Source organism: Gymnogyps californianus, chromosome 2 (assembly GCF_018139145.2).
Source record: "Gymnogyps californianus isolate 813 chromosome 2, ASM1813914v2, whole genome shotgun sequence".
Taxonomy (NCBI): domain Eukaryota; kingdom Metazoa; phylum Chordata; class Aves; order Accipitriformes; family Cathartidae; genus Gymnogyps; species Gymnogyps californianus.
Genome location: NC_059472.1, coordinates 89,866,840 through 90,011,018, shown reverse-complemented (window position 1 = coordinate 90,011,018; position 144,179 = coordinate 89,866,840). Strand labels below are relative to the sequence as shown.

The following is a 144,179-nucleotide window of genomic DNA, read 5'->3' as shown; positions in this document are numbered from 1 at the left end:
GACATAAAAGGAAGCATATGCTGTTCTCATGACACCGTTTTAAAGTGGGATGAAGCCTCTCTTTCACTCACTTCCAACCTTTCTTCAGGGCTTAGGAGATCCTGCTATCTTTACAAGTGCAATAATGCATCAGTAGCATACCTGCACGTGTGAAAGATAAATGCAAAATAACATCAAGAAGCTTTCTTCCCTCTGAATTCATTTGCAGAGAAGCAGCTTGGAGAGTTAAGAGAAAAGCATTTAGCTCAAAACACGCATCAGATTAGACATCATTCTTGAGGCACAAACTAGCATCCCATTTAACATGTTGGAGGGAGGCTGGGAGAAGGACAGAAAAAAGTTTTTAAAGTGGCAGCTTACTTTCAATTTCCTCAACAAAAGAGAAGACAAGGACCACAATAAAGCCTGTCACAACAATTTTGGAAGCTGTAAAAGCTACATTTGCCTTGTAAACAGCTCTTTTGAGCACTCCCTGTTCTCAACAAGGGTAATTGAAAGGCAAAGCTTTTACAGCTTCCGAAATGCTTGTCCCTGTTCCCTCTTTACATAGATCAAAGACAGTAAGAGGGTAATTACTGACTCCCTGGAAATATACAGCCCACCAAAAACTTGAATATTAGTAGATATGTCCTTTTTCTGTCCTTACTCCCTTCCCTAATTTGCTAAAACAAATGGACTGAAGAGGACTTTTGAAGACATTGGCTCTTCACCTTTGTCAAACACAGTTATTTTACAAAAGTTATTTTTTCCCTTGATCTTCCTTTTTAGATTAGCTACCTGCAATGCCCTATAAGAACCTAAAATTGACCTACTTGACCACAGGAGGATCATCCTTGCTTAGATATGTTCTCTGGTTCTGCAAAAGTTATTGCAATTGCATCTACATCATCTTTTCACTAGGCACCAAGGAGTGGACTCCATGCCTGCAGTGGTTCAGGCTTCTGCCTTGCCAGATCTTCAATTCTCCCTCGGACAAGGTGAAACAGTACCCATACTGCAAACCGGCTGCTTTGCCTCCTAACCCAATGCCCGTCCACAAGCTTCTCCAGCTGGGAAGCGCAGTCTCACCTGCCCTGCAACACCCACAGCATCCATCTGCTTCTCTTTACACCACTGCCCCAGCACTCTCTACAGAAGGCCACGCCAGATGCTTGATCTAAGTTGCTGCCCAAATCCTGCCCACTCCTCTCTCTGTTCCTATTGCTGACAGGGAGGTTATAACACCATGAACGGGTTTGTTTTTGGGACAGAGACAGGACGTAAGCAAGGCTGCTTCCTCAGCTCCAGCAGCAATTTGTGTGACTTTAAAATGACCATGCAACTATGGCCTAAGATTAAGATTTGTGTATGAAATCAATGCCCCTGTCCTGGTTTCGGCTGGGACAGAGTTAACTTTCTTTTTAGTAGCTGGTACAGTGCTGTGTTTTGGATTTAGTGTGAGAATAGTGTTGATAACAGTCTGATGTTTTAGTTGTTGCTAAGTAGCGCTTATCTTCAGCCAAGGACTTTTCAGTTTCCCATGCTCTGCCAGCAAGCAGGTGTGCAAGGAGCTGGGAGGGAGCAGAGCCGGGGCAGCTGACTTGAACTAGCCAAAGGGGTATTCCATACCATGGAACGTCATGCCCAGTATATAAACAGGGGGGAGCTGCCCGGAAGGGGCGGATCGCGGTTCGGGAACTAACTGAGCATCGGTCAGCGGGTGGTGAGCAATTGCATTGTGCATCACTGGTTTTTTTTCCTTCCCCCCCCCTTCTTTTGTTGCATTCCTTTTCATTACTATTATTATTATATTTCATTATTACTATTGTTAGTATTATATTTTACTTTAGTTATTAAACTGTTCTTATCTCAACCCACGAGTTTTACTTTTTTTTTCCTTTGCTTTCCTCCTCCTCACCCCACTGGGAGGGGGAGGGGGAAGCGGCTGCGTGGTGCTGAGTTGCTGACTGGGGTTAAACCACGACAGCCTTTTTGGCGCCCAACGTGGGGCACGAAGGGTTGAGATAACGACAGATCTGATCAGAGTGTGTTAAAACAAACTTGTTATAAGTATTCATTGTATTGGTTTGATAGTTACTGGTTACAATGTGGGTTCGTTTGCTCTCAAAGTTGGTGTTGTGGTTCTTGAAATTGCGTTATGTAATGCCCTACTTGCAGTATATGCTCCCTGTTGTGCTGTTTATCATCTGCGGGAACCGGGCTAGAGTTATCACGTTGTTGTTGCTTGTAACACTGGTTTATGATATGATAGAAGTGCAAGCCGTGAAACTAATCGGGTGTTTGTACTCGGCATTGTTGTCACCTCTGTACTTCGGGAGCTGCCTATGGGAGACTATTAATAATTGTACCTTTTACCTTTTCTCATCTGGGAACCAATCTGTGGAGGAGAGATCTCTGTACTTCGGGTGCTATCTCCTAGAGAATATTAATAACTGCACTTTCTACCTTTTCTCCTCGGGGAGCCAACCTATTGGGGAGACATCTTCCCACATCTTCCTTTTCTTTACCAGGTTAATTGCAATAGCATTGAAGGAGTTTGTAAATTTTGAATATCCTTGGGATGTTGAACTTAGTATGGTCGTACTGCTAGGAATCAGCCTGTTCCTGAATGTGATTCAGATCTTGCCTAGGGTTAAACAACTATTTAAAAATACCACCCAGAGATCAGCTCCCATGACTGCAGCTACTCCAACTCTGGTGACAGGCACTACGGCTACTCAAACTCTGGCGACAGCTACTGCAGCTACTCTAATCCCTATGACAAGCGCTGTGGCTACTCAAACCCCAGCAACAGGCACTGTGGCTACTCAAACTCTGGCGACAGCTACTGCAGCTACTCTAATCCCTATGACAAGCGCTGTGGCTACTCAAACCCCAGCAACAGGCACTGTGGCTACTCAAACTCTGGCGACAGCTACTGCAGCTACTCTAATCCCTATGACAAGCACTGTGGCTATTCAAACCCCAGCAACAGGCACTGTGGCAACTCAAACCTTGGCGATGGATGATGCAGCTGAACTAGAGGATCAACCGGTGCCAATATCAATCGCCCCTATACAGAAGAGGAAATATACAAAAAAATCAGCTCGCTTAGCGAAGGATGAAGGTGAAGCAGGGCCATCACGAGAACGGGAGGAAGAGGCAGAACCGGAGATAATCACCCGGTCACTATCCCCGAGTGAGCTGCGAGATATGCGAAAAGACTTCAGCCGTCATCCGGGCGAGCACATTATCACCTGGCTGCTTCGATGCTGGGATAATGGGGCAAGTAGCTTGGAATTAGAGGGTAAGGAAGCCAAGCAATTGGGATCCCTTTCTAGGGAAGGGGGCATTGACAAGGCGATTGGGAAAAAGCCACAAGCCCTCAGCCTCTGGAGGCGACTTCTATCGGGCGTGAGGGAAAGGTATCCCTTCAAGGAAGATGTTGTATGTCAGCCAGGCAAGTGGACCACCATGGAGAAAGGTATCCAGTACCTGAGGGAATTAGCCGTGCGGGAGATGGTTTATTATGACCCAGACGATGGGCAGTTACCCACAGATCCAGATGAAGTCCAATGTTCACGACCCATGTGGCGGAAGTTTGTACGAAGTACACCATCATCGTATGCCAGTGCATTGGCAGTAGTGGACTGGAAAGATGAGGAGGGACCAACAGTAGATGAATTGGCTCGCCGACTTCGGCAATACGAAGAAAGTCTCTCTTCCTCCCTCGTCGCGGCTGTGGAGAAACTGCCAGACACGCTAGCCGAGAAATGGTCCCAAGAGTTCCAGCGATTTGAGGATAAGTTTGGCCGCCCACCTGTACGGACCAATACCTCAGCTATTAGGAGAAGGTATTCTTCTGGGCAAGAGAGAAGAGAGAGAAGGTATATACCACGGGGTACCCTGTGGTTTTACCTGCTTGACCACGGAGAGGATATGAGAAAGTGGGATGGAAAACCTACCTCAGTCCTAGATGCACGGGTACGGGAATTGCGAGGAAAAACAACTACAAATGAGGGTTTTTCCAGGAAAATGGTTGCTTCAGCCTCCAGTGAGCACTGCGAGCGGTGTGGCCGACAAAGTGGAAGGGCTGATCTTACTCCTGATTCTATGAAAAGGAATTCTAATCCATTTTTACAAGTGAGTGGAGAATCCTATGACCAGGACTAGAGGGGCCCTGCCTCCAGCCAGGCGGAGGAGAGGGACAACCGGGTTTACTGGACTGTGTGGATTCGATGGCCTGGCACATCAGATCCACAGGAGTATAAAGCTCTAGTAGACACCGGTGCACAGTGTACTTTAATGCCATCAAGCTATAAAGGGGTAGAAGCTATTTGTATTTCTGGGGTGACAGGGGATCTCAACAGTTAACTGTATTGGAGGCTGAAATAAGCCTAACTGGGAATGAGTGGCAAAAACACCCCATTGTGACTGGTCCGGAGGCTCCATGCATTCTTGGCATAGACTATCTCAGGAGGGGGTATTTCAAGGACCCGAAAGGGTACCGGTGGGCCTTTGGTATAGCTGCCTTGGAGACAGAGGGAATTGAACAGTTGTCCACCTTGCCCGGACTCTCTGAGGACCCTTCGGTTGTGGGGTTGCTGAGGGTCGAAGAACAACAGGTGCCGATTGCTACCACAAGGGTCCACCGGCGGCAATATCGCACCAACCGAGACTCCCTGATTCCCATCCATACGCTGATTCGTCAACTGGAGAGCCAAGGAGTGATCAGCAGGACTCGCTCACCCTTTAACAGCCCCATTTGGCCAGTGCGAAAGTCTAATGGAGAATGGAGACTAACAGTGGACTATCGTGGCCTGAATGAAGTCACACCACCGCTGAGTGCTGCTGTGCCAGACATGCTAGAACTTCAATATGAACTGGAGTCAAAAGCAGCCAAGTGGTACGCCACAATTGATATTGCCAATGCATTTTTCTCAATCCCTTTGGCAGCAGAGTGCCGGCCACAGTTTGCTTTCACTTGGAGGGGCGTCCAGTACACCTGGAATCGACTGCCCCAGGGGTGGAAACACAGCCCCACCATTTGCCATGGACTAATCCAGAATGCACTGGAAAAAGGTGAAGCTCCAGAACACCTGCAGTACATTGATGACATCATCGTATGGGGCAACACAGCAGAAGAAGTTTTTGAGAAAGGGGAGAAAATAATTCAAATTCTTCTGAAAGCCGGTTTTGCCATAAAACAGAGTAAGGTGAAGGGACCTGCACAGGAGATTCAATTTTTAGGAATAAAATGGCAAGATGGACGTCGTCACATCCCAATGGATGTGATCAACAAAATAGCAGCTATGTCTCCACCAACTAGTAAACAGGAAACGCAAGCTTTCTTAGGTGTTGTAGGTTTTTGGAGAATGCATATTCCAAATTATAGTATGATTGTAAGCCCTCTCTATCAAGTGACCCGGAAGAAGAACGATTTTAAATGGGGCCCTGAACAACAACAAGCCTTTGAACAGATTAAACGGGAGATAGTTCATGCAGTAGCCCTTGGGCCGGTCCGGGCAGGACCAGATGTTAAAAATGTGCTCTACACCGCAGCCGGGGAGAATGGCCCTACCTGGAGTCTCTGGCAGAGAGCACCTGGGGAGACCCGAGGTCGACCTCTAGGGTTTTGGAGTCGGGGATATCGAGGATCTGAGGCCCGCTATACTCCAACTGAAAAGGAGATATTAGCAGCATATGAAGGAGTTCGAGCTGCTTCAGAAGTGGTTGGTACTGAAACACAGCTCCTGTTGGCACCCCGACTGCCAGTGCTAGGCTGGATGTTCAAAGGGAAGGTCCCTTGTACACATCATGCAACTGATGCTACGTGGAGTAAGTGGATTGCACTGATCACACAACGAAGTCGAGTAGGAAACCCCAGTCGCCCAGGAATTCTGGAAGTGATCACAGACTGGCCAGAAGGCAAAGATTTTGGAATATCACCAGAGGAGGAGGTAACGCGTGCTGAAGAGGCCCCACTGTATAATAAACTGCCAGAAAATGAGAGGCAATATGCCCTGTTCACTGACGGGTCCTGTCGCATTGTAGGAAAGCATCAGAGGTGGAAGGCGGCTGTATGGAGTCCTATACGACAAGTTGCAGAAACTGCAGAAGGAAAAGGTGAATCAAGTCAGTTTGCAGAGGTGAAAGCCATCCAGCTGGCTTTAGACATTGCTGAACGAGAAAAATGGCCAATACTTTATCTCTATACTGACTCATGGATGGTGGCAAATGCTCTGTGGGGGTGGTTGCAGCAATGGAAGCGGAGTAATTGGCAACGCAGAGGTAAACCCATCTGGGCTGCTGCATTGTGGCAAGATATTGCTGCCCGGCTAGAGAATCTGGTTGTGAAAGTACGTCACGTAGATGCTCATGTACCTAAGAGCCGGGCCACTGAGGAACATCAAAACAATCAACAGGTAGACAAGGCTGCTAGGATTGAAGTAGCTCAGGTAGATCTGGATTGGCAGCATAAGGGTGAATTATTCATGGCTCGGTGGGCCCACGACACCTCAGGCCATCAGGGAAGAGATGCAACATATAGATGGGCTCGCGATCGAGGGGTGGACCTGACCATGGACACTATTGCACAGGTCATCCATGAATGTGAAACATGCGCTGCAATTAAGCAAGCCAAGCGGTTAAAGCCTCTTTGGTATGGAGGACGATGGCTGAAATACAAATATGGAGAGGCCTGGCAGATTGACTATATCACACTCCCACAAACCCGTCAAGGCAAGCGTTATGTGCTTACGATGGTGGAAGCAACCACCGGCTGGCTGGAAACATATCCCGTGCCCCATGCCACCGCCCGGAACACTATCCTGGGCCTCGAGAAGCAAATCTTATGGCGACACGGTACCCCAGAAAGAATTGAGTCAGACAACGGGACTCATTTCCGGAACAATCTCATAGACACCTGGGCCAAAGAGCACGGCATTGAGTGGGTGTATCACATCCCCTATCATGCACCAGCCTCTGGGAAAATTGAGCGATACAATGGACTGTTAAAGACTACATTGAGAGCAATGGGTGGTGGAACTTTCAAACACTGGGATACACATCTGGCAAAGGCCACCTGGTTAGTCAACACTAGAGGATCTGCCAATCGAGCTGGCCCTGCCCAATCAGAACTTTTACGTACTGTAGAAGGGGATAAAGTCCCTGTAGTGCACATAAAAAATATGCTAGGAAAAACAGTTTGGGTTACTCCTGCCTCAGGCAAAGGCAAACCCATTCGTGGGATTGCTTTTGCTCAAGGGCCTGGGTGCACTTGGTGGGTGATGCGGAAGGATGGGGAAGTCCGATGTGTGCCTCAAGGGGATTTGATTTTAGGTGAGAACAGCCAATAGATTAAATTGTATGCTATTGATTGCTATATAATCCTGTCACTGTATGTCATCATTATTATAATTATTATGTGCTATATTAATGGTATTATAGTAAGAATTACTTAGATTAATGAAGAATGAACTTTGACAAAACTGAGTGAAGTGCAGTAGTGATGGAACCAGGACTGACTGCAGCATGCAACAATCCGACACCACACACCATCCTCCTGCTGCGCCCAACATCACCTGCCTGCCGCATCACACCGAAGCCCAATCCTGTTCTACCGACTGAGCGGACTTTGCATCATCCCTCCTGCCCAGACAGACTGTTACGATAGATGGAGCTCAAAGTCATGGACTGAATGAACTCAACACACATTTGATAGAGATGGCCCATAGATTGCGGGAATGATATCTATACGTATATATTAAAAGACAGGAAAGGTGATGGTGATTAATTGGAAATGTATTGGAAAGTGTGGGATCTGGGCATAACGTAAATGGTATAGAATAAGGGGTGGATATTGTCCTGGTTTCGGCTGGGACAGAGTTAACTTTCTTTTTAGTAGCTGGTACAGTGCTGTGTTTTGGATTTAGTGTGAGAATAGTGTTGATAACAGTCTGATGTTTTAGTTGTTGCTAAGTAGCGCTTATCTTAAGCCAAGGACTTTTCAGTTTCCCATGCTCTGCCAGCAAGCAGGTGTGCAAGGAGCTGGGAGGGAGCAGAGCCGGGGCAGCTGACTTGAACTAGCCAAAGGGGTATTCCATACCATGGAACGTCATGCCCAGTATATAAACAGGGGGAGCTGCCCGGAAGGGGCGGATCGCGGTTCGGGAACTAACTGAGCATCGGTCAGCGGGTGGTGAGCAATTGCATTGTGCATCACTGGTTTTTTTTCCTTCCCCCCCCCCCTTCTTTTGTTGCATTCCTTTTCATTACTATTATTATTATATTTCATTATTACTATTGTTAGTATTATATTTTACTTTAGTTATTAAACTGTTCTTATCTCAACCCACGAGTTTTACTTTTTTTTTCCTTTGCTTTCCTCCTCCTCACCCCACTGGGAGGGGGAGGGGGAAGCGGCTGCGTGGTGCTGAGTTGCTGACTGGGGTTAAACCACGACAGCCCCATACATGCACATACACAGAAATGTCTAGAGAGCACATGGTTATAAGCGACATGATCTACAGCAGGTTTCCCTGTGTGGTGATGCCCCCACAATTTGGGATGGCCTGATGCACAGATTATTAGGGACAATGGGAAAACTCAGCCCGGTTCTGGATAAAGGGCTAAAAACACCCTCGCAAGCATTCTGTCTTCAGCGTGGGCTGAGGCTCACATGCTTCTCCCTCACCAGAGCACCATGGAGGCAGTTTAACAGCCAGCCTTGGCAAACTCTTCCACTTTCTCTCCATGTTGCACTATTCAGTTCTTATCCTCAAACCTAGAATTAGCTGCAGGTCAGGACTCCCTTTTCCAGCTGGTTAGTTGGCTTCATCTATTAAACTGCCTCATTTAGAAGGTGTCATGACAATTGCAAAACCATCACTTGTTGCATTTGCCATTTTGTGTAAGCAACACCCACACAAATAAATAAATGCAATCAGACATAACGTACCATACTACTTTCTTTGTCTTAACTGACAGCCCCTTAGAAACCTTACTGGTTTTTTGTATCTAATCTGGGGCTAGGACTGCTACTAGATAAGAATAATTAAATATTCAAATATTTGCAGAAAACAGCCTCTGACTTGAAATTTGCAATCTGCAGTGCAGAAAAAGTTGAAATCTTTAGAAAGTCATCTGAGTGACACATATACAGGTTCAGTTATGATTCACGCCTACAGATCAAGCCTATATGACATATCTTGCCGTATTGCCTTTTATGCTAGTATCCAGAAAACTGTGCCATTAACAGCAGATTGCAAAAAACCAGATGATAGAAAGTTTCCTTTCATTACTTAAATATGGCCCTCAAGCTTTAATGAGATAATCAAACCTCTTCACACAATTATGTCCTTGATAAAAACACGAGTCATTTTTGATCTGATACTGGAAATGTTATTTCAATAAATCACAAAAGGGGAGCTCTTATTTCTGCATTACAATAAGCTACTTCAGAACCAACCCAAACCAAACGACAATAAGCATCAAGTGAAAGGCTGAAATATGGAAAACAAAAGGAAGGAAGCTATAATTATTGGTGCCCATAGCATACAACCCACAGCCAATGCCCCAAAGCCACCCAAAAAAAAGCCTCCGGAGAATGCTGAACAGTTCTTAAACTCTTTCTGCTGAGGTCAAGCTTTTGTCCCATCTGTGTGACAGTTCAGTGCTGTGTAAGCTAATAACTATTTGCCTCACCCAGAAATTAAGTAGGGTGTTTTTTGTTGTTTTTTTGTTTTGGTTTTTTTTTTGTTGGGTTTTTTTTTTTTTTTAATAATCACTGGGAAATGTTCCAGAAACAAAATAAAGGTTTTCAAATGGGGTGTGGGTGTGTGTGTGTGTGTATAGGAGGAAGGGAAGAGGAGAAAAATCTGGGAGAAATTCACACAAAGCTCCACATCCAAATAATCAAAGAGTAAAGTAGAAATTTGGTTGGCTAAGCGAACAATAAAAGGCAAGACACAAAACAGGGTGCAGAGTCAAGCAATGGAAGAGCAGTGTATTCAGAAGAAATAAAGAAAATCTCAACCTTTATAAATGCAGGAGGATCATGTCTAGGGCTAAATGTGTGTCAGACATTTCAAAGCACCAGTGGGTTACTAATAACAAGACTGGAGTACAAAAGTATTAAGTCAAATAATTATGGTTTGTAGACTAGGAACCAAAAGCAGTCCTGGCTTCAACAGACAAGTCTCACACCCCAGGGACTTTTCTGCCCCCTATTCATTCTGTGTCCACGTCTCCAAAGGGAAAGCAGCTGTCCTGACTCCTTGCTGGTGGTGGCAGAGGATGGGGCACTGGGAACACTTCTCTTCTTTATTCCCAGAGTGTTCCTGGGGCACAGCCTGACTCCCTCCAAAATCAGTTCCCTAGCTGATGCTATGGATCATGCAGAGAAGTGAAAATTCTGCAGAGCTGCTGTCTCATTTATGCACTGAACTATTGAGTCACACATTTCTGGAGTTTTAAATGATGCAAATCAATAATTGGCCTATAATTGAGTTAGGTGTGACAGAGGCAGCGCACCTTCAGAAAGTCCATTGGAGAGTGACACTGCTAACACAATAATTTGGAAAACTAGTACTGCTTACAAACAGTATGCACATTGGACATCAGTATACAGCATTTTTCTCCTTGGTGTGTGAATGAAGCCAATTCAATCAGCACATACCTACAAGCAGCTGGAAACAACAAATCAAAGCCACTAATCACACAGTACAGAAGCTAAATAAAAAGTGTGCTTTATAATAATACAGACTGAGCAGCGACACCAGCCAGAGTGACATGAAACAACTAGTAAATAAAGCATTTCTGCAAGGAAAAACTGCACATTTTCCTGTGGTGCTCATAGCACTCAGACATTTAGGAAAACTTATACAACATTTTAAATCAGTCACTTATGCCCCCAAGTTCTTATAACTACAATAATTTAACACTTTTTTCCTAATCATTGTGATGATATAGCTATACTTCTAATCATAGTTCTTTTAAAAAGTAACACCCAAGTAACACTGTGAAAATTTTTTCCTGCTTAAAGTAAAAATGCAAAGTGTGTTGCATCCAGAAATATTCCCCACTCAATCCTGCTGAGTCATGCAGTTAGACAGCTTTCTGTAATACAGCAATAGCCATAACACTTTTGCTTAAAACATGCTTTGAAATACACTTGAAACTAAACAAGAATCAGGCAATCTACATGCATCACAGAATAATGAGTTTCTCAAGTTGTGCAAGGCAGCAATTAGTTTGAATAATGAAAAGATGTGGTTGTAAAATAAAAACAACAGTATTCTGATATTTAGATAAACGTGTTTAAGTTAAAAATTTAGTAAAAGTGTTTTAAAACTGATTTTTTAATAAAGTGCTTTATTGTTTTGTTTGCTTTTAATTTTTCATAGAAAATTCAGAAAATACAATGAATGAATTTTCCTCAGCTTAATTTTTTTTTTTTAATAAAACTGAAATAATTTCTTATTTAAAAGATTGTGATTGAAATTTAGAAGATCGCACTTTGAGTGAAAGTATTTTTTCCTATTCCGGGAATGATATTAGAACAAATATAGTAGAAAAAGTATAACAGAAGTCAGAATGAAAAAGTAATATCACTTTTCATAAACCCTGTTATGGTTTAACTCCAGCCAGCAACTAAGCACCATGCAGCCACTCTCCCCTCCTCCCTCCTGATGGGATGGGGAGGAGGATTGGGGAAAAAAAACTAAAACTCATGGGTTGAGATAAGAACAGTTTAATAAATAAAGTAAAATAAAATATAATACTAACTAATAATAATAGTGATATTATAATAATAGTAATGAAAAGTAATATAACAAAAAAAGAAATAAAACCCAAGAAAAGACAAGTGATGCACAATGCAATTGCTCACCACCTGCTAACCGATGCCAGAGCACCGATCTGCCCCGCCCAGCCCATTCCCCCCAGTTTATATATTGGGCATGACATTCCATGGTATGGAATATCCCTTTGGCTAGTTCAGGTCAGCTGCCCCGGCTCTGCTCCCTCCCAGCTTCTTGCACACCTGCTTGCTGGCAGAGCATGGGAAACTGAAAAGTCCTTGGCTGAAGATAAGCGCTACTTAGCAACAACTAAAACATCAGTGTGTTATCAACAGTATTCTCATACTGAATCCAAAACGCAGCACTGTACCAGCTACTAAGAAGAGAGTTAACTGTCCCAGCCAAAACCAGGACAAATCCTTATTTAGAATAATTAAAGTTGTTTACATATTTTGACTAATTTCAGTCATTTTCTGGTTAAAATATATTTTGTTACTATCATGCTCAATTTCTAAAGACAAAATCATTTAAAAAGAAATTTATCTTTTAGTATTTCTTTATAAAAAGCTTAAGTTAATTTTTGTTCCCCCACATAAAAAAATGACTGTAATAATTTCTCATGTGTTTTATCTTTGGTCAACAGCTCTAGTGTTTTCATTGATTCTTCTTACTGAAGTGTGCTCAAAGACAAAGTACATGGAGGTACCTCCGCAAGGTTGTTTAAAGACAACATATGCAATCGATATTACAACATGTTCACGCACTGTTTAAAAAGTGGTTTATATAATGTTTTAGGCTGGCACTACTCCTCTAATATTGACTCCAAAAAGGCACTCCAGATTTCATTTTGCAAGTGCAACCTGTAGTTTGCTCGGAGAGTACTCATTGTTAAAAGGATATTGCCTCTGAACTTTTATTGAGCCCAGAACATTCCTTCAGGGCCTTTTATCTTTATTGAGTGGCAAAATTAAATCAACAGTTATTTATTGTAGCCCAAAGCAAAGATTACTTCTTTACTTTTCTTAATTAGTCTGTTTAATAACTCAAGACAAACTGAAGTATTTGGCTAGTGGTCCAAATAGGGATCGGCACAGAACTGCAATGCCTCCAGAAGAGACTGCAAGCTGATTTACCATGATCTTGCCTCTGCTTTATTCCCCTCCCTGTTTTCCTTGCTGAGCTGTACCTCTAGGGTAGACTGAAAGAGCTGAAGGAACAAGCGTCTCAGGCAATCCCTCAGAGAGCCTTATGTAAGAAATAATATAGCAGGTAAAAAAAATGCGATGGAGAGAAAAAACTGGAAATCAAGACCATAATGAGTTGCTATTTTGTAGCTCCTCTTTGATCTCTGTCAAAGCCTTTGAGATGAATTTAAAACCATGATTAGAATCAATTAGGACTTAAAAAAATATCTTTTAAAGCCTAAAGTTTTTTTTCCCCTCCATTTTTGGAGGATGCCAATTCTTGGAAAAAGGGTTCTTGGAACTGAAACTTTCTGGGAAGGTTTCTCAGAGCTAGGCTTGCATTTCTCTTAAAGACAAGAGACAGAAGCACAGCAGCAAACAGGTGAAGGCATTCCTCATGACTGTAACCATGCTGGGGAACCTGTTAGAAATACAGGTGTTCTGCAGGCACATTTGTGCCCAGTGCTGCTGCATAGGTTGTTTCTCCTAAGAGCAGGTATGTGGATGTTATAAGCAGCACAAGACACTGAGCACAAGTTTCTGAATGATTGGGCATGAAGTGGGATAATCCTCTCTCCCATGCATATACCTCAATCTCCATGAGCCAGAGTGTTTAGGAATGTAAAAGATGCCACCCAAGCCTAGGTACTACACAGTTGTAAAGATAATCCGTCAGAAAGCAACATAGCCCTGATCATGAAAAAAAATCTATATCCATGGGAGCACTTACTTATATGATCAACCTGAAACACATTCACAACTTGTTCTAACCAATCCATCCCAAATAAGGGTCCAATCTGGTCTGATACTTTGTTGGTATCAACACAGAAATGCATACATTGCTGGAAGAGGTTTTGTTGTTCTTATGAAAAATACAGATAAAATCAGGAGTTCTTCTTCCCTTAGGTATTCTTGGGGAAAAAAATACAAAAAAATTTTCTACACAGAAGACATTCCAAAAGAAGATGCAATTTAAACCAAAGCATTTTGTTTATTCTGTTGGAAAGCAGAGCTATCAATGCACAAGTTCTGTCTGCACCTCTCAAGGAGCATGCCACACAGCATCTCCAAGCTGGAAGGACATTTGTCAGTCACTGCTGCTTTAGTAAACACAGAGCACTCAACACCTTTGTCTGCTTCCTCTTATTTGTATATTTAGAAACTTCTTCCTTTTCTGAAGAGTTTAAAAAAGTGCAGTTTCCCTATCATGCTGTTTGGTTACTGTAACTATAACCTCATAAAATGAAAGTGTAAAATATGACATAAGATATAATATAACTATGTTTATATTAATACAATACTAATTATAAATGTATTTTAATGTCCTCTGTATCTGAAAGCATGTATGGCCTCTTCCCTTTCTTAATGAGCAAGATGTGTGCCTGACTCTCATAATACTAGAATTACCTTCTTTCAAAGCAGTTATTAGCACACAGCAAATCAGATGGTCTGGAGGACATGGGGGCAGTGGTGAGAAAATGATAAAAGAAGTTAAAGTGGACTGAAATTAACTGGAAAGAAACCCATGGAATGAAACAATTAAAAATTAACTAAAGGAAGAGGAAGGGGAAAGATTTCTCAAAATATGAATGTGTTGCAGGGAATTAAATCTTTTGCTCTTGTTTTCCCTGTGACTCAGGTGGTCAGAGCTTCCAAATTCTTTGCTTCCTCACTTAAATGTGTTGGGCTTATAGGGCTTTAACCTAAAATCTGTCCACTTTTTTTCCCCTACAAAATTTCAACCCTAAAGCCATCCAAGTGTGCAGGGCATTTTTGTTTGGCTGGATTGTAACTTTCTATTGTGCAGTTATTCAATATAATGCTTCCCTTCTTCAAAGAAACACTGATAAAGCAATTACTAAGTATGTATTTGGGAGCATATCTAGAGAGGAGAACTCAATGCAGTTTTCTGGGTGTATCCCAAACACAGCCTGATTTAGTTTTTCTTATACACCGCTTCAGAGGTTATCAAAGAGTTGATCCCTTTCCTCATAGATCTGTACCAACAAACAATTTCCAGAGGCTTCTGCTCCAAGAAAAAGCAAAATCAAACCAAACCCCAATAACATCAGGAAAACCTAGGTAGGTAGAAAAAAGCCTCAGATGTGGAAGCTGGTCTACTGGAATTTAAAGTGTCATGGAGTAGTTATCCCAGCTCTGACATGGAAAACCATACAGCACCACCTTGTGAGCTTCCCCTAAAAATACTCTTGGGGACTAAAGATACAGTTGGAAGCACGCTGATCAGACTTCGAGCATGAACAGCAAAATGAGAAAAGTCTCTGAAGCTTGGATTCAAAACACACAGTGTGTATAAAATCAGCTTAAAAAATAGTAAAAAAAAAATCAGATGGCAATCAGAAATAATACAGGAATTAGTGAAGACCAGAAAAATCACCTCTATGTATATTGAATAGGCGAACAAATACTGTGAGTGTTACCAAAGTCCTTCACCATAGGGTCTGCCAACAGTTCTTCTAAACAATAGCCATATCTTCAGAACTGCTGCATTTCTGACCTCACTGGGAATGGAGCAACCCTGCAGCAGTGGTGTCATTGACAGCATCGACATTCAGCTCTGAATGAAGTGACAAAACCTTTCTGATGGCTTCTGCTACTTCAATCCAAGAACAAATGCATCCCTTTCGGAGACTGGCAAAAAAATAAAACATACAGCCACTGCATCCCTCATACACACACACAGAGCACTATGACCAAGATGCAGTTCAAAGAGAAATTTTGTACATTGAAATAATTAAGCTGTGATAAGCCCTGATGAGACTGCAAATACACAAGCGTAAAAGTTCCTTAGAATGCTGCAGCTTACAACCTTCCCTTTCAATAAAGTTATGCCAACACAAGTGCATATACCAGTGAAATAATATCAAGGCTGGAACAGTAGAACTTTAAGCCTAGTACCTTATTTAGCTGTGTCCGCAAAGATGAAAATACAGGCAACTAATTTTTGTAGAGCTGGATCACTTCAGAATACCACTAGTCACAGAATATCGCTTTACAGAAGAGAAAGCTTTGCTATTTACCCATCAATAAAAAAAACCCCACTTATGGTAAAAGTGTCACCAGAGAAGAAAACACTGGCAACAGCTACAGCTGCTCTGTTTGAAGGGTTCTTCTACTACCTGTAAGAAAAATCAGTGGGTCAAAAAAATTAGCTGAAGACTTCCATGCCTTCTCTGCCCTTTTTATGGCCATGAGGTTTTGCTCTTTACTCTCCCCACCAAAAAAGCCCACAGAGTAAGTGAAACACTAACTTCACTAAGAAGGAATAACATTGAAGTTGATTTCCCCACATTCACTTAATGGTAAATTTTGAAGATTGTTATTCAGAGCAGTTCAGAGTAAAGTCAAAAGAAAGTGTTCTCTGGTTTAAAAAAAAAATCCCCAAGAGCTTGTGGTAAGATAATTTATTTAAATATGAAGATTTAAATTTTATAATCTAATCAAAAACTGAGACAAGAAGGATGCCTTTGTTCCCCTCCTAGAAAACAAGTTTGCTATTTTTCCTCTTTTCCCAATATACATTTTCTTCCGTTGTTCCAGTCTGATTTTGCACTGTTATTTTAAAAAAAGATAAGTGACCATAATTACACAGAAGATTTTAGCAATGTTTTGTACAAGAGCAGAGTACTTTAATACTCCTTATTTCTGCAGAAATAGTATGTCTCTTATAGCCTAGGACTACATTTTCCTTTCCCCCTCCCTGTTCCTCCTGTGTCCCTATCTTGCAAGTGACTACTATACACAGTTAATTCCTCAAGTAACTGTCCTCCAGCATCCTATTTTCATATCAGCAAAACCCACTGTTGTGTCTCCTTTGACCTTTTTTCCAAGTGCCCGTCCTACTTCCCATCTTCTGTAAATTAGTAACTTTTCACAAAACATCATAACAAATCCTTTACTGAAACCAGCATGAATTACATTGTCTCAATTCCTTTGCCCGGATAATTGTTTTTCTAAAACAAAGAAAGATAACAGGCTCCCGGTGGTGAACTCATGCTCCTTTTTACTCTGTTCTCCGTGCCTTTAATTACTCTTATGTTTATAATCTGCTTTTAATCTTTGTGTGCCATTGAGGTTAGCTAAAAGGCCAATAGATGCGCAGAAAGTGTACCAATAACGTTGTCGCCTGACACAGCTCACCTTAGCGTGAGGGATGTACTTAGATGCGCTTAAAGTCATAGGACGTAGAGGGTGCTGTTGCACCGAGCATCTAGCAGCGGTCTTCGTACAGCTCTGAAATCAGGCATTGTCCATGTGTTTTTATTGGATCTTATTGAAACTCAGGATATTTAGTGTCATTTGCCAAAAAACAAATACTATTAACAAAATCATAACTCACTTTCAGTCTTGTAAAAGTGAAGATGAGCCGATGGCAGCTTCACGGTCTTAATAGCAATCCAGTTTCTATTTTATAAGCCCACAAGTAAAACATTCATTTCACTGCCTGATACCAGCTGTAAGTTTTAAGCATCATGGGAACTATAAGATCAACTCTTGTTGTAACAGTCTAGCATGGAGACTTTTTGTTGGTCTCATTTTTTTTACCCATGAAGCATAAAGAACAAAGTTTGGCATTTTCCATTTCTCTTGCAGGAGTCAATATTATTAATACCGCCCTCAAAGCAGGGAAAGGTGGCAGGGAAAAGTAGTCAGGTTCATAGACGGATGACTGAAAGGGAATAAACACTTCAAAAATATTCTCCAATACATATTTTGCCCTAATTTTCAAGAGAATCTGATTTGAGGTTGAGCCTTTCAATAAGCAAGTTACTACTTTCATGCTGTCTTGCTCAGGTTTCCAATACATTTCTTCTATATCAGTATTCCAGTGAAGAGGTACAGAGGGAGCCAATCAGCTTCTGCTAGCAAAAGGCTTTGCTCTGTTTCTGCCTGTCCTGGGTAGAAGATGGCTTAAAAAGCAGAAGAAATAAATACTCTGTAAGTCCAAGCACCTGCGCAATTGCTAGAAGCCCCAGCTCTTGGAGGCTTTTTTTTTCTGGAGGGGGAGGACAAAAGGGAGGAGTAAGTTCCCCTTTCTTCTCCACCTCCCTGCCCAAATAACATGGTCGTGAAGCAGCATTTGAAATATATAGCTGGTATATCTTAAAGGCTAAAAACTAGGTAGCAAGTCAAAAAATCATTTGAAAATATACCCTTCCCTCTTCCCCCTCCTAATTATTCTTGGGTTGGCTTTATGACAGTCAGGTAGGAACAGCTCCTATCTGAACTGACAAGACTGAAAATCCAACCCTCACGCTATTAATGGATTTTTTTTTTTTGTTTAAGAACAAAAGATTGTCTCATATATAAGCATTCTCTTTTTAAAAAAAAAAAAAAACATTCACATCCCCTGAGTAATGAAAGCTTATGCTGCCTTTACATGATGTTTTACAAATTTTATCTTATTTTGATATTGAAGATTTACAGCACATACATGAGTTCAAAAGAGAAGGGTAAAGACTCTGCACTATAGTGCTCATAGCTCTTCTCCTAGGAGCCCGTAGTGGAGCAGTGAGAGATCTGAGAACATTCTGGCTGGATAAGTTATCACACAAGTGTGCTATGTTGAGTTGCTCCCTCAGTAGAGATTTTTGCCATGAAGACATGCTAGTATTTGTGGGATGTTTTTTGTTTGTTTTGTTTTTTAAGAAATGGTAGATGAATGTTAGATGAAAAACAGAACAAAAACATTTTTTAAGTGGCAGTTTCATATTCTTTTCTGTACTGGTGTACAAAGGAACAACAAAGAGCCTTGACTGACTGATGGTAAGAAAGATAAAGTACGTGAATCGGCTACAGTAGTCACTAAGGGACTTCAGCAACCATTGTCTTCACACTTTTCTGAAAGAAAACAGGAAGAGAACTTGCCTACCAGCCGCCTAACTTGACCTGAGAAGAACAGAGAAGGTTACTCTCTTTTGCACAGTTTTCAGTAGGACCATACTTCAGGCACATAGCATTTTACACTCATTTATTTGTATCCCCTGTTGAATGTGGTAATTTAGATCACAAGCTCTGTGGGACATGAACTTCACCTGTTTGATTGTCCAGCCCCTTGCATCACACATGCCTCAATGATGACAGAAATCCTTTGCAAACCATGCTGCAAAATGAGTCGGTACAAGAGATTCAGTTCAGTGGATTCAGGACTGGCACAGTCATAATACAAATACAGTGCCTAAATTAGTACAAATGCAATGTCTAAACCTAAAAGCAAATATTTTAAAGTGTTAAAAAACTGATTATTTGATTGGCTCCAACAGCTTGCTCAGCCTGGTGAAAGGAAAAGCAAGGGAAATGTCTGGCAGCTCAAAGTTCATCACTGAAGGCAGAAAGACAGCAATTTCCATTATGACTTTTTGAAGTACACATTTTGATGTCTGGTTGCTGGGCATAAGGGAAGGTGAAAGATGACTCAGCTCCAGAGAACTAGTTGATTATTAGCTTATATGAGGACAGCTGAAATGATGAGCTGTAAGATCAGAAAATTGAGGTTTGTCCATCATGGCAAAGGACCAATTTTCAGCGTAATGGAAGAACACAAATGGCTGTACAGATGACAACTCAGTAATAGTTTGTTACTGAGGAACAGCAGTTCAACACACTGAGAATAACATTTACGAGTTTACAGATACTTTAATTGCAATAACCTGACTCACTAGCACCTATGCATTCTCATCTAAAACAAATCAGAAAACAAAGGTCTGCTAATATAAGGTGCTCTGAAGTTCAGTCAAAGGCTTTGAATCATGGCAGAGCTATGTTATCCTGCAGTTCTTCCTTTGACAGAACTGTAGGCTCCTAAACAACCCCATTTATAACCACCTCTTTTCACTGATGTGTAACTTTACCACAGACAATTCTCTGAAAGCAAGTTGATCCAACTGGTATACTCTTCTGGAGCTCAGCCTGACCTGTGCTGGAGAGCCAGCGAGCTGAACCAGGTCACCAGCTTGTCTTGGCCTCTACGGTGAGATAGGTCTGCTTGATCCTTCTGAGCTGGAACACCTGACAGCCTTGCTTGACATTCTCTTTGCTTTTCAAGAGGTCCTCCCAGACTGTCAATCTCTCCCTAACCTTTTAGCTGATCATTGTCTTTTGACCTTGGCTTTGGTGAATAACCAGGTTTGCACTGATGTGTCCGATGTCTTACTTTGTTTGAAGTGGTGGACCTTGCCAGCACTTTAACTTTCCATTGAATTTCTTCAGCACCTTCTGATTGTTCTAACTGTATTTCACACAGTCTACAATTGTATCTCAGTTCCCCAGAAGTTGTATCTGTGATATAAGCAGTTTCCTCTCATGGTTTTATCCCCGTCTACTTCATTTCAGTAGTTTTTTATATATTTATGCCAGCTATACTTGTAGAATAAAATCAAAGCATGCATATAGCTATGACCTGTGATAAAATGTTTTAAGCTACTAATAGAGACACCTACAAAGAAGAAACACCAAAAGATACCACACAAGTGGAATTTCCCTTCTCCCTGACTCCCACACTGAGATTTGACAAGGAAAAATATTGTGGATGGGTCTTTCAATGTCCATGAGGAACCACGAAGGTAGGATACCTGGAACAATGTCTGTAGAGAGATTTGCTGTGGTATTACATCACTATGGTAACAAAAACAGTCATAGACCTAATTTGAAGCGCATTTCTTTGTTCTGAGAAAACTTTCCCATCTTCTACTTGTCTTCCCAGCTCCCTGAAATTTATTATATAGTGCTTCTGACCAAACACAATTCCAATAACTCAAAGAAACCTTTCAGTAGTAGTGTATGAAATTGAAATGGGAGGTCATATTTAATCACTAGACTTCAAGAATGAGGTACAAAATGAATTAATGACTTAAGCACAGAAGGAGACACACTGCGCTTCAGAGGGTGCCCATATAGAACACAAAACAATCGCCACAATGCTGAAACTAAAACATTTGTAACTGTAAAAGGCAAGTATTTCCAACAATGAGGGTGGATAAACATGAGAACAGATTATGACAAGAGCTTTGCCATTAATTGAAATCTTTTTATTCAAATGGAGTGCCTGTGTAAGACATAGGCTGTAGCACAGTGACAAGGTAGTCAGCCCAAAACTGAGTGAAATTTTATACTGGCTCTATTGAGGTAGGAGATTTTTAAGATTTATCATTAGCTGTCTGATTTTTCTGAAACATTTCATATTTTACCAACTATAACAGAAAAGGACTCATATGCCTGCTTAGAAATAGTAGACTGTTTCCTCAGCCCTTACCCACCCCAGCAACAGAAGGAAGAGTTTAAGATCAGCGTCCTGCCTAAATGGGAGTACATTTTATTCTTAAAAAAAATAAAAATAAAAAAAGAAACTACCTCCTTGCTTGCAGAAGGGAAAAAGCACAGAAGGGGCTATTTTTCTCTGAGAGAGCACCACTGTGAGCTTGTGCTGGAAGAGCATATCAAACCCCACCTGAATAGATTGCTTCCCAATACAGATGGCTATATCTGCTGCTGCTTCTCCCAACACCTGCAGTTCACTTGCCAGAGCATACAGATTTCATACATCAGTAACCCCAGGAGTGTTCCTAGCCTAAGGATGGCATGTGAATTTTTACAGCTGTAAAATGAGACACTTTTGTTTCTCCTCACTTAAGGGCAGCTCAGCAAGGGCACCTGGAAATAATCCTCTGTGTTAAGCACCTTCCAGTAGCTCTAAGAATTCTTTAACTGTATATGCCTTATCTGAACAGGCAAGCAAAGTAAACATAATTCCTCAGATTAAACCCTCCAGTGATTTTTATTCTGGGTGCAGAAGCTGGTTTGGATAAAAGAAAGAGAGGAGAGATATCAAAGGAAAAAAACAGAACAGGAAGGCAAGGATAAGAGGAGAGAAGAGCAGATAACCCATGCATAGAAAAAAGACAGTCCATACTTCAAAACCGATATCAAAAACTTGATATCACCAGCTACAGACACCAGTTCATGTGAGGATGGCTCTGTCACTCAAAACTCCTCATCTTTCTTCCTAGCAATTCTGTGTGGGGAGAGGTTTTTTGCTAGGGAGGGGGAATAGGTGGGGGGGTAGTGTGCTGGTGGTGTCCTGGTACAACGTTCTTGAACAGTACACTCCTCGTGAGTCTGGGTTACCATAAAACTGATGGCAATAACCCAGGCAGGTCCCTACCTGGGGGAAGAAGCAAGTTGGTGGGAGCTGCTGCAGCCATGGTCACGGTGTCACCCTGGGACTACCTGCTTGTCTCAGCCCAGGTTCCTCTGGCAGCAGGAACAGGGGGATCCCTGGCTAGCTGCAGCCACCCTCTCCCTGAACGCTTCCCCCAAAGCCTCTCTCCCCAGGTTTCTCTGGGGCTTGTGGTTTACAATCCCATCGGTCAGGATGGCAGCTCGGGGGAGCTGATTCAAGCACGGGCAGCACTAGGAGGTAATTTGATGTGCATAGGAAGAGAGCAGGACAGGCAAAGCAGATGCCAACTCCCACTCCCAGCATGTACATCCCTGCTTGCCTGCTTTATACAAGATCCTTTTACTGCTTAGAGCAGCCACCACAACCTTCACATCTTTTCTGAATAGCAGCAACAACAACTGGCTGTGAAGATCTGGACAAGGGGTCCATACCACATATGGAGTTCCTCAAGACAACCAGAAAATAGTTTTCTGATAAAAAGCAGAGGTTTCTGATATTTCCTAAAATTCCGCATCAGTTTCCTTACCTCCTGCTGATTCTCCTCAAAGCTGTGAGACATCATCTCCTTCTTTCTTCTACAGAGAATCAAAGCTGTGTTGACACATCGAAGCTCTCTCTTTATAACATTGTCAGCCAGTCTTAGCAGCACTAGATCACCTGTTTTTGATGGCCCATCAGATGCAGCCTTCTTCAGTTTGCGAGATAAGATCTGTTGAGAAGGAAGAGGAAGGCCCAAGAAGTATAATGAGCCTCATGGTGCATTCAAATAGTCTCTCTCCCCACATTTGTATGAGGGCAGCAGCTACTGCTGTTTTTCAATCTGGTACTGAAATAGGGATGCATAGAATGGTCTCAGCTACCAACCAGCAATAAGTACCCCTTCTTGCCATTGTGTGGCAATTTATAAACAGGCTAAGTCTGTTAAATGTGTAAATAGGCTGTCATTGCCACACACTTGCAGAGCAAGCTGTAATCACTTGAGCTGCTGGGAGCTCTGCAGGCTGCCTGCCTCCCTCCATCCTGTTCTCGGGTTGCACTTGCTTCTCCCAGTAAGATTCAGAGCAAACAAACAGCTAAACCCTGCAAAGATTGTTGATGAGAGAACAGACAACATTTGCTAAATCACACATTCTTTGGGGCTATCTGGCTTTTTATTGCAAACAGCTCATTTTGAGAAAATTCAGCCCTCTGCCCCCCTCCCAGGAGTAGTGCCTAAGGAAACCCAGAGATATCAAATGGCAGCCTGTAGTTTTTCTGCTGCAAACAGAGTTTGCTTTCCCATTTACATGACTGTAGTGTGTGCTAGAATGAGCAACTAGAATTCTTCTTAGAAAGGTGCCCCTCACATCATCCTGTCTCTAGGTCTGCCCCTTTCTTATAAATAAAGCTGATATTGATAAATCCCATCTAATTCAATCCAGTTACATTTTTAAGTGTGTTTCTGCACGCAAAAGCACTTCCATTTTTTTCTGCTGTATCAGCTGGTACACTAGAGAAATTGTCTTCTCACCCTACGAATTTTACTTCCTGGCTGCAAGAAAACCCCTAGTATACTAATGTGCACAAACAAGCAGAAAGTGAGCTTGCCATATACGAGGCTGTTTAGTTCACCAGTAGTGATCACAGAAGACAGTGAAGGCACCTCGGCTGGCCACTCTCATTAGAGTCATCAAACAAGCAGGTACTGTGTGTGCTCAGTAGGAAACACAGCAGCATGCAGGTAGTTATGGAAATGAAACACTCTGCCAAAGGCTTCAACCTACTGTCAGCTCTGGCATGATAAAGCATAAGCATGATTAGATTTTCAGTGGCACAGGCTAGTTAGGTCTCAAACTACCATACTCCTCCTCAAGCAGAAAGGGCATCTGATTGTAACCATGTCAGCACCCAGCAGAGTGTGAAGTACAGCATCCCATTTTAAGGATCAAGTAGAGCAGGGGATGGATACACCTTTCACATGCGGTATTGAATGCTCACAACATCTTTCTGATGTGATGGAGAATTATTTACAACAGAATTAACTCCCATAGTTTATGAAATGAAATCTACCACTAAACATTGGCAAGTATTCTCTGCAACTTCAAAGACTCTGGTAAGGTCAGAGAGGCTGGGGGCACGCGCTTTCCTTAGACACAGATCACCAGGTTTGCTTCATTCCTCCCTGCAGACCTTATTTCACTACTGGGTTGCCCCTCCAGGTCACTGCTAGGGTGCAGGCTGCTTTGCTTAGGTGCACTGCAGCTCGGGATGCGGCTTGCTCATTCTTCAGGTTGTTGCAGGAGATGCAGACCAGGGGGAAGCCAGCTGTACCACCAGCATCTCTCTGAAAGGGTGTTTGTTCATCAGCAGACGGGCTTTACCGCCACCCCAGGTCTCCCTTCCTGCAAGTTGGGCTTCTTTCAACTGGAACCGAGGGGAGAAAGAGAGTGTTCAATGCTGTCAACCGCTTTTTCTGGCTGTCGGTCTCTGACTCTATAAAGCTGTGCTATCCAGCATATTTCATTAAAGCATTCGTCTGACAAATGCTACATTTTATTTTTGCACCTGACATGAAGCAGACACTACAGTCTTCATATGAATGGAACAGGATGCCAATTTCTTTTCTTTAGAAATGTTACAAAAGCCTCTATTACTTTCATATCATGGATAGATTAGTACAGACTTTTAAACCATTTTCATTGGATTCTGCATCATTAAAACCAAGGCATTGGCAAACCATTTTTCCAAAGTATTTGAACAGCTAGTTTTGATTGAGATAAGGAAATGGAACACAATACTGCATTCTTGCCATTTACATCTGAGCACACATAATAAGAAGTAAGACTAATTGTATTTCCTAAAAATGTAGAAACACATCGATAAAAAAACTTCATGAAGCCTGAGATTTACTTCCCTTTTATTAGACCATTTACATCATAATATATTGTAAAACAAGCATGTTTTTAGTGTTTTAACTATATTTCTCTTCAAAAACCTTTTAAAATCTGGTGTAAATGCAATTTCCTTATTATGTGTTTTCTTACTGCCATTTTTAACTAACTAGGCAACTGAGAAAGATGCAGAAATTACAGATAAAGTGCTCTGAGTGGTGGTAAAGAGTTCTTACAGAGAAAGCTTAATAGATTGTACTCCTAAAGTTTAGCAAAGAGAAATCAAAGAGTAATTTTAAGTATTCAGTATCTAATTCTACAGTAAGAAAATGCAAAAGAATTTAGAATACTAAAAATTTTAAAGAGTTCTTCAGTCTAGTGTAGAAGAAATACAAGGAATAAATGGAATTCAATAGCACCCATTAAAGTGAAGTTGCAGTGAAGCTGACTGACTGATTTGCTTAAATGACTAATCAAACAGTGTAATAAGGATAGCAGCAAATCTGGCATCTCTTGGTGTTTTCACATCAGACGCGATGCCTTTTTTGGAAGCCATTTAGTTAAGCAAGTTGCTGTGCTGAGCCCAAGAGTAATCAAATCACAGTTTAGAACCCAAGGTGCTCAGGAGGTCAGGACCTATTGTTTCTTTTTGTGTGAAAAAAAAAAAAAACCCCACACAGCTCAGACTTCATTGATTTTATTTCTGCTTATATGGCCCAGTTATGGTGGTACATACTGAACTAAGAACAGGTTCCTGTGCCCTGGCTCTGACAAGCAGCTCAGAGGGAACCACACTTCCTCTCTTACACAGACACCATTTGCATCTGTCAGAAACAAGCTGAGATTTTTCCAACTACAGATAGCTCCAGCCTGCTCTTTGATGGTAACTGTCTAGCTATAGAATCAAAGGGACAGACCAGGTAATCAAATAAGTATTAAAATACAAACATATGAAACTATATGGTGATATGAAGTTATGGCTCATATGATAACATCTGTCATTTTTTACATTCATGGCTACATTAATTTCAGCAAAATGATGAAAACCCAAGAAACAAATTGTCTTTAGACTAATATCTACATAGCTTTTTTATTTGTTACTAACCACTGATTCGCGTAGATACCAGAATCCTTCTGAATGATGAAAATGAGATCATCCTAGCCGTTAGAAACTACCTTCTTTAGGCAGACATACGAATTTTTCTCCTGAAGAAATTTGATACATCACACAAAGACTTTTACAGGCGCTTAATTACGTTTTCCAACAAGGAGAGGAAAGCAGTGAGGGGATGGCCACACACCCCACCGCAGCTAAAGCTGAGCCGGGGTGAACATCCCCACCACCCTGTCCCAGCCTCAGGCCCTTCAACATTGGTTCCCCCCAGATCTGCTGTGTGAATCTTTTTCCTTAATGATGTGGGCCAGCTCAGATATATTTGCGATTTTCTCTGAGTCAGGAAGCCAAGCGGGGAAGGCTCACTGCCCAGCAGGATGTGCTTGTTATTGCTGGTGCTGCCTGCGGTGAAGCAAAGGCAGAGCTATTTACGACTTGACATTCTTTCCTGGCAATATCTGTATCTTTTAGATTAGACATTACTGTGTTATTAAAGCTCACCGAGAATTTTTAGTCAGTGCAAGTAATGTAGTCTGGCTGGTAGACACAATTCAGAAATGGGAAAGTGGCCTACAGCACTTGAATTATGGCTTTTACTAACGTGGACATGTCGGACAGGTTTTGGACAGTTAGGGCACATTCTGCCAAACCCAGGCACAAAGAAGAATCTCCTTTTACTTCAGTAAATCCAGATGAGACATTTCAGGGCCAGCTTTTCACACTCTGAACCATATGTTTTCCAGAAGTTTCCATTCCACCCATGCATTCAGTATCTTAATTTATTCCATCTCAATTTGGGGAAAAATAATAGTCTTTGAAAACACTGAAAATACTTTTGGGGTGGAAATTCTAGATATTCAAATAGCTCTCACAACTGGAATTATTTTACCCTGTGCTGCGTGGTCCAACTTCATGTTTGAAAGGGTATTTATTCTGAGTGTCACTTGCACCTGAATAAAAGAGAAAGCAGAAAATAGAATCAAATGTGATCAAAGGTTGATAAAACTGGGAACATTCAGTCTACAGAAAAGACAGACATGATATTAGTGCACAAGTATATAAAAAGGCGGTTAGCCACAGATTATAACCATTGCAATTAGTCACTGCAGGCAGAACAAAGCCATGAAGCGAAGTTCCTGCAGGGAATAATGAAGTTAAACATTAGGGAGGGAACTTTACTCACTGTAAAGAAATGGAGCTGCCAAGTAAAATTGCAGACTCGTGATAATTGAAGATACTTTAGGCTGGGCCAGACATCCAAAGGTGGGTGAGGAATAATGAAACCAAACCAACATCCCCCACCACCACCCACATACAAAATAGGAGGAAAGAATGTCATCTCTTTGCAACTTCAGAACAGCAGAGTCAAGGTGAGTCACAAAAAAAGAAATCTTCCCCAAAAGGAAAACAAACCAAAACAAATCCACCCCAAACCACTTATATAAGTAAATTGCTTTCCTAGAGCAACAAGGTTAAGAGAGAAAACACAAATGAGGCATGACTCGCATTGTTTACTGAACACATTGGTAGTGAAAGATACTCAGATAATTCCCTGATAAAATATCAACCTGGCTTCAGGCTTGTGAAGGAAGTTTTCACAGTTATGGTTTACTTTAAGCTAAAGCATCACAAAATAAGTGATTTATGACGCTTTCAAAGAGGAGAGAGATGTCTGCACTTTTAATATTGCAAAATGTGATATACACATTCAGGTAAATATTTAAGTCCCATTTTAAGAAAGAAAGCCGCAAGATACATTTTTTTACAAAACAGTATTTCTAGCTTTCAAAATATTCTGATAGTTTCTCACAGAAGTTAACAAATCAGTAGTTCCTATGGAATACTATGATTTATTCAAATTAGCATTTTGTGACTGAAACCTTCCACTGAAAATTTTAGCTTCATTCTAACAGTACCAGAGTCCTGAGAAATAAATTTGCAAGATCAAAAGAAGAACTCTTTTTTGCAGGGGGGGGTGGGGGGTGGGGGGGTGGGGTGGCGGGCGGGGAGCAGTCACGGAGGAAAAAAGAAAGAGTTTTGAAGTTGTGAAAGAATTAAACTCAGCATTTTGGGAAAAATCCATATGACAAGAAGAAAAAGGGTTAAAGAACAACTCAGAACTGTTAGCATTAACAACTGGAGGTGTGTAAAGTAGACAGAGGCAGAAAAGAGAGGCTACTCTAATGCAACATTTGAGACATTGCTTGGAATGAGAGGTTCTAGAGAGTGAGGAGTATGCTAAATTAAAAATACTGCTGTAAGAAATTTCTCCCGTGGAGATTTCGGCTAGCATAAAGAAAGCCTGACATTTTAAAAATGCTACGTGTTGAAATAAAATCCCAGTTATAAAAAAAAAAGAAAAAAGGAGGTAAGCAGTGAATGGTTTCATGTACATTCTCACTGCTTCATAATCTATTGCCATTACCGTCCCACCAACTTTGCAGCAGGAACTTGATCTTCATAGTTTATCTTAGAATTAAGTGGAAACTAATGTAATCATTCTAAATTTAACCTTATATGCTCAGGGTACATTGCTCTGAGTGTCCCTTTCAGTTGCTATACCAAATGGTTAAAAATATCAATTAGTAAGACCCAACAATGCCTTCATAAGTCTGAACCACTATTTGCCCAAAATACTTGATAATTTATCTCAAGTGCATTCTTGTGTTGATAGGAACCTGAGATTTTGGCATTTATCTTCTACAACCTTTGATGAGGCTTTTATTTCTTTACAAATCTTGTTGTTCACTTTAATGCATATGGTTGACTGCATCCATCAACAGTATATTTCCATTAACAGATCTGATCAGAGGTAAAAAGTAAAATTAAGCACACATTAACACTCTATAATTAAAGACAGCATAAGAAAGAGAAGTGACATTCAGTCTCCAGACAAATTTTATCGGTTATTTTACAAAAGCATGATGGTTTTGCAATAACTTATGAGAAATGCTCTGTGGTATTTCTTGGCTCTTCTCAACTTTTCAGTCAGTCTCATGTGTTTTATCTACTTTTGCTTATGACCATGGGCAGGATTTCTTAGAAAATATCAGTTATCTCAAGGGAAAGAGAGCTAGGATTGCGTAGGTTGGTCTCTACGATTAAGGTAAATGTTTCCTTCCCACAGGAATTATTAATATGTACTTTTACCCACAGCAGCAGACCATGACTTTAGTCCTCAGAACATCGGTTCTGCACAGAAAGTCATTCCTGAAAAGCAGCATAATGCAATGAAGGATGAGCATGCATCTGTAGCAAAGACGGGCAATACCTGGAACTTAGGAGGCAATAGCTAACTGACAGAAGACCGAGCAAACAAAAGAGTGAGACAATACAGTATGCTTAGGAGCTCCTTATTTGACAACACAGCTAGAAGAAGAGAGAATCGTGGGAGCCCCAGGCGCTGGCTGAAGAGAACCTCCCCAGCATGGCACAGCTCTCCCAGCTGGGCAAGATGGCTGGAGGGGAGCAGGATGGGAGGTGAGGGCGAGGGCTGCACACAGTGCTGAAAGCACAGGGACACGCAGTGCAGCAGCTGTGCCTCTGCCTCGACCTCTGAGGATGTGGCAGAGTCCCATCTGCTAGGAATTGCTGTCAGTCACAGAGATTCCATTAGCTGTAAGAGCTTCCTAGAACTGTGGGGTAAATCATGACCTCGACCTGCGCAGTCAGCTTTTAGCCACTCTATGTTTTGTTCAGGCTGCTGGGAGCAACATCTCATATCCTCATAATTTGATAGCTGTCAGCAATATGAGTTAGGTCTAGTGTCCATTATCATCAGGTAAAAATGTCTTTCATTATGTTTAGGAGCACGGGAACTGAAGCAGTCCTGAGTCACTGAAAGATATCCTGTAACATCTTTGCACTGCTTTATGTGCATCTTTTCATCAGCTAAGCAAGTTATGTTGTGAAGTTAACTGTGGCTTTTTGTGTGGTTTTTTTTCTGCCTCAAACAGACTGTTTAAACCATGATGCTTCTTTTTTCCAGTCTTAATCTATAGATGGCCTGTTTATAGCCATTTGTTCCTGTGGTTACATTGTGCTTCAGTTCAGTTAAAACCTGATGTTTAATCTCATTTATAGACCACAATCATATCCCCTCTCAGCCCTCATTATACTAGCTAAGCCAAAGCATGCTAGCTTCCCCTAAAAAAATGGGCTCATCGCTCCCCTGACATTTCTAGCAGCCCTTCTCATAGTTGAACAAAAGAGTTATATAAGAATGAGGCATCAGCAGAGCTGTTTATGACGATATCAGTAACCCCTCTTCTATTAGAAATACTTCTTTCCGCACATTTCAGGACTATACTGGCATTTTTCACGTCTGTGCTAGTTGGCCAATGTGTCATGAAGGCCACATACCCAGAACTTTTCTACCTCAGGTGCTTCTAGCTGAGCTCCTCACAGCTTATAAAGAGGTTTAGTTCACAAAGATACAACCTTCTGATCTGAGTTCTGCCTTCATTAGCCAATCCTCAGCCCAGTCTACTGCTTCCTATTCAGTACCTCAGTATTCTCACATATTGACCATACTTCTTTGGCATCAGCACATGTCACATTCACCACTTTTGACCTGAACAACACATACCATTTATGTCCTGTGCTTGAAAGACAACTGATTTATATTATCTCTATAAAACAGAATTGAACACTTCATCCCAGTAGTCCAGATTCCTCCATTTTTTTGTCCATTCCCTTGGCTTCTGTATAAAAATGTTTTAGAGTTCATTCTTCCTGACCACATCTATATCCTAGCCAGACGAGGAACTATCACTAGTACCGTGGGTTCAAAAAAAAAACAAACATTCTGGTAAAACTACGCTTGCATCTTCATTTGCACAATTTTAATTTTAAGCCCTCTGTATACTAACACCAAATGCAGAAGTTGCTTTGCTCTGTTCTAGCCCTCTACTACTTTACTCTAGCCCTCTCCTACTGTGGTGGGTTGACCCTGGCTGGATGCCAGGTGCCCACCAAAGCTGCTCTGTCACTCCCCTCCTCAGCTGGACAGGGGAGAGAAAATATAATGAAAGGCTCATGGGTCAAGATAAGGACAGGGAGAGATCACTCACTAGTTACCGTCACGGGTAAAACAGACAGGAGTTGGGGAAATTAGTTTGATTTATTACCAATCAAATCAGAGTATGACAATGAGAAATAAAACCAAATTTTAAAAACACCTTCCCCTCCCACCCCTCCTTTCTTCCCGGGCTCAGCTTTACTCCCGAGTTCTCTACCTCCTCCCCCCGAGTGGCGCAGGGGGACGGGGAATGGGGGTTGTGGTCAGTTCATCACACGTTGTTTCTGCCGCTCCTTCCTCCTCAGGGGGAGGACTCCTCACACCCTTCCCCTGCTCCAGCGTGGGGTCCCTCCCACAGGAGACAGCCCTCCACGAACTTCTCCAACGTGAGTCCTTCCCACAGGCTGCAGTTCTTCGTGAACTGCTCCAGTGTGGGTTCCTTCCACGGGGTGCAGTCCTTGAGGAACAGACTGCTCCAGCGTGGGTCCCCCACGGGGTCACAAGTCCTGCCAGCAAACCTGCTCCAGCGTGGGCTCCTCTCTCCATGGGGCCACAGGTCCTGCCAGGAGCCTGCTCCAGCACAGGCTCTCCATGGGCTGCAGCTACCTTCAGGACATATCCACCTCTGGTGTGGGGTCCTCCATGGGCTGCAGGTGGATATCTGCTCCACTGTGGTCCTCTATGGGCTGCAGGAGGACAGCCTGCCTCACCATGGTCTTCCCCACGGGCTGCAGGGGAATCTCTGCTCTGGCACCTGGAGCACCTCCTCCCCCTCCTTCTTCCCTGACCTTGGTGTCTGCAGAGTTGTTTCTCTGACATATTCTCACTCCTCTCTCCACCTGCAATTGCTGCTGCGGAGTAACTTTTCCCCTTCTTTGTAAATATGTTACCACAGAGGTGCTACCGCTGTCACTGATGGGCTCGGCCTTGGCCAGCAGCGGGTCCATCTTGGAGCTGGCTGGCATTGGCTCTATCAGACATAGGGGAAGCTTCTAGCAGCTTCTCACAGAGGCCACCCCTGTAGCTCCCTGCTACCAAAATCTTGCCACACAAACCCAATACATCTACTTCAAAATGGACCTCTGGGCCTCTCGTGGTCTAGCTGTCAAAATAAATTCAGGATAATTAGAAAGAGTTTCTATTCACCTACTGAAAGCTGAATGATAATTTACCCTTAACAATAAAGGGCAGTTCTAGACACGCAGACACCTTCACCAGAGTCCAGGGCTGGTCAGTGCTTGATATAACAACTCTACTGACAGGAGCTTTGCCAGAGATAGTTAGAAATTTTGTGAGAAGTCTAGCAAGGACAGGGAAGGAGGAACTCACCTCTGCAGAGACAGCATGAAATGGGGCAAATATACCAACAACCCCAGTGGCAGGAGGGCGGGAGTGAATTTCAGGAAGTACAAGGTAGAAATGCCAGGAACACATGATCTCTCTGGACTTCAAATGTCAGTGCATGCTCAGCAACACATTCCATTTTACTTTCAGCCATTGATCAGAAATAACAGCAATTTTTCTTTGTTTAAGAAAAACCCAGCACACTTGACTGTACTTCAGGGTTGTAACTTCAGAAACTGAGCCAACCAGAGACAGTTTTCATGCTGTGGCATTCTTTCTAGAATGACGGAGACAAGTAAGTAGCCCTCCAAAAGCATGCCTGGAAGGAAGAGGAACTGCCAAAGACAAACAAAAAACCCCAAAGCAAATCCCAGTAATGGAGGATTTTGGAAAGGACATCCAATAGACAGGGACATTCTCATCAGATTTGGAAGAGAGTTGAAGGACTTCTCCCAAATTCATGTCTAAGAAATTTAACTTATTTCTAGGGCAGAACCTAAACAAAGAAGCAGATAGATATGCTCGGAGCTCATAGCAATAGCAAGGGAACACAAAGATGGTAACTGCCCTGCCACATAGTCTTATTAACAGTTTCTGTTAATCTGGGGATCAGCCACATCAAATGTATTCTAAATGCATAAAACAGACCCAACACAGCAACATACACCCGTCAGCCACAGTTTTGTGGGCATGAGTCGTAGATATGTCATCTCTGGTACCCTAATAAAAAAGAGGTGGTGGAAATGTCAAAGTCCAGACTGTATTAAACCGTCTCATGTCACCATACATACAAGGAAGGCAAACTCTGTGGTTAGTAGCACTAAGTTGCAAAACAGAACGAATGAAACATGGCTGTCACTTTCTGGCATTTATTCAATCAAAAACCAAAAATTAAAATGCTTCTAGGGCTAACAAATGAAGAGGGGGTTACTGGGAACTCGTGGATTTATTAAAAGACAGCACAGTCAAAAAATAAGCAAAAAACCCAAAACTTGCTTTGGGATCTCGGGATCTATAAGGAACCTGCCCTACTTTTCTACTGTAGGGGGAAAAGGAGGAGAGAGGAAAAAGTAGACACTTGAGGTTTCTCACCCTGAAGACAAACCAAAAGATGAATCTTGGCAAGGCAAGCCATGTTTCCCTCCCCTCCCTGATATTGAAAACACCTGAAACATAATTTTTTTTTCTTATCTGCTTAGCCTTAACTGGAACTTTTGTAGTAAAAAAAGGGGGTGTGTTTTTTTGTTTGTTTGTTTGTTTGTTTTATGCTCTGTATTTTAAAAGCTACTTTACAGAGTGGAAGGAAGTGAGAGAAGGTGTGCTAATTTATAAATAACTCCCGGCTTGTCCATCCCTAGTACAGAAGATATTTGGAGGTAAGGCATTGTCTAGATTACTGATGAGCGCATGTTCAATTCACTTACTTTCTCAGTCACTCTGGCACAGGATTGAAATTAAATTCAAGTAGGTGGGTAATGACTCAAGATTACCCTTTCTGAATTTCATCACAGATTTCTAAGTGCCAGCTCACTACAATGTAATCACACTTGATTTGATTCTGGATATGTTCAATTGCCCTGTGCAATAACCTTTGGGTTTATTTATAAAATGATATTTCTATTGCAGTTTATTACAGTACTGAGACAAACTGTTGGGTTGAAAACAATTAAAGTCTGCAAAGAAATTCCTCAAATCTGACAGGGATAAAAACCTCCTTTTTCTTCTGTAGAGGTGATTCAATCAGACCAGGGTATCATGATGAACAGACCTTTCCAGCGAGACACTCCTCCAGCATGAGCTGAAGCTTTGTACAGACATAGTAGTGGAAACAATCACAGCTTCAATCAAAACATGCTCATAATCTTGGGGAACTCTTATGCAAGTAAACTAATACAAGCTGGAGTCTGTGAATGCTCTAGTTGTGATATGTCACATGGCAAAGCAACAGTGCTGGTGTGGAGATAGTCTGTCGCTCTGTAAGCTGACTGTAAGGCTCCTGCAAAGGTTAAAAACGAAGCACAATGTTGAAAACTCATGGGAAAGTACTGCTGCATCAGCCCGTGTTTCACAAAGGATCCAAGTAGCAGAGAACGAGGAAGACTAATTTTGGTGGAAATACATTCTGCAACAAAATTAATATCCGAGATCAGGAAAACAAATTCAGAGCAAATAGAAACAAGAATATACTGTTTGGAGAAGAAATAGAAGATAATAGCGGTTCCAAAAGCAGAACAATTTCTAGAGTGAATAAGGCTGGATTTGTATATCCTCTCACAGGGACTGATGGCAAAGGGAAATGTGCTTTATTTTTATATGTTGTAGCTGGCCCTTAAAGGCTCACTACAGAAACATACAATATCTGAAACTTCAATGCCTGTTGAAGCTGAGAAGCTATTGGCGGCTATTTATTGGTAGCTATTAGACTTGTTTTTAAAAAGCCTGGAGTTAGACTCTTCTGAAAAAATACCCTCTAATTTATGACACGCTGTAGCAATTCCCAGAATATAGACAAGTCTGCTAAGACTCGGCTATCTCACACCAAGATCTTATCTGAGAGATGCAGAGTGAGGTGCCTCTGACAGGAGATCAATTGTACAGATATTAGCTAAATGACATCAAAGTTTTCTCAGTACAAATAGCTGAACACAGTTGACTTTATGACATTTGTGTAGAAAGTACAATCCCTTCTTTTGCTTAGTTCTTATGAGGGTCAGCTAAAAGATCAGGAAAAAAATCTGCTAGGAATTGATGCTTGAATAGGCATCTAGTATGAAGGTGGAAACACTGTTAGAAGAGTGCAAACTCTATGTGGAGTTTCAATTAACATGAACCAAAGTAGAATTGGTTCAGTCAGAAGTAAAAACTAATCAAGCTACAATGATTATAAGACATGTGCAGTGTCACAAGTTCACAAGATGAATCACAAATTCTTGTTAGATGTTAAGCCTGCAGAGCAAGATATGTGCCTGGCTGAAGGAAATGAGGGGACTGAAAATGATGGGACCACTCTTGATTTTACGTGAACCTCATCTCTGAAAGAAACATGTGCTGAAGTACTGAGAGTGACATAAAATTGTTATGCCGAGCTTTATGAAGGGACAGAAACTCTCCTGGCAGTTCCAGCAGCACAGATGAGGGCTGAAAGAATATCAGAACTCAGACTCACTGTTTCATTACAAAGCTCCAGTATGACAAAAAGAGTGTTAGGAACTGTGATTTAGTTCAGTTGAACAAGTTGTTCATCATAAAACTGTGCATGGCAACACAAACATTTTGGGAACATTCAAATAACATAAGAAAAGTGAAACTTAAAGAGTTGAAATCTGAAAATCGGAAGCAATCAAAACAGAATGTGATCTGAGTATTTTCTAACCGATAATGCTATCATGTCTGTGTGGGGTGGGAAGTTGCAGGGGGGATCCTGAACTGAGCAATCTAAGTAAATAAATAATAACACCCCCCCAACCTCAAATGAGCCAAAACATGTATCAAATCAATTTGTTGTGTACCACAGGAAGTATTTTTTAAGCCAAGTAGACACATATTACAGAAGAATAAGACATCATCTCAAAGTTCAAAAAGAGGTGAAGGCAATAAGAAGTGAATCAACCATTTTGCCCATCAAACCTTGAGACTAACAACGCAACCAGAATGTACTGGGAAAGGAAAGCCCCAGGGCATGAGATGACCAGCTGATTATTATTCTGTTTTTATACACCTTAAGAAACTCTATTTTGTACTGACTATTAGTTGTTTCTGGAAGAAATTTGGAGGTCACCACACCTTGAAAACCCATTGCTGTATTGAGCAGAGGCTCAGAGTTCACTATTGCGGTCATGTACAGCTGAAGCAGGGAGCAGCCCAGACTGACTGACTCGTTAGTTCAGCACAACTCCCACTAGAGCTGGTCTCTGCCTCAGCAATAACAGCAGACATGAAGAACATTTTCATAGGTGCTATTTGATTTGTAACATTAATTTACTGCTAACTTGACCTTTCAATTTCTTATTTTAAAACACAAATTCAGGTAGTAGCTGGCAAGCTTCTTAAATTATTCTTTCTTTTTTTCTCCTTCAATTCCATGATCCCGCAACTGCCTCTCCCACTTAAGCCAATGACAGCTTGACTTTGCAATGATAAATTTCTCCAAAAAACTTTCAAAGCTTCCACAAGCTTGCCTGACATACAGATTAATTCCTTCTTTCCTGTCCCAAATTAAATACGTCACAGTGGCTTAACCAAAAAGAAGAAAAGACTTGCACTTTCTTTCTCCCAGTTCGCTCCGTTTGTCACATATGCCCTCCCCAACAGCACCTCTCCCTGCTCTTAGTAAGATGCCCCATATGGGCTAAGGATCGCTGGAGCAACAAAAAGGTTAGGAGAAGTATGCACAGCAGCGAGCTGAATGGACATCTTACTATCTAGGTCCTGCCCTGGGTTCTTCTCCCCTTGTCTGTGTGTGGAATCCCACTTCACAAAGTCCCCTAGGAGGAAATTAAAAAAAGACTACCCACAACAGAAAGCATTTGTTTGCCTTTTGCGTGTGCTGCACAGAGGAAAGAACTGTTCCGTTACTTTGGATATTAAGCAGCTGGGTTCATTCTGTTTACTGATGACACGAGAAGTCATAGGCCTATAAAATGGGCATGACAGAGAATAAAAGATGTTGTTAAAAGGTTTTATACATGTATATATTTAATATCTAGGTAGGCTTGCTAATGCAGAGGGAGAAAACAACTATTTACCTCTGTTTATTTCAAAGTAAATTATAGGAGACTATGATAAAATAGCAACAAAGACACACTGTGAGTAATTTTTCCTCAACATCAAATCCAATCAATAAGAAATTGGGTTTATATCATAGGAAACAAAAGCCTATGGAAGCAACATAAGTACATAGAAGGACCACAGATGAGATGGCATTAGGCTCTTTTTCATTGGAGTAAACAGAGCGAAACACAAACAGCGCTCTTAGAGTCACAGACAAAAACATTTCCCAGAAATCCCTATTAGATCCTGACCTTCCACTAGGACAAGCCAGCATGTGATTCTGTGCTCAGGGGACCATATAACAATCAGATGAAGCAACACAGAAAGTTCAGCCTTGTCAAAAAAGAGATGTTAGTACCCAGTAATCCACCCACATTCAAAAGCCCGGCTAGGCTGCATGCAGAAAGTACCTGGTGGTGCACGCGGGCAGCCAGCCTGACCTGCTGGCTCCTGCAAGGCTGCAAGCAGCGCACCGCATGAGAGGAAACTCAAAACTCTAGTTACTTGCCTCCACTGGTCTGCAAGAAGCAGGTGATTTTTGGGACTATTGATTTCTAAGCTGTTTCAAAATTTACTTTATTTTCTCTTTAAATTAAAAAAGAAAACCTCTAAAAATAAATACTTTGTAAATATCCTTCGTTTTGAGTTCTCATTACAATGAAAAAGAGAAGTTCTTTTTTGTGTAAAACCTAAAGAAAAAGATTTCTGTACTGGTTTTCAGTTTGGCAGGCCAAGCTGAACTGATAAATATAGAGCTTACTCTGAGAGAATGCAGTAGCAGATTGAACAAAATAGAGTAAAGAGACATAAATTCAAAGCACTGAAGCCTATGCTGAACTCACAGGTAGTCCTATGCTTTTACGAATAATGCAAACTTTAGTTTAAGTATGCATTTAACTGATTAATTTCTCATGAAACACATATGTCTCATTTTCACATTTTAACAATTTTTTTTTGAAATAACATGTTAACATTATTGTTATTTTGTACGATTTATTTATCAAAACCTATCATTCTTTTACACTAGAATACTTACAGAATTTATTGTAGGTCAAAGTGTTTTGTTGTCGCTGGCTGGAGTCCATACATCTGATCAACCTTAATGATCCTTCCTACATGCACTTCCCAACAGCAGACTTCACAAATCTAAGCACGTATTTTTATGGAAAAACTGGTATTAAAATGTGTAAATGACGAACTGCTATGTTTTTAACTGACAAGCAGAAAAAGTGATGCCAGGAAACTTTTTGGTTTTAATTCACCTTTCCTTTTTTGTACACAGTCTTGTGAAACCTAATAATATAACAGAATTTGGCCACATTAATTGAAATAACAGCAAGATAAGTTAGTATGAAATTATGCCTGTAGGGTTACAGCAAACTTAATCACAAAAGCATGTCTCATTTTCTGATGGCTTTTGCAATCTCTCAGATTGCACTGACTTTAATAGAAAAGAAAGTCTGATTGATATCTCCAGTGTACTTATATGAAGACACTAGTTTCTTATTTTTATTTAAGAAGCTATGTAATGTCTCCATATCCATCATTTTCATTCTTTCGATTGTCCATCATGATTCTGGCAGGGATTCTTTCCCTCCTATTTAAAAGAATAAATAAAACAGATGTCTAAAAAGATATTAACAATAGGGCAAGGCTAGCTTTAAGATATCTGCAAAAGTCTGACTGTGGTTTTAGCTACTAGCCAAAGATGAAGACAATAGAAAGGCTGGAGTTTACCTGCCTGCTGAAGATGATAAGCCATGCATATCAACAAAATGTGCCACTTCAAATACCCCTATCGCACCGACTTGATTAGCTGCTGGAAAGGGAGACAGGCTATATGTGATTAAAAAGCTCAGCCAGCTAGGATGTCCTTTATGAACACCTATACCTGATATCACACTTCACACTTGCCATAGGGCCTGAAAAAAGGAAACTAAACGGTAAGTCTCATGGTGACAAGAGCTCTGTAGGTAGGCAAGGCTGAGACAAGCAGGGCCCTGGAGTTACAGGCAGAGTCCGGAGCAGTGATTTGCAGTCAGCAGGCACACAGCTGCCCTTGGGGTCAGGATGCAGGGTCAGAGCCGCAGTGCCCTGGGACAGCACATAGCAACAAGTGAGAGAGAGAGATCGGCTGGAAAGGGAGATTTTGAAAGTAGCAGCTCTGCAATTTCCTCTACAAGAAAAAATTAGTCGGAAGGACACAATGTACTCAGAACTATAATACAGGAGAAGTGGAAGCTTTAGAGGGAGGAAGGGTTTTTTTCTTCTTTTTTATTGAGTCCAGGACCAGCCAAACAACCAGCCTCATTCAGAGAAAGGCAGCAGAAAACAGCTTAATCATAATCTCTCTGCTTTTCCATTACGAACTATCTCAGGGTGTCATTCACTTTGAAATACTTCAGCATCTCATTATACCAAGCAATCCAGGCTGATTGCCATACTGTGTCACATCTACTTTTGCCCAGGACCGATAGTTCTTCCACAACAAGTGGATTATAGCAAGATATTTCTTCAACACCTTGTATTTTAGTAATTCCTGCTATCACCTCAGAAGCATTAGAAGGTTAGGGAGAGACAGTGACAGGAAGTATTAATGCTATAGTAAGGATTCACTCCTAGAGGTTTAATCCGTCGTGCATGATTTTCAGTTTTACCTTGGCTGTGAAGTGTCATCACCTCACCTTGATTATTTCTGGGTTTAGTTTTCACAGTTTCCATTCTAGACCTATTCCTGGTTCTGGACTGGGCTGAAAAAGGGAGGGACAAAAATGACCATTTTGGCCTAGAATGCCTGGATACAAAAGATACTTTAGAGATCCAGCAGGAAGGGAGATGCTCCAAGGAAAATCTATGGTTCCCTGATATTTTTGTTTAGTCAGGCTTCCTGGTGGCTCTAATTTGCAGAAGCTCTACCTAGCAGTAATCTCAATGATCCAAACAAGCCTTGAGCATCCTGATCACATCTCTCTGCTCCTGTGCAGTGCTGGTAGGTGTGTGGGAAATCTGGCTATAAAGCCCCTTTATCAGCCCCTTGAGGACACTATTGTCTTTTGGAAATACTCAGGGAAGCAGTCTGGGTCAATTATTATCCACTTTTTTACCAGCAGAAAGAAAAAAGAGCATGGGAGAGAATCACAGCCTTGATCTACTGATATATTACAGACCAAAATTACCCCCAAACTGATTTCTGAATCTGCAGCTACAAAATTGTTTTACTGTAATGCACAGGATATTAGTCATTAATCATAATGACTTTACATATCAGACTCAGATTCATGCCTGCTCCCATTCTAGGTGAGAGAGGAGCTCTAGACCTCTGCCAAGATGTTTCGTTCTCCCACAGCAATTTTCCGTCTCAGCCCGCAGGTGAGAGCTGGCACATTCAGTTACAGAGTATACAAAATACTCCTGGGAACCACCAACTCTTTTTGGCTTTTTTATTCTTGAACCCTTACACATTCTTACCCACATTCATGCAAGTGGGCAAGTTTTATAGGAAAAAAATACTGAAAGAAACAATAAGTGTTATATTAGCATAAAGTCCATTTACACAGCCATAGCTTCTCCAGAAATGGAGACCCACCTAATGACAGAAAGAGGGGAACACCAAACTGATTGCTCTGATACAGGAAGGGCATGCCAGTGGATGAGCAAAAGCCTGGAGCACTACTGACAGAAAATCCCTAGCAAGGGGCACAGGAATGGCCCTGGAAGACCTGGGATAAGAAGAACCCTCTCACCCCACATACCAGAATATCCTACTTCCCAGAAAGTAAGCGTATGTCAGAGAGAGGTGATGCAGAAGAGACAATGATTGCGTTAGCAAGCAGACGTAAGACTGGAGCCATCAAAGGTTTTAACATAATAGTCACTTCTCACCTGAGTTGAAGAGAGACGTGCACCATGGTGCCAGAAGTACCATCAATGAGCCTAAAATAAAAAAACACAGCACTCCAGAAAAGCAGGAAGCACAAACATACACAAAGTATCAATATGGAAACTGAAGGCAAAGCTCCAATTAACCTCTTTTCTGTCCCCACTCTCAAAGAAATTTGCTATTTCGGAAGTCCAGGGACTACATGAATAGTTCAATATAATGATTTCAAGTAAAAGAGAGCTAAAGAACCCCCACCAAAAATCCAAACAAAAAATTTTATTTGTTAAGGGTGCTCATGATTCCCATTTGTCTCCGTAAAGGACTTTCAACCTTTGTCTTCAGAGCCTCTCCACAGACATTTGCCCGTCCTCTTGTTTCTCTCCTATGGTCTGTATCATTAACATTTCAGACCTCCTCATGTTCATAAAAAAACCTGTACTTGCAATAGCTTCTGGGTGTTTTTCTTGCTTTCTAGTCAGCAGGAAATGTAGCTTGATTAATTTATAGATCTCTTTTCATGAACGTAGAAGCAAACAGCAAAATGAAATTATCTTCATTTTACATTTAGGTCTGTAAGTACTTAGTTCAATGATTACTCTTAATCTTTCACTGAAAGATGTTCTGGAGTCCAGATAAACTTCCTCTGAAATTGCCGTCTCCTACGCTGAGTGTATCCTTACTTCAGGTTATTGCAGTAAGACTTGATACCCCCAAAAGGCCTGGTAACAGCTGGAGGACAGCCTTCTGAGGTAGTTCATATCGGTCTCAGGGGGTCTCACAGCAAATACCTTGTGATACCTCTGTGTCCGGAGAGGTGCCAGTGCAAAACTTTCCCATGGGATCTGATTATAGCTACCAACCAGTTGCTGTATTTTGTGCCAAATGGAGCTTTGTCAAGGTATACTGTTTCAACCCCAAATGAAGTAACCTTAAATGCATCTCTGTGCCTGTGTATTATGGTTGAAATTTTCAAACAGCGCTGTCCCATTCCCAGAACACAGAGATACTCTACTATTTGAATATCATGCTTTGCTGCTGCTCTCTTGATTATGTTTTTCCCTCTGGTCTAAAGCATGAGTACGAACTACATAATACCTGTCTAGAAAATAGTGCTTTTACTTTTCTACCAATGAATAACTAATCCCACATCCCTCTTTGGTGTTTAGCCAAATTCTATATGAAGCTAAGTCAATGGTGAGAAATGGTACACATATTCTGGTTTGTCTTTTTGCCCACATTCTTTTGGGGACATTAGCACATTCAGTGCAACAGAGACTACAGTTTTCAGTGACACAGACTTTTGCTTATCAAGTGGCAATGATGTTCAGAAAGACATCACAGAATCATAGAATCATAGAATCATTTAGGTTGGAAAAGACCTTTAAGACCATTAAGTCTAACCTTTAACCTAGCGCTGCCAACTCCACCACTAAACCAGGTGCCTAAGCGCCACATCTACATGTCTTTTAAATACCTCCAGGGATGGTGACTCGACCATTTCCCTGGGCAGCCTGTTCCAGTGTTTGACAACCCTTTCAGTGAAGAAATTTTTCCTAATATCCAATCTAAGCCTCTCCTGGTGCAACTTGAGGCCATTTCCTCTCATCCTATCGCTCGCTACTTGGGAGAAGAGACCAACACCCACCTCGTTACAACCTCCTTTCAGGTAGCTGTAGAGAGCGATAAGGTGTCCCCTCAGCCTCCTTTTCTCCAGGCTAAACAACCCCAGTTCCCTCAGCTGCTCCTCACAGGACTTGTTCTCTAGACCCTTCACCAGCTTCATTGCTCTTCTTTGGATGCACTCCAGCACCTCAGTGTCTTTCTTGCAGTGAGGAGCCCAAAGCTGAACACAGTATTCAAGGTGCAGCCTCACCAGTGCTGAGTACAGGGGGACAATCACTTCTCTAGTCCTGCTGGCCACACTATTTGTGATGATACAATCAGAAAAGACTCGCTTTCTGGTTCACCTGCCATAATGTGTGTCTGAACTCAAAAGCTGATGACAAAAAAATTAAAAAAATAAAATAATTCCAGAGTCATTGCACTCCCACTCATCACATCTGGCAAGTTTTGCTGTGTACAGAGTTTCTAGTCTGATTCTTCTGCTCCTTCACTGCATATGGAATATTCTCAATTAAATTTTGCTCATTTGAAAGCTGATGAATCTCAGGCTGTGCTCAGCAGATAATTAAATTCCTTGGCTTTCAGACTCCAGCAGGCCCTTAGGGGATCAACATAGTAGAGGACTGTATTACCCTACTTTAAGGTACCTGGCCTCTAATGCAAAATCCCAGACCCAGAAGTCACATTCTTTAGCTCCATACACAGCTCGCTGGGAGACACAGGCCATGTAAAAAAGCATCCCAAATATCCTGCAGGTTGAGCAGAGCAGCATGCAGACTTCCATCTAGACAAAGCAGTAAGTATATCTGAATTCTTGCTCCTTCACTTAACCCTCTGTCAGAGTTCATCATTTTTGTTTCATCATACAGCCAGAGGCACCAGCTCTGGGTAACTTTTTTTTTAGAGCATGCCTGCATTTCATATGACCAGTTTCTGAATTCAGATAAACAGTGGGCATTGCGACACATGGCTTGTGCCTGCTTGCCAGTGATACCTGTTCTGTTTACTGGAACTAAGAGTCATGAACTTCTCAGCTTTCAGGCAGATTGACTATAGAGGGAGCCTGAGACTAGGTAATGAAGTCAGACTGGGATTTCTAGATAACATCTGCAGAGGTCTATCTGAAAGTGGGATCAGTTGCCCTTCAGAGGCGCTTTTCTCTCTTTCTTCTGCCTGAAGAGGGAACCGCAGATGAGTAATTTAGTCTACAGACCTAACTTTTAAAAGTTTGAAATTAGGAGAGCTGAATCTCCACTGTTAGTCATTAGCTTTACACACTGTGCAACTGCCCTCTGATTTACTTTTTCTTGTTAAAAGAACGTTATAAATAGTCAAGCAGACACCCAAAAAGCCAACAGACTGATACGTTTCTTTTAATGCAAAGTATTATTTGAAACCTTTAAGATAGATAATTATTAAGATAGTGAAAGACAAACATTTATTAAAAGATTTGCCCTTATCTCAGTCCTTCCCCTAGGAATTTGTGTTAGGTCTGGCTGAGATGGAGTTCATTTTCCCCTTAGCAGCCCTCATAGTGCTGTGCTCTGTATTGGTAGCTAGAAAGGTGTCGATAACACACCAGTGTTTTGGCTGCTGCTGAGCAGTGCTCGCACAGCATCAAGGCTGTCTCCCCAACATTCTCCCCTCACCAGTAGGCTGGGGGTGGGCAAGATCTTGGGAGGAGACATAGCCAGGACAGCTGACCCAAAGTGACCAAAGGGATATTCCATACCATGTGACGTCTGCTCAGCAATAAAAGCTAGGAGGAAGAGGGGGGACATTCATTATTACGAAGTTTGTCTTCCGGAGCAACCGCTACACATACTGAAGCCCTGCTTCCCGGGAAGTGTAGGGATTAATTCATGGATTCTGGTGCAGGTGAAACCAAAGACTTTTATTGTTTATAAGTTTGTGCTTATATAGATTCATTACCTGTCCACGCGCTCTGGCTTGTTCCTTGATTGGTTAATACTTTCTGTTCGCGTGCCGCGGCTAAGCTTCTGATTGGTGCTGTTGAGCAAGACACACGTCTTCTGGCTTCGGTCCCACATCCGTGTTCCAAATTATTTCAGTCTTCAGCTTCCTTTCTGCGTGCTTGCTGCATCACTTACTTCCTCATTCTATGTCTTTCAAGGCTATGTCGAATTGTTCAAGGTCGCTCGCAACACTCCCTGTGAATCCCACAATTCCCCCTTTTTGTTTTTCTACCAAAAATGCAGTGTTTACCATCCTCTGCAGGGCCCTTTGCAGACAGGACAGCAAACATGGAGTGATAAGAAGGAGGCCACAAATAGCACACAATAACATTAGCCCAATCTTTATCAAACCTTTAAGCCAGCCACTAATTCCCCAGCCATTAAAAAGACTTTCTATCCAACCCCATCCATCATCAACTTGCAGCTTTTTAACTCCCTCTTTCAATTGTTGAATGCTACGGTGAATAGATTCCGAGTGATCGGAGAGATTCATACAACACATGCCGTCAAGCTCCTCACACCCGTGCCCTTGTGCTAAAAGCAAAAACTTAATTGCTGCGTGATTTTGCAAGGTTGCATGTCTTACTGAATCAACATCTAAAAGCAAACTACTCAAGGCCTGAGAAGTAGCATTAGTCTGCTTGGCCAGCCGACACCCCAACTTATTTAGTGTGGCTAAGGCCTGCGAGGCTGCCACCCCTGGCGCAGCTATAGAAGCCATAATTATCTTTTCACTGTTCCAAAATTCCACATCATCCCTGCACTCTGCCTTAAAGGCGTGGGTCGATCACTTGGAGCGCCAGTGATTAAAAATTATTGATGTATTCGGGGTTAGCAAAGTGAGTCTCCCCAAACTGCAAGGCCCTCCTCTTATATGAGATGGTATTCCTCCCCATGCACGATCGCCACAGATAAAAAAGATCCCTGAGGGGAGCACCAGAGGCACGTTGCTAGATTTGGAAATATTGGGGCTAGTATAGTTGCACCAGGTTGTATCACTTCTATATATGGACAGAGACGAGTTGATATTTTGCGCCGTTATTTGATTGCGCCCTGAATAATTGAAATGCAAACAGCTATCCATTTTAACTGAACCCAGGAGTTCAAGTTCCTGTGGCTCCTGTGGTAATTGGGGTAGATGAGCACTCCACCCGTCCCAGTTGTCGACACAGGCGTTGAAACTGGAGCACAAATGCTGGGACTGGGTAGTGTTGGGCCAGGTATCCGCCGGGACTCCGACAAGAGATGTTGAAAAGGGGTTCCCTGAAGATGCAATAGACAGGCAAATCAAATCTTGTCCTGTTAGATTTGCTAACGTGATCCACACATTCGTCTTTGCTTGCGGTGGTGCCCATATTGCTTGTATACACCCAATCAAGCTTAAAAAGGTCGTTACCCTCTTCATTTTATATACCGGTCTGTATGACAACAAAAATAGCGGATTGAATAGATCTCACTTATACTATTGATTCTCTTACAGCGAATACACAATGGTGCTAAAGTACGATTCAGATAAATGCGCTGATTACCATTAAAATAAATCAAATACTTTCTACAAACTAGCGAGGCCTGATACACAACTCCTTACTGTCCCAAGCAAGTCATTTCCCATCAAAATAGTTTGCGCTGTCACTCAAAATATCTTCTGATGTCTTGGCAGGCCCTTCGGGGTCTTTTGTGGTCGTCTGTTGTTTGCCTGGCACCGGCGGCTTTGTGAGCGCTGGCCGTACACACCGAGCTGGAACCCAGCGGGGCCCGTAATCTGTCAAAACACAAGCATATCCTCTTCCCCATGTTATTAATGTAAATGGACCTTCCCATTTACCATTTATTAAGGATTTCACCATGACAGGTACATTTTTATCTCTTAATGTTTGCTGTGATGCTTCCCGTAAAGATTGAAAATGGCGGAGCACTGCCAGTGTCTCAGTATGAGGGGTAAAGGACAGATGATTCAACACATATATTGCTTTTGCTAAGCGTGTCTGCGGGGAGTCTCCGACAGTTCCCCCTTTTTCTTTTAACAACATGGTTTTGAGCACACGGTGTGTGTGCTCAATGATGGCTTGCCCAGTAGGAGAGTGTGGGATGCCAGTGAGGTGTTGCACTCCCCAGCGCTGAAAAAACCTTTGAGTGGGCTGGCTGATATAGCCAGGACCATTATCTGTTTTTATCTGTCGTGGGATGCCTAGAACCGCGAAGGCACCCTGAAAGTGGGTTTGGATGTGGCGGCTGGTTTCTCCAGTGGCAGCAGAAGCCCATATTGCATGGGAAAAGGTGTCCATGGAAACATGGACATACTTCAAACGACCAAATTCAGGAACATGTGTGACATCTGTCTGCCATAGTTGTAGCGCCTGTAAACCTTGCGGGTTGATAGCAGGCGGGGGGCCGCCGGCAAATTGTTGACAATCTGGACATGCCTGTACAATCGTACGGGCATCGGAGAGGGTCAAATGGAACTGCTTGTGCAGGACCTGTGCACTTTGGTGAAAAAAGGAATGCGACATGCGTGCTTGCTGAAACATATCGGGTATGGGAGCAGCCCATACCGGCGTTGTCAGTCGGTCTGCTTTTTCATTACCTTCAGCCAAGAACCCTGGGAGATGTGTGTGGCTGCGCATATGGACAATATGATACGGTTCTGTTCTATGATTAATATAATACAATAATAGTTTAAACATTTCGAATAATTTTTGATTCGAGATACGTTTAATATAGGCGCGCTCAATGCGTTGAACCACTCCTACCACATACTGTGAATCTGATACACCATTAAGAGGCTCAGGCCACCTTTTAAAGGCTTGTATGACTGCATGCAATTCCACGATTTGTGGCGAGCCCTACACATGATATACTTCTTGCTGCCACTGGCCATTTTGTCTCCATACTAACACAGCCTTTCCTGTCTTCCCTGATCCATCTGTAAAAACTGTAACACCATTCACCAGTTGATGTTGGATAAGCGGCCTATCCACTATACCAACTTCCTGTAGGAGGGAAAATAGCTTGTGAGGCGGCAAATGCACTACGAGTTCGCCTGGATATCCTTCCAGAGCTATCTGTACCAACACATTATGTTGTAAACACCAGGCCAAATATTCCTGTGCTAAGGGTATACTGACGATTGCGGGCTCACTTCCTGCTAATTCACAGATTCGCGTCCTACCCTGTTGTATCAACAGAGTGATCAATTCAGTTCTGCTGGTGATGGTTTTCTTAAGCGGGTAAGGTAAGAAAACCCACTCCAGAATGACTAAAGGGTCTGTAAGGGTGGCAACCCATTGTACAACGAGGGCAACAGGTTGTTGAGGTTGGTTACAGAGATACAAGCAGATGTCATGCTGTTCACCCAGACGGTGACTTTGTCTCCTTGTGAGCAAGGCGTTAATGTTGTCAATCGCCTTTCTGGCTTCAGGCGTTAACTGCAGAGGAGAAGTAATCAGTGAGTCGCCTCGCAATAAACCAAACAATGGCGAGCACTTGATTATCGATCCCTATGACTGTTCATATCCAGTTAATATTTCCTAACAATTTCTGCAAGTCGTTAAGTGTCAAAATATTTGTTTGAAGTTGCACTGCCTGTGGCTGGATGGTGCGCTCCATAATTTTCCACCCTAAATACTTCCACGGTGCTGCTTGTTGCACCTTTTCTTCTGCTATCTGTAAACCGTATTTGTTCAAGCTGTTGATTACTTCCTGTATTGTCGAGGTTAAGTCTTTGGTTGGCTTTCCTGCTAACAAAATATCATCCATATAATGATAGCACACTAAGTGTGGGTACTGCTGTCGAATTGGCATCAGTGCAGTGGCAACATATTGCTGGCAAATGGTGGGTGAATTTTTCATTCCCTGTGGCAGTACCGTCCAATGAAATCTTTGCATAGGTTCCTTACAGTTCTCCGTGGGTACTGAAAAGGCAAATCTAGATGCATCTTCTGCTGCTAAGGGTATGGTAAAAAAACAATCCTTTAAATCGATGATAATATTCCAATTTGCGGGGATCATTGCGGGAGATGGCATACCAGGTTGCAGTGAACCCATGTCTTCAATTACTGCATTGATTCATCACAGATCATGTAGCGGACGCCACTTCCCACTTTTCTTTTTAATGACAAACACTGGGGTGTTCCATGGGCTAGTTGTCGGAACAATATGTCCTTGTGCTAATTGTTCTGCTACTAACTGTCGTAGTGCTGCGGCCTTCTCTTTGACGAGAGGCCGTTGATCCACCCACACAGGCTCATCAGTCAGCCATGTGAGGCAGAGTGTTGGCCGCTCCCCAATGGCCTCTGTGGAAAAGGTGATGTAGCTGTGGCAAGTGTCACCGACAGAGCCGACAAAACGTCTCGCCCTAATAGATTGATCGGCGTGAAGGCTACATATGGTCGGATATTGACACACTGTCCGTCGGTTGTCTGTACCTGTATCAGGTTGACGCTTTGTTGTGATGTAGAAAGACCGCCGATACCAACAAGGCCACCATGTATTGCCGTAGTGGGCCAACTGGGAGGCCAAAAATGATGTGATATAACCGTAACATCAGCTCCAGTATCCACAAGGGCAGAGAGTGTAACTTGGGACAGTTTGGCTTGCGTTTGTATGAGGGTAACCTTGATGGTTGGGCGTTCGTTAGTAATCTGTAAAGTCCAATAGAGTTCAGGCGGTCCAGTTGATCCAAATCCAGAGGTTCCTCACGCAGCTTTGGACGCCCTAGGCACACAGGCTTTGAATGGGACCAGCTGGGCTATCCGGCTTCCAGCTGGTATGGTCACCGGTGGGGAGGGTGTCCAAGCTAGTGCATGTATTTGCCCATCATAATCGGCATCAATAACACCAGGCAATATAAACAGGCCTTGTAGGGTGGTGCTGGATTGCCCTACTAGAAGAGCACTCAGATTGCCACCTAGCGGGCCTGTGACATTCAATGAAATTTTAGCAACCTTCTGGTCTAACAGCACAGTCTCAGTTACTGTGGTGACATCCACTCCGGCACTCCCTGAGGTACTGGCGCAGAGGTCATCCATGCGGACGAGGGATTGTGGCTTGGTTGAGGCGCATTTCCCGGTGTTGCGGGCGGCAGTATTTGTGTCGAAGCATGCCCCTGCGGCACGCTGCGCCGCCCGTTTCCCGGCTTGGATGACAGCGGTAACGGGTTCCCATCCTTATCAAATTTGGATCGGCACTGATTCGCAAAGTGCCGGCCTTTATGGCAATGCGGACAGGGGTGCGGCGCTAGCGCATTGATGCTTCGCTCAGGTTTCATTGGACACTGTTGTCTAAAATGGCCGCTTGCTCCGCAACGGAAGCACGTGCTGTTTGTGACATTCACTGCTGCCGCAAAGGCCCCAGCAAGGGCTTCAGTTTGGTGCGAGATAGAGCCAACTCTATTGCAGACCTCGATCATCTGTATTAGACCGGCCCCTTATGGTAGGGTTTGTAATACTCGTTTACAGTCTACATTAGCATTTTCAACCGCTAGCTTAAATAATAGGGCTTCCTTTGCCTCGGCATTATCAATCTGCTTATCGAGAGCATCTCTCAAGCGATCAATAAATTGCATGTAAGGCTCGTTCATTTGTTGCATAATACGGGTAAACGATTTTTCGGCTTTCCCTGTCTCTGGTACTTTAATCATGGCTTGATAAGCTAATCGGGCAGTCAAACACAAAATCGCGGGGTCAAGTCATGCCTGTAATCGCAGATCGTCTAACGGCGGCCACCCTAGCAGCTGGGGTAAACCTGCTCCATGTAGTGGATCATTCGGCTGCTTTTCTAAATTCACAAGTGCTTCCTGGGCACACAGATCCTGCCACCGTTGTGCAAATAACAGTTTCTGAGTTGGCATTAAAATCATGGCGGCTAATTAGCATATATCATAAGGAGTAAGCAGTTGTCCTGTAAAAACATTTTCTAACAGACTCTGCGAAAAGGGGGCAGAAAGTCCATAGCTCACCACGGTTTTCCGCAACTCCTTGATTACGTCCCAATGGAACAGTTGCCACTCATTTGGTCCTCGATCCCATACCAGGACAGGAAAGGACCAACTCACTGCCTCAAGGTTGCCTTAATCGCCTCCTCCCTTGGCCTTGCCCACCGATCTTTAGGACCAAAGTCTATGCCGTCCGATGTCGTCTCTTTCGGCAGGGCGGAAGGGATGGCTACAGGTGCTGGCGTAAAACCAGGCAATTGTCCAGATGCATCCACAAGCTTACACTGCTCACCCTCCAGAGGTATTGAGGCAGCCTGTAAATCTTGGGATTTAGGTCTGACAATGGGAGCAGTTTTTTCTCCCCCTACGCCCACTGTCGTTTTTTCGGGGGAGGTCTGGGGAGCTATAGCACTCGTGGCGGCAGCGGCAGCTTTTTTATCTATCATCTGCCTTAATCTGGCATAAATTATCTGTCACTACATGCCAAGTGGTCATAATTTGAACTGCCATAAGGTCACCTCGTGAGGCTGCTTCCCAGATTAGCGTGCTGGCTTTCTCCCAATTATCTACATCAAATACTTCATGCAACTGTGTGGGGGCCCCGTGCACCTTGAGCCACACTAACAACATTTTCATAGTCTGTTCCTCATATTTGATTCCCCGCTTAGCTAACAATTGCAATAACAGCCGCAAAATGGACGCTTCTTCTACAGACATGTGCGCCCCCATTTTAAAAAATGCTCCAGCTGCTCACCTTAATTTGGTGATTGAGACCCGGGTCGTTCAGCTCCTCCGCTGATGTATTCGTCCAACTGGAGTCCCTACCGACGTACGTTCCACGCTTTAGTTGTGCCCCACATTGGGCGCCATTTGTAGGGATTAATTCACGGACTCTGGTGCGGGTGAAACCAAAGACTTTTATTGTTTATAAGTTTGTGCTTATATAGATTCATTACCTGTCCACGCGCTCTGGCTTGATCGGTTAATACTTTCTGTTCACGTGCTGCGGCTAAGCTTCTGATTGGTGCTGTTGAGCAAGACACTCGTCTTCTGGCTTCAGTCCCACATCCGTGTTCCAAATTATTTCAGTCTTCAGTTTCCTTTCTGTGCGCTTGCTGCATCACTTTTACTTCCTCATTCTATGTCTTTCAAGGCTATGTCGAATTGTTCAAGGTCGCTCGCAACACTCCCTGTGAATCCCACAGGGAAGTGGCTGGACATCGCCTGCTAATGGGAAGTAGAGAATAAATCTTTTGTTTTCCTTTGCTTCCACACGCGGCCTTTGCTTTTGCTTTATTAAACTGCCTTCGTCTTGACCCACAAGTTTTTTTCCATCTTATTTTCTCCACTCCCTGTCCTGTTGAGGAGGGGAGCGATAGAGTGGCTTGGTGGGCACCTGGTGTCCAGCCAAGGTCAACCCCCCACAGTCCTTTTTGGTGCCCAATGTGGGGCACGAGGAATTTGAGATAAGTATAGTAATTGGGAGAGGTAATGCGCAAAACATGGACTGAACATTGCTAGAGAGCAAAAAGTGGAATGATTGTAGGGAATTTATGTTGTTGTAATTGTGGTGAAGGGACGAGGGGTGGATTGTGTGTAAATTGTCTGCTTTCATTTGGTGCTGTGATGATGTTACTCTGATTTTGGTGTGGGGAATTCTTTTTTGTTGATGTGAGTGAAGTTTGTGATGATTGTCAAGATTGTGTGATGAATGTTGATTTTAATGATAATTCTTAAATATGTGATTCACGGAGGCAAGAGGTGGAATGTATTGTGCTTGCGTGGCAAGGTTTTGGTAGCAGAGAGGGCTACAGGGGTGGCTTCTGTAAGAAGCTTCCCCTATGTCTGACAAAACCAATGCCAGCCGGCTCCAAGATGGACCCACCACTGGCCAAGGCTGACCCCATCAGTGACGGTGGTAGCGCCTCTGTGATAAAATACATAAGAAAGGGAAAAAAGCTGCTGCAGAACAGCAGCTGGAGAGAGCGAGAATATGTGAGAGAAACAACTCTGCAGACACCAAGGTCAGTGAAGAAGGAGGGGGAGGAGGTGCCCCAGGCACCAGCACAGAGATTCCCCTGCAGCCCGTGGGGAAGACCATGGTGAGGCAGGCTGTCCCCCTGCAGCCCACGGAGGTCCACAGTGGAGCAGATATCCACCCACAGCCCATGGAGGACCCCACGCCGGAGCAGGTGGATGCCCAAAGGAGGCTGTGACCCCATGGGAAGCCCGTGCTGGAGCAGGCTCCTGGCAGGACCTGTGGACCTGTGGAGAGAGGAGCCCACGCTGGAGCAGGTTTGCTGGCAGGACTTGTGACCCCATGGGAGACCCACGCTGGAGCAGTTCTTGAAGAACTGCAGCACATGGGAAGGACTCACATTTGAGAAGTTCATGGAGAATTGTCTCCCATGGGAGGGACCCATGCTGGAGCAGGGGAAGAGTGCGAGGAGTCCTCCCCTTGAGGAGGAAGGAGTGGAAGTGACAACATGTGATGAACTGACCATAACCCCCATTCCCCATCCCCCTGTGCTGCTCAGTGGGGGAGAGGAGGGAGAGAAAATCGGGAGAAAAGTTGAGCCTAGGAAGAAGGGAGGGGTGGGGGGAAGGTGTTTTAAGATTCAGTTTTTATTTCTCATTACCCTACTCTGATATGATTGATAATAAATTAAATTTATTTCCCCAAGTTGAGTCTGTTTTACCCCTGATGGTAATTGGTGAGTGATCTCCCTGTCCTTATGTCAACTCACAACCCTGTTGTGGTTTAACCCCAGCCAGCAACTAAACACCACACAGCCGCTTGCTCACTCCCCCCTGGTGTGATGGGCGAGAGAATCGGAAGGGTAAAAGTGAGAAAACTCGTGGGTTGAGATAAAGACAGTTTAATCGGTAAAGCAAAAGCTGCATTCACAAGCAAAGCAAAAGAAGGAATTCATTCGCTATTTCCCATGGGCAGGCAGGTGTTCAGCCATCTCCAGGAAAGCAGGGCTCCATCACACATAACGGTTACTTGGGAAGACAAATGCCATCACTCTGAACGTCCCCCGTTTCCTTCTTCTTCCCCCAGCTTTATATGCTGAGCATGATGTCATATGGTATGGAATATCCCTTTGGTCAGTTGGGATCAGCTGTCCCAGCTGTGTCCCCTCCCAACTTCTTGTGCACTCCCAGCCTCCTCGCTGGTGGGGCGGTGTGAGAAGCAGAAAAGGCCTTGATGCTGTGTAAGCACTGCTCAGCAGTAACTAAAACATCCCTGTATTATCGACACTGTTTTTAGCACAAATCCAAAACATAGCCCCATACTAGCTATTATGAAGAAAATTGACTTTCCCAGCCAAAACCAGCCTTTCATTATATTTTCTCTCCCCCGTTCAGCTGAGGAGGGGGGTGACAGAGTGGTTTTGGTGGGCACCTGGCATCCAGCCAGGGTCAACCCACCACAATATTAATTAACTGCCCATAGTCTTTTGATCTTTAAAATGCTTTCCAATATATTCAGCATATGATTCAGAGTTTCTTCTTCAAATGTCTCTTACTCTCCCAGCCCCTCCAGCCAGACCTCTGCTTAACACCTCAGTCATCAAATTGCCAGTCACTTTTTGCTGCATGGTGTTCTCTTTTCAGAAATAAATGAAATAATAAGTCTTGTTAGAGTACAAAGCAGCACATTTTCATATGCAGGGAAGCTTCAGAGAGCATGCATGAAACTTCGAGCAGCTGTCTTGTCAGATAGTCTGTAGCTTTGAGAACCAGTAGCAAGAATCACTTGAAAGATAACATACAAAGACATTTGGAAGTCATAGACAGGAAAACTTTGATCAAAGCGGAGGATCAGGAAAATAGTAGGTAGGATCAGCTCTGGGTAGAAGGATCTGATGAGATTGCAAGGCAGAAAGAAAAACCCCAAACTAAAAAGGCTTCAATTAAATTCTGAGTTTGGATTAGGAAGACTAAAACAAACTTCTGCAACATGCTTAAGATCACCCAAAAGCACTTTAAATGTCATTACTCCATCTTGATTCCTCCTTTGTGCAAGTAATATGAACAATACCCAGTTCCTATGTTTGTGAATTTTGTTCTAAATATAACACAATTGCCAAATCCCGACAGTAAGTTAGTGGACCTGTAGCAAGCTAGAAAATTAATTAGCACCCAAAACAAACAGGTCTCAAACATCCCAGTTACATAGAGACAGACGTTGGTATCTGGTCCTAAGCTCTAGTAACACACCTGAGCTTTCCTACTTGAGACTGACACAAAAGAATTATTGCTGTCATAAGAACAAAATAATATTTGGGACTGTATTTCACTTACCTAGAGCTATATCCATTTTCAGGGTATAACTTGAAGCTTTTGAATCCTTATTTTCATTTTAATTTAAACATCTCAGATAATTCAGTTTGTAGTAAATAAAAATTTACATATAAGAGACACTTGTCTAGAACAGAAGTTGCTTATCGTTCGCTAGTATTGTCGCCAAAGGGTCATTCTGGTTCACATTTATCTTAAGTTTAGTGGTACTGCAGACCTCTCTTTTAAAAGCAGTAGATTTTACAGCCCATTTTACTACACTTAAGCCAGGCCATGCTTCTCTGCGTAGGTAGTTGTTTCCACCTCCCTCACAGCCAGGTCTAAGAAGCTACACTTGCAATTATCATTAATTAGCTAGCAAAGCCAAGAGAGTTCAGTCAATGGGAAGATAAGAAAAAGAAGAGAAGCTTTTCTCTTGCAGTACACTTCAGTGACACCTTACACATCATTCTTGTACACACTCACAAATTACCTGTTTCCACCAAACTTTTTTCTTTTGTACTTACGCATTAAAAGCACAATGACCAATGCCTTAAATGACTGTTACATTTTCACTGCAAAGTTTTTGCCCAGTCTAGAAAACTTTTAAATTTTTCCTTTATTTACATATTGTCATAGTAATAAACAAACCTAATACAGGGAACCTAATGGATTGCATTTATTTTCCTTCAGTATCAATTTTCTGTTATCTCAGAATTATTATAACTAAAAAAAGAAAGCAACTTTTTTTTTCAATACGGAGATACTGAGATAAATTAACCCTAGTAAAGTCAGCATATTCAAATCAAGCAGGAATTTAGCCCATTCATGAGAAATCCATACATTTTTAGAAGTGGTTCTAAATTATATAGCAAGGTCACTTAACACAGGAATCCCTTAACAGAAAATGTGTTCAAAATTTAACAATTCATCTGTTTGAAATAAGAATATTATTGAAACTATTTGAAAGAACCTCCCAACTGGCCAAAGAGGATCTGCATTTGTGATACTGCATATTTGTTGGTGCTGTCTGAAGATTCAGCTTTGAATTCTGAAACGTTGTTTAATGTTTTTTTTTCTAATCTCATAGGAAACTCTGCTTTGAAAAATACACCTTCTTTTTCTGGCAAGCACTAGAAATCCTTTTTCCAGAAACTTCAGATAAACCTCAGATCATAAGAGGCAGTGAAAGCAGAACGACATTAATGTACTTACAGAATTTGACAGAAAAACATTTATTATTTTACTAAAAAACAAGAATTCATAAAAAAGTTAGCTAGCTATAACCGTGAAAATTTCTCCCCACACTTGGGCTTATGCGGTTGCAAGTAGACTGTGGTGGGCAGCCTTCTGTGAACAGCTAGCCAGAGCTTTGAAGTGACACTATCTGCACCTTTCTCTATGGGAAGCTCATGGAAACACTAAAGAAGCTTTCAGTCTCTGAAGACAGTGTTCCCTTTATCACACTTTCAAACAATGAACTTTTGGCATAGAGAACGTAGAGCTCTGCTACACAAGATGCATTAAAGTAAAAGAATTTGCAACAAAGTACCTCCTGCTTTTTCCCATACTTGCTCTCATTTCCAGCAACTTCCCGTACCTTCCTGAGCTGCAACACAGTTTGCACTATTCCCTCTGCATCTTTAAGGAAAGAGATTCAGACAAACAAAAACCAACCCACCCCTCTTTCCATCACACCTGAGCTGTATCAAATCCCTTCTCTTCCTATGACACTTCCAAGCCTTACGTTCCCCTAGCTGCAATGTTTCCCTTCTGCCCACCCCACCATGCCTTCCAGCTAAGCATGCTCACCTTCTTCCAGGTAACAAAACCTCTAAGGGGATGCACAGGAAAATGGGAGAAAATTTCAGAGGAAGAATTATTGCGGAAAGAATAATATACAGCCTAAATTATTGGGGAAGAATAAATCATGTGAAGAAAAAGAGATAAAGGAAGGTTAAAGCAGAGCTTTCTGATGAGTGTTTAGAATCTGATTTTTATGATCATGTAGAAACTTGTGCAAATAGCACCTCGACCTTTGAGGTCTTTCAAGTGGTCACTCTGACATTAACAAGAAAAGAAAAAATGATGGGATGTTATCAGATAATATTGCAATTGGGATAAAAACCTTGGTGCAAAGGTTATTTTCATTGCATAATGCACTTTCTGTATTCCTAGTAACTATATGTGAACAACAATGGCATTAAAATGTCAGAGGTGAAATCCAGACTTCACTGAAGTCAGCTCAGGTTTCGTATCCACTTCAAAGGGACCAGAACTGGACCAGAGAGTTTCGTAAGAAGGTTTATAATCTCTAAATACATATTGATATTCCTACTACTGCTCCTCTACTAGTATTGCATAAACGACCCTCAAAAACTAAAAAGATAAGCAGAGAGCAATATTCCTTCTCATCAGTTTCCACAATGCATTGGAATGAAAAGATGAAGCATTCTGATATCTATCATTAAAAAAAGAAGTCTTCTTCAAGTTTCCCTGCCAATGCTTTAACGAACCACTCCCACCCTCAAAGCCCCAGAGATTCCTCAAACAGGGAGAGGGAGAGGTGAGAGGGAGATACCTTTCAGAGAAATTACTTTCAGACTTGTTCTAGTTAACAATGCAATTCTATAGGGATGTTGTAGCAAAAGTTCTAAATTGCACTGATTTTCTGGCCAAAAATCTAAGAAATAAAGGACATGCTTGAAAGCTGAAATATATTTCCTACTTTTGCACTTCGGGCTCTATTGAATTCTTGTGGTTAGCACCTGGGAGTGTGTTGGGAAGGTTTTACGCTAAAATGCATGTAAGGTCCTGTGCTGGTTTTGGCTGGGATGAAGTTAATTTTCTTCATAATAGCTAGTATGGGGCTATGTTTTGGATTTGTGCTAAAAACAGTGTTGATAATACAGGGATGTTTTTGTTATTGCTGAGCAGTGCTTACACAGAGTCAAGGCCTTTGCTGCTTCTCACACCGCCCCACCAGCGAGGAGGCTGGGGGTGCACAAGAAGTTGGGAGGGGACACAGCTGGGACAGCTGATCCCAACTGACCAAAGGGATATTCCATACCATATGACATCATGCTCAGCATATAAAGCTGGGGGAAGAAGAAGGAAACGGGGGACGTTCAGAGTGATGGCATTTGTCTTCCCAAGTAACCGTTATGTGTGATGGAGCCCTGCTTTCCTGGAGATGGCTGAACACCTGCCTGCCCATGGGAAATAGTGAATGAATTCCTTCTTTTGCTTTGCTTGTGAATGCAGCTTTTGCTTTACCTATCAAACTGTCTTTATCTCAACCCACGAGTTTTCTCACTTTTACCCTTCCGATTCTCTCGCCCGTCACACCAGAGGGGAGTGAGCAAGCGGCTGTGTGGTGCTTAGTTGCTGGCTGGGGTTAAACCATGAGAGGTTTCTACCCTGAAATGCTGCAGATATAGTAACAAAGAAAACATGGATGCTAATGACAGCCAAGTGAATTAGCCAGTTAAAGCAGTGCAGATGACATCCTAAGAACAAAAGGGTACTGCTTCCTAAATCAAGTGGCATTATAATCTTTCTCTTAAAATTCATCTTGAGGGCAGATTTCAGTGAAGTACATTTTTAGTGTAATTAGAAGCCAGGTTCTCATTAGAAGCAATCATTAAACTATCCATAGCTCGAAAAGTTGCTGCTTTTCTACTTATTTCTAATGTTCCATTGTTCTCTACCTATCAAAGTTAGCATCTGTTAAATATCAGTACTTTTTTAACAGGAAACTCTAAGTAAATTCCTTTAAATTGAATCTCTGTTAGTAGCACAAGAGATTAAAGTCTCCCTGCTCATACTGCTTTAATTGTTCAATGTATTTATGTATCAACACTTTCAGAAGTTGAAATTCTTACTAACTTCAGGCCATTTAATCTTAGAATTCACTTTGGAACTAAATTTTCTCTGCGTTTCCTATTATAAAGCAACAATAAATGGAAGCTCAGAAGCTCATCTTAAACTATTTGGACTGGTAATGTCAAAGCATTATGTGACCTCTGAAGCATAGTAATAGCTTGGAAGAACTACTGAAACGTCCCTCAGGAGCTGATAAACCTACCCAATTTCAGAGACAAATGCTCTATGTATTATACTTCATGAGATAGGAAGCTGTGAAAATCATTCATCGACTAGATCACCAAACTGCAGTTCCTTTCAGTCACTTAGAGATGCCAGCTAAGATTGTCAAAAGGAGCATGTTTTCAGAAGGAACTGCACAGTCTCTTCTGGAACGATTGCTTTAAAACCAGCCTTTTCCTTTAGCTATTGGGCTGTGCAAAAAAAAAAGGATCCTCACACATTTTCTTTCTCAAACTGATTTTAAAAACCAGTTTCTTTGCTAAAAAATGTTGCTGGTTCTCATTATTTCATTTGAATTACAGAGGTGTAATTGAAAGACGAATTAACCCCTGACCTAAACTGCAAACTCAGGAAAATACTACTGTGTCAGTGGCATATAAACCAGTATCTACAGCTGCGTCAAACATCAAGGGTCATGCTTGAGACCTTTTCTGTTGTAAGTCAGGAAACGCAGCAAGAGCACACAGTCTTTCCAGTGTTACCTACTGAGGAGGTGGCCACCTTTCCTTTTCTGACAGAAGCAGAGCTTGGAGAGGGCAACACAAGTTGAATGATGGAAGAGTCTGGAGATGTCACCCAAGAAACTAAGCATGTGAGCCAAAAGATACACTGTCTTTGTAATAAGTTCTTTTAGAAGTGCAGCTGTTCAGTATTACCAGAATGAAATTCTTCACCTAGCACAAAATATAGGAATGCCTTCCTTCCTCTGCCATAACTGCCTCTTAGTAATTAAAATGCTGAAACTGCATGGCAAAAAATTGCTGTATAAATGCACGTGTGACAAACAGGATTGGTTTTGGTTTTTTTCTCTTAGTAGGTGTTATGCGTTAGTCTGTTAGATGGCGGGATTTGTAAGTTACAGAGCTTTATAGTTCTAAGGTCAAAGAGCTGCTTCTGCTCCTGTTTGTCAGGGACTGAACTTATGTCCCTGGACACTCTTCAGTAACCACAGCTCTTCACACTCAGCTATGCTGAGGGTGCATCATATGTTGCAGTTAACATAGAACATAAAAGCACTTGGCATTTCTAAATCACTTCTTTCCCCTGAGACTGCCGTTACTCACATTAATGCTCCAGAACACCCATTTTGAACAAGTGAGAGTAAAACATCTAGAGAAATTCATTATTAGGTAAGATTTTTCAGATATAAAGATTTTCTACTCAACACTTCAAGAGTTCCAAGGTAGAGCTACCTGGCCTACAAAAATGCTTCCCTCTCAGATCTGTCTTTGCTTTTCCAATTAGGAGATTCCAGGATATTTAAAGCCTTTTAAGAATCTCAGCTAATAAAAGGAAAAAGAGAGAAAAAACAAATACAAAAATGCAGAACCTGCGTTCTGCAGTCCCAGCATCTAATATGGAAAAAAGAGTTTCTCTGTTTTGAAAGATTTTGAAGTATTACCTCCTTGTGTCACCTTCAAGTTTTCCTTCATGAAATTATATCAGAGAATGTCCTCTTTGCAAAACAGTGTTATAAGCTGAAGTTGGAGACATCTGGTCACTACTTACTGTACAGCTAGCAGTTCACTTTGAGCCTAAGTAGCTGTCAGATTTAAATAAGCAATATTATTGTACTGAATTAAGGTTTAGTTGATTTTTTCCCTAAATTGCATCCAGTCTTTTTGAGGCTGGTCCTTTGTTAAAGAAGAGACTATAAAATCTGTATTACAAGAAGATGTATTATGCCTATAAACCAGAAAATGAGCAAAAAAGCTTATACAAATGAGTGTTTTCTTGTCCCTGTTTTCATCATTAGGAAATTAATGTTTACAGCTGAGATTTCCCTGTCATCAGTAAAGGCACTGCAACAGAACAGAGGGACGCCAAAGGCACATCATACTTTCTGTCTGCATTTTTAATTGCTGCATTAGACCGTAGGTACAGCAAATCAGGAAGTTTAATTGATATTCTTTAGGGAAATAAGGGTAAGAAAATATGATGAGTGCAACATTCAGGTTAAGAAACTAAATCTCAGAAGGCAAGAAATACAGCCCAAGAGGAGCTCAGAGCTCCTCTGCCTTAAATATGGTCTTAATGATTTTGTAGTAAATTATATTTTTCCACAAGAAAATTAGTTCCTTATTTCTTACATAGAAAGGTAAGAAAGGCTGTGAATGTGTTTTACCTCTTCTTTCTACGGCCTGCAGGAAAACTGAGGCCCTATGAAGACACATTTTCACAGTGTCTTGCAATGCACTCACTGGCTACACTGCTGTATCCACAATACGTGTGGGAGGGGGAAGGCTGTACCTCAGGAGACAAATTCAAAACTTTGCTTTTCTTTGTATACCCAGCCACACAGAGAAGCGCTCATCTCCCTGAGCATCTCTCCTTGGGATTTCCTGAGCTCAGACCATCCTTCTAAATGACAGTTAAAAATGAAACTCAGTTTGGAATAAACTAAACTTTTCCATTGAGCATCTAAAGCTGTATCCCTTGAGCATCCCAACATTTGAATAGCAATCTCAAAGTTGAAGCAAAAGATGGATGAAGATGGCAAGTGAGCTGAGCCTTCTGTGTTTAAGATCAAGCTCCATGATTGATGAAACATCAAAACCATTCACAAATAATTCAGTGACAGGTGGCTATGCTGGCAGTGTTTGAATATATAAATTTGGAGTGGTAGCTCTTCCCAACGTATCGTTGTGGCTGCAAACTCAAATGCTCAGTGATAATACAGATAAAAGAAAGTGTCACTAATTGCTTTAACATTTCTAGCATGTAAAAAAATACTGCCACAGTTGTGAACTATTTATTGGGAAATGACACTAATTTGGATCAGAATTCGACTTGAGAGAGGAGATATGGGTATACCCCAGTTAGAAAGTACATAAACTTAGAGTTTGGGAGGCCTAGCAAGAGGAGAAAAGGTGGTCAGGCAGCCCAGGACACAAGTGAGCTCTCCCCAGGAGCAGCGACGTCCAGTGAGAAGACCAGAAGTGGTAATGAATCTGGATCTCACTGGGGTGAAGGCAGCCACAGGGGAAACCCACAGCAATATTTTGGGCATCTGGTTACTTCCAGGCAGCAGCACTTCCTCCAGGAGAAGCTGGGAAGGGGGTTACTAACCAGAGACACACACACACACATACATACACACACACTGTTTTATGCATTTTATGCCGCCTGCATAAAATAAGTCTGCATATCTTAAGACATACGTAAGCAAACTGGCCACTGGCCTCATCTCCCAGGCAGCTCCATATCAGGACATCAGGTAGATACCTATAGGAAAGCAGCTTCTGAGAACAGCCATTGTTGTTCTATATCAGGGCATAGCATTGTCCATATGGGGTTAATGTGAAGCTATCCGACTTCAAGCAGTGGCCATCCAAGTCCCCATAAGCCACATTCTTGCCAATCTTCTCACCATGCTGGTTATCCTCATCACTAGAGGAAGAAACCTGATGGAGGTGACCTGATGATGGCGTAACCTGTTTCTTTTCTCTCCCCCAGTCACACCTCCAGCCAAAACATCATTTAGCACCATCCTTAACTGCACTAGGCAACCTAAGGGCGCACAGTCAGGATACTGTGCTCTGTGTCTCTCGCCAGTCCCATATGATTTACATTTTTGATCCATTGGTCCTCACCCTTTCATCATTCTTTATTTGTTATCTCCAACAATCATTTGGCTTTCCCCAGGTCTGTGTCTTTACACCTCCACCTCCACTTTTCTTTTTTTTTCTTTCTTTTTTTTTTTTTAGGTGATGGGAAGTGACATTTTCTTTAGTTAAGAATGCTCCTCTAACTGGGAAACCAACAGGAAAAGTACGCCCTTAAACTGGCTAGGGAAGGCAGTACGTGTGTATGATGCTGCTCCCTAATACTCCCGTCTCTAGTTATTTACAGCTCATATAGACTTTCTGAGCTGTATGTGGATGTGTGCTGTTAGTAACACTCATTGGATTTCTCTTCCAACAGGTTGGGCAGTCCTTCCTTGAAGCCATGTACACTTTTAGCATCCACAGCTCTCTTTGGCAGTAAGTTCCCCAAGTCTACAGCCAGCTTCCATCATATCTTCTGAGTCCTGCTTGAATCAGCTAAATGAGGTGTCCCCTATTGCTTCCACTGGGAGAAAGAGTTTGCTCCTTATCTATCTTTTCCCTGTCATGCATCTTTTTATGGACATCCCCCTTAAATTGTTGGGGACAGGGTTAATTCACTAGTCACAGTATTTGAAAAGAACGAAAAAGCAGAAGTCCAGGTCTGAAGTACAATATTCAGCAGGTACTTGTATCTATTAATTTTATTGTAAGACAGTACAAACATATCACTGCTCTATGACCTGTTTGCAACTTTTTCTGTCTGAGAATTTCTTTTTTCTTCAGAAAACAACGTTTGGCTCATTAAAACTAAAACGACAATCCTACACCCTGCCTCAAAAAGCCTCTTACTATCTAAATTTCATTTAATAAGACAGTATCTTATTCACCTCATTGATTTTACTCCCATAGACAAATCAAAAAATTACAATTATTTGAAGGAAAACATGAACTCTTAGTCCTATTAGTGTCCATGGACTTGTTTATCAACATCTACATGCAGTCAATTTATATGGTCTAAAGCATCGTGACCATTTCAGTTCTATGCAGTCAATCACAACCTTTCTTTCAGAACTAAAATAGCTGAGATCAAGGGAATCTTCAAAGCTGGGAATGTATCAGATGGTGCGCCATTTATAATTCTGTATTTGACAACTAAGGCGCCGCATGTGGCAGAGCTGACTGAGATTTCATAGTGACCACAATATTTGGATACCCAAAGGATATTTGAGTATTCAGAATATTTGGATACACAAAGGATCTTAACTTTGTGGCATCCAAAATCAGAGATATTAAGTTCTCTCTGGCTGGTATTCAGAAGTAGGTAAAGCCTACCAAATAAAATTTGGCTAAAAATATACATGTTGTGTGGTGTGCATATGGTGTATAAAATCCCATACTCCTTTCATTTTAGTTCAGATATCTTACTACTGACCAGGCTTTTACTGGGACAGTATTTCTGACGTTATTGTTATAAAGATATATTTGAAACATGACCCATAACAAGGCCTGAAAGAGCATGAAACCACCTCTAGCAAATAACGTCAACTAACATCAAACTAGGTTACTCAGATTTTACCTCTGAGTTTTTACCAGTGTCCCATTCTCCTAAGCCAGCCAAGTGCTATCTTCTGCTTTCAGGGAAGGGAACAGCCTGGGTCACCTCTTTCTACTAAGGTAGTGAGAAATACGGGATCTCCTGGAGGAATGGCGGAAGCTTCACAGATATGGATCCTCCATGAGGCCAGACCAAATTTACAGCCCACATCCATAGTTAAACCTCCCTTGAATGGCCTGGCTGTTGGGTATTGCATTCCTGATATGCCAGCAGATCTTCAAGTCTGAGAGGAATTGTTTGAAAAGCAATGAAGATGGGTTATCTCTTGCTTCAGCTGACTGCTCATGGATTCGCTATCATCTCAATCCTTTCCCTTGGGCAGTTGGTGGGTGATGAATAGTCCCAAACTGAGTGATGCTGGTGTGCACTGGTACACAGTTCACAAATAAGGAGAGTTTACACCAGTGATACCTTTAATATTGCATGAAATACCATCCTATTTGGCCCGGAGGCAATTCTTACTGAGAACCAGCATCTTTGTCTTAGAGGGGAAAATTAGGCTGTCTGTATTACTTGTGAGCATTACATTTCCATGGGTGAAGCTGAAGATAATAATCATAAGAAAGCAATGACATCCACCTCATCTCCCCAGTAAAAACTTCAAGATAATAAGTAAAGATTTATTTCTACCAAACATGCATTATTTGTGTTTGTCCTTATGCGCAGCCAGGCTTTTTTCCAGTTTTACTGTGGCTGTATGTGTATTCAGATAATTAAAAGCATCAGAGATAAAGTATGGTATACACTGTAAGATGATTTTCAATGCTTTAATGAAAAAACCCACTAGTCGTCAGAACTTGGCAGGTTTATGCACAGGCAGTTAAATCTATGGACAGATATCTGCACAATTCTTGCTTTCCAGAAGGCTTTCAGACTCCCTTGGCCCAGCCAAAATTGGGAAAGTGCGGAAAGTGATTACCTCAATAGTTGCAATTTAATTTTGCCTTTTTTTTTTTTTAATTCAGATCCCTTCTTTTGTCTCCCCTTTCAAGGGGAAAAGCAAGTTTGATTGTTTTTTTAATAAATCAGCCTTCAGGCTGTACTGAATACAACTTTAGAAAGCTTGCTGGGTTTTTTTTATGGTGTACTTGAGGGGTGTATGTTGAACTCTGCATGACCTGTGTTAGCATGAGAAGAAATCTCAGAACTGCACAGAGATGTTATCTCAAGAGAAGATATTTTTATAGCAAATATTATCTTCATAATATGTTTTAATTCCTCTGCACTTCAAAATGGTTGCTGCAGATTATTGCATGAATAAAGTGTTTTGTTTATGCTCTGCTGATACTGGCTCCAAATGTATTTGGACTTTTGTTTGTTTACTCACCCACTGCCTTTTACAAAGAACAAAGCTCTAAAAAGCTGTAATGTGTTTGTCTCAAAAATAGTTAAGTATGGCGAATTGCACACCTATATGATTTTCAGTTTTCTTTTTGCCCCCTGGAAACCTATATAAATTACTTTTTATTGATGGCATGGCACAACATATGCAAGATTTACAATGGATCCCTGCTTACACGGCCAGCAGAGGCTGCAGCCTGATCTGTGGGTCCCACAGGGCTGTGTCAAGAGGTATGTGCCAGGGTCAGATCTCAGTAGTAAAAGGCTGGCTGCAATTTCCACAGAAAGAACTATCTGAAAATCAGTTAGGGAAAGTGGATCATTCTGAGGATTGAAATAATAGAAATAGGATGGGATTCAACAGTATGATGTTCAAAGTCATTAATTCAGAAGCTAATAACAGGTTTTGAAGCTCTGAGGTGAGAGCTCTTCAGCAGGAAAGAGGCCAAGAGGGGAACATTTTCGGTTGATTAGTCCATCAGAGGGGCAAAAAACCAGAAGAGACACTCTGAAGCTGTGGACATGAAAGAGGCAAATAATTTAGGTGAGGAGTTTTCTGTGGAACTGAACTAAAATGTACAGAGCAATGGGACTTCACCTGAAATGCTGCTTACAGTATTGTTGCCTACCATGTTGTACCCAGCGCAGGTGCCCAGGTGCTGGCAGCAGCAGCAGCGGGGGGCAAGGCTGCAGGGGCGGCCTCTGTGAGGAGCAGCCGGGGCTGCCCCGTGCTGGACGCAGCCGGTTCCAGCCGGCTCCAGCGGCCCCACCGCAGGGCACAGCTGAGCCCCTCAGCCACGGGCGGGAGCCTCGGGGAAAGCCTGGGTAAGAAAGGGCAAAATGCTGCCCGGCAGCCAGGGCTGTCTGAGGGAAACAGGGTGAGAAACAGCCCTGCGAGCCCCGAGGGGAGAGCAGGAGGAGGGGAGGAGGTGCTCCAGGCGCCCCAGCAGAGATGTCCCTGCGGCCCCGGGAGGGACCCCGGTGGGGCAGGTGGACGTGCCCTGAAGGAAGCTGCAGCCCATGGAGAGCCGACGCTGGAGCAAGCTTATCCTGAAGGACTGCAGCCCGTGCGAAGGCCCCACGCTGGAGCAGAGGAAGAGTGTGAGGAGGAAGGAGCAGCAGAGAGGAGCTGTTACGGACTGACCGCTGCCCCCCATTCCCCATCCCCCTGCGCCACTCGAGGGGGAGGAGGTAGAGGAGTCGGGGATGAAGGAGTGAAGTTGAAGCTGGGAAGAAGTGGCGGGGGAGAAAGGTGTTATTTTAATGTTTGTCTTTTTGTTTCCCAGTAGCTGAATCAGTAAGTAAATATTTATTTTAATTTGCCATAAATTAAGTTCATTAACCCCGAATCAAGTCTGTTTCGCCTGTGATGGTAGTTGGTAAGTGATATCCCCGTCTTCATCCAGACCCATGAGCTTTCTTGTTCCCGTTCTTCCTGTTTCTTTCCCCTCGTCCCACTGAGGTGGGGAGTGAGCAAGCAGCTGGGTGGGGGTTTTGCTGTTGGCCAAAGGCAAACCCGCCGCACAGGCAGGGGATGACTTGGAGAACTCAGATTGATGGCAGTCCAGAAATATACAAATACAGAAATATACCAAGCCTGCAGGAGAACAAATGCATAAAATGAACAATGTTTGCAAAGGAACAAATGGGTAAAAGTGGAACTGATGAATACATTTACATTACAAACTCGAAGGGGGTGATTTTTAATCCACAAATCTGAAAATCTCTTCTTCTATGAACAGAATGGGCAAAAATATGAAAAACCAGCTAGGACAACAGAACCATCTGAAACAAAAAAAGCCAAGCAGGGTCAATTCATAACCTGGCTTATATGACAGTGAGTATCTGTAGTAACAGTAGACAGTTCCTTTTTTTAATAAGTGAAGGAAGTATTTCATCCGAAGAGAAAACCCTAGGGTACTTGAGATATGATTGAAGGGATTGGAATATTAATTTAAAATCTGAAGTAATTATTTCTGGACAAACAATGAAAATTTCATCCCTAAAGGTACATTTTCTGAGAGCTCCTTCCAGTGGGATTGAGACTGCAATTTTTATTCAAGCCTATAAGCAATACAGTATATTATAAATAACATCAGGACCAAAGTTCTTCTTCACCAGAATTCAGCTTGAGAATGAAGGAGCCCCCAATGAACACATTGTATAATAGGATCAGTTTAACAACAACAAAGTCATTTTAGAATTACATCAATAACATGTACTCTGCACATCTATTAAAGGCATAACTGAAAGCATTGTTGTTGCTGCACATTCAGTAATATGTGAGTCCATCAGTGCATTTCTCCTTGCTTCCAGATGACAGCATGTTTCAGTTGTAAAGGGAATCTTGGATCATCATTCAAAATCCGCTCTACTGAGACCAACTACAGCCTCCTAAGCGCTTTTTGGAGTCCTTTGCTTTGTTCAAAAATTACTCCAAAGCTAAAGAATTGTCCCTCTTGAAGAAAGACATTTTCTTCAAAAGCTTTGTGTGTTATATTACAGCCAGTTATTGGGAAAGGGCGGAGAACCCTACCATCAATTCCCAGCTCAAGCAAAGGCTGCCTTCTAGGAGGATGGGCAAATCCATTAGCCCGTTTTCTGCAGCAGAAGTGAAAATGTAAATCCTTACACCTGTAAAGTGGAGACAAAACCATTTCCTTGCCACAGAGGAATGTGCCATGGTTCCATAACATGACTAAAATGTTAAGTGCTAAAGTGATTAGGGTCCCAGATATTTAAAGAAAGAAATCTCATTTTCTTAGAAGATTTTCAAATAGAAGAACAAAGCTCCAGCAAATCGAGTGTGGAAAATAATCCTCCACTGTCCCCACTCTCCAGCAAGCTAGATGAATTTATTTATCTTTCACAACACTAATTTCTATGGATCTCTGCTGGAAAGCTGCTAGAGCGGTAGGCAAACAGAAACTGATTCAGCTACTCAGAAGGAACAGAGTATCTGGGAATAGGAAAATTATCTGTGTAGGAGGTTTGCCAGCAATTTCAATAAATTACACTCTAAAAGATAATAGCATGAAATGAAAAAGTCCTCTTTAATTAAAAACTCCATTAAAAAATGTATATACTTTTAGCTTTATAAAATAAACACAGAAGAGCTGCTAAGTAGGCTTAGACTTGCTAAAACTCTGGAGTAAGCTAGTTTTAAAAATTAGATTTCTAAATGAAATTTAGAGCTTAATGGGGTCACAACTGTCTTGACTAGTTGTAGTCCAAATACGTGCAGAAGAGATACACACCATTTGTGAAAACTACAAGAAAACCATTGATACAAATTAATTGTTATTTCTCTTCCCCTTGGGTTGCAAAAAGAAGTGAGACTGTTAGTTTTAAGAATCACCTGGGAGTTCAGGAAGTAATTTACCGAAGTACAGCCTCTTCAGAATTCAGATGTGTTTAAATTAGGTGTCTGGTCCTTGTATAGCCTAAGGGGAGAAAGAGAGACTTTCAAGGTAATGTTCAGAGCACCTAAGGTAGTATCTTGCTCTTGTGCCACTTTCCACCAGACCCTCTCTGCATCCATGGACTACAAAGGGAATATCTGGAGCCCAATATCATAATTTACAATCCTAAAATAGCTAAAGAAAGTGAGGCAAAACAAAGATCAAGGGAGATTTGTGTCTTGTTCAAACTGGCATCAGCAATTTCTTGCATTATTGCAAGAGCGTTTTTGCATAGCTAGCATCGTGTCTTGTGGGAGAGGGAAAGGCCTTTAATAAAGTCCATTGTATTTTTGGATAGACTATTAATTTAAATACATTCACTTTTTTCTCCCCTTGAGCTTTAATCCTCTTTCTTTGGCATTTTTTATTCTCTACTCAACGGAACCAGGTAGGGATGTATTATTGAAATGTTTATAGTTTCCTCCAGAAGAAAGTAAGTAGAGTTAATGTAGTAGATATATTTTAACATCTCCCACACTGCAACCATTATGATGTGGCAATATCATTTACTAAAGCTGAGAGAAGGTTACGGAGGTGTGTTGCAAGAAGTGTGGTGGATGGAGTGGCCCAAGTGCAGGAGTAGGGTATAGGAGACCTGATTTCTCTGCTGCTGGTCCACCAAGGGACTTTGATGCACAAAGTCAAATGACTTTCTTACTCTCCCTGTAAGTAAACTGCAGTTAAAGATACTGAGGCCCACCTTAAGTCCTTCATGCTCTTTGACAGAGGACCAAATGTTGTCACAGTTTTACGATATCCTGAAAAGTTAACCACAACTGAAAGATCAGCGTCTGTCTGGAGAAGAATCCCAGGTAGCAAACATTGAGCTCTCCTGAATAGCTTTTCATTGTATGTCTTTCTTTAACAAGGGAACAAGCAGCTTGAGGTAACAAACCGTTTCCAAGAAAACAAATAGGACTGTTCATCCAACTAATTCACTACTTATCTTGGTAAAAACAGGCATCCAGGATTAAAACCTAAATTATTGTTTACATTTAATTTTGACTTTTAAAATTAGAACTTTCCTGGTCATCTACCAGTTTCCACTATGTTTTTATACTTTCCGGGAATAAATAAATTAATTTTTCTATGCCCTTACATAGAAGCTGATATTGTCAAGGTGTTAAGGGACATCTTCATGGAATCCTGTGTACTCACATTTATACTTTAAACACCTCCAAAGGTGCTAAAATCAGGGACCTGAGGTCCCTATTATAATCTGCGGAGAGAGAGCGGCGTTTTGGCATGAAACTGAGAACACATCAATTAGATGCCTGAAAAGGTGAACTGACTTCAAGCAGCAGTAACACACAGGGCTGCCAGATACAGAGCATGGGTTTACAGACTCGTCGGCCAGCATCCCTTCCATGTGATAGCATTGCCCTTGCAAAGCTCATATGCTCCACGGTATGGTCTGAGGTGCTCAGGCCAAATTAACACATGCCTGGACTCTTCTGTAAGGATCCTGCCAGTGGATCCCATCTGCTAACACCACACTTCAGAATAGAGGGCAGCTTGTTTCTAACAAGGATGTATTTTCTTCTGAAGCACAGAGTCCTTGTTCCCTACAGCACCTCAGAACAAGGAAGGACTGCATGTTCAAACTGAAGTTCCCTCTTCATCTTCATCAGGTAAATCTCTCAGTGAATCTTTAAATTCGTGATGGCACTGTCAATGTTAATACTGTACCTGCTTCATGGCTGAATGGAGGGTGCTAGTCTACCTGAATGCCGGTCTAGCAAATACATCCAGGGCTAACAAATGCTCCAGGGAGCAATTTCAACTTTGCAAAAAGGTACTCTCAGACATATAGCAATCATCATCTTGAAAAAAAAAAAAACCCAGACCCCAAGTATTCAATTGTCTGTGTAGCTGGCATTTGAAAAGTCTTATTGTTGTAGGCAATAACTGTAACAAAGAACAGAATTGCTGCTTGTGGAGTAGGAGGAAAAGAGTTCAAAATTAATAAATACAACTCGTTGGTTGCAGTAACTTTTATCAAAAATCTGCTTTCTAATTCCAGAGAACCTCTAATCCACTAATAGAGAAGTATATGCTCTAGTTTAAGCCGTATATAATGTAATGGATAGCTATGATTACTTCAACAAAATAAGGAACAGTATCAGCCAATACGTACTGTAAGTCAGACAAGTTATTTATTTTGTCAGCAGTTGGAACATACAGCTGCTCATGTTTGTTAGTATTTCACATTTATCATTACATTTATTTGCTTACTTACAAACTTGTATGAAGTGCTCTTCTCTTGCCAGCCAAATAAATTACAAACTGTAGATATCACAAACATTATACAGAAATATGAATTACATGTGAATGGGATACAAGAATGAGAGGGAGGAGAGACAGAAAGAGGTGCTCACTCTTAAAGATTTAAACCAAATTCTGCTGAGAAAGAGGATCTGAAGGCTTGGAAGTCTGTGCTGCATGTTGTGTACACAGTAACGTATCCACTCAGTTTAATATTTGCCAGGCAAATCACAAAGCCCTCTCAGGCTACAGCAGCATATAATCTCCTTGAATGTTTTCCTGAGCTCCTGACTCCGGAATGCATAGATAAGTGGATCGATGATGGAATTGCACATGATGAGGATGAGGTAGAAGTTAAAGTGGGACATGAAGCACACGCAGTAAGGGTTGTAGGGGCAGGAGATGTAGAAAATCAGGTGCAGGAAAAATGGAGCCCAGCACACAACAAAAACTCCAATCAGGATGGTGAGAGTGATGGCCCCTTTCATATTGGCCCCTTGGCGAATAGGGCCAGTCCCTGGAAGAACAGCAATCTTTTTGATATGCATCCGAGCCATCATAAACATGTGGACATAGAGGGATGCCATGAGAATGAGCATAGTGAAGAACATGCTAATAAGGCAGATGATGACAACACTGCTGTCAGAGTAAATGATGAACAAAATGCCTGAGACTGTGCAAGCAGCCCAGATGCATGTGATGATGACCCCTACACGTTTCACCGTCATGATATTATGGTACTGGAGGGCATAAAAGATAGTAAAGTACCTGTCCACTGCTATTGAGAGGAGACTGCAAATTGATGCAAGCAAGGAACTGCAAATCACTGAGTCAATGACATTGTCAATGTTTATGGTAAAGCTCTGTGCATCTGTGTCTGTATTGTTTAGCAGCGTGATGACAATAGTTTCTGATCCATTAGATACACTCACTAGCATGTCAGCCACTGCCAAGCTACAGATGAAGAAGTACATGGGCGAATGGAGGTTCTTGTTCTTGGCTATTGCCACAATGACCAAGACGTTCTCCAGCAAGCTGATGATGCCCAGAGTCACAAACACTTCGGGGGATACAAAGAGTTGCTCGTAGCAGCCTCCCGAGGAGTGGCCCTTTGCATTGGGCTCGCTGGCACCTCCGTGCAGTCCGTAGCTGTGGTTCCAGAAATGGAGAGGCTGGAGTGTCCCACGGTGCTGGGTGAAATTCATCTTATGGAGATCCCCTTTCAGCTTCCTGCTTTTAAAACTCCTGTTCCTTTTGCATTCCTTTGAAAACCTTCTTTGGCTTTTCAGCTTGGGAAGAAAAGAAAAATATGCCAGCACTGAGGCAGGCAGCAGTTCAGAATACTTTGACTGTTGTTACAAAATAAGGTTTCAAACTCAGAAATACTAGTTTACTCTCACAGATGCAGTTTCTGATCATCATCTCATTTACCTTGGTGATCTATGTCACAGAGTCCCAACAGTCTGTAAGTTTGCATCAGATTCTCCCCTATGGTCAGTTTCTGTTTAGTTCACTGGTATGCTGCAAGGCTTTTTTGTTCCCTTCCATTAAGAGAGGCAAATGTAAAATGCCCAAGTGACTGCTGCGGAGCAGAAACTAATTTCAAACTGCAAGCACCGGTCTCATTGTCAGACGGTGCATGCCGGCTGCCTGTTTTATGGTGTGTGGAGGAGAAAAATATTCAGGGCACTCTCCGCCTCTGCTTTGCCTTCCAGCCAATGAGGCTCGGGAGCTGCAGAAAGTCAAGGGGGTGCTGATTCTGAGCGTCTCTGAAACATCACACGGCACAGTCGATTCAGATGCAGCACAAGCTACCAGTAGCTACAGGAAAGCAGATGGGCTGCCAGAGATTTTTTTCCCTTCTTTAACTCTCAGAACACTATTTTAATACTGATTTTTAATTAGCAATCTTACAGAACTGTACTAGCAATCTTACAGAATTCCTGCAGTTGAACTGAGGGCTTTTTATTTTTCAGACTGTGATTTACTGTGATTTACTCTTGCCCCTTCTGTGGCACAAAGTTGCTCTGCCTTGTATATGTGGCAAAATAGGAAAAGGACAAGGAAGCAAGAGAATACTTGTTTCCGCTTGGTTCTCTCTCCCAGATCTCCCTTACATTACTAACTTTTCTATGCCTTAGTTGTCCATTTGCAAGATGTGTTGTTGCAAGGATGCATTATACTCTCTAAGCTTCTTACAATTTTTAAGAAATGGAGACCATCTAAGTACCAAAAACAGAACAAGGAGCCAAAGTTGCAAATGGCTTAATAAATTGTCCTAAAGAAAATAGTTTTTCCCGGGTAATAGCCTTCTTTATCATCTTATTTCCAGGAAGGAAAAGATGATACAGTTGATTGCAGAAGACCTGTTGCCATCAGGAATTAGGACGTTGGGCAGAAAAAGAAAAATCAGTATTTAGAATAGATGAAGGAAAGCAACAGGAGACAAAGTTGCAACCTGTAAGAAATGGGGCTCATACAATGGTAATGACACAAAGGCATCAATAAATCTCCTAAAAGTCCATCCAGAGGGATGTCCCTGTGCCTACCTGGCATGAGCTGAAAGTCAGCTTGTGTGCAGTCTGCCAGGGAAAGCCCTTGAGAAGGAGGAAAAGAATGCCAAATGAATATGAAGAGACAGGGACAAAAGTTGTTTTGCTGTTTCCTGTTCAGACATTGCAATAGAGGATTGAAAAACAAATATACTGAACAAAGCCTAAAGTACAGGTGGATTTTAAAGCTATGGAAGCTATAAGAAAGTCAGTCACTACACCTGAGAGTAATGTTTGCAAGGAAGTTGTTTTAATGTTTGCAAGGAAGTTGTTTGAACATTTCCAGTCAACTACCAGGAAGGCTGTGGAGGGGTCTGTATCTGATGCAAGAGTCTATTTTCTTCAACCTCTCAAACTTTTTTCATCTTCTATGCATTAGCTGGTTTTAAAATGAACAGCTATAAAGAGTTACAGGAATACAGCATACGTGTGGAAGCACAACGATCTGTATTCAACATCCCAGCACCAGGGTGAAGCATGATTTTACTTTCACATTTGGATTTGCTATAGATCTATGGTTATAAAGACCTGTATCAGAAGAAAATCCTCAGCCAATTATTTCTAGGCCTTTCCCCAGACAGATTGCTTCATAAAGCTGAAACATAAACATCCAAGACAAACAAAATAACTTGCGGCACAGGAAATCCCACATTTATCAGTTTGGAAAACATCATTTACCAGCAGCATCCTTGCAATGAAAGAATAGCTTGCTGCTGAGAGGGTGAGATTTACTTTCCCATCAAGACATAATGCAAGCCAGGATTCAAGAAGATTTATTATCTAGTTACTGATCCCTGGGCCAGTATACACTAACTGCTGCCACAGACAGGACTTGCATACTTACTGTATGTCCCTTAAGGACAAAGCAAAAGCAGTAAGAAAATTTATACAAAGACTGACATGGGAGAACAGCATCTCCCCAGACAAGGTATTTTTCTACACCTGCAGCCAGAAATCTTCAAGTTATCCCAGGGAAGCAGCCACTCAGCATCTCTTCCTTCATCACCCCGCTCCATGCTGGAAGTGCCTATGGCACAGGGATCTCTCCACTTCACCTGCTTAGGTGGAGCTAGAGCAGGAGAGGCTGGCAAGAATAGAGAGAAGCTATCTCCAGAGGATACTGCCCCGTTTGCTCCAGCTGTCTGTCTGTCTATCCCTCTTCTGGCTCCTCCCTTTCTCTGCACATTATCTCTGTTCTCATCCCCATTTATCTTTCCATTTACTATCTCTCTCCACCCAGAAGCTATCAAATGCTCCATGCTTGATTGTTCTCTGGACGTGGTCATAAAAATGCAACATTGGTTATAACAACGGAAAGAAAAGGACACTTCTCTCCCACCCACAGCCATCACTCACCTCAGAATTTCTACTTATGCTCTGCATTCTTGGGGCAAGGTTGTTTTGGTGTGTTAGCCATTCATATTTGTGGGATGAGGGTACATGACTGGAAGCAGTAGACTTATGGTAGCTTAGCAACTCAGTTGAAGCACTGAAGAGGTGATGTACCATTAGCCTGCTCTGACTAGAAGGTAAAACAAGTTATATGAGCACTTTTTTAAATGAGAGAAGATATATGTATGTCTAAATATTTCTACGTTAGGAGATGGATACATGCCTCTGGCTCCCACTTAACAAAAACCAAACCATATAATGTTAAAATTGTTCAAAGGATCCTAGCTCTCTCATGCCTGAAAATATGTCAATATTTCAATTTTTTAGTCATAAATAACAAGAGTATTGCCTAATATACGTTGCCTAAACTGTTTCTTAAATTTTAAAAACCAAAGCTGAGCTAGTGTTTCTTTCAGAAGTGGTGGCTGGCAAGCTTTTCAGCACCATGGAAAAACAGCCATGGCTGCAGAAAACTATAAACTGATAACAGTGATATACTAATATGAGCTCCAGCTCTTAAGAGAAATAAAACGTCAACAAAGATTTGATACCAGCCTCCCCTTTTAACACAGTGAAGAATCATATGATAAAAAGTATTATTTTGACCTATCTTTAAATATGTCCATTTTAAGACTTCCTCCTACACAATTCCCTCATGTCCTACGCTCTGTTTCCAGCTACTCCCTGATGCCCACCCTCCAGATAGGGTTACAGCCATCTCCACCTCACAACATTTTGAAGAGCTAAATTATCCTCTGACAGTTGCTTTTGAAAGTCAGAAGAAAGCGTTCACTGGAATCAATAATAAGCAGATAAAATCCCAATAGTGATACAGGAAGACAGGCAGAATCAGGAGCAGGCTGTATAGGTCCACTATGGGAGAAAAAGAAAGGTAGAGGGAGTTAGCACAGGCACTTCCCTGCTCAAATACACAGTCTGATATCTCTTTGAATCCCATGTCCATGTTGCTCAAGCACAGAGATAATATTTACCACTTCAACAGCTGTCAGTGGAAACAGAGGAGGGGTTGTGAGACACTGGGTAGAAGGAGGGGCCAAAGAAGCAGATTATTAACATTTAATCAATCCCTCAGAGTTGTGCGAGTGTGTCAGTACTATGCAAAGGGTGCCGCTGCATTTACATGCACAAGTATAATTGAAAGAAGTTTTTGATACATGTGGTCAGATCCAGTTTTTCAGTGCATTCAAAACCTCAAGTCCCTAACACAGTAAAAAGACTGGACTATATTTCAGCCTGATGATTTTGAAATATAAAAGGAGCCAGGCAATTAAACTTTGGAAGCTTCTATGAGATTTTAGCCTGCACCATGTCTCTATGTTAAAGCAAAGGCAAATTCCACCTAACACTCAAAATACTCACCAAAAATGGCTCAAATAATGCAATGTACTTTTCCATCCTACCTACAGATGTCATTGAAAGAAGCATTTTTTTGATTCTTTCTAGCTCTAGTAAATTAGCATATGAGCAATATGGAGACACTTGTTTGTTCCTGTGGTAGTTTTACTGGTAGTTTTTTAAGTTGGTACTTGAATGTATTGTTTTATTTTCCAGCGAGTCTGATAGAAGCATGAAGCGACATATCAGTACAGACCCGACTATCATAAACTTCAGATGCTACCCTAGGATACTGTTGTGGTTTAACCCCAACCAGCAACTAAGCACCACGCAGCCGCTCACTCCCTCCTCCCCTCTCCCAATGGGACGGGGAGGAGGATCAGGGAAAAAAAGTAAAACTCATAGGTTGAGATAAGAACAGTTTAATAACTAAAATTTTAAAAAAACCAACCCAATAATAACACTACAAATATAATAATAACAATAATAATATTTGTAATGAAAAGGAATGTAGCAAAAAAAGAGAAATAAAACCAAAGAAAAGACAAGTGATGCACAATGCAATTGCTCACCACCCGCTGACCGATGCCCCAGCAGCGATCCACCCTTCCCAGCCAACTCCCTCCAGTTTGTATACTGAGCATGATGTTCCATGGTATGGAATATCCCTTTGGCTAGTTCAGGTCAGCTGCCCCGGCTCTGCTCCCTCCCAGCTTCTTGCACACCTGCTTGCTGGCAGAGCATGGGAAACTGAAAAACCCTTAATTTAGGATAAGCGCTACTTAGCAACAACTAAAACATCAGCGTGTTATGAACATTATTCTCACACTAAATCCAAACACACCGTACCAGTTACTAGGAAGAAAATTAACTCTATCCCAGCTGAAACTGGGACAGATACATAGAAATACAGAGAACTGGCACTGGTTTTGGATGAAGTAAAGGTGATGTCTGTTGCAGATAGCAAAGAAAATCCACATGGTAGAAGGTCACTGGTTCTGCAGTATAGAACTTGAGATGTCTATATGTAATGTTACTTCACAGAAAAAAATATGATTGTAGACCAAATAAATCATTATTCTTTGTGCTTGTACAAACAAGTTCAAAGAAGAAGTAATGGATCAGCAGGGGGTCTTAGTCAATCAAGAATGTATTGTGTCGTCAAGCTTCTATTCAGAGTCACAGAAATGTTGGTTGGATTGGACTTCTGAAAGTCATCTCATCCAGCTTCTGCTTTGAATGAGATTGCCACCAATATTGGATCAGATCAGCTGTGGCTTTGTCTAGCCAAGTCTTGAAAACTTCCAAGAATGGAGATCCCACAGCCTCCCTGGATAACCTGTTCTTGTTCTGCATTGCTTTTCTAGTTAAAAAGTTTTTCCTAATCTGAATCCCCCAAGACTAGGTTACATGCCCTACAGGAAAGGCAGAGGGAGCTGGACTGGTAAAGGTTGTTGAAGAGGAGGCTGAGGTGATCTAATAGCAGATGAACTGAATCTAATCTAATAGCTAATGAAAGAGAAGGTACAAAGGTTATAGGGCCAAGCTCCTCTTGGCAGTGTCAGGGAATATAACAAGAAGCAGCAGTCACAGATTGTGGCTTGGGTGTGTAACCTAAGTTCCTGCCCATCGTGACAGCCCTTCGATGAACCATCTTCAGTTTCTCCACATCCCTCTTGAACTGTGGGGTCCCAAAGCTGAACACTGTTCTGGGTACAGCCTCACCCGTGCCAAGTAGAGGGGGATAATAACCTACTTCAGTCTGTCAGCTGTGCTTCTCCTAATGCAGCTGAGTGCCTGCTTTGCCCCATTTGCAATGATAGTGCACTTTTGGCTTATATTCAGGTTGACATTCAACATATTCCCTTTGCTGTCCTTTTCAACAAAGCTGCTACTCAGGCAGTCAGTGCCTGTTGTGTACTGATGCATGGGGGTATTCCACCCCATGCAAAGGCCTTTGTACTTCTTGTTCACCTTCATAAATTTTCTGTTTGCCCAATACTCATGTCTCCCAATGTCCCCCTGGATCTAATGTCTGCTGTTTGGTGTGTCCACCATTCACTCCCTCACCTTACTACAATCTGCAAATTTGTGGATGGTGCATTCTGTATTAACATCCCTGTTAGTGATGGAGATATGAAACAATCATTCCCAGTAAAGACCCCAGGGTACTCCATTTGTTCCCAGCTATCAGCTGGAGTGTTGCCCAGTGTTCAGTACATTGATCACTACCTTTTGAGACCATCAGTCCAAGCAGTTTTCAACCCACCTGTGACACGCAAATGAAAACACCGGTCAATGGAAAACTGGTCTAATACATTTACATCTAGCCTTTTATTTTGGAGTGCTGATTGCCTTGTAATCTTCGTAATTTATTTTTAACCTTTCTCACTTGAGGTGAAAGCAGTTTTTAAGTCAAGGAGCTTCAGTGTTGAGAGCAGGAGTCTCTGTAGTTTGCCTCTTTTCCTCCTGTCTGTTAGTTAGAAGAGCAGGAGAATTCTTTAGCCAATCTGGCCACTGAAAAGCACAGAAATGTATATTCTGCTGGCAAATGATACATTTGCACTTACTTGAAGATGCTGTAAATGTGCAGAAGTGGAATGTTTTCCACTAAAATGGCACGAAGAGCACAGAGGCTTTAAGCACTTAACTGTTTAAATCTGATCTCATTTCTATTTTAGGCGATGGCTGTTGTGATCATGGAGATCATTAATTTGCAGTCAGTGCAGCAATCACCATCCTTGTCCTAGTCTTTTCTCCACCATTCCATCCCTCCCAAATAATCAATTTTCTTTTACTTGCTTGTAGATTTAGGTGCTTGTCTGTTCAGACTTATCTGAAGCACTTCATTCAAATGACTCCACAATCTCCTTAATGTTGATAACCCTCTTCAAATACCTCTCCAAAAGACATACAATGGCATGCAGGATTAAGTACAAATTAAACATTACCATTCATCCAGATCAGCAAACCAAAAAACAATAATCCTGAATTTCTGACTTCCTCAGTTTGTTCTATGCTAAAAAAATAAGCTGTTAACCTGGCTTTTACCTTTGTTCATGACCTTTGTATACAAATAGAGTGGAGGAAATACTTCTAACAACTACACACTCTTCTTCACTCCCTATACGCTCCCGAACAGAGCAGTTTTCAGCACTACCCTTGCTTCTCTCACTTTAGATCATGAGATCATTTTATATTATGAAGTTTAGAATGATCTTAACTTTTCCAGTTTATCATATTCAGTTTTCTGCCATAAAGATATTCGGTGTTTTTCTGTGTGAGAGTTGCAATAGCATTTTATTCTAGCAGAAAAATGATCTAGTCAGTCCAGCTGTCTAACCATGAAAGCTTGAAAAATGGTATGTCTTGTTATAGTTGAATGAGAAGTAGAGAACCAAGGCAGAAAAATTGACAGATCATCATTTAGTGACAGCCCAAGGTTGTATGGTGGCAAAAAAGTAGCTGTTTTGGATGACGTCAGGTCACTTCAATCCAGTTTTTCGGAAAAGTCCTCAGAGTGGGGTTATAACCTGTAGTTAATTTGTGATGGACAGTTACTAACTAGCTTGAGTTTTCTGTTCCAGTCCGTTCACTTCTGAGGGTGATTGTTGTTATTCCAATGGAAAAGTCATATGGCCACTTCTTCAGCTCATACTGTAAAGTGACTGGTGCTACACGTGCCAAAAGATTAGCAGGTTTAAAATCGATTGATTAGGAGCCTCTGTAAATCAGGATTATTTATTGTCTGAATTAAGGAAGATACCAGTAGCTGTGGCCAGGGCTCTGTCTCCAGTGTGTGCGCCACCCTATAGTGCTGGATGGCACATGCCCTAAAAGGCTTATGCTTGCAGAGTTTTGGGGGCTAAAACACTTTGGTGATGCAGGTGTGGGGGGCAATGACATGCAGTTAGATCTGAACATGTCTGATAAAATAAGAGGGAACATGAATCCTACAGAAACCATAGTAGTTATGGGACCTATGTTTGCATCCAACTGGTTTGTGTTTAATGTCTATGGTTATAAGAATGCCAGTCTGTACTTCTATACCAAATTCCTTGTACTGTTTCACTTATACCTTGATTCTCTGATTGATTATGCATTTTGTGCATATGACAAGTTCACAAATTACTAGGCTACTGCTGTTACCATGACATCATTTCTTTAGTACCTTTACAGAGAGAGTTGTGTACTTAGTAGCCACTGTTCAAGATACATAATTTATGTCTGGAGGGGCTTACATATATACAGTTACTGAAAATCAGATTATTTTAACCCTTCCTGAATGTTCTGCACACACACACACACACACACACATATACATGTATATATAAATATATATATATAAAAACACTTACTTCCATCTCAGTTTTGTATGGTGCAGTCATATTCTGTATTGCCCTGTGCTCTCCCATGTAATTCCATGTACAGGAGGTAGGAGCTACTCCTCAAGAAAGCCCAAAGCAGCTTGAGCTCTGTTAACAGAGGCAGTCTCCAATTGTGTAGCTGCATAGTGGACTTCTATGGCTTCCATCCATTTTGATAGCTCCTCAAAGCACTCTGTTTTTTAGCAGAGACATTGGACAAATCCTGGACAGAGTCTCCCAGTTCAGCAGGGAGTGCTTAACCTCCTTGTGAATTGTTTTCCTCCATAGGAATGAAATTATTTGAAAAAAACTAGAAATACTGGAGTCATAACCTGGTATAAGACATAAAGTAGATGCACTGATTCATATGACGAATCAGTGACTTCTAGCCAGCAGCGGTGTCAGGATAAAACTGTAGATTAAAGGACAAACCTGAGAGTGCTGTCTTGAGGTAAGCACGTCTTCACTGACATGCAATCCAAAATTGTCAGTTTTCTCTAAGAACTGGGCACAGAAAGGGAAAATACAAAATGTATAGACTTTTGAAGAGCTATAGTGTGTCTGCAGTGATTTGGTTTCTTGACAATCTCTTTACATCAGTGATCAACATATGGTGACAAGAATACCCCATTTCATCTTGTGACAACTGCTGCAACTGCTGGTACTCCTTCGAAGATCTATGGTACTTTAAAAAGTCTGAATTAGCAGACTGTATTGATAGTGAAGCTGACCCACTGGAAAGCAGAAATATTTTGTTTGCAAAGCTCTTATAGAAAAAGACTTAGAAAATTCAGGGGCATGAATCAATTCCTTTTTTGAATAGCAGAGATGGTCTGTGCTAGGTCATCACTCAGAACTTCTAGTCCTCACTGAAGGGTCATTTTTATTAAACTCAGGAAGAGTCTCTTTTCTTTTCTTTTCAGGATGAGGAAGTATGCACTATAAATCCTTTTCCTCTCTACTGCTGGGGTACGGATTTTATGGCTGCCTGTGACAGAGGCTGATAATTTTCTGTCATAGCAGACTTTCATGAAAAGGAAAGGGTGAATGGGTATATGAGAGTAGTGCAATAAATTAAATGGAGTAGCTCTTGCCTTTGTGGTGTTCAAAACTCCATATTCTAAGGTTATTAGAAAGAGAACAGGAGGGAGAAGAGGTAGCCATGGTAGAAGAGTAACACGTGAATCACCTTGTCACGATATGGTGCAGAGCAGCATGACTGAGAAATCAGCGTGGGCTAGAAGATGGTTTTTCTTCAACAGAATAGATAGCACTGGTGGGGGTCTAAATCCTGAAAGAGAATTAAAGATTGATAAGGGCTCAGAGGCAGTCTTTTGTCTAGAGAACTGTGGGTGAAAGTACATCGTCTTTGAGAAGTGACCAAGAAAATCCCCAGAGGCCTCAAGTTAGACATGCAATCCTTTAACATATTAGTACTATTTAATCTGTCTTTGTACTGAAAAGAAAGAGGTTTTGTTGAAGCTAAATGTTTAATTGAGAGATTAGAGGGTTAATCGAAACCTTTGAGAGTTAAACAGGAATGGCCAGCGTAGTGGATGCTGTGTCCAAACAAACACTGCACTGTTGGTTTTTTTCTTTGATTTTGTTCTTGGAGTTTATAGGTGTAAGGGAGACAAATGAATTTAGGCCATCCAATAGCTTATACTTGAAACAGGTGAAGAAGGCTTTCTAGTTACATAGGAAAAAAAAATCTGTAAAATGAAAAGGAAAACCCAGGGATATCTTCACTTGTCTATGAGATCCAGTTTGCTTAGACTTTTCATAGGCAGCTGTTGTAAGTGGAGAAGAAGAGGTTAGAACAGTAGGAAGATTTCCACACCCCTTGCTGGAGCCAATACTTTCTGGGAGAACAGGGAAAAAGAAAGTACCAAAGGATCCTGACATGCCGTATTGCAGACTCCTCAGTGAGAAAGGGAGTCTCTGCAGCCGTGTAAACTGGGATGTCAAATGGCTTGTAGCCAGGCTCATTCAGTTAGCCCCTTACTCCAGAGTGAATTTTACTGTGACACTGTGTGAGCAACAGAGATGAGATTTCTTCCTCACATACTGATGTGCAAGAACGAGGTAGAGAATTGTAAACATGGGATGCAAGGGAAACAAAGACAATTTAAATGCATGTTACATTTCCTTTCCAGTAAAGGAAAACAGAAAACAAGCTAAAATCCCTCCAGGGACTGTTAGCCTGAACAAACATATTCTGATAAGCCAGCGTGCTACACCTTAAGATGCTGTGCATTGCTGCAGATAACTAAAAAAGTATCAAAAGAAAAAAATTGAAAAGACTTCAGAAATTAGTTAGGTAAAGAGCATCAGAGAAAAATGAAAAAAACTTGTAAAAAAAAAGCCTAAAAACCCAAAGTGATTTTTCATCACCCTGGGAAGCTTTTAAAAGCTTACTCAAAATTAACATGGTAGATAACTACATCCTGGGGAGAATTGTCTGATCTAGATTTCTTTTTGAGAAAGGCAACAATTTCCAATAATTATCGCTACTGCTGTTAAATAGAACTTCCTTGACATCTTATTTTAAGAACTCTTAGTGTTTTTTCTGGTTGTCTTCAAACTCAGTCAGATACACTATCTGAGTAAACTCAGAACACTTATTACATGTTTTCCTAAAAAGTGCTGTTTCATCCTTCTTTCTTTAATAAATTAAATTCAGAACTCCTTTGAAAGAAATCAAACAAGCAACTTTTTTCTCTGCCTATGAGGAGGTTTTCTTTGTAATTTTAGAAAATGCTTATTAAAACAGGAAGAGAATAATAAAATACAATTCCAGGAGTGAATTAGCTTATTTGTGTTACTAAATCTATATGCATTACCACATGCTTAGTGACAGAGTAATTCAGTTATAAGCATAACTCCACATCATGGCCGGAACTACTGAGAAAGAGAAAGTTGCAACACCCACCTAAAACAAGGTCATAGTTTCCTTAAGACAACTCTTCAGCAAAACGGAGTACCTCTGCTTACTTCACATTATAAAGAGACATTCTTGTAGCTGGTAGAGCAGCTAAGATCCCCTGTCAAACCCACAGAGGCTCTGAGAAGCAAAGAAAATCAGACAGGGAAGGAAAGCAGCCCTAGCTTCAGCTGAGAAGCTGCTGATGGGAAGGGCACAACCTGCCCCCTCAAGTTTTCTGGGTGTAGTTATGTGCGTGGCTCTCATCTATTGGGAAGAGCAAGCACTGCTAAGTCCTGGAAGACTTTTATGTAAAAATAGCTCTTATAAGCATCTCTCTATATGAGTAACTAGTAGTATTCTGCAATGAAGTATAGCAAGCTCCTTGTGAGGGCCATCAGCTTCTTTTCTACCTCACCTAGTACAAAGTCCGCACAAATGACAGTTAGCAAGGTCATTAAAATTCAAGCAAGTGATTTTCTGCATTAAAGTGATTCAAATCGCTCTGAGCCAGAAAAGAGTAGTTTTCTGTGCTAGGGTCATGGAAGACATGTAATTGCATTCCAATTAATTTAAAGGACAGAAAAGAGAAACAAGGATGAAGTATCATAGGTCTGTTTTAACTATCAGATATAAGGATGTGCTCCCACTGCTTGTTATATGAGAATATCTAAGTATTTTGTATTAAGCAAGCAATTTAAAGGCCGGTGATGTTCTAGTTCAGTTGAATAGCAGAAATCCTTCTCTCATTTGAAAAAAGATATTTTCTTTACATTTGCCCTACCTCCCCAGAGACAATTTTCCATACATAGCGGCACAGAATTAATGACAGTAGCAAGTTGAAACCTTTCTAATACTTTTAGAAAATCAGTGGCATGAAGGGCAATTTTGTTTAAAGGTATGTGATTTCCAAACAGTCTCTTGCTCTCTGCAGAGCAAGTATCTGCAGAATTAGTGGTCTGTCACTTTTAATCACTGAATTTGGTATCAAGTGTTTGATATATTTATGTGAAGGAACCAAATGAGCATGGGACCCCATTGTCCTAGACACTGTGCAAAATACAATCTATCTCTTCCTCAGAGAACAATTGGCATCTCAAGAGTGGATTGATTTTTACACAGGAAAGTAATCCTTGCCTGGCCTCTACAAACTCAACCTAAACTACAAATTTATACTGCACCCAGTCTCACAAAATACTCAATATGGTGCAGTTCTTACTATTCGTATTAATTCAGAGCACTTCCCAGGACTAGAGAACAACTTGAATCAAAATTCAAAAAGACAAACCATTTAAAGAAAAGGTCAAACTTCATAGGAGGCTTAACTCTGTATTGTCTTTTATTAGCTCCATCACGTGGCATTTTCTATCCAAAACAGGGTTTCCAAGCTGACACTGCAGAGGTTAATGGCAGATACAATTAATATGTTACACTTTGGAACAACAACTTTCTCGAAAAAAACTACATGTGCTTTTAGAAAACTACCAAACTCTCATCAATATTCTAGTCTAACTCAGGGCTTTTTATCGATTTCTTTTCATGCTTTCTAGCCTAAGGTGTTATCCCCTTTTCTGCATTTGTATGGTAAGTTTCTTATCTTCAGTGGGGGTTATTCTGCAGACTGCTTCTTTGAATTCAGACAGTAAATACACTTTACCTTTTTCATGTCTGAATTTCATTCATTTGCTATTTTGAAATGAAATTAAAGTGGTGATCAGACTTATTACCTTATGGCTGGATAGAGACATCAGCATTTCTCACTCTCCCATTGCTACATTCATGCAAGAGTTGTACATTCTCCTCTTAAGTTATTTCATACACAGTAGGGATCATAATTTTGTCTGACACTACCTAGGTTTCCTGCTCAGGCAGAGATGCTTTCTGGAACCTGTTAGAAGTTTTACTTTTAAACCTTCATTTGAATCAGCTCATTTTCTGAAATACCAATTCAGTTCCCTAAGTTCTTCTCAAGCTCTTGGCAAGCTTATTCTAAGAGATGTAAAGAAATAAAGAGTATAAAAGTTTATTTGTATTTAAATCCAATAGTAATGCTCTGAAACTCTTTAACGATATCATTTTTAGAAATGCAGTGTCTTCTGTTGAATATATTGCTAAAGCTCATCTGGTATATGGCAAATATACATTGTAAATGTATGAACATTCAGTCATTCCTCAGCTATGGAAGCTCTCTTGAAATCAATGGCAAAATTTTTACTAATTCATTAAAATCCTGCCTTTAGAAGTCTATCTTAGTTACCAGTCAATTATCCAAAGTCTGCCTTTGACTGCCATCTTTCATTTAAGCTAGGACATACAAAACAAAAAAGAGAGAGAAAGTAAACTCTGAAGTGTATGTTCCTATTCAATTTTCCAAATAACTGAGAAATCTCAGCTATTCAGTTCATCCTTAGTGAAAAAGACTATCATTATTCTCGTTTTTATAAAAGCATTAATTTACAGCGAACATGACAAACTTTTGCCAGATGTAGCATTGCACTCTTCAAAGCAACACAGAATAAATGGACTGAAATTATGAGTCCCAAGAAACTGTTCAAGACTGAGAAAGCCTAACTTTATAAATACTGTGTGACTGATAGTTTGGGACGAACACACAAAATTCAACTAATGTGCAAATTATTCCCTTCAAACCAGAATTTCAGAGCAATACACTCTATGATATTTAATGTCTTGACATAAAGCTGGAATTCTGCACATAAAATAGAAGCTTTGTGTTGAGTTTAGCTTCTGTCTCTCAAGGTAAGACTTTTCTTAACTTGTTCTTGAATTGATTTAATATCATTGTTTATAAGATCTTCTACTGCAGATTCAGATAATATGGAAAAGTATATGAAATTATTCAGGAAGGATGACTATTATTTCATAAAATATTTTATTCACTGAAGAATGCTATCTCAAATTGCCCAAATTATCCACAAAAGTAATGAAGTATCATTAATAATTTCAGTGAAAAATATTTTGTAGCAAAAAAATGCATTTAAATATATTTTCATTTCCCACTTCAAAATTTTCACATTCATAATTTAGCAAATTTTATTCTAGAAAAGGAAATGAAATTAAAAACCAAAAAGGTTTCTTATTCTTCACTTGCAGTTTTTTGGGCAATTCCCAAATCTTTTTTTCTGCCCTGAAGTTCTGGTTCAGCCAAAACAAGCACGAAAACCCCATAATTATTCACTATATTACTTTGAGCTGATCAGGAAAGAGGGTGAAAAGTAGTATAGTGTACCTGCATGTTGGTATTTCTTTAACTTGCACGTTTTGAGTGTGCAAAATTAGTGTGCAAAATATACATCCGGGGCATTCAGCAGAAATTTCTGAAGTGGGCCGTATCAGCTAACCCAAACAGCATCTCTGAAAGGAGGGAAACTAATCATCTGCTGTGGTTGTGCTTCACTAGACAGTGGCAGGAGACCCATCAACCAGGGCATGGCATCTGTAGCACCAACTAAAGCAACACTCTACGCATGCAGCAACAGAAAGATCCCAGTTTTTTTGCTGGGTGTACACTCACATGCTAAATGCACTGAATGCTCTCTTTTTCTCTTTTAAAGTACATAAATTCCAAAGACAGAGAGAATAGCTCGTTATGGCTCAGGAAAGAGGGTTAGATAAGGAGCTGTTCAGTCTCAAAATTAATTCCTGAACAAAATCATCAGTGTTTTTTTCAGGATTAAGGTGTTTCTCTGCTAAATGCCACCACAGACAAATACATATGCCCATCCCAGGAATGGATGGAGAGTATGGGGGGTGGGTGGGGGGTGGGGTGGTGTTTGGGTGTGTAAGAAAAAATTCAAATGCATTAGCCCCAAAACAAAAAGATTTTCAAATAATCAAGCATGGCCATTATTGTCAGACTGTGTCTTGTACTGGAAAGAAGGTGCCAAAATAAGGAGAACAAAATGGACCTTCCCTCCCAGTATGAGGGTGCAGTCTAGCACAGCTGGCTTTCTCAATAAGATGGCTATCACCTCTCTGCCCCAGATCTGCAGGGTGTTGCCTCTGGAGCACAGGACCCATTACCCTAGCAATAGCAATTAAAGAGCTGTAGAAGGATTTGGCTATCACCTTACCCTCACAGTCAATTTCCTTCTCCATCTGGATCCTATGGTTTCCCTCTCTGTGTGCACCTACCATGACCTCTTAGGATGTGGAAAAAATATCTCAGCTGCCTTTTTGCAAGTGGCAGCACATGTGAATAAGGTGTAGACTTCAAGTATTCTTTTTGTTTACTATAGGTTGAGTTACTTTAAAAAGTGGACTGCGTGATTATATCCCACTGCAAGATTCTCTTTAAAATGGCTAACACAGAATCTCTGATAAAAGTATTTTGTGTAACACCCTGACCTAGGCTGCATGTCACAAAAGCTTCCAGCAGAAGCTGACTCTTTAGTGATAATTAACAATAGACTTATGAAAGCTCAGCTATCAAGTTCAAATGCAGTTCTCACACAGAAAACGTTGCCTGGCTGTATTCAGTCATCGTTGTGACAGTGCAGTCATGCAAATTGTCCCAGCTGTTCATGGGCTGGGGCAAGTGGTTGGGATCAAAACCAAAACAGTCATTAGATTTTTAACTGCTTGAGGGGAAATTAATCCATTACCAGAAAATTCAAAATTTCTTTGGACCTTTCTCTGAATATCAAATACTGATCACCATCGATGGAGTGCTATTGCACTAAACAGCCTTAGATCACAGAATCATAGAATATCTCAGGTTGGAAGGGACCCATAAGGATCACTGAGTCCAACTCCCTGCTCCTCACAGGACTACCTAAAACTAAACCATATGACTAAGATCGTCGTCCAGATGCTCCCTGAACTCTGACAGGCTTGGTGCTGTGACCACTTCCCTGGAGAGCCTGTTCCAGTGATCAACCACCCTCTCGGTAAAGAACCTTTTCCTAATGTCCAATCTGAACTTCCCCTGATGCAGCTTCATTCCACTTCCTCGTGTCCTATCGCTGGTCACCAGAGAGAGATCGGCACCTCCCCCTCCGCTGCCCCCCTTGAGGAAGTTGTAGACTATGATGAGGTCACCCCTCAGCTTTCTCTTCTCCAAGCTGAACAAACCGAGAGACCTCAGCCACTCCTCATAAGTCTTGCTCTCGAGGCCTTTCACCATCTTGGTCGCCCTCCTCTGGACACACGCTAATAGTCTGATGTCCTTCTTATATTGAAGTGCCTGAAATTGCACACAGTACTCGAGGTGGGGCCGTACCAGTGCAGTGTAGAGTGGGACAATGGCCTCCCTTGACCAGCTAGCTATGCTGTGCTTGATGCACCCCAGGACACGGTTGGCCCTTTTGGCTGCCAGGGCACACTGTTGACTCATATTCAACTTGCCATCAACCCAAACCCCCAGATCTCTTTCCGCGGGGCGGTTCTCCAGCCTTTTGTCCCCCAATTTGTATGTATAACCAGGATTACCCCGTCCCAGGTGGAGAATCCAGCACTTGCTCTTGTTAGATTTCATACGGTTGGTGATTGTCCAGCTCTCTAGTCTATCCAGATCTCCCTGTAAGGCCTCTCTACCCGTAAGGGAGTCCACAGCTCCTCCTAGTTTAGTATCATCAGCAAACTTACTTAAAGTACATTTGATTCCTGCGTCCAGATCATTTATAAAAACATTAAAGAGCACTGGCCCTAAAATTGAGCCCTAGGGAACCCCACTGGTAACTGGCCGCCAGCCTGATGTAACCCCATTTACTATAACTCTGTATGCTGGACATTTTGTCCAGAAGGATACTGTGAGAGACAGTATCAAAAGCTTTGCTCAAATCCAAAACCCCACATCTACTGGCTTCTCGTGGTCAACTAGATGGGTGACCTTGTCATAAAAGGAAATTAAGTTAGTTAAGCAGGACTTTTCCCTCGTGAACCCGTGCTGGCTATCACCAATAACTCCATTGACTCTCAAGTGTTTTTCAGTAACTCCCAGAATAACCTTCTCCATAATTTTACCAGGCACTGAGACTGACAGGCCTGTAATTACCAGGGTCTTCCTTCTTACTCTTCTTGAAAACCTGGACATTTGCCAGCTTCCAGTTGACTGGGACCGCTCCAGATTCCCACGACCGTTGAAAAATAATGGAGATAGGTCCCGCGATGACATCAGCCAGCTCTTTCAATACCCTGGGATGAAGCCCATCAGGCCCCATAGACTTGTGTGCATCCAGCTGGAGCAGCCAGTCTCAGACAAGTTCAGAGTCAGTTGGGAGTTTATCATCCCCTCAGTCACGGTCTTCCAACACAGGGCTCTGGAGGTCCCAGGGCCCATCACTGGTGTTAAAGACAGAGGCAAAGACGGCATTAAATGTCTCTGCTTTGTCTGTGATGTCCCTATTTGTGAGGTGACCAACCTCATCAAGTCATGGACCAATGTTACCTCTGATCCTCCTTTTGCTGTTAACATATTTAAAAAAGCCCTTTTTGTCGTCCTTCACAGTCCTGGCCAGCTTGAACTCTAACAGCTGAGCTTTGGCTGCATGAGTTTTCTCCCTACAGTGACAAACAGCATCTCTGTAGTCCTCCTGTGTCACCTGTCCTTGCTTCCAGTGTCCATACACTTTCCTTTTCCGCCTAAGTTCTAGAAGAAGATCTCTGCTTATCCAAGCCGGCCTTCTGCACCACTTGCTTGACTTCCGACACTTTGGAATTGCCTGCACCTGCGCTCTTAAGAGATGGCTCTCGAAAAGTGACCAGCATTCATGGATCCCAATACTTTCAAAAGCAGATTCCCAGGGGACCTTACTAACTAGCTCCTTCAGCAGCCCAAAGTCTACTCTCCCCATATCCCGGGTCAAAGTTTTGCTGGCAGTTTTCCTCCTATCGCCAACGATTTGAAACTCAACTGCTTTGTGGTCACTGTGAGCAAGACAGCCACCAACCACCACTTCGCCCACAAGACCCTCTCTGTTTACAAACAACAAATCTAGGAGGGCACCTTTCCTAGTCAGCTCCCTTAGTACCTGCACCAAGAAGTTATCTTCAATGTGCTTCAGGAATTTCCTGGACCTGTTTGTGTCCACTGTATGATATTCCCAGTCAATGTCTGGGAAGTTAAAATCACCCATAAACACAAGGGCAGCTAATCTAGAGATATCCCTTAATTCCTTATAGAATAATTCATCCATGTTGTCGTCCTGGCTGGGTGGTCTATAGTAGACTCCCACAACAACCTCCACTTTATTTGTTTTCCCCTTCATCCTTACCCAGAGGCTCTCAACCATGTCATCACCAACTGCAAGCTCCATACAATCCAACACCTCCCTTACGCATAGTGCCAAGCCCCTGCCATGCCTGCCCTGCCTGTGCCTCCTGAAGAGCCTATAACTCTCCATCATGGCACACCAGTCACAAGGATCATCCCACCAGCTTTTGCTTATGCCAATGATGTTGTAACTCTGGGACTGGGCCAAAGCTTCTGGCTTCTCTTGTTTATTCCTCATGCTGTGTGCATTAGTGTAGAGACATTTCGAATGCGCTCCAGTGTACTCAGCACATCATGGAGCAGACTGAAGGACCTCACTAGCACGCTGTCCCTCAAACATTGGCGTGCCATCCCATGGCTTATCACTAGTGAGCCTGGTTTTATCCCTTTCCCCCTTCAAATCTAGTTTAAAGCTCTTTCGATGAGCCCTGCTAACTCTCGTGCAAAGATCCTTTTCCCCCTTTGAGGCAGGTGTACCTTGTCTGTCACCAGCAGGCCTGGTGTCATGTAGACCGATCTGTGATCAAAAAACCCAAAATTCTGCTGGTGACACCAGTCATGAGGCCAGGTATGGATCAGCTGGGTCTGCCTGTTTCTTCCAACATCATTCCCTGCAACTGGAAGGATAGAGGAAAACACAACTCGTGCTCCTGATCCCTTAACCAGTTGTCCCAAGGCCCTGAAGTCTCTTTTGATCTCCCTTGGACTTCTTATTGCAACTTCAACACTGCCTACATGAAAAAGTAGTAAAGGATAATAATCTGAGGGCTGTACCAGGCTATTCACATCAGATTTGGCAGGAACTTGTTAAAAGGGCATATAACGAAGGGAGTGCATTCAGACCTAGGTAAGAATTTAGCCACACAATTGCCATTAAATCATTGAGTGTTGTCTGATGAAAAACCCTTTAACTGTTTTGGAAGTTTGCAACCAATGAGTTCCATGTTTCTTTTGTTTGTGTGGTTTTTTTAAGTAAATTGGACTGGAGCACTGTGTTGAAAAAAATTACTGGAAAATACCAGTTTGTATTGCTACGGCAGAAGATGATGGGGAAAGTGAAATATGTAGGGGGGGGGGAAACCTTCTAATGTCAAACCTTTAATCTGCCTTGTATCAAATATTCAATGTAGAGCAGTTGTACCATGAAATTAAATTATCAGACTGGTTAACTATGAGACCATATATTAGACATGTAAAACTAGCTATGTTAATGGGCACAACTTTTCCAGTGTCTATGTTTAACAGTAAAATTACTTAGTTTAGCAAAATTGCCTTTGCAAATAAACTCAGATAAACTTAGCTGTACATATAATTAATTGCAAATGTACCAAATGATTAGAAATTACAGCCCTCAACATCAATTCATCTTGGTGGCACACGTTATTGATGATGAAATACTGATGATATATACCTAGCTTTGACCTGTATTTCAATGAATATATGGAACAATCTGTTTCCTTCATGACATCTTACTGCTGGAGTTGAAATAAAATTTAAGTTTTAAGCTGGAATCAGGACATCTAATGAGAGTTCATGGGCAAAGCTCTATCAAAATGAGAAATGTGGGCATAAAGTTTTCTTGTAACATCTTTAACTGGGGCCCCAGAGATGGAGCAGACTTCCCTGGGTCTGATTGGCATATTGGACCTTTTGTTTCCCTTAAAAGAGAGTGTCCTATGACAATGACCCATCTTTTTTTCTTTATGGAAGCAGTTTTGATATGGGGCGTAGGCTGACTTAACCTTGGTGACACCGCCAACCTAGATGAACCATCTTCCTCATCATTGTTTGCTTCCACTTCCAGAGCCTTGTACTTATTCTACAAGGGCACCTGGGAAGGTGAGGGAATCGCAGAGATTTGCCTGCTGTGCTGGGCAGGAACTTGTTCTCATTGCCCGCTATTATTTAGGTCACTGTGTTCTGCTGGGTGGAAAGAGGATAATAAATCCTCCATCTCATGTGTCCTGTCTGCCTGTTGGGTCTGTCCCAGGGATGGTAGGGTGCAGTTCCAGTAGTCTATCTCTCTCTCAGACTCCCTGATCCTCCTCAACCTAGTCACCTCCTCCTGGAGCTCTGCCACTAAGCTGAGGAGTTCCCCTACCTGGGTGCACCTCCCACAGGTGTGCTCACTACTGGCGTAAAAGTAGGGCACACCCTGCAGCCTGGCACCTGGGTACCAGCAAGTTCCCACTGGAGCTCTGGCTGGGAAGCTGCGTCAGTTGCAGTGGGTGCAGGTTTTAGAGAGGCCACGGCTTTCTGCCAGGTAGATACCATTGCTTCCTGGTTGAGCTGGCAGAGTTACAGCACCCTTCCTGTGTGCCCTTCTGCCCAAAATGCTGCACCATGCCCTGGTCGCTAGCACTCCCCAGGGATTTCTTTTATAGGTGCCAGAGCTGCTTGCCTTGGCAACTGAGTGTGCCAAGATCTAGATCTAGAGCTATTCTACTGTTCTTCTGCAATCCCCCTCCTTCCCCACCAAGATGCTCTCTTGATCTCTCTCATCAGTATATAATCCTTTCTTCCTGCATGACTTCCTGCTAGAGATTTAGGAGGCAAGGTTTTTTTCTCGTGTCTTCCTCCTCTGTGTGAAAAAGCTTAAACTACATACTTAATAGCAATGTTTAGACCCTAACTAGCCATTGCATAACCGTGCCCTTTTGTCTGGGGCAAAGTCGGTGCTGCAGAAGATTTTGAATGTCAGGTTACAAGACTTTTATATCAGTACCACAGAACAATGAAATGGGGGCTAACAGACTTTTCCAGGCTGAAACAAAGATAATTTAATTCAAATCCCCCTGAAAAAAAAATGAATGTGAACATCTCCTTCTCCTCAACTGCCAGAAGAGGATTAAAAAGCAAGTAGCAACAAACAACTATTCTTGACCCATCTTCAGTAAAAAAGTGTAAATGCCCAACTCCCTTTGAGGACTTGCTAATCAGCAAATTTCTCCAGTCATCCCATTTTTTCTTCTGCTGCACTCACCTGAAAAACGCTGTGTCTTAATACCAATGGTGGATATGCAAATAGCAATTCTAGATAATTTCCTGGAAGTCAAGCCAAGTACTGGAGAATTTAATGAGAAAATTTTCAAGTTAAAGTTCAGTGAAGCTTCTAAAATTAAACTCTAAACATTGCAAGGTTTGCTGATCACTAAAATCTTGATTTTAGTAAGCTGAAGATAGATTGCTGATTTTGTAAATGCTCTAGATAATCCTACTGTTCAGGGTAATGGAGTCTGTATATGGCAGAGAGAAATAGACTGGAGCTGAGATAAACTACAGACCACTGAATTACTAAAATGATATCTAGATTCATAATTTATTGAAACAAAAAAAACCCAAATCTGTTTTCTTTTTTTCACAGAGATGGCCAGAGGTGATACAGATGCCAGTGACCAAGCATAAGCAGTGCTATAGATCTGAGTAAAGAACATGCTTTGATATTCTTCAACTAAGTAACTCCAAAATTATTCCAGTGTGAATAATTTCTTACTCTGGCAGTGTGCAGCGCACGAGAAAAACAGGATGATTCTGATCTTCACCTCAACACAACAAATACATAACTTTTCATTACTTTAGTTAGTTAGCCTGTTTATAGGTGACTACTACATAGAAATATGCAAAGTTTTCTTTGATTAATGGAAGTGGTGCTCATTGCAGCTCTTGCCACTTTTGTACTGCCCATGGATGATCTCTCTGCACATTGTCCCACCTGGGAAAGACTCTGTAGGAATGTGAGAGTGGTGCAGGAAGTCTGAAGCTGAAGACAAATACTCCAAACTGTTGTGGTTGACAAAAAAGCAACGTAGCAAAAGAGCAGACTCTACCTTCCTTCCAAGACCCAAGATAGTGTTAACAACAGCAGGGTTCTTGAGAGAGAGGGGGAAAGAGAAGTATTAACAAGTTATGTTTTCTGATCTTCAGACTCCTTGGGGTTTTTTATCTTTTCCCCCCCCCCCCCCCCAAACAGGCATTAACAATGAGCATATCAGTCACTTCCTCAAGGTTCTGTGTATGTGTTGATACCCTTTGCTAGGTTAGACATGTAAACCCAGAGTTTACTCCCCTGAGGAGCCATGAGGTAGGAAGGGGCCCTCAGGCATCTTCAACTCTCTCTATGCATCTATATCATCCCTGACAGACAACTCTCCAACCTGTGTTTAGATGCTGGCAGTGATTGATTCTCTATTCTTATGCATGAATGTTATTCTCACAATGGTTTTCCTAAATCTTTGCTGCTGTAATTTATGGCCACTATTTTTTTCTCACTTCAGACCTGAAAAACAACTGGTTTTATCCCTGTGCAACTGCCTAATATGTATTATGTTTACTTACTGGATTTATATCCCTCATTAGCTTTTCTTCTTTAGTTAATTCATTCAATCTTTTCTCATGGGTCATGTTTTCCGGACCTCTGGTCATTCTCATTCCTGTCCTCTGGACTTTCTCCAACTGACCTGCATCTCTTTTGAACTATGAGTCAGTAAGGTTAATGGAATTTGGATTTATGCTATTGCATGACTGATGCTTAGTTCTCTAAGCTTATTTTGCTAATGCTATTACACTATATTACACTATTCAAAACAATATGAAAGGTTTGCTTAAGAAGCTTATGTTTCTTTTTTGTTTGTATGGTGAATCCTCTGCATAATGTTTAGAAATTATCTACAATGATCATAAGCAATGGCCATTCATTAAAAATTCATCAGGAAACATTTGGATAGCTCTTTTTGCAGCTGCAAAATTCAGTAGTTTGCAAAAATGGTTAATTACTCACTTCCTATGCACTTTCATTTCAGACAGCCAGGAAAACAGAAATGTGGTCCTGACTTTTGTACTTTTCATCCATGTATAATATATTCCTGCATGCCAACAGAAACAGAATAATTCTCAAAATATTTTCCCAAATGTCTCCTTCCAAGTCCCACAGAGACAGCAATTGAAAATATTTTTCTGCAAAACTGTAGCTGTTGGCCCAGTCCCTGGTAGCAGTAATTTGCATGCTATTGAGTTCTGCACCTTTAGTAGGTCAGGAGCTCTCGTATCAGAAAAAAAGACACTTTTTTACTATGGCAACTTTACCCTACACTATAGGACTCACTTATGCTACAGATTTGGATGAGTGTCACTGAAAATGTATAGCTATTCGTTTTCTTTGCAAACACCACTACGTTCCAAAGACTTCCTGCAGCAGAGAGTTTTCCCCTAACTATGAGAAAAAAATGCAGATTTTTTTCTGATCTGAAGCTGGAGTTATGAGATAAGTTCTTGTATAACTTATCAATTTGTTACAGCAGGCAGACTGTTTTTTCATGTGTGACAACAGCAGGAGAGAACCCTTTTCTGGGAGTTACTGCTTGCCATTATAAGAAATCAGATGAATTTTTAGCACATTAAACTCTCCTCCAGATTGAAATAATGTCAAAAGACATTTTTTGTCCAGGCTTTCTCAAAGCTCCTCTGTCCCAGATTTAAACTAGCGTGTTCTTGTTTTCACCTATATTCTTTATATTTTGCAGTTACCTAAAGTCTATCGCTTGACATAGGAAACCCAACTAAAAAGAGGATTAAGCCCAACCAAGAACAATTGCAGACAGTTGCTTTCTTGTAAGCATTACTAGTTATAGAAGAGGGATGGCCATGCACAAAAACAAGTTGTATGTCAGTTGGTATGGATAAAATAAGGATCATCTTTTCTCTGGAGAGCTTCTTTTGAAACAGACGTGTTAATTGCTCATGGGTACTGCTGATGAAAGTGAACTGTTTGAGGAGTAATGCTGGACGGAACTGCACAAATAATGTTGCAGAGTGAGAAGAGGGTACAGTTGTGTGTCCACTGGATGACAGACCCTCTGCTACAGCTTTTCTTTCTTCTCCTCTATGGATAAGCATTGCTTCAAAGTCAAATGCCATCTGCTTGCTCCCCAGCATCATTCTGTCTTTAAAGCTGTATTTCCCCAGAGGATGATGCAGTAAAAGCAAAAGGGAAGAAATGATAAAATGTGTTGGGGACAGCACAGTGCTACCTTAGAAAGAGGAAGAAAAGTTATGCTTCCTGGTAGTCTGTTCCTCCAAATCATAGCAACTTCTTCTCTCACTGCTCTGCTATATCTCCAAAAGAATGGATGTTTCCTATCACCTTGGATATCGTGTTCAACCTTCCTAACATACCCTGGCTGACAAGAAACTGTTCTAGATACTATCATGCTGCAGATGCCTACATTTCCCAAATACAGGCTCTGATAAAAAAGGCTTTTAAGTAAGCAGGAGGAATGTTAAGTTCTGGCTGCCTTATTTGATTTGTTGAAAAGATTTTTCTGCAGTTAGCCCCTCCACAATAGATTTCCCATGCTGATTAGCACAGATGAGTTGTTTCTTTCCTCTCTCCACCCACCCTCACGAGGCTGAGTAAGAAATTGTCAGCTGGCCTAGTTTCTCAGTTTAATAGCTTTGAACATCTAAGTAAACCAGAGAAAGGTGCTATCTTTGTGTTCCTATTCGTTGACATACTACGGGGAGAGATGGACATTGCCATCCTCTTTCCAATCCATATTTACAGCAGAGTCAGTTATATAGGGCAGCACAACTAGAATATTCATCAGCAAAATAATATGGGTCCTGATTCTCTTCCTCACAAAATAGACAGTAATTTTTCCACTGAACTCAGGAAGAGGAAAACCTCCATCCAAATATACACTCTCAGTTTTAACACAAAAACACTTTGACTATTTTTTTTTTGTTATTTAACTTTTGTGTGCCTGCAGTTCTTGTAACACATCATGTGGGCTTAATGTTGGCCTAAGGAAAAAGCAGAAAGTAAGTCATATTTCCTTCATAAAGGAAATATGCTCGTTAATGAGAACATTTTACCATCTTAAACACCTGTTAAGAATTTGAGACTGAGAGGCGTCTTTACTCCCTTCAAGAGAAAAAACATTAATTTTTTTTTAAGTTCCAAATTGCTTTTTAGTATATGAATAAAGTGATGCCAGGATAGTTTTTTCCTTTAGTTCACACTGAGCATTTTCAGAGTGGTTAGCAGATGTGAACTAGGTGCTTTTGGACACAAACAATTTCAGAAATACTGTGCTCACTCCCTTAACAGAAGCAATTTAGGTCCTCTCTGCTCTGTCAAGTATAATATTACAGAATCAGTTCCTTCTTACTTTTGCTGTAGTTAATGAAAGATTTGTCAGAGTTTTATGATCTCTAAAGCAAGGTAAGCTGTGTGTGTCGTCCCCGTCCCCCCTCCCCGGCAAACGGATTCAGTATTTCATATGGAATACTACACTGTAGTGCAAGCAACTCCATTGCAATTTTGATACACAGTCAGATAAAGCTACTGATACTTGCAACCTGGAGAGGTTATACAAACTTGAAGTAACTTTCAGGCAATAGACATATGTGCACTGAAGGAGAACCTGTCAGCCCCTTGGAAAACTCAGTTTACTCAATTTCATACTGCCCCTGGCAAAAGCAAAAATATACTAAAACACAGACTGAATAAGATAGCTCATTCAAACATTTGTTAGGAATGAACAAAAGAGAAAATTGGCAGGAGGGAGTCATTAATATTTTACATTCACCAGATTCAGCACCCAATAACTACTGAAATGAACCACTCATATTCCAGTTTCCATCAAAAGCATATTGGTTTGGTGTCACAAGAGTCACTGAATCACTAACTTCTATTAGTTATGCCCCTACATACTGTCAGTAATTGAAACCATACCTGCGAATATGCACAAGTAGTCTCTGGACAGAACTGGAGCACTAATGAAAGGTTATTTTCATTCTAGCTGCATCTTGGCAGCTAGAGATATAAGCCATAGCCCACAGCACTAGCTGCAGCACAGAAATATCTGATTCCTGGTCAGGTTTTCTTTCCTCATGCACACGTGTGCAAGCAAAGAAACACACAATGCATTTTTTCAGGAATCTAAAACAGAGGCAAAATGTATTCTAGAAATGTTTCAAAGTTATCTCACGGTTTTGTATTATTAACGCATACAATAAACCTGACTAATCAACATCTGTCCTGGATTTACGATTATTATTCCCATAAAGATCTTCTAGCTACACTTACGCAAACCTCTAGCACGAAAATGTACAATGCAGCTATGAGCACCACTATCTTAACAGCTTCATGATCTGCAAGAAGCACAAATCTTATTCCCAATATCTTCTTCAGTAATACATAACATCACCAGAACAAAAGCAAGCAACAACAGAGACAGGTTATTTTCTATATGGAGGCAAAAAGTCAGGGAAATTAACTTAGTGCTACAGAGTTGTTCAGTCCAAGTAAGAAAATTACAACAGGGAGTATTTCCAGGGAGATCTAAGAGCTGGCTTCTTGCTACTACGTACTTGCAAGACCTGAAGCCTCTGTAATGCGCCAAACGAAATTGTGTGATCTTGCTGAGGTTTTGCTTTACTTGAAATGGGTGGGTGCAAGTATAAAACAGAGCGTGCATTCACTTTTTTTACCATAATGGATTAGAACCACTGCAGATCTATTCAAACTCTATATGCATTTGTCAAAACTTGTAGAATAGCATACTCCAAAACTCTAGGTACAGAAAAGCTCTCAGGAAGAGAGCCTAAATTCTACTTGTGTTCCTGTGTCTGATATTACCCATTAGCTAGGTGCAAAAAAAAAAAAAAAAAAAAGAAAAAGAAAAAGCCTTCAAGCCAACAGAGGACACTAGACCCGGGGATGCATGTGGAATTTGGGCCACCTGAATATAACCATAATTATGCAGGTCCATGAAAGAGGGCATACATGTTAGATAAGAGATGAGCAAATACAAGTGATTTAAATAGGAAAGCTGGATCTTGCTGCTGCATGTTCCATTTCAGAATTTGAGGCTTGTAATACAATGCGGTGAATCACCAGAAGTAATGTACGGAAAAAGCCTTTAAGAAATGTAGCTTCTACGGAGTTCAACAACTATCTCCATTCTCTCTAACAACTCTGTCAAGTCATTTAGACTGTTTCTGCATTTAATTAAAGTACAGAGAAACAGTCAAAGGGGAGGATTTTCCTTCAGTGTAAATGATGTTAACTTATAAGAACCTTCCAGAGGGAAGACTAATATTATGTATCACCATTGTACAGACAGAGAAGATCATACAGAAAATTACTGGCAGGTATTAACACATACATATTCGAGAACATGCACCCTTGCTACAAAACTCATGCATCTCCTCCCAGTGGGCCCAATTCTTCCTTCTACAATCAGAATTCAGGGAGCTAAACAAAACCATAATCTTAAAACCCTACGATATTCAAAATCCTAAAGAGTAAGTTTATTTTTATTTCGGGAAGCAGTAGCAGGTGGAGTTATTAAGATGCGAGTTCAAGAAAGAAATTTACTCCTTTATATTAATTCCATTCCCTTGCTTGTTAAAAAAAAACAACCCCACTATAATGAAGCCTGAATACTGGGACTAATGTTTTAACCACCGTTTATCTGAGTACCTTAGTTGGGTATTAAGATCATTAGGCAGATGCAAGAAGTCTTCTCTCCATGCTGCAGAGTCTGAGGCCCTGTACTTGCGTATTTTCCAGTCTCACGGTATAACAACCCACTGATGCTCCCCCAAGAAACTCTCTAGTGCCAGCTTTGGTCACTCCAACATGGTTGCCCATTTGACATACTGCAACATACCCTCAGCTTCTATAAATCAGCCAAGTTCCACCAACGTCACTGGAATTACTCTGGTACCAAGGTTACATGCTTGGCTTTAAGGTTCTGACAAAAAGAAAAAGAGAATTGAGGAATAGTGTTGAGCTTTGCAATATCAACCTTTTAAACCTTCACAATGAAATGTGTAGTTCCCAGGGAAGGCATTCACAGTCCTGAGCTGCATGTGGTGTTTTTAGGCTAAGAACTGAGGCACCTTCAGAGCTGGGTGGCAGCTACGCCAGGATTTTGAGGACAGTAATTTTGGAGGTCACACTCGTACCTTACTGTGAGTGGGGCTAGCCTGTAATTCTCATCTGTTTGCCTAATAGTAGTAAGTTAATGAATTATTCATAAAATGCCTTTGTGCTTCTTTTTATCAAGCTCTGGTGCTGCTTTTAAGCAGCCTTTTTGTTGTTTTCTAATCTTTGCCTAATTTAAGTATACTGAGAAGAAATCCTGTATGTGTATCCTCATAGCATTTGTCAGCACTGCAGCTCTAGGGAAAAAAAGAAATTGAAGCTATGTATCGCCAGTACTTTTTAACATGTCATAACTTTCATCAGCCTAAATTTGAGCTTGCTCTTCAGGGACATTACATTAGCCTTCCAGAAACACTGATTAAAGGGCTTAGAAAGCTTCTCTGTACTTGCCAGAGACATCCCACTGGCATTGCTGTGGGTTCTCTTCGCTCATTCCTCGCTCATGGCAGCAGAGGTCACAGCCTCCCCGTCAGCCGCTCGGGCCAGGGTGCTGCCTCCGCACTTTACGGGAAAGAGCCAGCTACCTGCACACTGCATCCAGTCACACTGGCTGGGGTCTGGGAGCCCTGAAAAATAGAGAGGGATCAGTAAACTGCTGCAAGAATTACTCCCGCTCTGGAAAAAAAGAAACCAGCTTTTCTTTCACTGAGACACTGAAGGAGCTCACAACATTGTGTTTATAAGTAAGGAAGGTTAAGAGGTTACAGAATCACAGAATATAACTACTGTCATGTAAGAGGACATTTATATAACTGTGCAGAAAGGATGTAAGTCACAGAGCCAATCTGGGAGGTTAGCTGACAAGGTGTAACAAGCATCTGGAACCTGCCATCCAAATGCTGAAGCTGAGAAAGCTCAAACTTTTAGCTGTAAAATGTTATTGATAATAACATGTCCTGGCAGAATGATATGGGAAATTATCTACCACTGAGTCATAGCATCACTCTGAGTGTCTTTTGAAAAGAGATAATTTTTTTCAGGAATTAAAATATTTGCCTCACAAAAGGAATTTTTGGGTGGAGTATCTGTCACAAAGATATCAAAGAGGTCAGACTAGAGCATCAATATCAAGGTTTTCCCAGCCTCAAGAACAGTAAATGAGAGTTTAACAATTAACTTTAGGGTACACATACTATTAAATTTTGTCAGCAACAAACTGACAGGGGAATTGTCAACAACACACACTGAATGGCTTTGAAAACACTAACCTGTTTATGCATGCAGAATTTGGACAGCATGTTGGAATTCCTATTGCAGATAACAAGTATTCAGCAACTCAGAAACATATGAATACTACATGTCAGCATACCATCCATATCAACTGAAGAAGCTGTTTCCATTTTTTTTTTTAATGCTGCAACTTTCTCCATATGAGTATATGTGGACAGCACTCCGCCAAACAATTGCATGGCACTATAATATCCCCAAAGGGTTCAGTAGTTATTCCCCAAAGTTATTTTTAACACAAGGGGAGTAACGGAAGGATCCACAAAGACATATAGGCACTTTTGAAATAATTAGAACTTTGAATTGGAAGTGCTCATCTAACTCATAAGGTACTCCAATATCCTTGGTATTGTCAGCCACTGACATGTGGATCCTTTCAAGAGGTCAGTCTTCATGAGCACTTCACTTCAGCTGATAAACATAGAGTAAACTCTATCTGTTCTGCAGAAGTGAGCCAACTTACCCTTTCTGATGCATTTTAGTAACTTCAGGGAATACACGTCCATCATTTAGGAATTTGCCTGCTTCATGTTTAGTCATATTTTACAGAATCCTGTTCAGGATATTTTTTCACAGGGATTTCAGTGCATAAATGTTTAAAGAACCAAGCTATTGTTTGTGGGGCAACATCCTCTAAACTATCTCAGTGTTCACTGTGGCTTCAAATAAGCTGAATATAAATTATAAGATCCAAGTGCTATAAGCAAAATCACCATGCTTCAGATATCTAGAATTCAAAAATAGCATACAGGAATGACCTTGACATGCTAAACACAAACCACCTAAATCAGACTTAAAGTAAAAATATTATTCAGGAACATTATTTGGAATTAGTCAAACAAAAAATGTATTACTTGATTACTGCATTCTGTGTTATTTTCCTGAATAATGCAGAATGTTATAAATACAAAATGTAATTAAAGTGGAAACTGAGTAGGTAATTTATCTTCAGTACAGTGTAATCTTTATCTTCAGATGTCATCTAGAAGGACAAGCTTTCAGTTTATCACTGATGAAAAAATACCTTGCTCTGCGTAATAATGGCTAAGCATAAAAGGGCATAGGCTAGCAGCTTGAAATCGACAGAAACATTCTTTCCTATGCAGTCATATCTCAGAAAAGTCTAAAAATTCATGAATGCTTTTATCAAAGAACTCTTCACTGGTTATTTGCTAATTCTTAATTTAGGCTTTCTAAATCTGTGGGTAGTGTGTAAAATTATCATGGCCATGGCACAGATTTCACTGTGGAAGGAGAAAAATTAATCCAAATAGGAAACCTAAAATGTTGAGAGATTCCCGTGGGAAATGTATTCTTTCAGTTTGTTTCAATGTCTGCATCCTTTGCTTTCTGTTCAACAAGCAGCACCTCAGACAGTAATTTTCATAGTTAGTTACACTTATGTTGCATGTCTTACACATTAGTGGAAGAGTCTCTACTAAAAGCACATTAAAAGTTCAGTGACACATACATTGTTTCTCATTTGATTTCCTAGGAGTTTCTAAAATAAAGGACCTGTAGAATGAGCACCCATATGATTTAATATTTCTTTTTAAGAGATAGCACTTGATTCCTGTGAAATAGAGGTTCCAAGAGTGCTCAGTTTTAAAATAATCTTATAAAATATCCTTTCCCAAAATAGCCAGTGAACTGAAACACACTGTTTCTCCTAGAAGAATTCTAGTACTCATTTGTATAGGACTCCATATGCTTTTACTAAGCATTCAGCTTACTGTGTTTCCTTCATTACTACTCCGTGCTTTAAAAGAGGTCCCTTTACCTCTTGGTCAATCATGATTCTCAGTCATAAATCTCTCTCCCTTTTTTCCTTCCCCTTCAAAGGCTCAAAACAGACTTGACATCTTTGAACAAGATCTGATAAGTTCTCCAGCATAGAAAAAAGCATGACTCTATAAAAGTCATGGAGTAAACCAGATTTAGTATTACTGTTTAGTGAGATTACTAACTCCTAAATAGTAACTCATAGAAAAGAGAATCTCAGGAAATGTGATTTTTTTTTTTTTCTTTCAAGAACTGCAGAATCACAGCATGGTTGAGGTGGAAAGGGACCTCTGGAGGTCATCTTGTCCAACTCCCTGCTCAAGCAGGGCCACTTAGAGCCGGTGGCCTAGGACCATGTCCAGTGAGGGTTTTGAATATCTCCAAGTATGGAGCCTCTCTGGGAAACCTGTGTCAGTGCTCAGTCACTCTCACAGTAAAAAAAATGGTTTTTTGTGTTCCAACAGAAATGAATTCCAATGGTTTATGTTTTCTGATTGCCTATAAAATTACAAGTTGAATAAATTTTGAGGAAAATTAAGGAAATATTAGTTACCAGGGTGATTTCTGTTGGCCTTCCTCTTTCTCCTCTATTTCTCTTCAAGAGAAAAAAAGAATTTAGATGCCTCTAGTTTGGAAGAAAAAAATTTATTTGGATTTATTTTGGTAACATTTTCCATGAAAGTCAATTTGCATTTTTATAAACAAATCTTTTTCTAGTCACAAGATGGACATGACATTTATAGAAATTATATTTTCATCTGGCCTGTCTTCATGCTGTTGTTGCTGTTCAGAGAGGCTTATGATCATCTCAAAGCTGATGGATTTTGTTTTGGTTTTCACTTCTGATCTCTCTCTGATGAGTTCAGTCATTACTGCCTTAGAAATTAGCTAAATGAGATGTGTGAAAAATGTTTTATTTCTTATTCCCTTATTAAGGATAGAGTTGTTTGTTCTTCTCTGTCTGACTCAATTTACCCAGATGGTCCACTGCTTGTCTGCCTTACACAAAGTTTGTGTTTATAAACAGGTTAGATGATGTAAGCAAAGTAAATAGCATTAAGTTCTCAACAGTAACGAGAGTTTCAAAAAGATGTAAGTAGTATTGATTTGCAATTTTTCTGTGCATTAGACTGGACTGTCATCACAGTCTTGCCTAGAAGTATTTCTGAACATATTTTTTGAATCCACTTCATAACTTAATGCAGTCATCACATAATCTGGAAGAGAGAATGAATGTTGTTCACTGAAAGTTACCATGAAAAGCTGTACTTTTCATAAAATCGTCAGAATCTTTATTTTTTACTTCAACTAGTACAGTTCATCTTCACCCTTGTCCCTGATTTGGTCCTTTTGTACAAACCTAACTTACTTTTACCTTTTACCAAGTAATCACCTGCTTGAAAAATTCTCATCCTTTCTCAGAACCCTAAACTCATCTTATTTCAGACAGGCAAATATGTATCACTTAAAGGTAAAGCAGCTTCACTCTTTATTTTGTTTTTGACAACACAAACTTGCAGCTGTATAATCAAAATCAACCTTTCCGTAGTTGCAGGTCAATGAGACTGGCTAGAGAACATATAAGAACTTGGCATGCCCTGTCAGGGTCTTGTGACCCTTTAACAGGCAAAACAAACCCAAACCATAAAACAGGAACGCATTCTAAGAATACTCATGGCAGGCATAAGGCAACTCCATTTTGCATCTTTATTAAGCCATTTCACAGACACTCCACTCACTTCTTTTCATGAAGACAGTGCAGTTTAGGTTTCTTGCACCTGAATTACTTGGAATATGTTAAAGCTTCCAGGGAAATCAGTAAGAAAGAACACTTAGTGCATGATATTCAGCCATAATTCCTTTGGGTCATGCTCATTTCCATGCTCATCTGGTAGGGCTGCTGAGTCATTGGAGAAAAGGAGAACTATGCCCAAAATGACAAATAATTTTTTAATCAACAAAAAGGCAAAGAATGAGGAAAGGTCTGCAAAAAATTGGTGGTGATTTAAAAAAAAAAAAAAAAAAAGGTTAAAATGTTCTTATAGATCTCTTCCAGAACTTAGATAATAAACTTGGTGATATTTTATAAGATTAAGGTTTTTTTGTCCCTTTCTTATTGTGTGAAGATTAATTTATTATGGTTTATACCAGGAATTCCCAAGACATGCAAGAAAAAGGCAAGTAGTGATAATCTGTTATTGATTACCCTAGAGAACTCTAACAAATTATCCAATTCTATGAGGCCGTGAAACATATGTTTTCTAACGTGGTTCCCAGTTTCCTTCCATTATTTAGTTTCCTGATTTAAATCACAAAAGTAATGAAGACTATGGAATTTCTAATGCAAATCAAAACACAACTGAAATGTTACAAGTAACAGTATTATGAAGATGGCATTGTTCAGTTTGTGCATGTTCCCACCATTCTATTATTTATTTTCTGCATGACTCTGCATTAAATTTCATTTTTATCAGAGAATCAGACTAAATCAGAGATTATCAAAAGGTAACAAAAGAAATTAGTTCCTCCTTGCCTAAAGGTCAAAGATGAATTCATTTTAAATAAATATGAATTATAAAGACTGCTTGTTCTTTTTATAAAGTTCACATTGTGACAGATGAAACAAAAGAGAAATAATTTTATGATATAAGAATGCAGAATTTCCTGACAGTAATTCAATGCTTTAGTATTTTCTATTTTCATCGAGGATGCCATAAAAAGCAATATCAAAAGAGTCTTGCATGGCTTTGCTTCATTCTTTTTCCTCTTGAAATGTAAAATGCCTTTTTCTTACTCTGGAGATTAGTGCTTTCTCTTTATTTAAAATTATAACTAACTTGTGCTCTCATTGATCTTGAGGACACACAAGAGAGAATAATCCCATGCAAGTCTCCAATTTCAGAATAAGTAAGTACAAACATAAAGTAGCAAATCTTTACAAAGTGAATACATTAAAGTTTTAAATGACTGCTAGATTCGCCTACAGTTCACATGCAAATTGAGTCCAGGGCCATATATTACATTAAACAGCGAGAGCAGAACCTTCATTTTCTTGCACTACAAGAGCAGGACCAGGGCTTCTGAGACACAGACTCTACTTAAAGCTCCTGCCTAGATAAATTTCTTAAGCAAATGATTCAATTTTCACTTCCCTCTGATGTTTTGGTAGTCCTCCCTATTTTGACTATATGGACTTTATGAAGCGAAGACCATCATTTATTCAATTTTTGCACGGGGCCTAGAACAATTGTTTCTTGAGTGAGCCGAGTACTTTAAATAATACAGTTTTTCCTATTCTGTGCACTGAGCTAGCAAAGCTGTCATTCTTCTGTCTGTTCACCTCTCTTCTATGTGCACTTCAGTGTTTAGACTGGGAAAATCAAGGGTACAGAAACATAAGCAGAAGCAGGGCTTTGCTTGTAACATTTCTTTGTGCCTACTACAGAAATAAGAGTGAAAGGTGCCTTTGTAGTCCGCAACTCTCCCTGAACTTCTGAGTAAATAAAAATACAGTCTCTGCCATAGTAGCCAGTTTGAGGGCCATGAGAAAGGATCATAACAGTGTTTCCATTTGTTGTGGGATGCTCAGACACTCTGTTATCTTATAAAACACAATGAGATACTACTGCTCACGCATGGCTCCACCATGTTCTCCATAGCCGTACAAGTCCAGATCCATAAAATCTTGTGTAGGAAACAGAGGATGTGGCAATTCCTGAAAGAATAACAACAGCCTCCAGCACTATCCTATTTAGAAAGAAGAGAGGTTTGCTTATATACAGGCATCTTTGAGAAGGTAAATGTGGGATCTGGAATCCTTGCTCTCCCAGACAAAGGAAATAGGTTCAGCTTGCCTCTTTGAACTAATCTGTTCTATCTAAAGGCTGAACCTTATATAATAACTACTTTGTGGGGGTTTGTCCTATGGCAACTGTACTTTCATCATCAGGAAATGAGGATGATGCTTTCTGAGTCATTCTCCCAGCTGGATCATGTCTGGATCATGTTGTCAATAGTAATTTCAAAATACTCCCCTCGCCTCCCTGCTCCTCCTCCACCACCACCACCAGCAGCACGAGACGTGAGCATTCAAACAAAATGCAAACAACAGATAACTAGCTGGTTTGGCTTTGTACATTCTGCTTTCACCTCCAAAACAGACAAGAAGCGTAACTAAGTGGCTCATTGTTTCTTTTTTTCTCTTTTATACAAAGTAAGAAAATAATTTGAAAACCAGCACTGGAAAGAAAGCAAGATGACAGTTTATCTCTGTATTAAGAAAAAAACAACCCTGCACACAAAAATGAAAAATAAATAATGCCCGCCATAAGATTGTCCTCTTGGGATAGCTTCATAGTGTGCTGTAGCACTGAGGCCTGACAGAAGTCCAGGGCTGTCACTGCTGAGCAATGCTGTTAGTTCATAAAACCTCCTTAGACCTGGGGCAAGAAGTTCAAATCCAATTATAACATCACTGCTGCCAGAAGGGAGCTGGGGTGTATTTTTAATACTAGTTCTGAGGCACAGAGTAGACACAAAAGCAAAGGACTGTGAATTTATCATCACAGAGGCATAACATAAGTCTGTTAACCAACACAGAGGGTGTAATTTGAAACAGTATGTTTACTGCATTCAAATCTCAAACAAGGATAAGTATATATGAGAGACATGAAGGCCCTGTTCCTCACACATGCTAATTCAGGACCGACAGATCTTGCTGTGGTGCCAGCAACTACGTTCATCTCCATTTCCCTTCCCATCCTCCTCGATGAAGCTGAGTGAGGGGACTGAGCAGAGACTACCACTGGCCCCCCAAATAGCCCATTTAAACCTTGTGCATGACTCTCCAGAATTCTTTCTTTACTATGGCTTTGGGTCTGTATGGTGTTAATCTCAGAGGAGCTGGCCCATGGCATAAAGAGAGGACACCTCTGCTGCAAACACTGCAGCATTTGGTCCTTCATACTTGGAAGTCGTGAACGGTTTGTTTCTAATTCTCTGCTATGGGGATGTAAAATAAATTGCTCAGCTCCTTGAACTCTTTCTTGAGCACCCCTTGTGAAGCAAACAGAGGTGCTCACTGTACTGGGTGCAGGTGTCAAAACCCTGTGCCCAATAAATAGAATTAATCTATTGAGTTAAAGGAAGGGATGATCTTCATGAAAAATGTTGTAGAAAAATATGATTGTCTCTTTTCTTCATATGCTGGATATTCAAAAAACAGAATATAAAAAAGTCACAGAATAATGTAACTATACCTTGTCTCAACTGATTTTATGAAACAGCTGCATAACTACTCTTAACTTACAATATGAATTGATACAGAATGGGGAAAAAGGAAAAAAATACAATAAAGACTACTGTTCCTTAATCATACGGAAATTATTTCTTAAACTCGCTATATGCAGAGTAAACAGAAACAAAAGTGTAGCCATCAAGGCCCAGTCAGGAATTATGCACAGCAATCTGAGAAGGACCCTCACTGGTTCTCCCGCTCCTTTATGGTAAGCTGCTCCTTACAAGCTGTTCTTATTCCTTTCCCACTATTTTACTTCCAGAAGTTTTCTGGATCTGGCTACATAATTCAAATTCATTTTCAGCTAAGACAAGAAAGACAAGAAGGAGAAAGGCTCAGTTTCAGTAGCCATGATGCATACCTGTATTTTAGAAATGCTAGCGGACATAATACTCTTCATGAATTATGCATCACATCAGACTTATCTATAATTTAATAGCTATTGTTCATTGCATATCTTGTATTTTAGATTTCACCCAAGTGTTAAATAAAGGATAGGGTGTCCAATTCTGATTCGGTTCCTTACGTGTCCTTGAGCAAGTCTATCTTGTAGACTCTGTCACCTTCTTTATCCTTGAGGGTAAAATTATCGAAGAAACAACTCTAACTTCACACATGGAAAGAGCCAATTGTGAGTATTCTGTTCGAAGTAAAGTCTTATTTTTACATGATCATTTATTTAGCTCTTCCTTACTTAGAAGCATTTACCACCTTAATTCTGGCTGCTTACTTCCTGGGTAATTCAGGTGACTGTGACTTTGAAACACGATAAGATGGGCTAAGCTGTCTGTTGACAGATAATATTCAGTGAACAAACAAGTCTGAAATAGGAAGAAGGAGTGCTGGTGAAAATCAAAATGAAAGAACACGCTGTTTCCCACAGTGAAAACATTTTGTGTGTCACAACTAATGAAAATGCAATCAAACTTTCTTAAAGCTTTACACCCATACACGCTTGTACACAAATAAATATTTTAGACTGGTACAGTCAAATAAAAATTCACAGCTAATTGCTGTAATTGATTTGACTGTAAGCTTTTAGGTCTTATTTATTCACCTGCTACCTAGTAGTTGAACAAGCCTTGTGATCAATACTACACAATGCAGTTTCTCATCATAGACAAGCCTGCGGTGATTTGCAGCCTTTAACACGTTTATGCATAAATGTATACATTATCAAGGTGCAATGATACATTGCATTCTCCCACATGCAAAATTTTTTTAACCTTTCTGTTCCTTTTAGCATCAACATATCTGCATCATCTTCAGTATAGGAGGAATTTTTGTTCCTAGGAAGATTTCACACTGAAGAAGGAAAGCAGACTGCTAGCCTGCTTGAAGAAAATGTGGGTTACTCAATCAAAAAAAGAACATCTGCTTTTTTTTCTGTGTGTGTAAAGTGAACTGCTGGAGCATGTGCAAGTTGCTGAAAAATTCTGGCTGCTTGTGATATCAGCAAGCCATGCACTGCTTATACTATTCCATCAATATACATGTATACTGTGGATTTTAAAAGCACACAGCTGAGGGAACACACTTAAATACTGCGCTAGTGTGCCATGCTGTGCTGCCTATGTCTATCTGTTGCATATGTTGGTCTAGCTGCTTTAAGACTGCCACAGAAATATGTACAAATAAACAAAGGAGTAAAACAGATTTCATCCATTCAGGTGAAAAAGTTCACATACACTGCTGCTTCACTGAAAAATTAAGAGGATAACTTCCAGTGATTCATGTGGAGTAAGGTAAACAGAAGGTAGCTTTGCCCTTAGGGACCTGCTATCTCGTATCCACATGATTGTACTGTTCCTTCCAGCTGGAAGGTTAAATTTGACCCTTTCAGTTTCAAGAGGGATCAGATGACAGCCCACATGCTAAGACAGAGATCACTTAGCAGAATACAAATGAGATCTGGACAGCCAGTTCCATAATTACCTCGTGATTACCCATTGCTGATCATCACTTCTCAGGTCGGATAGCAGGACCATCGCCGACTAGGTGGAGACGGAAGTTGTGTCTTTGCCAGCTCCTCTTTGCTACTGTTGAGGTGAAACCAGAGATCCTGACTTGCCCTTCCTTATTTGTAAGCTTCAATGTGTAGTATGGATGCGTATGCTGAGTCCCTATAGCTTACTTACTGGCTGCAGTTTTAAGTTTGTTAAATACAGATAATTGGGCATTAGCTGCAACAATCTAAACACAGACCTCAAAACACACCTTAAAAGGTCTGTGAAGTTCAGCAGTCTGCTTTTCTCTATGATCAACATGCCACAAATTGGCTTGGTATTTTCCCAGAGTTACGCAAGTGTTCTCTTCAATTTTGCCTCCATTTCAAAAGCAAACCAAGATTTGTCCAAGGGTGTTCCAAGGCTTTTTCTTACATGGCCATGGATAAAATTTTTTCTGAACTAATTACACTGGCGAAAAGCTTTTTCTAATGTTTTCCCCAGCTAAACATACTTGCTGGCATGTTAAATTTAAAAAATGGAACTGTAACTCCATTGAGACAGCAGAGCTTTTCCCTGCTGAGTTCAGCAGCAAAGAGACGGCAAGAAACTATACAACAATCACTTCAGTGTAGATAAGTGTCAGGACGTGCATCCTGGGAGAAGTCATCCACACCCAGAATAAAGAATTCACAACTGATGGCTGTGACTGAGAAAGAAGAGCTTTGACGCAGACTACTGGGCTAGATGGACTGCTGCTCTGATCCAGCAGGGCTTTTCTTATGTTCCTAAGTTTTCATGAAATGAGGGAAAGTGCTTCCACACAAAATTTTAAATGCCATCAGATTCCAATGATCTTCTAAAATATTTTTAGTGAGTGGATGCCAGAAGCAAATTAATGTGATTTTCCCCTATAGAATAGTCAAATAGTCATTCATAACAGCAAGGAGACTAAGAAGGTAGATTTGAGAATAAGTGCAGACCTGGCATTTCATAAAGGAGATTAATGGATATATGCAGACAGAACTGCCTATTGCCATCATTGGATATCCTTACATATGATTCTGCAAAACAACACCAGCTTGAACGTTACTATGTTTTCACTAGCACAGGATTACACAGACAGCAATGTGTCACATCAGCTATCACAATTAATCTGGAAGTAGAAAAAAAAAGAGCTGACGTGTTTTTAGATGCGACCTTCCTATACCGAGTGTTAAATGTCATTTTACATGTGAGGAACATGCAACCTATTGTTTCTGTGCAGATATGTTCTAAAATTATGAAGCCGAAATTGGAATAAAACAAATTAATCAGGAAAATTTTCCTTTGTTTCTGTTCTGCAAAGATGTTGGAATTACTCCAAGTAGTCCCTCTTTCAGAGAAACTGATAACATACATTTCCAGAGCAGGCATTTATTATTTCCTTCTTTTAAGACAAAAGCTTCCCCTGTGTGCTAAGAGAAAATTACTATTTTAGACAAAAACATCCTATTCAAATTGACAATAGAGATGAAAAATCTGACCTAGAAATCTATCTTCTGCAATGTTCATCTTTCACAAAAGGCCTACAGATGTTACATCATGGACGGATAACCTGGTTATGACTTTCCTCAAAGGACAACTGACCTTTGATGGCTTGGAATTTGGAATGGAAACAATAGATAAAACAGAATTTCACAGTGTGAGATTCTGTTACTGCAAGTAACTAGCTACGAATACTGAAATAAGTTGTCATGACTATAAAATGCTCTGAAGCACCATTTTGCTCTGTAATATGCTAAAGCTTTCTATCTTTTAAAATAAATTTTAACTACTGTTCTCTTAATCACATTTAATTAGGCAAAGATTTTTTTAAAACCTCATTGTATGCGTTTGTCAGTGAATTAAGTATTCCTTCAAATAGTGCTGTAAAAAAATGAAAATAATAAATTAATCTTTTTCAGCAATCAGATACAGGATAAAAGTTGCTGGTGTGTTCCACAGAGTGAATCATTAATCATTTTTACCAAACATAGATTTGGAACACACCCTTTGAGTTTCTCTTATGCAGCCTACATATTTGATTACATCTGCCATAATTAATTACACAAGCAAATAAAACCATTCAACAAGTTGAGAATGTGGATATACATAGCACAAATAGTTCCTTTGAATCCTTAATGACACGGACTTTCAAGTTCAGGATTGGAGCCAGAAGTCTTTCCATCAAGTTCAGTGTCTGGAACAGATCCAGAAACTGTAACCTCTCTGAGCCATAGAGCAGCGTGAGTAAGTCTTACCAGCTTTGTAGCGATGCAGCAGAACACAGACCTGCTGAATTCAGGAGCCTGGTTTATCTCATGCTCCCAAGACTGCTGGAAGCACTAGACACATTGCCTGCTCAGTTTCCAGTCAGGAGTGCTACTGGCATGCTCTTTAAACAGTTTGTAAAGCCAAGTCCTATGTTTTTTCACTCCTCTTTAGAAAAAATAGAAGTCAGTCAGTTGAAATCACAAAAGCCAGAAACATACAAGAGGCAGCCACCACCCTGCACTGGTGAGGAGATGAACAGACCAGCTCACACTGTCACACCTTAATGGAAATCTAAGATTAAACAAAAGGGTTGTGCCAGCCCTGCTGACATGCTAATTCCAGGCACCACCAGAGAAGAGCAGCCCCAGGTATGTAAGTGACCAGGAAAGGCTGTGGAAAGATCAGCTAACCAGGTTTTGATAAGCATTCATAGCCAACACCACTGGGCTTAACTGCATTGTTTGACTTATCTGCCAAAGGCCTGATGTTATTTAGTGCATCTTTCACTATGGCCAGGCTTTAACTTTTCTTGATTTTCCTCCTCCTGATGTTCTTGTTTACTTTTTTCCTGGCACTGTGCTAGCCCTTCTCAAATGTACTTCCTCCTCTGTCCTCCAAACAGCACTACCTAAATACTGGTGAAACATTTGTTTCATCTGTTTTAACCAGTTAGCTTCAGTGCTCCTTATTCCCACTTGTCCTCTTTTTGTACGCACGTAAACATTAGAGAAACACACTGCTTCTCTCATAGAGGACAAGTTTTAAATGGGCTTCTCATGGGCGTCCATACCTGAAAACTCATTAAAAAGTAATCTAATGAGAAGACATCAAGAGAAGCATGTGATGAGCAGCCACAGCAGAATTTTAAGTGTTGGGCTGCAAAATACGTTAGTTAAAAGCACCTACCACGTGACATGTGAAGTCAAGTACTTCTGAACAGAAGGCAGATAAATAACCTCATAAGAAGAAAAATTTTGGAGGGATATTCCTCTGAAGACACAGGCTCTTGACTCATTAGTTTAAAGGTCAGTAATCTGCTCTAGCACACTCTTCCTGGGTGACCACGACCGAGTTAAGACACATCACATGCCCACAGCTCACTCCATTCGTGTTCCCAACAGTGCAAGCTACTTCTGTGCTGGAAACTGTATAAACAACTATATTAGTGTCATGCTGTGCTGAAGCTAAAAATCTCAGCTTTGAAGCTGAGCTCAGGCACAACTATGTAATTCCCAGTTTGTATCAGACCACTTTGTAGTGAGGCAGAGAAAGTCAGAGGTGACTACGCATATCTGTGCAGAAATAACTCTCTTCTTGGGAGTACAGGGAGTGCCCTTTGAGGGTTTGTTGTTGGAGAGGGAGAGGTGGAGGATTCAGATCCTTGTTTGGGGAGTTTAGGAGGTGTGTGGTTTTAGCAGAGCGGAGCGTCTCTGGTCTTGACCTGAAAAGCTCATGTCTCAGGCATCTGATATGCTGCTGTTTATACCACTGAGATTCGTAGGCAGAACACCGCATACTTTTTGTAAAAATCTGAAGTAGTGTTTCCTGGTGGGCATTAGTCCTTATAATCAGCTTTGAAGACATATTCCTATATATTATTGAAATGCCATGGGGGCTTGGGTGGCGGTGGTGGTTTTTTTCAGTTTACTCGTTATCTCCCTTCTTAACCATACTGATTTTGGTTGCCCTTTTATTTTGCTAGAAGGCATCTTGGAATGTAGCCTCAAGAAAGAAAGACATCTTAATTACCTCACATTTTTTTCCATTGTGAATCCTTCAAGCATTATTGAGCCCAAGTTGGTTTTAATTTATTCTACACTCTTTCAAAGTCTGTTTTCTCAGAAATCAGTATTTGATCCCATAGCCCCATTTAAATGGTGTTCGGTTCACAGACATTCAAAGTTATGTTCTGTGAAGGAAGTATAAACATGAAATGAGCACTGGACAACCCTTAAGATGAACCTTTGGATTTTGACAGGATTACATAAAGATGCACAGAGCTACAATGGAGGGTCAAAGCTATGCACTAAATTTACCTTAATTTTGTTTGTTGAAACATTGTTAATACTATAATCCTCCACGTTTCTTAATTCATGAGCTTTCAGTCCAGATTTGGACGCAGGTTTAAAAAAAAAAACAAAACCAAACTGAATTGAGACTAATTACTCACCATGTTGAGAGCTTTTTCCTCACTCCACCCATCTGAAATAGTCTGCACTTTTCTAGAACAGAAAAATGCTGTGCAATTGTTATAATAAATAGCTGTTTTTTTCTCATTTGGCCTGTGCAACAAAGCCTCAAGTCCTGAAAGTAACAAAACTATTGAGCAGAAAAAGGTGAAGAGGGAGGAAACCTGGCCATTTTTCACTGACATTTTAAAAACTTTCTCTAGTGCTGCACTTCATCTGCAATTTGAGTTCCACAATTAAATGTTTTTCTCAAAATTTTAGCTTTTTTTTCCTGTAAACAGTAGCATTTTACATTTACATTGCAGAGTGTCATTTACCGATAGATACGGATGGTAGGGTAAGTCCTGGCTGTCTGTTAAGCTTGGACTTGGAGCCTGAGAAGTTCATTAAAGACTTGCTGCTGTTGTGCCCAGAGCCAGGCAGTATCCTCAGCACCGAGATGTCTGTCCACCAAGTTGTCTTTGTTCTTTCCTTTTTGTATCTCTGGGATCAGTACCATTGCCTGACTCAGTCCTGGAGTCGAACGCACCACAGAGAAAGAAGAGAAAAAAGAAAAATTTTCCATCTTCCTGCGTTCCTCCGTGCACCCTAAAGGGGCCCAACAACACATAGGTGGGGTTACTAGAATAAGTTTGCTTGTCAGCTTCTACTTAAATAGTCTAAGACAGACAAACCAGACCAATCTGTGCTATTCATACTAAGGATTTGGTCTCAGCTTAACATAAGACATAATCAACCCATCGAGCTTTTGCTTAAGAACATTTGAGCTGCATTTTCAGAAAATTAGCAGAAATTTGGATTACCTGAGGTTTTGAATGACTACTTTTGAACAAAGCACAATAAAGGATTTTCAGAAAATGCCACCAAAACCACAATCTAAAGCCGGGAGTCTTTGAAAAATTCTACAAAATTAAAGTAAAATTTGAGAATTTAAGCAAGATAATACTTCATTTAAGACTCTACTCACCCTGAATTTAATAGTTGTAGCTAAATATAAATCTTTTGTCTAGACAGACAGAAAAACTTCTCAGCAAGAGTGGTTTATTGAGTCTCGGATAGTCAAATACTATAAAGAAAATGAATAGCAAATACTACCGGTTTAACTTTGAATCTTGCCAGAAAAGAATTATCAACTACTTTCATGGAGACTAGTAACAACTTATTTAAGCACAATTTTAAATCTGTTGCAAATGTGACAATAGGGTTCCTTGTTTGGCCACCCCTAAAGTGTGTCGGTGCAGTCTGTGTGTTTTATTTCTTCACAGTTGTACAGGGTCCTTCTTCATTCCTCTTTCTGCTAAAACTTTTAGTCCCAAAGCTATAAAAATCAAATCTTTACATGTTAGCACCAGTTTCTTTTCAAAAAGAAATTAGTTACTTTTTTTGCTTCTGAAGATGAAAGTTTAAAACCCATTCCTTCATAAATTTCAGTGTTTTGAATTAAAAACAAAATAGACATGATTCCCTGTCAGAGCGCCAGAAGGCCAAGCTACTAGACAGAAGAATCCCATGGGCATGACTGCTAGTCTGCTTTTGAAAACCTCTTGCAATTCCTTGCAGTAAGATGTATTTAAAGTAAAGAGGAACAAACTCTGTTGGATGCCTTCCAGTAATAGAGAAATATATTGCTGATTTTATGTGGAAGAGAGAAGTCCATCACAAAAAATAAAAAAAGCTTTCCACTCTCTTTTCAGTTTCAGCAGACAATTTTATATTGTAACATTGCCAATCACTTTTCATTTTGCTAAAATAATTGATAAACATTCCCTTCATATTCCTCCATTTGTATAAGACCATTCTCTCTTTCTTGCTTCCTCCACGTTACGTATGATTCAGTGAAAAGTTCACTGGAACCATACTTCAGACATCAAGAGCATTTTTTGGGAGAGGTACTCTTATGTGTGTGTGTGTGTGTGTGTGTTCACTGTTTTGAAGACTATACTTTTGAAAGAGAAGCCCAGAAATTTCCTTGCACTAGAAAACATGCTGTTTTTCAAGTGATATACTTTCTTATCAGTAAGTTGTCTCTCCTTTGATGGAAAAAAACCCTGTAATTGCAGAGAAGGTTCAAGGAATATTAACTTTAATTCCTTTTCCTTGACAAAATTGTGCATCAAATATACCACTTTGGTCTTGTTTGTAACGGCAGAAAGAGAGAGTTGTATTCCCTGAAAAATTTACAGAAATCTCATTCCTTACTAAAGCGCTTGAGCTCAGGTGAATGATCAATGAATAAAACATCCAAGAAGAACTACAGATATAAAGAACCAGTCAAATGATGCATTGCAAATAAATAAATGCAAACATCCATACTAGGTAAATGATCCACCATCTTTTGTTGTGTTATTATTTGAGCAGCTCTAATAAGAGGAACAGAAATGATGAACACTTACTTTCCACAACTTTTGTTTTTAAGTAATGTAAAATAGGAGCACTCCAAATGAGGCTGAGCATCTCTTACAGAAACTATTTTATAACAAAAGCATACCACAGGGCATCCAAGTGCATGAAATTACATGAGGGCAGTTGGTGTAGCTGTATGTGTGAATGCTCTTTGACCATGGTGAGTCTCCTAGAAAGGAACTTGCATGTGACTTAAAAGACAAAAAATTCAAACTAGTTGTTCTGAACTTAAATACCATTTTATCATCCTAGTGAGGTTATAGGGGTTGCTTGGATCAATAGGACGAAGTTAAATCACGAATTTCAGTCCCACAATGGTTTGGTATGAGAACCCATTTCTCACTTGTCTTCTGGCACTTGTGGGGATGTTTAAGGAATTTTCTTATAGATAGTGTTGTGAGGATGGTCACTAAATGCATGCAAAGAGCATTCAGCATATTATAATTCCAAACACTCTCAGTATTCAACCAGATGGGAATTTAAAATACTTTTGACAGGCTTCAGGAACTTGGCAGTCCACTCAGCAGATTTTTCTGTTGGTTAGTTTTAGAAAACCATACTAAATTCTATGCTATTGAGCACTGTCCTTGTCTATTAAAAAGGTGGTGGTTATCCTTGGAATTACTGGTAGCTTTGCAATCTATCTCCATAAAAGTAAAAACAAGAGCACACTGTTTATATATGCAACTTAATACAAACCAAGATGTAGATTTTGACATATGACACATTCACCAATTACAGCTGGTTATATGTATATTACAGTATTTATATCTATAATGACACAGAGTATCTCTGAACACTATTCAAGGTATATTAGCTTAGGCAGAGCAGCATATAATATGCTTGCTAGCTCAAATGTTTTATGGAACATCATTATGCATTCCTACATATATGTACTTTCTGTTGTGTATTATTCAGTGTTCTGCAATAGTGCTTCTGTGACAACTTGTCTAGAAAAAAATTACTTATTTGATTATATGTTGCTACATTGGATTTTTTGCCAATTTATTGGGTTTAAGAGCTTATTGAGACTTTGAAAAGTTCCCTATTTCCTCAGTTGCCTCTTCACTTTAATTATCACATATCTTTACCATACTCAAAACAATAAAAGACATCTGAATTTGTGAAAATTGCCTGCAGTTTGGGAGAAAGTGTTGAGTTTATTGTTTTGATACACAGAAAATTCCTTGCAAAGCTGACTTCAGTTTCATTAACCCTTTGCTTTTAAAAATCACTCTATTAAGAAGTGCCTTGGGAGTTCATATGTATGTTTGTTGCACTGATAATTCTAGTTTTTCACCTCTTTCAGTGCATTGAAGAAGATTCACCTAACACGAGCAAGGTTGCATCAAACTTGTATGAGAAACCACTGCACGCTGATTCTAATCATTGCCATACTTCAGAACCAACACAGTAGGAATAACACTTAGTACTTCTCCAACAGGCCTCATTAAAGAAAATTCTTTCAATAATTGGAAATTTGGACATGTTTAAAGTTTTCAATGATCTTGACATTTTCGATTTTTAGCTTTTCTACTAAGAACATAAAGCATGTAGTACTGCAGTGGTGCCAGGTAAATAAAACTGTTCAAAGCCACAGACTACTACAGTCAAAAAGAAATTAGCTTCTCCTTAGAAAAGTAGCTTTGCTACAAAATTCAGAGAAATTAATTTATAGTTTCAGAACAAAGTATGCATTTCCACAAAGGATACTAGGTTCTGCCGCATATCCATGCAATCAAGCTGAAATACCTCCTGACCCTCATTTCTACTCCTTTTTAATATTTTGTTACCTTCTTCACTGGAAATGGTTATGCAATTATTTGTCATCTCGTGTTGTAGCCTATGTCCAAACATACATTATGTAAGACCCAATCTTGTGACCTTGATCCTGCCTTACTGAAAAAAAATTGTTGTTGAGCTATGGCTACCCCTATTAGTTTGTAAGTGAGGGAGCCCAGAGGGTACTACATCAGGCAAGATGAGAAAGAAGAAAAGAACACAGCGTACAGGAGTGAGTGTGCTGAATTAACAACAAGTTAGTAACTCAAGGATTCAGAAGTGAAACACCCACAAGAAAAGATATAAAAACTAACGAGAAAGCGGAGGGTCAGAGGATGGCAACTTGGGAAGATCAAGGATCAGCTTGTTCCCAGGAACAAAGGCTGACACGTCTTCATCTGCTTGGTGACAACTTGAACAGCAGATACTGTGGGAGGTAAGCATACAAATGCCTGGCCTTGAGGCATGCTGCTCCCAACACACTACTATGAGCATTAGCCATGAATAAGAAAATTGTTGGATACTAATAGGCTGTGGGTATAATTCTGTTTTTAAGCCTCCATGCACAGTAAACAGACGCCCAAGCAAAAGTGACTCAGAGATCTGAGGATTTACAATATTATTTGTAAACAATAGTAATTTGAGCCTTGATTACATAGAAAATCCAAAACCAGGAGTGATGTACAGCAATCTAAATAGAAACGCATGCCAAGGAAACAATAAAGAAAACCTAAAGCCACCCCTGCCAATACTTTAAGAACCAATTTAGAGCACAATCAAATCAAGCAAAATGTTTCCAATGAATCTATAGACCCTAATGTTTTTCAGGACCTGCTCGCATATGGAGCAACATATTGTGCAGGTGATGCACTGAGCTGATACAAGTTTGGGACACAATAGCTATGAATGGTCATAATGACCTTCAAGCTAGCAGAAGCCTTAAGTCTTAGTGGCATAAATATAATTACACATATGATAAAGTTTTCCCATTCATGTATTAATAAAGTGGTGCCATAGCTCCTCAGAGGAAAGACATTAAAGAAAAAAGTCATGGTAGCATATTTTTAAAACAATAGTGTACAGAAACCTTCTCTCAATGGACATAAGAAACACTAGGACAGCTCTCTCAAGATCTATCTGGCTGGGATTTATTGTATGCTTTTAAACTGCATCTTCTTTATATTTTCATCTGTAATGAAATTGAAGCCAATTTAGCAAACAGCCTACTGGTAAGGGACAGTCCAATGAAGACAGCTACTAATATGGAAGACATCGAACCCCTCTTAAGCAGATGTACTTTTTAACCATAACCAGGGAAGGAGATGATACTACTCAACAGCAAGACGATGATTTTGTTGTTGTTTCTGTTTAAACATTATACAGCACTTGTGCAGTTCACTACTGATTTGGAAATGAGCAGGACTGAATACCATGAACACCAAAGATAGGATAGAGGACAAAGTTACCGTCCAGGACATATGAAGTAAGTGTCTTGGGAGAAAATAGCTGGTCAAGTCAGTTTTATTCCATAAATTCCCAAATCCCAGCCACAAACACCACTCACATCTGCCATTCCATTCTAAATTAAATGGGAGCTTTGAAGGGAATCCTCACTGACATCTTAGGTCAATATCCCTCTTCCTGGTTCTTAACACTTTTATCTCAGCTGTGGAGTGCCATGGGGGTTTAGTGGGATGACATTTCAGAAGCAAAGTGAGGGTGAGACAAGTTCTTATAGAGATTTCAGAACTGCGAGGGAAATACTAAAAATGGAAGAAAAAGATGGAAGTTACAGTGATTGAGGCTTGATGGGGACAATTTATGTGGAGCGAGAGAATAGTTAAGTGAGAGCATTCCTCTATCACTGAAATTCAAAAGGCAGACTTTTTGCAATGTAATGGGAAGGGACTTAATAGCAGTAGTTAAGATAAGAAGTAATAAAGTTGTGAATAAGGGACAGGCATAATTCACTTGAGAACTGATTCTTGCATGCACTGCTGCAAAAACAGCAACAGGCAGCAGTACAGAAAATGCGTAATGGAAGAAGCTCAGAGTTGAATCTTAATACTATGAACATATAAAGCACCAGCACAGGGAGAAAGAATAAATGTTTAAAAAGGTTATTAGTGACTGCACTTAATAGAACATTGATGGTACTTATGCCATTGCATTAAGAGGTGAACAAGCCTCACAGAAATTGTTCCTCTCTGGTTTTGCAGTGCTGAGAACTTGATACAACTCCTATTATCACTAATGCATTTAGGAGGTCAAATACCAAGATCAGAATACGTACCATGAAGTTTGAAATGTGACGTGAAAAATGAAAGAGAATAAGATAAAGACTGTTACAAGTTACCTAAGACAGAATCATTGGAGTGGGTCAAAATTGACTAAATAAGCTCCATATATTGACAATCTGTGAGACTTCACAGAGAATACATTTTAAATATAAACTTATTTCATTTATACAGGATAGGAGCAATCATAGAGCACCTATAACAATACATATGAGAATAAAAAGTAGTACATCCCTTCCCTATTTGCTTGCTTCTGGAAGCTATCGACAATGAAAACTAGAATGTCAACTAGCAAATGATCAATTGGCATCTGATCCTTCAGGTTAATTTTTTCTTTTAAAACTGCACAAAGAAACCTTTCATCTTAATTTCTGTTCAGAATGATGAGAGACAATTATTTGTCATTGTGTAGGCATCTATACACCTAAAAGGCAGATGTAGTAAAAACAGTTGTGCTTCTTAATATTACCTGGACTACCTAGGAGACTCAAATCACTGATTGTGTGCTCCCTGTCCTCTGGGAGAAGAAAACAGATACAGTGACCATTTAAAAACAGCTTCAGAATACGATGTATAATGTCTTTTTATGTTTAAGCTGAGAGAAGTACAAAAGGATAAACAATACCAGAAAAAGCTTACCACTTTAAAAAATTTCAATGATGTAAATTGAAACTTGCACCTGTTTTAAGCTGCTGCTGAGCTTTCACTGTAAATATATGGCTTTGTACTGTTACAAACCTAACCATTAATCTCTGTCTGTCTCTTGAGGAGCTAATCTGCATGATTGTTCTTTAATTTGAATGCAGCTGTGACTAGATTAGGAATGATTATTCTTTTCTTTACCTCCTCTGTTTAGTACACTGCTTCTAATTTACAGATACAAGTAAACAAGAAATTGATTAATTATAAAGTAGAAAGTGAACTGGGGAGAGGAAGACAAGAAATAGCTAGTGTTTTTATTAGTTCTGATAGAGCTAGATTGCTCCTAGCTGTTTTACTGAAGACTCAGGTTATGTCCTTGCATTTATTTTACTAAATACAGTAAGTAGCTAATCAGAAGCAAATTATGCCACTGCCATAATTTTCCACTAAAGTGGCATCCGTTATATGGTAGCCTGCAGTAATTTCAGGAAGAAAAAAAGTATTCATGCTGAATTCATAACAACTGAGCAAAGCCTTTAATTTAAAATCTGATTTTATTTAAATACAGATCTCTCGGTATTTGCTTTCTATCCCTAGCTGGAACTAGTAAACTACTTTCTCTTGGACTCAAGCATTAAACGGTATTCCAACTCTGGTGACTGCAGAACTGAATAGGGAGAGGTGGTTCTGTCACGGGGGATTTTGCTATATCAGAAATCATGTTCAGCTTGAGGAAGAAGACCCAGTGGCCTAGCTCACAGCTGCAGCTCTTGAAAAGCTTTAAGTCCCTAACTTAGGAGGACTCTGATGAGCTGAGCTGAAGGATGTTGTTGACCTGCAGGTTCCTCTACTGCTTTCTAGGCAGGTTGTTAGAGAGTCAGGTAAGCATGCTGGCTTGCATCATAGACAGGGATCTGTTGCTCCTCTCCTTGCTTTCTGTTCAGATATCCTTAGATTTTGCAGTTCCTGCAAAGTGTTGGAGGTTTTTTAAGTGATGATTTCTGATGGAGTAATGACTTTTTTTGGCTCCTTCTGTATTGGCTACTGCTGGCCATTAATCATGGCTGATTAATCACAGTGTCTGCTTTGTGTTTCCAGTTCTGGGAAGAGCACATTTCTGAAGTGCTCTGGTTTGTCTTAAAGTGGACCAAGTGACCTAGCATGATTCCCACTGTGGTCTGTGAGTATCTAAAGAACTCCAGATCCATTTGTGCTAGGTTATGCCAGGCACTTAATGTGATTGCAAAGGAGAAGGAGGGGATCCGCCTGGAGAACAAAATGCAAAAAGTGTCTGTAGAACCATCTATGGACTCAGTGGGGAACCCATACACAAGCTAAGACACTTTAACAGGTGGGTGTATATATATGTAAGCATTTTCAGTTAGATTCCTCTCCTCACATGACTTAAATATGGGCTCTAGGCAATTGTATTTAATCAAGGGGACTGAAGCTTAGGGTACCATCTTCCACTGTAAAATATTGGTCTGTTCATAAGTGACATCATCTTTTGCAAAGGCAAATAATGTGAGTGAGGAGAAGGTAATTTCTTATTGGAAGGAGCCAGCTTTTAATGAGTCATTGCCCAAACATGCCCACAGGACAATAGACTTAATGGGAAGCTCTTCACAGCTGCTAATCCTGTCCCACTCACTAAGTCTTAACAGCATTTTCAGCCTTTTCTATTCTTCCTGCTAAGTTGTGCTTAGAAAATAATTTTCCCCTTCCTTTTCCCTCTCCTTCCTCCTCGCTTCTCTTCTGCCTACTGGGATAGTGTTTATTAGTTTTTCTTTTGGCTAGAAGATATCCTTTAGGACAAGTAACTGAAATGAAGTACTTCCTACCAATTTAGTTTTCTTAATGCAAAACTACAAAATTCTGCTGCCTCAAGAAAACAACTACTTCCTTTCATCTTGGATGAGACACCCTAATAATGTAACTGCTAAGGGATTGGATGGGTTCCTGCCAAATTACAGTTTATGTAGCTACATTTTGCTCTTAATCAGTTACTCATCTAACAATATTTACCCAGTGCCATAGATTTAATGTCACATATTTGGGATTTGTATTACTTACTGGTATCTGTACCTTAGAAGGCTGAAATGGTTCCACTCAAATTGGACTGAACTGCAAGAGTTTCAGATTCAATGATTTACATGAAAAGGCTTTTAATTCAAATTTATGGGGGGGGGGGGGGAACCAAACCACAAACCAAAACACACCTTTCCAACAAGATTACGAGAGACAAGATGTTGGGTTTTCTAGCTCAGTGATTTCACTCAGTCAGCTTAGCAGCTCTCCAGCTCAATGATTTCAGTGGCTCGTGATTCAGCCTTGCTGGGGTGCTGGTACTGCTGCAAATGATCTAAAGAAAACTCTTAGGTACACACTCTGTCAAAACATACAAACAGACTTTAACTGTAGTATATGGGATACTGGGTAGTAAGACTAGAGAATAGGATATAAACTCAGGAGCAGATTGTTACAGGTGGATTATCTTAGATCTGTTTGTCTCTTGCATCAGAGTAAATCTCTTTAACTTGCAACCAAAACTTACATTGCAGAATCAGGATGGCAATTTTCCTTCAGATTTTAGGCAGGTAGTTATGACTTTCTTTCTTGACAGAGAGGAAGAAATCTGCCCCATACCTCAAGAATAACGAGTACATCCAGCCCTAAAATTCTTTTTGTACTTTTGTACAATATTTCAAAGTGTTATTGCTACTCTGATAAATGATAAAGAAACACATTTTCTTTGAAAACTTCTTTCCATTTGATGTAAAGGTACAATTATGCAGTACATAATAAATATCAAAAGCATCTGTTTTCCTTCCTTCTCCTGCCCCACACCACTTTGACCTAAAAAAAATTATTAGATATTTATTGACTGGTCTAAATCACTGATTGTAAAGTGCAGTCGATTTATCTCACAGTTCATTGATTTCTGTAACTCTGGCTTATCTTGCTATCAGATTTTTCTCAGTCTATCAAAGTAAGGGGGGAAAAAAGACACCTTTAAGTAAAGCACAAAGGATATATAAATCCCCTCCAGACTGTGGTATTAATCAGAGTCTAGTGGGAGAGCCTCAGTTGGAAGAAAATCTGTGAAGACTAAGGGGAAGAAACCAAAAAGGAGTGGGACATACAGAGGGCATATTCAGCAGTCATGCTTCTGTGGCTCTCTGTTAGTGTGTTAGTGATTAAAAGCGCTAAGTCAAATGGGCAGTTCTAATCTGGCAAGTAACTACACTCAATGAAATTGGTGATTGTGAAGTTGTTTCTCATCCCTGTTACCTTTTTGGAGGTTTTGAACCAAGTCCTTCTGGGTAGGGGTCTGTGTCCCAGGAATTAAGGGGGGGTGGGGGGGAGGCTAAAACACTTGATCTGCAGAATTCATTATATCAGACAGTGAGAGAAACACCTGGGTTGCTGACAGGACCAGGACATGTACCAGACTTGTTATTTTCTCTCCATAAAGTCAATTTTGCACATTTTAATAGGTATTCTCAGCTTTTTGTTTAAATTGATTGTATTTGTTTTTTGTAACACGCAGAATTTTCCATTAGGTTTTGGGCCAGATCTTTAATTCATATCACCACAGACCCCTCAGATGTGTCAAAGAGTAATTACTTTCTTATCAATACAGAGCTAGTCTGGATTACAATCACTGACCTGAAGTTAAAAGGCCTAGTAACTCATTTACAACTTCTTGAATTCCTTCTTTTGCAACCCTTCAGTTGTTTAGTTCTCTTTCTCCACTAACATTTTCTTATTTTCCGGAGTAGTGAATCTGTCTGTTAACAATGCTACTTATCTCCCAAGTTCAAATACACAGTAAAATTTTATGCCTTTCCCTCTCCTCAGCATCTTTCTCTAAATAAATGACTTACAAGTTTTATGCTCAGAGCATCTTTTATTTCAAAAGGTTAAATAATGACATTACATCTCTGAGGCACAGAAGACATGCCCCACCCCCCAAATCAATAACACTATTTACTTGACATTTTGACCATATACAATGACTTGGAGGCCTTCTGGGCCTGTCTATGGCTGTAGTATTTACTTGTATCTCTGGAAGAATTTGGTGTTTAAGAGTCTAACATTAACATGTGAAATAATAGATTTGTGCAATTGTTATCATGCTCACTAGACTCTTATTACAACAATTATCTCTTCCAGCAGCAGTTTGGCTGTCACAGCATATAGCTTAGAAGTGGTTGCAAAACTTCTTCAAGCAGTAGGGTGGTAGTTGGGTAATTAGCCCCACCAAGTGCACCACATTTACTAGTGTTTCAGCTAGCCCAAGTGTGTTTTGATCCTATTTTTGTGATCACAGAGCAGATGCACCCTTTGTCTTCCAGTTTTACATGTTCTGTAAAGAACTATGGAACTTAATTTAAAAGTGTGCAGTAAGTATGAGAATCAGGTTTTTTCCTTAGATATATGTCGTGGTTAACCCCAGCCAGCAACTAAGCACCACGCAGCCGCTTCCCCCTCCCCCCTCCCAGTGGGGTGGGGAGGAGGAAAGGAGAAAAAAAAGTAAAACTCGTGGGTTGAGATAAGAACAGTTTAATAACTAAAGTAAAAATAAAAATACACTACTAACAATAGTAATAATAATAATTGTAATGAAAAAGAATACAACAACAACAAAAAAAAGAAATAAGAAAAGACAAGTGATGCACAACGCCATTGCTCGCCACCCGCTGACTGATGTCCGAGCACTGATCTGCCCCTCCTGGCCAACTCCCCCCTGTTTATATACTGGGCATGACATTCCATGCTATGGAATAGCCCTTTGGCTCGTTCAGGTCAGCTGCCCCGGCTATGCTCCCTGCCAGCTTCTTGCACACCTGCTTGCTGGCAGAGCATGGGAAACTGAAAAGTCCTTGGCTTAAGATAAGCGCTACTTAGCAACAACTAAAACATCAGAGTGTTATCAACATTATTCTCACACTAAATCCAAAACCCAGCACTGTACCACCTACTAAGAAGAGAGCTAACTCTGTCCCAGCCAAAACCAGGACAATATACTTGCAATGCAGCCGAGTATCATAGCTATGACTGTATGCAGACCCAATATACTTCAGTCCTTAATTCCCTGGGTGGTTCAGTGACTCCTCAGCCACTTCTCTGCATAGATGAAATACTGGGCTGACTTGAGGCAATGGACTGACTCCAAACTAGGTCATAGACTGAACCTTCACAATCGAGTATTTGACCAACTGTTACATGAGCTCCCAGCTGGAAATTTCGGATACTACTAGAAGCTCCCCTTAGCAGCTCCTGCTGCACCTAGTCCAGGTTGTATGTCTAAATGTGATTAACAACCGAGGTAGAGTGTCCCAAAGACTCCCCTACATGGTTTCTGTTAAAATGTTGATCAAATTGTACATAGATAAGACATTTGTAAACAGTCAATGGAAACTGTTGCTGCAGAAATGATCACATAGGACAGTCTTTTGTATATAGGTATGATATCTGCATTTAGTAGATAAGATACAGCAACAGTGATGAATTATACATGTGCTAGGTTGGTCATACAGGGCTACTGACAGCTGGATTATCAAAATTCAGCAGAACAGTACTTCAGGGAGTCCCTCCTCATCTAGTTGAGAATGATGCTACAAGGACCCTTGCTAGGGGAGTTCCCATCAGTACTGGAGAGTGACTGATCACCGTATTTGGGAGATTTGATTCCCCATGAGAGTGTTACCCTAGGCCAAGCTCCCAATAAATTAGTTTTCCCTTTTAACTAACACCCTATCCTTCAATGTCTCTGAAATATCACCTTTTTTTCTGCAGCTAAAGCAAACATAATCTTTTGTTAATATTGATAAAGCACCTAACATTTGTAGAGTGCCATGCTGGAAGGAAAATTGCCAAGAACCAACCAGAAGTACAGTAGATTCAGTATTATGTATCTCTTCTTCACAAGTCTTTCATTTCCTCATACAGTTCTAGGTCCCTCTATTTACTTTGAACAGCGTATTGTCATGGTACACTGAGGGAGATGCTACAAAAAGTAGGTAGAATATGTACCAAGAAAAGTTATTTTACAGTCAAACTCTAATCTTTTAACCCCTATGGGTGAGTAAAACATGCAGAGATAGAATTTGATAGAACTCATTAATTTTAAGGAAAGCATTCACAAAACAATCCACTGGCTCCTTGATACTGAAATTAGTCAGTTAAAGGCACAACAAAGGCAATATCAAACATCTCAAAAATTCAAACACTTGGGTTTAAAAGAGTAGTTTGAAAGACAATTCAAATAAGTTTGGACAAAAAAGCTATTTTGCTAGAGCAAAAAATGCTATACATGGATAGAAATCTAGCTAAAAGACGAAGAAACTGAGGGCAGCTGACTTAAATAGTGTGAAGTGCAGGAGTAGTCTGCTGTGATAGATAGCCTTCTTTGACATTTTTATTAATGACCTGCAGAGCTAATTAATAGGATGCTAGAGAAATAGAACTTTTCTAAGCTTGGAGAAGCTGTGCTTCTACCTGTGACAGCCAAAATGCTAATGGGCATAGATTAGAACAGTCAGAAGCACTTACAAAATGGTGTAAAACATTAGTGCCAATTAACTGTATTCCTGGAAAGCATATTTGTAGGTTAAGCCAGGCAATAAAAGCAATGTTAAAAACTAATCAGGCTTACATCTGTAATGTGATGCAGTGACGTAATAGACCAAGAGGTATAAAAATAAAGCCCAGTGCCCTTAAACTAGGAAGATGTCTTTCTAGAGGGCTCTGCCAAGACTGAGTAGGCCTCTGGATTTCGTTCTTGGCTGCTTGTACTCAGGGAGCTACTTGCAGACTACAAGGAATATGGAAAGAACAACAAAAGCTGATAAAAACAATTTATTTATGAGAACAGAGATGAAAAATGTAAGGCCAGGTCATGACTGGCCCTCTAAAGCTGTGTAGAGAGTGATGATATGACATGTTGGTATATTTGTACGTAACCTACTGAGGGCTTTAGCTTTCCTAACTACAGGAGAGCAACACGATGCCCTTTCTGTGAGATAGCTGGCAGCTTAGGAGAATGATGCTGACCCATACAGAGAATGCCTGGGAGAAGTTCTTCAACACGTCTTTCAAGGCCTCCTTTTTCACCCAGGTTTCCTTTATTTCAGTGCAGGTTTGGGCCACGGCAGCGTCTCGCAGCTAAAAATTTAGTCAGATCCTGACTGAATAAAGGTTATTGTAAATGTCTGCAAATAGTTGAAAGTTGCAGGTAGAATGGGGAGAGATACCAATAAGGGTTTGTACCAAACTAAGGTTTTCCCAAAATAGACAGGCGGTCTCAAAAAGCACATTGAGTAACAATATTTAGACTATTGTTCTGGGGATAATGGAATTGTTGATACCAAAAAGCGCCTCCATATGCACCAGGACTCTCCTATGCTAGCAAAAGATGAAGAGAAGTAGACAACTTGGAAAGCTTATCAGTATCTTTAAGAGCCTTCAACTATTGCATGAGATAACTCAAGTAGTTACAGTCAGAAGATGGAAGTTCAGAGTCAGATTATAGCCTATTGTTCTGAAGAAACATTTTCAGACACCTCAAAGGAAGCGTGCTGAGTAACTGTCTGGAAAAATATCTTTGCAAAAGTGTTACAGTTAGATATTCATGAAGTAAGACTATCTTTTTTTTTTTAAGGCTTTTTTTGACACTAAAGCAGATGGTGTTGCAGTAATTGAGACATGGTACAAGAGCACAGACAAGAGTGTTAGTGTTTGTGACAAATGCTGTCAATTCAGACACAATTTATCAAGATTTCAGTTGCTTTATATAAAGGAAAGATTCTTCAAAACAAAAAAATAACTGCCCAATAAGGGTCTTTCCTGTAATACTTGCTTACTTTGAAAAAACGCTTTGCTTTCATTGAGAAACTGAATGTCATGGAGAGAAAATGTCTGGCAAAGACAAGAAGAAGCAATAGTTGTTGCAATGCAAACCCCACCTGCTGGAGACAAGAGGATGACCAATATTAGCCACATAGCAGAGATATAAAAGCTATCAGTAGCCTTATAAATACGTGATTTTTGTAGCCCTGGTAGTCCATCTCAGACCTGAAGTGAACCAATACTGTCAAACTAATTCCTGATTTATGCATCCACGTTAGTCTTTAAAAAGCAAACAAATCTGAAAAAAAAATCAGTTTCCTCTCTCAAAAGAGAAATGAGCGTGACAGTGGTTCAGCTGGGTAATCGAAGTCTGAATATACTGTGAAGCTAGGTCATCCTGTTTCCTCCAATCTTTTGATGCCTGTAAATGTGGAATTTTCCACTTACTAGAATTGTTGTGGCTGGACCAAATTGGATTTTTACTGTTTTGGGGAAGTCAGGAAGGCTCTAAGACAAGAGGCTCCTAAATAATGTCACTAGGACAGTTCGACCTTAGAGAAAATAGTTACGCAGAACCATAAAGATAAAGAAATTTTAAAACAAGCGCCTCAACCAAAACAGACTACCCTTGAAGGACATGATATACATGATCTCAGAACTGAGTATGTGCAAAAACAGAGGTCAGCCAGTAGACACAGTGAGGAAGAGTATATCCTTCATCCAGAGACCCCTGACAACCACCCGGAGACATAAACAGACATGCGCAAGAGACATTTGCATATGATAATGAGTTCCCAGAAATCTGGTGAATATGTATGTAGAGCTTGTATATAAACTATGCAATTAACCTGACCGGACACACACAATAGGAGGAGATATCCCCTGTGTGTCCAGCGCTGCAATAAAGAATACCTACTTAATAGTCCCTAGACTATTGAGTCTTTGATTTCAGCCTTTCACGGCAACACTTCTGTAATCCAGTGATACTCCTTCGTCAGTCACAAACCTGCAAAACTGTAAAACAGTGAGTGAAACGATTGTGTGGAATTCAGTTGTTAGAAAAAACTCTAATGAAGATACAGGGCACCTTATTGCACACTCTGTGCCCACCACCACCCAGAGAGTATCTTTACCTCAACTACAAGGTGTCGTTAAGAGCAAAAATAGACATACCCACAAGCAAGTCTGGGTGGTTACTTCATGCAGCAAATTCATGTATTAAACCATGGTGGCACAGAGTTCTGCTCAAGCCAGCCAGCAAGGTGTGCTGCCAGGGTTGCTGGCAGATTTGTGTACCAGGTACTGAAAGATTTGCTGTTAACTCATGTTAGCAAGATTAGAGCTAGCTTGAAAATGTCTACCCATACTACAGTTACACTGTTGAAAATCAGTGTGTCCTTGTTCTAAAGCTCTTACAAATGCAAGAGAAGATCTCTATATAAACAACAGCATATCAAACTTTTTCCTCACACCTTACAGCAGATAAAACAGTCACACTGACAATGTATGTATTATCTCAACCTATGTGATAAAGTAATAAAACTTACTCCATGGAACCTGTCAAGTGAAAACACAATTTCTCCTCCCCTCCCCATGAAAGGTGATTGCCTAGAGTAAGAGAAGAACATATAGCATTTGTGTTAGAGAGATATTGAAACAAATAGAAAACTGAACTCCAGCTTTTTTCTCTTCAACCAGGGTATCGTAATAGTTCTTCTGACTCTAGAATGAAACTGCAGTGTTCCGGTGGAGCAAGGAGGAGTTAAGTAAATGCTAAGTGGAGTACATGAGTCAAGGACATCAGAGAAAGTAGCAAACATGCCCTTATCAGAAGCTGAGCTGTTGGGCCTATCTGTTAATTTCAGAACTGCTTCTATCATGGATTAAAGGCTGAGCGAGCAAGGCAGTTCTCTTAAGTATGGTGAGTTGGCTGGTGAGGACAATAGGAAGCATCCTTCTTCCCACTCATGTATTCACAACCCTTGTTAATCTCAGCACTTTAAAGTAAATAAGCCACTAATTCAATTAATCCTAAAGAAGTGTTTCCATTTTTGCTTTAAACTGACTTTGACTGGAGCTTCAGTGAAGGGATAAAGTATCTGCTATTAAACCCAGCCCATATCTGGTGAAGATGCTGAGAAGGGGGAAAGAAGACAATTCTAGAATATTTATGGTGTGAAAGAGGGGAAGAGCATTCTGCATAGAAAACAATCTTTATTTTCTGAGTATCTGTTTCAGTTTTGTTGACATGGTTATGTTTAATAGGTTTATTTGGGGATATTTTATCATGCGTTGAAGGTCATTGGATTTGCCGCTCATACTGCAAGATTTTCCAGAAGCATCTAACTTTCCTCATGCATTGCACTAGGTGAGGAGTGTAGGCAAGTAACACCAGGATTTAGAGACTGAGTTTTTTACTGAATTCAGTAGGAACCATCTTAATGACTGGGCTGCGGAGCAGGTATGAAGGATACTCTACCAACCGGCACTTCAAGTTGAGGTCCCTTCATTCAGTTTTACTCCAGAAATGGTATGTTTTAGAGCATTTGAACTGCTCAAATAAACCACTTATTTTTCCCACTCATAAAAAAAAAAAAATACAACAAATGAAGCACTTTTTGGTGTCTTCCTTTAGCTGCTGTGCTGCAATCTTGTTATCACAGGATCACTGAACAGAGTGGTAACATTTCTTATCTCTCTGCTGGTGGAAGAATCCTGACACAGTTAAAGCACCAATGTCTCCACCAGTGCAAGAACTGCTATTAATTCAGAGGAGTGCAAGAGAAAGTGTGGAAAGCTCAGATCTAACACGTATCTCATTTGATCTAAACATCAGGCAACTAACAGAACAGGAAATAGAATCTGGCCCTGGTGTCCCCTGAAGTACGGAGCCTCATACCTTGAAATCGAAAACCTTGCTCCCTGCTGCCACAGCCTCCCTATAAATCAACTGCAGACACTACATATGCTTACAACACTTCGTATAACTCTTAGCAGTCCTGTACTTAACAGTCTGCCACTCTCCAAGGCTTAGCCAAATGTGGATTTCTGCTTTCCTGCTGCTGTCATGCTTTTGGAGTCAGTGCTTCTACACTAAATTAAAACTGGAAGAATATCTTTCTTTCAAAAGCTGATGTCCAGGTTTGAACTCAATTAATCAGGTGCTGTTAAAAAAGCTTTTGCATGGAGTTTTAAAAACCTCTTTACTTTAATGAGGATGGAAACACTTACAAAATTTCTGGTTTAGCTATTACCTCTATTGATTTATATTTCACCTTGAAGTCATGGATGGTGAAAGAGGGTAACATCTTCAACTAGGAAAGGCATCTGCAAAGTCAACATTTGTTCAAGAGCCTGGCATCTGAGTTCCTGATACAGGAGCAGAGGTATGACACAAGTCAATCATCAGAAGTACTGACTTTTAATATTAATGTTGAGCTGGAGAGGTCTCATTTCTTTCTAGATTAACAATTCTGACCCCCCTCTTTCTCCTTTCCTCATTAGGTGCCTTCTTGCTGATGGGCATTTTAAATAGAAGTGAGGAAAAAGACTTGATTGATTAATCAGCAGACACTTGTGTGTTTCAATTTCCTCTCATTTTGATGGAGATCTCCAAACATCACACTAAGGGAGTATGCTAGACTGAGAAAATTGTGTTCAGAAGTACAGTCAAACCACCTCAAATATTTAATTTTTCCAGTGAGCCAGGCAGATGAGCTCCTTAAACAGCAGTGGTCAACTCCCCACAGCACAGCACTTCTGCATAAAGGCATCTGGGGTATCCTCAGAAGCAGGAGGGGCCGCTGTGCTGGGTGGGGGGAAAAAGGGGATTTGCATCAATACTGTTGCACAAATAACTCCTGTGACCCAGAGCTCCCCCACTACCCTGGGCAGTGCTAATTGGGAAGCTACATCCTTTTCTGCAGGTCTACAAATCTTCATCTATTTAGGCATTTACAAAATACAGGCTTTAACAGGCCCTAGGATTCTCTGGGATTAGGTGGTGGCTCAGCAGAGTCACAGGGCTGTCAATTGTTTTTGCAGGTGTCTGAATTTGAAGTCCGGTAGCACTAACATGCTCAAGCCCATCTTGGATATATCAAGGGGGCCAACTTTTTTTGAGCCTGCTGCTGAATAAGAACAACCAAATCTATCTCCTTCCCTCCAAAACACCAAGTAATTTAAGAGATGCCAGTGGGAAGAACTAGTGAATTTTTCATTTTGGGTTGTTGCTATAGCAATGCACTCAACATTTACACCAATGAGCTGAAGGTGAGCTTTGATACGTTGTTTATCCCCTTGTAGATTGGCCAGCCATCACAAAGCAATATCTCATCCACTGGAGTGTAGAGAAAATAATCTTGTTTATTACCTGAGGAGTTAAGGACGCTTTAGGAAAAGCTGAAGAAGGCTAATATGTTTGTAAGTGTTCTTTTGAATACAGCAGCTGAAAACAGTCCATGATGAATATTAACAAAAAATAATTTGTTTGTACTTTAGTTACGTAAATTGTACGCCAAAGAATGAAAGACAGTAGGAGTTAATAGTGCGGAAACTTCTAATTATATATGCATAGAATTTCCACAAACCTGACTTCTGTTCAGTATAGCTTTGTTATGTTTTATCTCCACTGAGGTAGCTCTGTTGATACCTTATGTGTTAGTGATGTGATAGCTACAAAACTGCGTGCAGTTCTGCAGACAGTTGAAAATGATTTTTCTTTACTCCGTTTAGACTTCTCATCTTACTGGAGAATATCTATATGCAGCAGTTACACCTATGACGGACTGTAGTACTTGTGCAACTAAGCAGATTTGTTTTCAATTCCTGCTATTTTTCTGGAGAAATATTTCTTTCTGGAATGAATTTTATTATGGAACTTGGCTGGAAAGTCAGTGGTAGAATGAGAAACAATGCAAATTATTTGAGAGACTGTAAAATGGAATAAGGTGGGAGGAGACTATTTCGATTAGATATTAAAAATGAAGTAGCACATGAGTCTCACCCCTGAAAAAATAAAAGTTCTCAGCACTTTTCTTTCAGAATATACACTGGAGCACTGTTACATCTCTATTGTGAAAAGAAGCTTAAATGAAAATAGTTGATTTTGCTGTGCACCAGTAAATGATACATTGCAAACTCTGATACAGAATGTTTGTAGAGAAGGTCACTTCACACACACTCCTTTGGGGATATAGACCCAATTCTCATCCTTCATATCTTGTTTCCATCAGTGAGGATAAGCACTCTTTCCATTCCTGTTTGAAAGCCTCTCAAACTCTTTCACAATACCAGGAAACAGACCCTACTTTCAGATCTGCAAGACTGAAGAGCAAGTCTTATTTGGTGTAGTAATGTGGCAGCAAATCGGTAACTTTTTGTCTTAATACTCAGAGGTAAGTAATACAATGACCCACAGTTACCCACTCTTTGTATATAACTTTTTGGGGGATCGGGAATGGAAATTCATCCTTGGGACACAGGCAAGTTTGAACCTCATGGCCTGATGCTCTAGTGTCTGTGTTGTGCTTAACAAAGGTATCAGTGCCTGTGGTTTTAAAAGGAACTAGCCACAGCTGCATTTTGTGAGCTGTGTATTCTAGTTGGTATCTTAGACATAGTAAAAATAATGTCCAGACAAGGGCCCTGAGGGAAGATGCAGAGGAACATCTAGGACCTGTACACCTAGGACTAAATCTTGAGAGCACCAAGTGACTCTCAGTGGGGCAGCTCTGGACAGGCTTACAAGGACTTTGGTACCTGGGGAACACCCCCATCCAGCTGGCTTGGGTTTCCCTGGATTAGACAGCAGTTGAGAAGACACTTTGCACCAGTTTGGGGATAACGCTGTAGATACATGCCTTCTTGGCAAGGATGTGCCAGTTTTGAACACAGCTTTGAATCTAGTGTGTCACCAGCCGCTCACCAGTTTCCCCACCCGGGAGACCATTGCTCTCCACAGGTTGAGCTCATCGCTCCCCTAAACTAGCTCAGTCAGGAAGAACCAAATCACCAGAGACCTCCCATTTGAGCCAATCCTGCTGGTTTTTGCTTAGATGGGTTAGGACAGGCTCACGCAAACAACTCTGCTAACAGGTAGGTGTCAAGGGTCAGTGCAAGCCACTGGGCACAGGCCAGGTGGGGCAGTGGGTGCCCACAAACCGGCAGGACCGTACTCTCCTCTCTCCTCTCCCGTGAGGCACAGCCCCACCACGCCCCAGTAAACCAAGTTTAAGGAGGGCTGGTGCCAGGGCTGGGGCCCGGGGTTGGTCACAGTCCAGCAATCGCAAGGTGAAGCTGCAGCCATGAGAGAGTTCTCGAGGCAGGCCGGGAAATTAAGACGGCAAGACAAAGTCTGGGTCAGCAATGCAAAGGCAGGGCACAGACATACCTGCAACAAAGCATGGGGAAGGGCTGCTGACAGGCAACAGAGAAAGCAGCTCTTTCCGCTGGCATAGCTGCAACAAGAACTGGCTATGGTCAAATCCCAGGTCTTGAACTAACCTGACCTTCCTTCCCAAGCAGATACAGCCTGAGGGAGACATATCTTTTTCTTGTTAGAGCACTCTGATGAGTAAGCAGAAGGCAAAAGGACTCTGCTGTGCAGCAGGATCCATTACAGAATGGCTATCCTTTGCCCGACTCTGCTCCTCCCCAGTAAATTCTCCCCCAGATTGAGCTCTGTTAGGAAGTAAGGTGAGAAACTTGCAGTGTTCCCTATAATAGTGAGGAGTGAAGGGTTTAACTTCTACCTTGACAGGGTATGTAGAGGCGCATTTTCACATATAGAAAATTGTTCTCCAAGTGAGAAGAGTTTCAAAGATTAATAGCCGATTTTTGCTGATTGCCTGTTCCACTAGGCAGACTCTTGATCTCCCATTTAAGAACACGTTAGCTACTGCTTTATTGCAGACTTCTTCCCACACAGTGAATTCTCATCAGCTCACAGAAGCAATATGTTCCTCATCAAGTCTGTTCATTTTAATGATTTTTAATAGGCTTTGCTTCTTTGCCCAAACCTCATCCCCAGTGCCTCCTCAGCAAGCTGTATCAAGGTAAAAAGGAGTTTCCCTTTCAAATTAATTCAGTTATCATCACAAACTCCTGAAAACTGGAAATACCAAAATCAATTTGGACTTTATACAGCATTTACAGTATTAGATACGGTGTGTGGTTTGTCAGCAATGCTCAGACGTATTTCCATGCTTCTGCACACGGACCATAATCCTTGTGAAAGTACAGATGAGATCCTGTCCTGGAACACTACCATCCATATTAATCTCTGAAAAAGAAGAGAATATGAGACTGTAAAGGACTGAGTGATGTTTCACTTGCAGAAAACCTCTGCTGAATTACAACTCATTACAACATACCCTCTGTCTGTGCCATTTAGATGAAACCCACTTGCTGTTCCTGTTCTTCTATGTATTCATTTTTATCCTTGCTCTTGCTTCATTTTCAGTAATGATACATTATTATCCACTTATGTGTTGTTCTTCTGTTGAAGAAGAACTATTGAACTTCATAAAATCTGATTTAGATAAACACTCTGTTGTTCTTTATAGAACAGCCCAAAGACACAGGCTAACTTAAATGGATACAAAGCTATATAGTCTTGCTGGACAGTAAAAGATTAAAAATCACCCAGTCTTCTGTTCCACTAGGAAGGTTGTTGTCACCAAATCTGCCTCATTTTCAATGTTCTATCTCCTGGTGCTCTCCACTGGCCGCATGGAGGAGCTGGAGATCTCTAAGATGCTAATCCCGCCTCACTGGCCTCACTCAAATCCTGCCTCATAATTCCCCTCGGAAGCAGTGGCCCTTCCATACGCAAGTGGGGATGAAGCTGTTGCCTTGCCTGCTATTGTCTCACTTTTCATGAGTAACCTTCTTCAACGTGTTTATTTGTTATCTTGTCTTAGTCTCTGCACATGAATTTTCAACTGGTTCTTGTTTATTTGGATGGCATTTTGCATACAGATGTCTTGATTATGATGAAGATTTAGACAATATCAAAAGAAAAAAAATCTCAATAAGAGGAAGCAAAATAAAGCATCTCTACCTGAGCGACTCCAGCTGTTGTCAGTATAGGATAACTCTTTAGCTCCAAAGTATGAAATTTGGTAGATACATCTAGCTATTTGTTTACATTTTGTAAACATGAATCAATAAGCCTAATGCCACAGTCACTATTAACTGCAGCTCTTGGCTAGATGTGAACGGAGATTAATCATGCTCTGTATACCCAGCTCAAACAGCTCAACACACTGAGTTACCAAGCAAAAGTACCTGATTAATATTCAGGAGGCTTCAGGTGGGTGAACAGACTAGTACAATAACAACCAAAGCAAAAATGGGAACATTTTTGTATTAGCAACTCTCTCACTGGTTGCAGCACTCAGTGGGACCAGGCTACTCATGGTGTCAAGGACTGCTTATTCAAATGTTTTTCTCCTATGGGATAGCTAGTTCTGTAAATATGGATCTGTCAGGAGAGTATAGGTGCATGGGGAAGTATAATCCAGAGACCATCTTCTACGCTTGTCTGTTAGAAGAACCCTTGACCCTTCAGTACAATTAAACAGAACACATGCATCCTACTAATACCTATGTCATCTATGGAAACGGTAAGAAAGTGTCAGTATAGTTAGGTGCTTGGGTTTTGTCTTGAATCTGCCACTAATTTGCTCTGTTGTCTAAGAAAAAGAACAATCATTTCCTCAGTTATAAAAAGAGCACCCAAGACTGTACCATATCTGTTTTCTCTGTTTTGAAGTGGTCAGTTTTAAAATGTCATCTTACCAGCTTTCAAGTGAAAAAATAGTAGTTTGGTCATTAAAAAAGAAAGTGAAAAAAATAAGCATTTGCCTGTGCAGTTTCAGTGATCTAACATTGAATGTCCACATTAAGACAACTAGACCTGCCTTTTGAGATGCCACAGACTTAATTTCCCACTGACCTGAGTGGCTTTCTGCCCGATGCAAACTTCAGGCATAATGCTTAACGGGAACTATAGATAAGCAATCACCTAACATCCAAATCTCAAGGATTTGTCCCCTTCCCCTTTTTCTGACTGCTATTAGTCTGTATGTTGCTTGTTTCATCTTTGGTTAGATAGAAATGCAAAAAGGAAAAAAAGAGAGGAGGAACAGATCTTTTTATTTATTACGTTAGTTTTACATAAAGCAACACATGCCTCACTCTTGCTTTGCAGTCCTCAGCTTGCAAGAAACAAAGAGTTTCCTTATCAGAACTGTAATTTCTCATCTGTCATTACCACTGAGAATTTAATCTCTCAGTACCAAGTGAAAAAACCCAGAGATTTCTAACTCAGATGTGTGATCTTACATCATAAATGCTTCATCACATATATCAAAACTCCCTGGTACGAGAAACACTTGACCTGGAGAGACGTCACCAGGACTACAACTATGACATCACATGCTCCTGCACCACCACCTTAGTTGTCTGCCTTTGACATACTCCTCTTCCTACAGATTTACATTATTCCAATCTGATTTCACTATCATTTTCAGAAACACTTCACAGGAGAATGCAGAAATAGAAGATGTCAAAATGGAGACATACCTAAAACCAGCTTATCATGCACTTGGTGGCCTTACAGAATGGCATAATATTAAAGGCATTTATTCCAGTGATTTGTCTTCAGGTGAAAAAGCTGAACCTCCTGTACTGAATTCTCAATGTAAGAATGCTTTGTCTATTCTAGTTTCTTTTGTCTGCACTTTCATGATATGAACAGAAGTCTTTGAAGATAAATAGCAGCCTTGTGCAGATTTTGACCGAAGGAGCACTAATAACCTATCTTAGTGAATTCCTCAGTCTCCTCATCTCTGTTTCATACCTTCCCTGCCCTGTAACCTTCTGACCACAGACACCACTCTTCCTCCATCTAGCTGAAACTCCTGCCAAACCCATCTCTTGACCCCAAACTGACATCCCAGTTATTGTTCACTCAGCTGCTTAGAGTTCTTTTCTTGTTATCCATACCAAATTTCTTCTGAATCGATTCAATCTACTATTTATTAAATTAAGCTCTCATTACAAATTAGGTAAACCAAACACTGGGCTCCATTAGGAGAAAGATGGCCAGCAGACTGAGGAAAGCTATTATCCCTGCTCTGCTCAGTACTGGTGAGGCTGCCCTGGGATACTGCATCCAGTCCTGCACCTCCCAGTTGGAAAGGGATGTGGAGAAATGGGAAAAGGTTCTGCACAGAACAACCATGATGGACAGAAGCTGTGGGCAGGTGCCCTGTAGAGACAGGTGGAGGGAGCAGGACTGCCTAAATTTGTTGAGAGGAGACTAAGGGGCATGTACAGCTACTTAAAGAGTGGTACCAAGATTATGGGGCGAAACGACTCCGAGTAGTGCCAAATGATAACAACAGGAAGCAGCAGTCACAAATTGTTCCTTCAGAGGTTCAGACCTGGAGAAACTTTTCACTACTGTAGTGCAGCACAAGAACAGGTTATGCAGAGAGACTGTGGCATCTCCTTTGTTGGAGGTTTTGAACACCTGGCTAGACATAGCCACAGATGACCCAGAGTCAGCAGTAGTCCTGCCTTTGAGCAGGATGTTGCTCTAGATGACCTCCAGTATATCTATTTATGACCTGTGATTTGATTAAGCTATGCCAGCCTCAGCCACCAATAAGCTAGAAAGTTTATTTTCAGTTCCTAGGGAGTGGGTAATGCTGTGAGCCACAAGGACCCCCAACTCTTTAGTGATAGACTCAAAGTCAATGGAATGAAATAGCAGAATCGAGAGAATTAAGGCAGAAAAATATTCGTGGAGTTACCAAACATCTCAACACTTTGTCAGCTATTTACTCATGTTTGTTACAGAAAGGGAGAGAAATTTTTTTTTTTTTTTTTTTTTTTTTTTAGTTCCTTGTTCCAGTTCTTTTAGGTTTTGGCTTGTGACTCATTTGTCTTTGCGAACAAGCTGCCTAGCTCAGTTCCTGTTGATGAACATATTAGGGTGATTAAATACATCTTTGTAGTGATTTAAGCTCAGTTTTGTTTTGAGATCAGGCAAGCAAACACATTGTAGTATAAGTTATAGACAAAAGAAAGAAAAATTTCTTTATAAGATGTGTGGCTGGATTTACTGGGGAACATAGCTCTATCTCCATTAGCAGAGGCTGATGCAATATATAGTCTGGATTATTTGATGGAAATCAAGTATTACACTTCAGTCCTTTCCCCTAAATTCTTCAGCTTTTAGTTGGATTTCAGCCCTGACATACAGTCTTCACCTTCATCTCACTGAAGTCAAAGGGAATTCAGTCACCAGCTAGAAACTGAGGACAAAAGAGGAGAATACAAGAAGCTAGATCAACACTGAAACAGTAAATAGAATTAAAACGTTCAACACATTCTGTACGTTAATATACATAGTGAATCACAAATGGACTGCCTCTGCCCTCCTAACAACAGGACTGTATTGGAGAACACAAGAGTAAATTGTTTCCCATAAGTAAGGGTCATTTTCAAGCCCCATGGCTAAGTGCTCAGAGAATGGATTACATGATGAGAGATGAGGTCTGGTCTACCAGCTAAGATAGCAGTGCTAAAGGAAAGATACTCAACACCTTCCAAAGACAAGTGAATATGAGTAAATTTTCTAAATGACACATGAGAAACGTGATACACCAGCACCACTCAAAATTGTATTTTTCAGCAAGATTTTTATGGAGTGGTATTTAAGGTGTGTCTTAACCTTTTAGAGACTTAGGTCCATTTTCAAAGTTCCCTTAAACTGGCAGTGGAGTTATCTCAAAGTACCTAGAAGCCTAACTCTTACTGTGTTTTTGAAGAAAATATGCCAAGTGTACTTCTGCACCTTTAGCTATATAATGTTCTGGTCATTTTCAGCTTAAACTTAATTTAACTGAAGTATTAGGTCCCCAAAACATTAAGACACTACTGAAATACACACTTCCAAGATCAAAGCTGACTGCTTTATGATGAAATCATGAAGAGATGGAATCAAATGACAAAAACACCTTTTCCTCCTCTCATACATATGTTGTCCACCTGCCACTGCACTGAATACTTTGCCAATTATATTGGCATTTCATATTGTTTTTTCTATGTGATTTGGCATTGCACTTTTCTGTGCAATGCCTGTTGGCCTAAATGTGAGCCTTTGCCTGGGATCCATTTTATAGAATGAGCTCAATTCTATACACAGCTGGTGGATTATTGCCACTTTATCCTGCTACTGGGACTAATCATGAAATGGTTATTGGTCTGGATTTACAGTCTTGCAAAGAGTTTTATGTAAGAAGAAGGTTAGCATTGTAAAATTTGTTTCCATCTATATCGAGAGTGTTAATTCCCTCTCTGCAGCTGAGTTTTCCCCCTCAAGTATGCTTCCATGGTAACATACACACAGCTACTGCAATGGTGAAGTTAATCTCAGAAGTTAAGCTTTCCAGTTGCTAATGTTCTGCGCCAAATCTTAGTTCTAGCCAACAAAGTCACAATCAATAATGCTACTTGGTCCTCCACTCAACCTGGCCATGACTAGAGATTTAAGTCAATATGCTCTTTTGCTTTACAAGCTGGGTAAAGAAAGTGAACCTGAGATTGTAGTTAATATATATAAATAACAAGAAGCAAATTAGAAAAGCTGCACAATGTGGAGAGTAATTTTAACATGTGAAAAGCTATTACACATTTAAAGAACACAGTGCTCAAAACAGCTAAAAAAATTTTCCTTTTTTTTTTTATTTATTTAAGCAAAGCTGGTATAACACACATTTAGCACACAGAAAAGATGAGTCTTCAAATTGTGTTTCTGTCTTTGATTCTCACAGAGCTGACTACATGCTCTGAATTGACATGTGTGTTCAATTTTCACTTGAAACAGAATTCTACTAAGGTTTTGCTCGGAGTATTGTGAAAGAAGCCTGAGCTATTAATAGAAATATTTGGGGCATAGGTCCTTCGGACATGGAGTAACTTCCTCTCTGACACGGTTATTCCAGTGTTGTGGCTGCCACAAATAGCATACAACCTCCCCGACCATGGGGTGTGTTGGCAAAACCAGGGAATCCCAGTGCTTTAGAGACCTCCTCCCTGACATCACTCTGGAGTAACCTGGAACCACAGGGCCAAATGCATCCTCGAGCTGTCGCCCAGTCCCTGCTCCTGCTGCTGCAGGACTACTTAGATCGATGCCACTCCAAACCTGTGAGGCCCTCTTGCACCCTGGGGTTTCCATGTGGGAAACTTCAAAAGCTCTCCAGCCAGTTATTTCAGTGTTTCTATATACCACTGTTAGAAAAATGTTTAATCCAGGTCTCCCTTGCCATAATTTAGATCCATTTCTCCTTTCCTAGCTTT

The 144,179-nt window shown here is 40.8% G+C and overlaps 1 protein-coding gene across 1 annotated transcript; it reads right to left on the bottom strand.

Annotated features, from left to right (window-relative positions):
• Positions 1-71,525: 71,525 nt before the first annotated feature.
• On the bottom strand, positions 71,526-72,521 carry MC4R (melanocortin 4 receptor). Its single transcript, XM_050892139.1, has one exon. The coding sequence runs from the start codon at positions 72,519-72,521 to the stop codon at positions 71,526-71,528; it is 996 nt and encodes a 331-aa protein (XP_050748096.1).
• Between the last annotated feature and the right edge of the window lie 71,658 nt (positions 72,522-144,179).

What these genes read in the sequence shown, in the direction of transcription:
- MC4R (XM_050892139.1), bottom strand. Translation starts at nt 72,521, where the DNA reads ATGAATTTCACCCAGCACCGTGGGACACTCCAGCCTCTCCATTTCTGG.